This window comes from Ciconia boyciana, chromosome 10 (genome assembly GCF_034638445.1).
Source record: "Ciconia boyciana chromosome 10, ASM3463844v1, whole genome shotgun sequence".
NCBI classification, from domain to species: Eukaryota; Metazoa; Chordata; class Aves; order Ciconiiformes; family Ciconiidae; genus Ciconia; species Ciconia boyciana.
The window spans coordinates 19,728,401-19,834,954 of NC_132943.1; the positions used below are offsets into that span (position 1 = coordinate 19,728,401).

The following is a 106,554-nucleotide window of genomic DNA, read 5'->3' on the forward strand; positions in this document are numbered from 1 at the left end:
CCAGAGAAGGGAGCCCTGCGCCGAGCCCGAGTCCCCGCGCTGGGCCGCGGCTCGGTGTTGCCGGAGGCAGCCTGGCACCCCCGCTCTGCCTGCAGAGCTGCGGCCTCCCCTGCAGCCGGGGGAAGGCGGGGGGGCACGTGGGGGGCACACGGTTGTCCAAAGCCTCGTCGACCAGCAGAACCCGTCCGTCTCCCGCTACGAGCGCTCCTGCCTAGCGCGGCGTCTTAGGAAGCTGTTTAATTTTGTGTGCTTAGGACTATTGCTGCCCGAGGGCGTCCAGATAGGCTCACCGATCGGACCGCTGCGAGGGGCACCAGTCTGGGTTAAAAATAAATAAATAAATCAATCTCACGCTAAGCAGTTGTGAGCGACTCAAAGTGGGAGGCGAGTGCGGTCCCTGAGTGGGCCCCACTCATACAGCTTTCCTGGAGGAGGCTGCTGCTGCCAGCAGGGACATCTGCGTTATTACACTCACCAGAGGAGGCTCAGTATTTCTCCCCTCCGCTCCCCCTTCCACACGAGCTCAACTCAGCAGAGGAGGCTGAACCCAAATGGGAAGTGGGACTTCATTAAAAATAATGACCGTAAGTCCGGGGGAAGGAAGCGGAACTTGAGAGGAAAGAAAAGAGCAGCGGACTCGTGCCAAGGTGCACTACCGAATTCCTCCTCTCCCGGCGCAGCCCCGGGGCTGGAGCTGCTTTCCGGGCTGCCGCACGGCTTCACTTCTCCCGCCGCCCCGCGCGGACGGTACGCGACGCGTGAAGCCCCATGCTGCCAGCCCGCATTCCCGGGAACTCGCGTTCGGACCGGAAAGCAAGGGCGGCCGCCGCCCCGCTTGCCGTTCGGGCGGTGTCTGGGGGCACGCTGCGTGCGGCGCGGCGGCCGCGTCAGCCCGGCGCAAGGGCTCAGAGGGCCGGCGGCCGGGCGGAGCACACGCAGCTCCGCTGTCTCTCCGGCTAACTCGACAGCTGCTCGTAGCTCCAGTAATTAGACTGTCAGTGCTTGTTAGAGGAGAGGAAAACGCTCCTATGACAGATTCCAGGAGTCCTCTGTTTTTTAAGATCTCACAGAAATCACCAGAGCATTAACTGAGATCTCTTATTTCTCTGGAATCACAAGGGAAGAAGTTCCCTCTGCCATCTCGCACTCCAATCACAGCTCTCTTCCCACTCCCATCAAACACAGTGAATTCACTCTGAGAGGCTCAGGAGAAGTTACCTTCCTTCCCTGTCTACCCGGGAGGAAGAGAGAGCTTCCTGGCCGTGTGAACTTACTTTTAAAATCCTCTCCTCATATTGCTGAATTTAACTAAACAGATAACTAACAGAAATGCAGTCTTTTCTCCATTAACTGAGCGGAGGAGTCGCTCCGCATGCGATCCTTCCCTATCCGAGACAATGTTAATTCAGAGGATGCTCAGGAGAGGCTGCTCCCCCTTACGAACAAAAGCACTGGAGGATCAAGCCGAGATGCTCCTACCCCCACCCATGGTTCACTCAGCAGATGAGACTCAGAGGAGGCGATTTCTTTTCCTCCCTACCGTACATTCCCCTTTCCCCCGCAATCATACAAGGTTAACTCAACAGAGGAGTCTCAATCCAAATGGCAACTGGGATTGCATTTATAAAAAAAAAAAAAAAAAATGAAGGAAGGGGGAGAAAAAAATCAGAAATAGGGAAAGAGAAAAAGCAGCAGGCTGATTACGAGGTGTCAAAACTGCCAGGAGCAAGAAGGTGATAGCAATCAGGGGTGAGAAGAGTGCGCCATTCGTGCGGGGCAGCTAATTATCCGTCTCATTTGAGAAGAGCAGCATTCGAGGCAGCAGCGTTCGCCTGCTGAACGGTGACAGATTGGCGCGGAGGAGAGGGGAGGTGTTAAAACAATGGAGCCGGGCTTGCGAGCGCTGCTGCATGCTAATCAGCCCGGCCTCCTTCCTTCCTTCCTTCCTTCCCTCCCTCCCTCCCTCCGCCTGCCTGCCTGCCGCGATCCCTCCTTCTCGCTGGCCGCATGGCAAGCCCGACACAATCAGGCCCCTCCGCGGCAGACAACACCGCCGCCGGTATAGGTGCTAACCCAGAGAGAGTCCCGGTGGGACGGCGCGGCAGGGCAGGCAGCGCCCGGGGGGTCTGGCAGGCTGGTGGGTATCAGTGGTAGATTTCAGACCTCGCCCTTGGTGCCCAGGCTTCCAGGAGCCCATCAGTATGCGTCCCCGCAAGGGGCAGAGGCGGGGAGCTCTTCGTACAAGTCCGGTGGGTTCCTTACGCTGACATCGTGGCTCCCTCTCCCCCGCGAGAGGACAGCCGATGGGACAGAGGAGCTGCAGCCCAGCAGTGCTGCCTAGTAAGAGGCAACCTCCCGCCGAAGCCCCAGACCAGGCCCGCCAAGGTGAGGGAAATACAGAGCTGTGCCAATTACTGACGGACTCCAGGGGCTCCGTTGCCCTCTTAGCTCCGCACAGTCACTAGAGTCCGGGATGCTAAACATCTTGTAAGCAGGTTGTACGGCCTCCTTTCCGCCGCTGCCTTGTGCCTCTCGGATTGCTTGGCCTTGCAAGCCTGAATGACCGCACGTACCCAGGTTGCACCCTGTGACGAGGGACAAAACGGGCTGGCCTTTCCTCGGACCAGGAACAACCGTTCCCATGTACCAAGTGCGACAGGGTCTGCAGAGAGAGGAGAAATGCTTTGCGCGGGATCGCTTTGGCTACAGCTTTCCCAGAAAGTCCATGCTCTGCAGGGCTCGCAGGGCAAACCCTAGGGCTGGAGCATTAGCAGCCCAGCTACAGCGAGTGCTCTTCTCTGCCAGGGAGAAGCAGGGGAATGAGCGTTGGAATGTTTACTCTCCAATATTTCTCAGTTTCCATTCCATCCTGCCCTGAAAGATTTCTGATTACTATACACTTCAAAATAGTATTTATTACAGATTTACATAATCTGTATGTTTTATGTTAAGGGAATAACACATTGATGCTGTACTACTGAAAGGAGTTAATCTAAACTATGTAGTGTCTGCTATAACAGAGTTCCAACTAAAACATATCCCTGTTTCCTGGCACTGACAAGTAACACATATCCAGAAGGACACTGCCCAGCACATTTAGGTAAGCTGCCAGGTGAAGCCATTGCTCGACTCCTGAACCTTCACTGGGTTATGGATCAGCACCTGGCAAAATTAAATGATACGCATCTCTGTGTAACCTCCCATTTAATTTAACAAGTGTTGTTTCAAATAGCACATGCCTGTTTTACGACAGGATGCATGCGGGTAAGCAAACACTGAAAGGGATTAAACTGTTTTAGGCCTGAGGTAAGCAGCATGATAACTCAGGTTGAATGCTATTTAAAATAGATTTGAGTGCATGTACGGCTAGGCGGTAGTAATAGCATTTAAATTTTGTTATTCTAAGTCTGTCGTTGAGTGTACTTGATGAGATTGTCCATGAGCATACAGATGGTGAGATTTTCATGCTTCTGTGGCATACTGACATCTCAGGCTGTAAAAATAAATTCCCAGATCGCTGCAATACCTAAGAACTAGAAAAATGCAGTCCACCTTAATGCTCAACATTTGACTGCTTTATGTTTTAAGAGATTGTATAACACTAGATACACAAGTTTGTGCAAATCGGGAATACTGATTTAATGGATTTACAATATAAAGCAAAATTCAGGATAACCTCTGTGCCCTTTTTTAAGGAGATTATTTTTTCTGTGCTTCTGAATTTAGAGATATGGGGGACGGAACTAAAAACTTGCCTTTTTTTGCTATTATCTGTAATAATTTTTTTAAACTGTACATAAGGATGAAAGGAGGAACTGACTTTTCATTAGGTCAAGTTTACTTTTCATTAAAAGATTCTTGGATTGTTTCTTGATTTCACATAATTTTTCAAACTGGTAACAAGTTATTATATCTATTTTGGTGATTTATGCTGCACTGAAAAGGTATTTGCATCAAAGACGAATGCTGAGATACCTTCTGGAATACAATAACCACTTTTTTTCCTGCCTAAGAAGCCATAGTGTGGACTGATCCGTGCATCAGCCTGTTCAGCCTGTTCGCCAACACTGATATTGCTCATAAATAGCAGGGGTAGGGCACCCCTATTGTTTTATGTCTGGCCGCAGACAAGGTGCTGTGCTTATCAAGGTCGCTGAGCTGACCGAATTAAAAATGTTGAACAGATATATATAGCAGGGTGATACGGTGAAAATGAGCTAAAAGAAAAAACATTTTGCAGAGACAAGTACATACTTTAAAAAGGTTTAAAATATTCAATTGGTGAAAAAATAACTACTTGTAAAAACGTGTGTATTTTCATTATGCTTAATTTGCCATTCAAAACAAGTTTTTCTTAATAAGGTCTATTGTTTCTATCTGTTTTGTGAAATGTAATACGTGTGAGACAGAAAGCAGACTCGGAATGTGAATGAGCCTTGTTTTCTTTTTCTCTCTTTCTTTCTATCGTTTTTTAAATACAACTTTATTCATATTCACAGGCATCTTTAAGTCGAGAAAAGGATTAATGGAAGTGGCATGGCATTCCTGAGGTCATGATCTGAAAAGATTAAACATGAAATCTTATCTGCTAGTCTTTTCCTAGATCTTATTTCTGTGCAATATAAAAGTCTCCATGAGCAAAACACTCTATGGTTAATAGTTATGTTTTCGCTCTCAGCAGTGACACAAGCTTTGTCAGGTTTTCGCTGTTTGCATAGTTCATTAAAATACTTTAATAAATGACTCGTTGTTTTAAAAAATCACCACACTATCACCCGAGTAGAAACATCTATATCCTCCCAATCCTGCAGTGTCAAAAAGTATAGTCTCTCAGGGCAAAAGGTTACAGAGCCTTCATAAAGGTTTCCCATCTGTCATCAAGCGCGACATCAAGCCCTCTAGGTGCTGTGAAAATTATTTTCTCCGGAATTCTCCAGCCCAAAGATGCCATCCTCTTAATTACAAGCATTTGAGATCAGGAACGCCACTGAATTCCCTGGAGATTCACAGGAGATATGCAAAAATAATCTCTTATCTTGCCTGCCTGCCAGGGCTTCTGTACCTGCCCACAAGCTAGTCGGCTCATTTGCTAGGTAATGATGGATGAACCAAGGCAGCCCGCACAGCTGCCCCGCCGCCCCTCCTGACATTACTGATATCCTGCCATTGAAAGTTTCTTCTTTGTAATTGCCCGCCAGCAAAGGAGTGACAAACCACGTTCTATTTATGTTTTTTATTGATTAACTGCCCTTCTCGCCATCACAAGGCTCCTGGACACAGGTTACCCACGTACGCGGGATAACGGAATGAAACAAGTCGTTGAGATCGCGGACTGTGAGACTGTCAGAACATCTGCTTACAACAGGTGCCCTGAAAACCCACATAAACTATTCCTGGGGTCAGCGTGCATGCAAAAGAGTATACGTACAGACGGGGCGTGGAGTCGAGCCTTTGTGTGACAAGACCGTGCCTGCACAGCAGAAACCGAGCCTCCGGTCGGGCGAGAATCCTATCTACAAATGTCCATTAGCACTTTTTCCAGCGGTGACAACCAGGTGAAAGGCCATCCGACCCATCAATTTATCAACAGCCGAGTGCTGGAGGTTTCTGTTGGGTTAAAGGGATTACAGTAGTTGTAGGAGGAGGTACAGAATGGGAGGTGAGCAGGAGAAAAATACCATTGTGGTCTTAGGCAAGTTCTCTTCCAGTATAGAACCAGACCAACGGAAGGAGCTGGCTTGAATGATACCATTCAAAGCGCATATAGACCTGGTGATGGGTACGCCTGGAGAGGCTCTGATAGTGTTGTCAATCCGAGCAGTGTAGACTACATTTTTAATATGTGGAAACATGTACATAACTCTGGACATAAGGGTGGGGGCGTAAAAAAGCCACGTCCAAGCTCAATAGGAGCACGGGAGAGAAACCTCGGGCTCCATGCCATCCGAGACGTGAAAGCCCACGGAGATTCAGCAGCCAAAATCGCATACACTGATTTTTTAATAGAGTTCTCATCCATGTGTCCATTTAACTGCAGTTGATACAGATCAAATAAGCTTGTTACTTACAGATTCCCAGTTGCCTCAAGTGACACAAGACAGTAGCAACAGGAATGTCCCTAATTAGAACGGATTCATCTGATTTTCTTATGCAGGGAGTTTAGTCACCCCTAAGTATTCAAAGAATACTCAGGGAAGACTTAAAAGTCTTCTAGCATGAAGCCGCCATGTTTAGCCCTCCTTCTGCCCAGGGAACAGGAATAGCAGGTTTTCTTCTACCATTAAAACTTCCTTTCATTCTTTTGTATATTTTCTGAAATGTCCTTCAGCATTTCTCCCTGCATTTCTCCGACGTTTTTATTTAATATAATCTTGTGTATACACACACACGCATTTCAGGCAAGACAAATCTGAGAAGAATACGTAGCTGGAAAGTAATACGAAATACTATATCAGTTGGTCATGAAATAGCTTCCTGCACCTTAGCAAGGTTTTAAGAGTCGTCATAAATTTACTTTTAAATTTACGTTTTAAATTTACTTCGTGTAATGACAACTTGGCATTATATGCCACGATTGCAATTGCAACTATTTGAAGACACGTGTAGCGATCTGTGAATGCCTCTTCTAAGAGAAGAAAATGCTGTATGCTTTACAAATGCTTTTAAAGTTAATTTAGTTTTACATGTTTGTTTTATTATTTAAACGCGCGCGTGTTGCTCCCTCATATAAGCCTTGCCGACCTCGGCGCGAAGGCGGCAATATAAGCAGTCCCCGCAGAGGACTGTATACCTTGTGCGCCCCAAGTTTGACACAAAGCTCTATCGTGGCGGGCGTGGCAAGTGTGAAAAAAGACCAGTGTAGGTGTTAGTAGCAGAGAGCCTGTAGTCTTGCGTTCACGCTCACAAGCCCATTAAAACGTAATTGGCGTAACTGCAGTAAGCATTTATAAGCTAGCCTTGCTTTTTATTTCGTGTAGAATACCAGGAATGCCAAGAACCGCCCGTCCGGCCCGAAGACGCTACGAACACAGAAAGACAAGGCAGTCCCTTCAGCCTTTCTCGACCCCACTATCCCGTGGAAAATGGATGCAAGACCTGCAACGTGATGCGATTCTCGGAACTGTCAAACCTCGTACAGGCTTCAAGGGAATCGGACGGCCAACAAATTCAGCTTCACTTTGATTTTAGTCAGTCTATCAAAGAGAAGAGATTACCAGAATGGCAGAACAGCAATTACCTAGCCCTTTGCGTGAGGGTAACAAGACGATAAGGATGATAAGACTCCCACAGCATTTCAGAAGGTCCATATTTCCCACTGGGCCTAAGTGACTTTTCCATTAAAGGGTGAAGAAAATGGCTATTATAAGAAAATGCCGGTGAAGAAAATGTTACTATACAACAGGCTGGTTGCATCTTTTGACAAAGAGTTCGTAGGAAATAACACAGAGAGTGGACTTACTGGCTTGCTCTCCTCAAAAACGGTCCCTTTCCTTTTGTGATGTTTCTGAGACGAAGCTAAGAGAGCATTAACTTTCTTTTAAACAAAAAAGTTCGTGGCGTGTGTGGGTGTGTTTGTGTTGGGAGGGGAAGTTTCTTTCTTTAAAAATAAAACCGTTCCTTGGACTTTTTTTTTACCGAGTTGTCGTGAGAAGCAGAAAAGGCCTTGACTCTGTGTAAGCACTGCTCAGCAGTAACTAAAACATCCCTATGTTACCGACACTGTCTCCAGCACAAATCCGAAACATAGCCCCATACGAGCTACTATGGAGAAAATTAACTCTACCCCAGCCAAAACCAGCAAACAAGGCTAAAGGGACACGTCCTCTTCTTTGTCTTCAGAGGAAATGGCAGAAAGTTCGAATCTTCTCGCTTTCTCTTCCCAAGATAAACGGCTCGTTACGGTTAGATGTGTGGTGCCCTAACAAATGAGCAACAGCTTCCAGGTCCAAGCATGCACAAAAAAACATTCAAAACCTTTTTGAAGAAGCAGACTAATCTCAACCTCTATATTGAGAGTCGCAAAGCTGCGGTAAAACACCGTTAAACTGGGTTCCTAAAGTTTTATTCGGTGGCATTTTCTTAGGTTAACTGTGGTCGCGATGCTGAAGTTTCGTGAGCAATTCCGCAGCTCCCACAGGGACCCGCGCCTGCCAGCGCTGGTGATCAAGCTGAGCTGCCATGTCTGGTATACCAGAGGCTGGGACGTACACTGGACTGACTTTACCGTCTTATTTAAATGTGACGATTTTCTCATTTGTTGCATTGTTTGTATTAATACGAATATCTTGTTATGTTTGTTTTGTCTCCTGGGAGCCAATAAAGCTGTGAAGTTTTTCTTTACACCAAATGCAGCTCTACGGGCGATCAATCAATGGGTAGTTTTTGGATAATCTGCGAGAGTGAGAAATCTAATAAAGCAAGCAACTAAAAAAGGAAAACAAAGTCTATTTTCTGTTAGGTTAGCTACGTCAGGAGTCAGGCTTTCCACCATGCCTTTATAAGATATTTAAGCAGCTACATTTAACTATCAGGACAGCACCTCGCTAAATTAACTTGCTGGCATATAAAGGAAAAAGTTTAGACATCGTGACCTCGGCAGCAATGTGGGTGACTTACTCTTACAATTAAATTTACTTTGACACTTGAATTTCTCCCCACCTCCTCCTCCGCAGTGGTATATGAAAACACACTAAGGCGAAATAGGGACCAATCGTGAAGCGAGAGAACAAATAAGTGAAATTTTTAAATTACTATTGCTTTGCTATACCCGGAATAATGTTAAGAAATAGGTAGACAAAGACGATATAGTTAGCTTCTAGGTCGCAACAAGGTCCATAGGAAACGGTGCCATTTAATTTCAAGGCAGCAGTTCTCTTATCACAACAAAATGAGTTATAAACAGATCAAAATAACAATCTGAATTATCTAGCGTTAGTGGCTGAACCGAACAGCCCCAGATTACGTGATGAATTGTTAAATTGCAGTAGCATTGTTTTGGAATTGCTAATTAAAAAATAAGTAAACCCCCATGACTCTGGATATGACAACTGAAAATACCCACAAATTATTTAATAAATGAAGCGTCTAACAACTCTAACACTTCCTGCTCGCCTTGTTAATAAATGTAATTTGAGGTAGATTTTAAAAATCTCCCATCTAAACAGTGAATTCATTACGCGACGTTCAGATCTCCAGATGCCTATGGACTCCTCGGAATTAGGTGTTAAATAGACAAAAGTGAACCAAACTGCCTTTAAAAGCACAGCATGACCATGTAATTCTTTTTCCAGTTTGTGGTAAAAAATGATGAAACTTCTTTCCAAGTAGCTATCACCCAGATTTAGTGTGAAAAGTAGTGTAATTGTAATTCACGCCATCAGGGTCTATCACTGATAGACTATCAGCTGTTCTGTAGTTAGGAAGGCTTTCTTTTCAAATAGGAAAGCTGCCAAGTGCTCTGTGATACCTCCAGCAAGCTTATCGGATGGAAGATCGGAGCCAAAACAGCAGCTGCACACATATGCAAATTGGCAATTAATAGTATAACATTCTGGGGAGGATTTTTTTTTTTTAATATGGGAAAGTATAGCGGAGCTACCTTAATATTAACCTTAACAGTGACAGGGAACTTCTTGCCTGAGCGGCCAAAGAATAATTACCCTCTGGAGAGACTTTCACTCTATTACCTTCTTCCTTCACACAAAGATCAAAGCTTTGTTGTCCTGCCGAGTTTGTCTCCATCATGAAAGTTAACTTCAGGCGATAAAAAAAAGGGGATACCTTGTAGCTTCAGCTCTCGAAAGTAGGGAATCGTGGCAATTCGCGCTTCCCTCCGCCTCCGCCCCTCCAGATGACAAAAAAAATGTTTGGTCATTTTGTTTGAGGTTAGGATGCTTAATCTGTTCCCGGAAAAGATGTTCCGTGCTACATGGAACCCTTAGGACTGTGCATTTGTTATGGATACTCTAATCAACGACAAAGTAATTGAAAGGATTAGTTTTATGTATTTTCCCCAGCCTGCTGCAGCAAAGCAGCTTGCTTTATTTAGCCTAGCATGTATGAATACAAGACTCCCAATTAATGCAGTTGCTTGCTTTAGTCAGAACATTGCCTTTCAAAGGATCCTCACATGATCCTTTTCTTGTAATAGCAGGCTGGAGCTGGAAAGGCTTTGCAAGGCTGCTGCATTTCACACCAGCCCGTCCCCAGCGCTTTCCCCAGTGTCTGTCTGTCTCTTCTAGGACAGGCGCGGGGTGATTAGCTAATGTTTTCGATAATCTGTGAATTCTTAATGGTTTTATTTTCACGAATAAAGATCTCAGCATGTTTAGGGCTAGGAAGAAAAAGCGGATTCTCCACCAAGGCAGGCCAGGAAGTTTGCTCCTCTCCAGGGGCAGGTGCCTCAGGAAAGGACTCGCGTGGCACTGCTGCTGCTGCAGCCTGCGTGCGGCGGCGGCGGGAGCCTGCCTCGGCCGCCGCCACTTCTGCCGCCTTTTTCCGCTGTCGCTTACGCTCCCCTACTAATCCTCTTCCATTTTATTACTCAGTAATTGCGTGCTTAGTTGAAACGCCGTTGTGCTCCTAGACTCCAGGCGCCTTTGGGTGACAAACAGGGGCTGTTTCGGAGGGGGATGCAGCCGCGAAGCGAGGTGCCGCCCTCGGACGCCGCTCGAGCCCGCCGCAGCTCAGCGCGGAGCGGGTTCCCGCCGCTCCGGCGGGCGGGCACGGCAGGCGAGCCAGCCCTGCTGCGCTGCTGAACAGCATCTGCTACCACACAAGGCAGGCATTTTTCTGCACTGCTACTTCCTCAGTCACGCAATAGCCTTAAATCTGACTGCCCCCTCCCCTCTGTCTTCAAAACAGGCTTTCCCCACCCGAGTCCAGCGGCGGCTTTCTAAATAGCACCCGGTAATTCAGCCGGGCGAAGAAAATATATTTAGATTTAGAATATAATTCTTCACCATTCTGTTCCATCATCAAACCAATACCGCACACAAGTTAGAGAAAAGTGGGGATATAAACAGATCCATACGTTCCGGTTTTCAGCTGGAACTGGAATATATACACGTTTATCTTCACAGATCCTCAAAAAGTCAGATCCTTGAGAGGGACAATCGTTCCCGAAACACTAGGGTCCCGAAGGAGGAATGATATAAATCCTCGCCTAAAGTCGACTACAGCAAAAGGAAGACTAGCTTGACTAAAATATTAATTCAACCGGACACACACAGGGAAATCTGTTTGCAGGATATTCAACAAGCAGTATTTACATTCAGAGGAGTTTCCCACTTCCGTGCTCGCCTGGATTGTTATTTGCGATGCCTTTTTCCAGATTGCAAACACTTCTTCCACGCCTTTGTTGATCCACTCTTTTATTTTTTCCAGTGTCTCATAAACACACAGAACATGACAAAAGTGCTGTAGTTTAAGTATGTTTTAAAGTTTCATATTATGTACCCACATCAGTATCCCAACTTTTATATAAAATATCATAGGATCTGATAATTTCTCCCATTAAAGAATTTGCTTGTCAAGTTTTAATTTGGACAAAGAATGGCCTTCAAGCCTTCTCGTGAATATATATACATGTGTATATCTATAAATAAAAATTTTGCATTCACACAACTCCTTTGCTTCTTCTGTTCTAATGATGACATAAATCTCCTTAATCAGCTAAGTTTCAAGAACAGGCTTAGATAATACTGGACATATATTCTCAAACAATGTAAGCCACAACCTAATAAAAATAATTCTGATGTTTACAGTTTCATGTAAATCAACTGTATCCAGGAAATTAAGAACAAAAATAATGGGGTTATTTTCATGATTAAGGAGAACAAGGTTTGGGCCTCCATCCTCAGTTCACTTAATTAAAACTGCATACTGGAAAACATGTGGTGCTATATAACTGCACGCACAGTTATATGTAGAGAGTTCTGTGACATCTGGAGCTGTAGAACGTAATATCTCTCTCTCAACTTTGGGTATGGTTTCCCTGGAATTGTTATCTAGGAACCTTTGCATCAGATATAGGTATACATACAATTGTGCAAACAGTATAAATAGTCTTCTTTTTTTTTTTTTCTGAGTACTATGCTACTCAGACATTTTTATGTGTTCATTTATGCCACTTTAGGAGATAATGTGGTGGTGTTTTTTTTAATTCTAGTCTCCGGAGAAAATAAGGAAAAAGGGGGGTTTAGGAGTTTATGGCCTATCTCCTAATAATTTTTAAATCTGTTCACAAAGTTCAACCAAGTTTGACTGATAAATATATATTAAGATACTGATTTTTAAAAAATTGTTATGAATAAGAATAAGCCTGTTAATACTAGAGAAAAGGCACAAAGAAGCCAACCATTATTTGCTCTATTTGGCAGCAGTTGCTTGACCAAAAAACCTACATGAGCTCCTGGACCAGTCTCAACATGTGATGTCTCTTACCTAGCTGGCAGGCCAGAACTCAAAACTAGAGGTTACTGGAAAAGCCAGAAATATTCTGGGAATATCCCATTAAAGGCACAGAGGATGTCTTGGAGGTTTTAAGATATAGAGGCAATCTAAGGATTACTTGGGATACTGAGGGGATGAGAGTAGAGACAAGTAAAGGGTATAGGGGGATACAGGAAACAGAACTATAATAAATAAATTTTAATGTTTATTGAAGAGTTTTACACTTCGAGTATTCTAATATTTCATTATTGGACTCTTCTCCATGGTCCTGAGACAACAGATAAGAGTGACAAATAACTCACAGTGAATTTCAGAACTTTGTCCACCAATCCAGTACCAATTTTTGTGTTGCAGAAAGCAATCCTTCAAGTTTTACAGCAGAAGGGGCAGAAGGTAATTGGATGTACTTTTACAAGTACATTCTCCTGACATTACTAAAGAGGAGCTGTGAACAGCAAAGGCTGAAGAAGAAAACAAGTCAGTTAAATGTGATGGTAATAGAGGAGTCACAGTGCCAGTAGGCTACCTATGTTGGTTATTTCCATTTGATTCATGAGAACAACACAAAAGGCTTTGTTTTCTTCCTTTTGTTTTCCTTACAGTATTTACGCATTTTAATGATACAGAGTCTTGCAACGTTAAAAGGTGACGCTATATTGTTGCATTTGAAAGATGTGATTTGAACATTGTAGACCAAATTGCTTATGAAAGTTAAAAATAAAAAGAAGGGAGAATTCCAGAAAAGAAGAGCCACAAGAAGAGTCTCTAGAATGTTGCCTCCTTGGAAGACAGAGCTGCTGTTCAGTGAGAGAGACTCAACTTCAGAATTGGATTTTTCTTGAGAAAGAAAGGAATAACTACACAGAAAAGTAGTATAAGCTGGGACTGAACCAACATTTCTAGATAATATTTGCAAAACCTTAATAACCCTGGCTAATCCATGGCTACTCCAGCAACTGTAGCTGTTCCACTGGAGACATTTTCGCAGAAAGTGTAGAGATTACAGTGGAGATTGATAACTTCCATACTTGGGAGCTGGAGAAAGCAATGTGTCTATGGATATAAACTACTACAGAAAAAAATGCCTTGTTCTGAATAGTACACAGATTAGATAATATTAAAACATATTAAAATTAATTCACTTGGTTTAGATAAGCAATTTAAAATATTATTCACTTATACGGAACACATTCAGCAATAATTCTAAGAAATTTTTGAATGTATAATTCAGTATATAAACCCACATCATCCATACATAACTGACAATTAATCATCTCTTGAAAAGTAAGAAATGGAAAACTAGGTAAAGCCGTAACACAGCATACAGTATTTAGTAACTGAAAGGCAGAGACAATAGTGTATTAGTTTTAGGACTGCTACTGTATGTCTCTGTGAGATTTAAAGGGACAGTTCCCTAGACAGTATGAGAAAAAAAAGTCTTATAAGCATTTCATCTCAGGGAGGCCTGAACTGATCGGGAATGGTCACAATAGGAAAAAAACCACTTTTGTAGGATCTGCAATACTGAGGCTGGTCAGATGTTCACAATATATTGCTCATCAAGAAACTGAGCCCAAGAATTATTAAGTTTTTTGGTGAATAACTTTGAATAATTAATCCTTCTGAGAAAATCACAATCTGTTCACCAAGAGTTCATGAAAAAAACAAGGTGAATAATTCATTATGAATTATTTGACCGGTTTTAGCAATGAGATTCTAAATCTGTCTTCTTATGGATATTAACCTCATTAATACTATTTAGATACAACGCTTCAAGATAATTAAAATGATGCAATACTGCACATCTAATATGACACAATTTAAGCTACTGAGTTTCTTTTTGTAAATACTTTTGAAACAAGTCTTTATTTATTATATTTTTTAAAGGCTCTGTGTATCACTTTAGAAGTACTGGTAGTCTTGGAACAATTAATGCAATAACAGGACATTCTTACATAAGAAGAAAGCCTTGATGGCAGACAGATCTAAATGTCTAAAATCTGCTGAGGTCTACTGCTGTAACACATAGCTGAGTGACCAATTTTGTAGTAAGATGCTATCACTCGTGAGTTTTAGGGAATTTGAGAGTATGTCTAATCCTGCACTGGGAAACAGAACTTCCATGGATGTGAAAGAAATGAGGTTCAGATTCCCATTCTTAAATATTTACAAAACATTAATTAGAATAATTATACAACAATTATTGTACAATAATTTGATAACTGAATAATGTTACAAGACTAATTTCAAACTGTTCCAATGTGCCATCATGAAACAACACATTTAACCCATTACTACACTATTTCTGTTCAAATATAAACATGATATCGTTTTAAATTAAAAGCTAACATATTCTGACAATTCCTAAGCAACACATAGCCAACTATCCAATTTCATTAGTTAAAGCTGCAGTTGCATGACACTTTGAACTGCTCTACATCAGAGCTGCTAGTGTGCTTTCTGCCAAGTGTTTCTGCCTACTCCCTTGCATCAGCAGTAGTGTTTGGATGACGCTGTCCCCCCACCGCCTTCCCACAGAGGTGAGTTGTTTCATGGCAGAATACTATTCAGGGTGCAGCTTGACAATACAACTAGGCTGGTCTAAAAACAAGCTGCTATCAAAAGAGATTATCCTGCTTCTTTTTTTTGCCAAACCTGGTTGCATGCCTCCCTGGCATAAGTACTGATCTGACCCATAGGGAAGCCAAAGAGACAGAAAACCAATCTTGTAAAATATACTTCTCTGGGTTAGTAGCAGGCCATTGAGCTACAAGAGATTCAGTTTAAAATCAGATGAATGAAGGTGCCAGTGAAAATGCTGGAGAAGAGCACAGCAAAGAGAGCTCAAGGGAAAGCGGTGGTAACATATGGCCAAAAGTAGGGTTTGCAGCAATCAACATTTAGATTGGCTTCAGCTTCAGTGGAACCACAGCCTTGGATTTACTGTAAATAAGATCTAATTCTGAAGGAACTTCCTCACAACAAACATAAGGCAAGTAATTCTATACTCCTCCCCCAAGAAAAAAAAACGAGCACATCAATTACAGTGATAGTAATAGTAATAGTAACTTACTTCATCTAATGTATTTTCAGCCACTTGGCATACCACATGTGAGTTTACCAGTTGATTATACTTGATGCTGAACTGAGTTTTCCCTATGCGAGATTTAATCTGACCCTTCAAAGAATATTCTAAAAACCTTTAATTGTAAATGTAATGCAATGAATTTTTAAAAGTGTTTTGTTGTTTACTATATGCAAATATACATCACATTAGTTTGAAATGTCAGTAAAAGCCTTTTAAAAGAATAGCTCTTGCAGAAAAAAATTTCCAGTTAAATAATTCTGAAAGTAATCCTCTATTGGGTGCTATGCTGTTAAAATCAGTTTATACATTATGAAACTATTTATTATATACTATTTATACACTTCATGAATATTTTCAGTCCTACTTCTAAATTTTAATATAAAATCTGAAATTATGTAAAGAGATAAAACTTCAAAACAGTTTTCTTCTATGTACTGCATTAAAACATATGCAATATATAAATAGTAAATATGAAAGACAATCCACAGTTTGACAGTTAAAAATTATGCTAATAATTATTTCTATTAATAAATAAAGCAAAATTGTCACAGCAGCATGTTGGCAGAAGGCAAAAGTGTGTACAGGTGGGATTTGGCTACATGGTTTCTATTCATACCAATAATTCAATTGCATACCAGCTCTAGGAATTTCTTCATATTAATTTAGTATTAGTTTTTTATATTTGGTGCATTTTAAACTGGAATTAAAGAGTGACTGATCTCTGCCAATTCCCTCAGCTGTGAGGGATTGTATTCAGAAATACAATCCTCCCAATTTTATTTTTTTCTGCTCTGTATTAGAGAGGGATTTATATTAAAAAACAGGGCTGTAGCTTTATATTACTAATAGCTATACAGCTATAGTTACTACTGCAGCTATACTATTTTTAATGATTACTCTAATGTTCATTCATATGACACCATAAGAATTCTGTAAGAATTCTGTAAGAAAAATTTATTAAGCCATAAATCAGAAGATTATGGATTGGATGGACAAGGTTTCATAGAAACACAACGTTTTAGAGTAAAATGTAGTAAAAAAGCTACTAGTAGAAAACATGCATTTGGGAGAAACATTAGCAAGATTCACAGTCATCGCTTCTTCTAGTTTTCTCTTAAGGTCTGAGAAAAACACTGAGCAGATCTCTTACAACTACATCTCTTTGTAGTACTGATGGGTTGCCTGGTGGATCTCTGTTGCTCTGCCCTACCAGAGAAGAAACTTCTTATCTTAAGGTTAGGTGAGTCATTGAAAGGTTCGTTGTTTCTTGCTGTTGGATGGGTTCCTTAGCCGTGAATAGAGAGATCAGAGTGAGATGAAAGGTCCACAGAAATAAGTAGCAAGTCTAGATGGATGGAAGTCACCCCTAAAATGGGACACATCTTGTTGCCTATCAGCATGAAAGAAAGGGGATCTAAATTAAAAAAAAATGACAGACAAGAAACTTGCTAAAACAAAAGATTATCAACCATTTATTTGGATGAGAGCATGAGATGGGACCTCCCACCAACTACCAACTCATTCTACTACAGCTTTAGCTCACTAAGCTTTCAGCAGTTTGCTAACTCGCATGATTTTACTGAAAATTTCCCAATATTGTGTGATGGATTACACTGAGAATCTCAGCTTCCATTAAATCAAATCAAAACATGATTTTTCACACAAATAACTTAAAGCTTCCCTGTAAAAAATATCAGTGATTTAATAGCACAAATGTGACAGCAGTGAGAAGGAAAATGTATCCCTTTTTGGCGCTTTCTCTAATCTCTCTCTGATATTCTATGAACTATCTAAAGGTGCAGATGAAAATATCTTGGTTTCAGACTTACTTAATTACATTAAGCAGCCTGAGCCTGATTTTTTTAAAGCTTTGTGGTATCGTCTCAGATCTTGTGGCTGAATTACCGTCTTCTGAATATTATTGTTCCAAAAGGATCACAATAATTATAAGGATAAGAAATTATTATATATAGTCTCTTCCAGTTAGTAATTCCAAATGCTCAAAATAGATACATATCAAATTTCACAAGTCTTTTAAGTGCAGGTAAACAGCCTTCTTCACTCTATTTAACCAGACATGTACTAAGAACTAAGATGTTATGTAATTTCTGTAAAGTGTAGATAGTTCACAAGAAAACCTATGGGTTTTTTTTTTTTGAGTCCTGTGTTCCCTCTAACATATAAAAATTTTTTAAAAAGGATCAGATAAATATGGGCATTGTGTGCTAAGTAATCAAACTTGCAACTAATAAAATGCATTTACAGTTTTTGAGAAAAAAGATTATGTCTGCACTTTATTATTTTTAAGGTCATTTATTTTTTAATTAATTTATAGAGCAGCTACTTTAATAATCTGATTTATTTCACAGTGCTTTAAAACATCTACTGTGGAACTAAGAACAACATATAGCGTTTAAAGGAGTGAGCTCAGAAATGCTGTTGTTAACACAACATGCTAATATGATAGCATGACTGAAAATCAGGACATGCTGCTCTCACCCTAGGAGAAGCTATCAAACTAGTTAGATTTTAGACGGAGACTACTTTCCTTCTGAAGACAACAGCCTCCCTTTTGTTCATGTCTCTGTTCTGGTCCTTAAAAGCCATGGCTTGATCATGCATTCCAGTGTTCTGTTCTCTCAAAACAGCAATATACCTCTTATTTCACCAATACTCCTCTTTATTCTTCTTAGAGAAGGCAGGATAAAATGGCTACAAATGGCCAGTAAGGAAGACTTATCAACTTCAGATAGCTGCAAACAGGAGATTTCCATAAAGATTAATGGCAACAGCTGATCTGTAAGCAGCAAAACCAAGTCTTCTCTGGATAAAAGCTTTGTTCAGGCACTCTAGCTTTAGTTAAATAATACTATTATTTCATTGATTAAAAAAAGAATAGATACTTGCAGGCATATTTAAATTAAGCAATGGATAACATAAATAAGTTCTTAGAGATACCTAATTAAATACATTTCATCTCTTCAGTCTACCCATCAAGTGCTCTACACCTTAAGAGTTTATATTCAAATACATATCTTAGATTCTCCAAATTTAAAGATAGTAATTTTTCTCTCACCATATTATTTTTAACAATTTCTTTAGTGTTGAGTTTAAATTAAGCAAGATGCTTCGCTGGATAGTTCAGCTAAGAATTCCATAGATGGTAAAAACTGTGAGATCATTCTTGCCCACCCTCCACTCATGCAAGCAGAACTCCCTGTAATATAGTTTATAATTAATTGTCTAGTTTAAGTATGTCAAGTATTAGTGCTTTCATCCATGTTCTTTCAAGTCTGAATACATAGTTTAAAATTAATGAAACTGGGCCTTACTCTTTTAAAACAACTAAACATTTCAGTTTGAAAAGCAGCTACTGTGCAAGCAGCCTGACTTAAAGAGAAAGATACAAGGAAATTCTGGATCCATAATTCACCCTCCACCTTCCGACCCCACCAACCGCCATATTAGTGTGCCCCCACCAAAATACCAGCTTGTGTTTACAGTTTCGTTTCTCCTGATGGTGGATGGGCGCGTGTACACGCACTCGCTCTATGTGCACTCAATAGGATCATGATCTGGAGAGCTGAAAATGTAAACACAAGCTGGTATTGTGGTGTGACTAGCGGTTTGTGGTTTCTTTGTTTGAATATTTCAAAAATGGCACAGTGGCCAGAACTAAAGAGGAGAAAAGCAGAGTTGCTATTTATACGAAAATTTGATCGTTCCAATATTCACATTTCAGGTAGATAAAAAGGGCTACACAATTGGAAGCTATTTTTCAATATTTATTTTTTACATAGTTGACTACACTTCAGTGCAGGAATTTTGTTTTCAGGGATAGATAAAATATACTTCACCCTTAATTTCACCTAATGAGGAATACTCTACTTGTTTAGGTGCTCATCGAGCAATTTTTTACAGATTAGGAATGCTCTATTCATCTAAAGGTGTCCATAATCATGTGACTGAAGTAGGGAATATGATTAAGCATTCACAGGATTAGCTCATTGTAGGTGACTACAGCTCATTCTCTTTTCATAAAGAATTTACTGGTTCATGGAGCTGGCCATTTTCCTTATTCAAGCTCAAACATGGATTCATATGTAGACCAAACATCCCAAGCAGAGCTCTGAAATAGCATATCCATACAGTTACAAGAGCGCAAGCTTAAACTGGTGTCATTTCAGAAATATTTTTTTTCTTTTTGCTTCACTGGAAGTAAATGAAGCAGAATGACTCTATGAAAAGACCATGAGTCCAAAACCTTATCTGTTTTTTCCTAAGTATATCAGCCAGTCTTAATAAAAACTCTTAATATAAGCATCGTTTTGCTACTGTTCTGAACATGGAGGGGAGGAGGGGAGAGGACTGAAATTCAGCTTATAAAGTACTAGATTATACCCAGTTATATTATCATATTACAGTTAAAACCTTTTTTTAAATAAGCTTATCAAAATATCAATATATTTGAAGTAAGGTATTTTATTTTTTTCAATCATTTATTTTAATCAGAGTTGCAGACTGGTTCTAACACCTATTACATATACTATACATGCTTATCACTGCAAATTTAACCAACAGCTGAAAATTTTGAGAAAAGATTGAAAACAGTTTAAGAAAAGACTGAAAAAAGCAGAGTGGTCTTCTCAAAACTGTGCAAAAGTCCAGAAATTCTATTGGCATTATTGCAACAACTCTTTATTCAAGAAAGAGGGACAGTTCTGCGACTAATACCAGTGTTCCATATAAGAACAGCACTGTTATCCTTATAGTAACTCACAGCTCATGAAAAGAGCATCTTGTTTATAAATACTTATCAGTTCCATTTGACTGAAACATATTTGTCACATAAAAAGCAGGAAATTCTTTCTTAAATTATGTAGTATTACCTTACACACTAAATCATACAATAATAACGGTCAATTTCACTCTTCAAAAACTTTTCATGTGTATTTTAGAAACATTTGATCACTTTACACAAACTGCACAACTGCAATGCCATCATAAGGTAGAACATCTTGCTTCTTTTTAATACATTACTCTATATAAGCACCCTCACAAAGACAGCTTGTGAGCATTTCACAAATTGTAATAATGGAACCACCTACATGTATATCAGTGCTGACAGATCTGGATCATCTTATTTTCACCTGCAGTAAGTTCAGACTCAGCTGAAAACTAAATTATACAATGAACAGCTTTGTTGTAGGAATATGCATGGCCTTATTTTCCACCAACATTTGCAGAACAAACGCATGCAGCTAGCATTGATATTTAATATCAATGGTAATAAATACTAATGATCTTGCGCTCTAACTTTTTGTTTATCCAAATCAAAGATAAAGTGCGTCTATTTTTACATACTGCACTGTAGAGGAATGGTTTTGTCTATACTGAGGCACACCTGTTCAATAGCCATTATCTGCAATAGTTTAATGTATGAAAAGGAAAATGTATCGAAAAAGATCTTCCTGCTGTTAGTTGATACTAGTAATAGCATTCCCATTGACTGTGTATCATGAATTAGATGAAGAATTAACTAAAGGAGAATTTAGCATTCAGCTATTACACAAAATACCATAGAATTCTGATGAGCATTTGTAGTCAGGACCTTCACTATATGCTGTTCTTAAAGGTAGTGGCAGTTCTGGTCTAAAACAGGAGGACTGCCAACTGAGCTGATAATGCCACTCTGGAATTTCTGAGCTTTAAAGAGCAATATTGACCAAATATAGACCAATAAGACCAAATACTGCTCTTATTCCTTGGGCATTGTATAACGGTTTATGCCAGGATGGCTTGAGTCATATAGAACATGTTCGTAACTCTTAAAAGGAAAAGACAACATTATTCACAGTATTTCCTTGTGTTTGAAGATCTATCTTAACAATTTTTTCTTAAAAAATATAAATATATACTCCATGCAAACATTAAATAAATTTGTGTGCAATACTACATAATAATACATGTCTTCCCCTCCTACTGGCATCAGTCAATGTAAAATAATGAAACAGCATATTTAGCACTCTTAGCTTCTTCTACAAAAAAAGCACCCTGCTTATTCAACTGGCAAAATGACAAAGACCTCAAGAGGCAATAGATCTGTATGCCCAAATTTAGGCAGAGTGGATTCTTCCTCCTAAAAAATACCACTTCATTCAAAATATATAAGGGATAGTTGCTTTCTCTGTCCTAAGAAAGATTTGATATTATTTAAGTTTTTTTTTCTATTTGTATAGTAAAACATAATGCTAGAAGCAACAAGGAACAAAATTTACCTACATTATAACAGCACATAATTATAACAAGACATAAGTAGAGTAAGAAAAACTTTACTTAATTCATGACATGAATATAATCCACATCAGTCAAGTATATCTGAAGCCAATTTTAAATTACAAGGGAAGTATCAAAACTAGCTAGAATTTTACTGGTAAGCAGGGAAGAAAATTTAACAAAAGTACAGGAAATGAAGAAGAGCTGAAAAAAGCACCATAAAATTAAAAGGCCTACACCATATTAATATTGTAAATAGTTCACCAACTTTAAGTCTAATGGTTGTTTGAAAACTAACTGCAATGTCAATGGTATTTTCAAATAATTAGAAGCATGATTACTTTTCACACAGCGGGCAGTCTATTCTTATGCTTCAGGACAGTAAGGGTGGTTTGCATTTACAAAATTCTTTGTTACTTATGTATTTGTGTGTATAACAACATCAGTCACACGGAAGTACAGATCTAGACTGGACAACATCTATACTGTCCACAAGATAAAAAGTTCCAATAGCTTCAAATTGTTTTCTCAAAAATTAAAACTAGAAAACATTTCTTTAAAAATCATGTCCCGTGCAGAGTCAGAAGACATGGTTTAAAAGACCTGGGCCCTCTACTCAAGTTTGATGATTATTTGAACAGATTATTTGGTAGCCTACGTGTGATGATCGCTACTGGGGATTATTTTTCTCTTACTGGGGATTATTTTTCTCTTACTTGAGAAACAAAAATATAAAAGATTGTATGGAGAAAATCTGAATGAACTGGTTTTGAAAGTTTTTCAGTGGGATGGAGATCCTTAAGGTTACTGCTTATGTGTACCATTAGGAATACATTTTGCTGTCTTCCATTACAAAAGAACAGAGATAGTTTACCTATCACTCATTTAAAGAACATTAACTATTTGTCTATTACTACTATTACAAAATCCTAGATCTATTACCAAGAACAAAGTCAATGGGTAAAGTAGAGCACAAAATTTGACCTTTAAAAATATTTGTAAAGTTTTCTTGGTTTTTAGAGAGACATATTTTGCTGAGTGGTTAATGAATTCAGATAGTGACCATTTGACCTGGGTTTTTGAAAGTAATTAGCAGCTCCAGTTACCTGAAAGATGGAGTGAAGATGAGCAGGCAGTTTTAAATCAGCGCTTTTCTAATTAAAAATGATGTTATTTACAGTCACTCAATAGAAGTTGCAAGCATCTGTGCTCATAAAGAAATATGCAACAAAGGATTGATGATTTTTAGAGGCTATCCACAGTTGCTGGGAACAGCAAGTGAAGGATGTTGAATACAAAAGGTAATTGTTAGCTAGATGAGATTATCACTCTTGCTTAAACTTATTTTTCAGGTAACCTGGAAATATGTCATTTAATTCATTTCTATATCCAAGTTTTGTGGAGAAGGGAAACTTCTTCCCAATACTGAGCATAAAACCAAGCTGAAAGGAGCAAAGAATTATATTAGCTTGTGGACAAATGCTGAGAAGGGTACTACAGAAAGGCCAACACAGTGGGAGTTTTAAGTATACAAACACTAGTCAAAAACCTCGAGCTCCTAAAATACACAAAAATACTATTATAAGGCTCTGATGCCATGAGGTAGTTTCTAGGGAGTATAATTACTGTAAGAAAAAGATTATTGAGACTAACAATTGCATTTATTCCACCCAAAATTCCCTATTGCACACATGCCGTATGAATCATCATACTATATTTCAGATATTTTAAACATTGTAATTTCATGACCTATACAAGGAAACTACTCTAAGACTCCAAAGCATTTTTAAAGCACTGATGTTAACTCTGTGATCTGCGGACTATGGAAAAAAGTGTCTGTGGACTAATTCTTAGTGCTCAAACTCTGCTTCTAAAGCAATTTGTGAAAGGCAATTAAGAACAATAAGTTTATATACGTCAGTATAATCCACATGTACAGCAGATCTAAAGGAGTCCACTGAAATTTTTATGACTTCACAAGTCAAAAGAGATTGAAAACTATTGCCATATACTGACATAAATAGTTTGTTGAAATAAAATAAGAGCCAAAGTGAACTTTAAGGTTTGGGCTAGTATCAACAAAGTTTGAATATTTACAAAACTAGGTAGCAGATACTGAAGTATTTTTTTGGACTTCAGTAACTGGCCATTTACATCTGTGCCTGAAGTTCTCTGGGCTATTAAACCAGTTACATTGGTTTAATCAGGTAGATAGAAAAATCTGTGTTCTCACCACAAGTTAAGATGTTTCTCAACTATATTAATTCAAATCCATTATCTTAAAAAGGCTCCAAACCACAGTTATAGATTGTGTATTGTATCACATTTTAACAACCCAGCAACTTAGATACCAGCAATACAATAATTTAAAAAACTTAATGAATATCCATTTTTCATTGTCTGGTCTCAATATTTTTATTTAATTACAACAAGCTTTTGTATTTACTTTTGCCTCAAACTTTCTGCTTATCTGTGTGATATTCTGCTTACCTGGATTTAGACTCGTTATCAGTGAAACAAAATATAATCATTTAGACAGTGCTGTACGACTAACACTTTAACAGCAAGAATGAACAAGGGAGTCCTATTGACTCTTTTTAGCAGAGTAACTAAATCTGAAATAAAATAATAAAATAAATCTTAAATTTAATTAAAATTAATTTAATTTAATTTAATTTAAAATTAACATAAACTATTCACAGAACAGATCAATGATGCCTTAAGTACCTGATACTGAGGGTTGCCTCATCAGTTCTCAGGAACTCAAAAGACAAATATGTAAATCTTTTTATAAAAAATAGTATGTGCAAGTGTAATATTTGCATCTACCTTCTCTGCAAGGAATAAGAATGTCTTACTGTTTGATTATCTTAGCAAAAAATATCTGAAATGGATCCCATTTTCCACATCCTACCTTTGCAGAGAAAAGACTTGGTGCTTGGACAGAACTATGGACCTGGAATAAGATATGAAAAAAAGAAGTGTTTAGTAGTTCAAGCTAAAAGAATCAGGACTCCCTAAATGAAGACAAAAATCTGGAGGCATATGAATTAAAAAAAAAAAAAAAGGCTGAAATTAGAAATCTGGGCAGTATTAAGAGTTTCTTCAGATAATTTCTACAATGGAGATTCAAACTGCCACCACATGGTCCCAAATATTTAGGTCTCCAAATACCAACTGTTACAACATATAATTAAAGTCATTTTATAGCCTTTAATCAACTGAATCAAGATAGCTAGTGAGATGAGATAAATTGCTACTCTATTTATTTATGGCACATAGCCAATATAACTAAAATAAGGATCTGGCCTTACCTGAATAGTTTATTGCCAATTGCAAGTACTCTGCCTATCCAAATTACATTTCTATCAATTTTTGTAAGGACCTTGCCTATTCAGCACAATAATAACCTGAAAAATCATATTTCTGACAATTCAGGTACTACAAGAATGAAACAAACTTTTTCTACGTACTTCTAGTATTTTTACTGTGATCAACACAGAGAACAGGACATGATCACAACCGTACAAGTTGTGTATAGTCAAGAACAGTTATGCTATAATTTGTTTTCCTTCTCCTTCTACCAGTGTCTCATATAACAAAAAGCAGAACTGACTTAAGTATGATGTATATGTTTAATCAATAAAATAGCTATTTTCTAAACCAACCGGGAAATATCTAAGTTTATCTAGCTATCTGTTTATAATTCATATTATCTCAGAAAATTTCGAAACACAATAAGGATCCATCATGCTTTAATGTTTATAAGCATAGCAGAGAATTCTACTGAGGAGGACACGGAAGAAAGAGTCAGGGAAATGAAGGGGAAAAATGCCATGGGACTGCAAGAACTGAAACCATCCTAAAGAGAAGAGTCAACATGATCTGATCAATAGCTTGCATAACTCTGAAGAGGAAGACTATGTGTAAGTCACAAATTTCATGTGTTAGTTAGACACATTATTTTGCATTTAGCTCCAGTTTTTATTTCAATAGAAAGTACAGGTTCTTTCATTTCCTAAGTAACAGCGTAAATCACAAATGATGAACAGAACCTTGTTCTGTAGAGGCACCAAGACTGCAAATACCTTATTCTCTGCTATATCACTGTGATTATTAGAGTAATGTAATCTCCACAGATTTAATTCATTTATGGAGAGCACTGTGGAATGAAGCTATGTAGCAATTCTTCATTATTTTTGTGTCATCAGAGAATTTCCAAAATCTACAAATTGCATCCCTGTTTGTGAGGCAATTTCAAAGGAAAAAGTTCTGGCTGAGCAGAAAATCTGTTTTTGTAGAATAGTATCACCCCTACCATCCCTTTAATAAGTCATTATAATTACTTGTCACCAACATTATGTCCTCCAGCAGTATGGTCATGGATAGCTTTTCTTTAGCATATCTTTACAAGTTGAGTTGAAAGCAATCTATTTTCTGCAAAATGGCTGCTTTCATTGTATACAGGACACTGAACCTCTTGTGTGGGACCTTTTCACCATGTTGTGATTGATTTTACATCTATTGAAAACAAGTCTGGTCTCTGCCATTTGTTTACCCTTGTATTCTCTCTTTATGCTTTGGTATGCATTTTTAATTAGACACACTCCAGTTCTTTCACCACTAGCTAACACTTTTATTTGGGAAGCAGTCTTTACTAGCCCTGCAAATATCCGCTGTTCTTTACAATGTCAAGTCCTTTTCTCACCTTGCTTTGACTTGGTTATCACTTATATCACAAGTAATTCATCCATCTGTTAACTGCTCCAATTCACATTACTTGGCTTTATTTTAAAGATCTTAACAATGGTCAATGGTCTCATCTGGCAGCTGGTTTCCTGTAAAAAATGTGCCTTTCCCAAGTGACATTCTTGTGAGGATCAAAATATTCACTGAATGGGTTTTATCTAGCAGTTTACAGGTCCCTCAGGCTCTCCATAGAACATATTGTATATACCCAGTGCTTTGGGCATGCCATGTGTAGCAGTGTGGAGGACTTCACCTTCTTCAGTTTTATTTCACTCTTCTCCAGCTTTCTGCCATGTTTTCTTTCCATACTGTGGGTTAATTCTTGCCACAAAAAAAATGATGACACATATCATGCATCTACACGAATGTTTAAGTTTGGATCCAGAGTGTGCCTTTAAAGCAAAACTCTGTTCTGGTGCACTTTGGTGCTTTGGTTTGCCCCGTGAAGCTGCCTGGGAGCGCTAGAAATTGATTCTTTCATATGAAAAACTGCAGACCAGGAACATGCTTAATACATTTTGATTGCAAATGGGCATTCACTCTATGGGACTCAGAGCTACCCAAAGTAAAAAATGCTGAAAGAAATACAGTATCGTTGCCTGTTTAGCCCTACAGATTTGTTCCTACTAGTCTGTACTACTTCTTAACACAGACATAGCCATAGAAGTGACTCAAATTGTCTTTATTTCTTGGCTCTCACTACCTGATATTGGTGAAAAGCATTACACCAGTTACACAGCACTTTTGTAAAGGAATGTTTCAGTCCGACAACAATATCTTAAGTACTAAAGGAAGTGTAAAATTTAATTTTATTCTGTCACAAATAAGGGGAAAATCTCCCACTGAATACAGAAAAAAATAAGAATTAGGTGGAACATCGTTCCATCCCACAGTAATCCAGAAAAAAAACACAGTATGTCCACTTTACATACCACCTTTCTCTTAATTTACAGTCTTCAATTTACAGTCTTCTACACAGTTATTTAAATAATCTGTCTCTCACAGAGTAGCACCTTTGCGATTGCCAGGGACACAAACCCACTTCTCTGTTTCCTCATAAAAATTTTCCATAGACACCCCCAACACAAGCATTTCCAGCAAGACTGATTTTTTCTTGGCCTTATCTTCTCCAGATGGTTTGTAGATAGTTCTCACAACTCAGCCATCACTTTAAATAGACATAAAAAGACAAAAGTCCAGTTTCCTTTAGGACTGTACGTGAAACTTGTATTGGCTGGCAAATACTGAAACTTTCAATATAAACAAGATCTTCTGGCTCCAATTGGGGGAGGGGGGTGGTTATTATGGCTCACTGTGGGGAATGTCTGCTTTCTTAATATTCTCTCCCTTCTACACTGGGATGGATTTTATCCAAATACATTGTTACCATTCTTCTCACCCAAATTAATCTGGGTTTATACTTGTCATACTTTAATGGGCAGGCCTATGTTCTGGAAGAGATTAAAATAGTTTTGTTTGCAGGTTTTCAATAATCATATGCTTCATGATTAATGAAGCCTCTTTCAAACCTCTAACAGCCTTCTGCAGCTGATTGTAGGATTGTTGAGAAGACTAAAAAAAGTAATCTCACTCTTATATACTATCTTTAACTAATCTTGTAAAATTTTATTCATTGTCTGTGACAAGACCTGTTATTAGTCTGTATGCAGCAAAGAGCTGATCAGGGATTTTACAAGCTGTTGGGGATGTCACAGAGGTCATCGTAAGCACTTCTAACTGTTTTGAGTGCTTGCCAAGTATGACAGAAGAAACCATTTTCCCTTAAACAGGTTTGCCAAGACAGAGCTCCAGTCCATTCCCAGGGTAAAAGGCTGCAGTTTAAGAAACTACTATTCCTCTATTACTTTTTTCGGTGTTTGACTACTAAACATAGTTCTAAGCAAAAAAAAAAAAATAAAAAAATCAGTGTGTCAGAGTCAGTGTGCTTCTTCTGACTCTACTGTCCCCTCACAAGGATGACGTCAGCTCTTGTACTCCCCAATGTATATCCATTCCTGATGCTCTGTTCTACATGCTTAAACATAGAAAATATAACTGTCCACAACTCTCATGTTTTGTCCAATCCACAGTGCATTGTGTATTCTAACCCGAGGCTTTCTAAAATTTTATCTTCTGTTGGCCTTTTTTTTTTTTTTAATATTATAACAAAGTCCTGGAGACTTCCTCCTGTCCTAGCACAAACAGCATTCTGTTTGTCTATATATATGATTTGCAAGAAAATTGCTGCCAATCTCTCAGTGTATTCTTCATGTTCTACATAGAACTCTTCAATTTCATCACTCAGCTCTGTAAAATTAAACCCATTAATTACAGAGCTGCAGGAATATTGCTGCTTTAACCCAATCACAAACAGACTTGGGGGAAAATCATATACCAGATAAGCCAGGAGTCAGGAAAAAATGGTGTGATCTCTTAGCAAGTCTGATCCCTGTTGATTGCTTTACTACAAGCAAGGATAGGTCAGAATGGGGAAAACTGGAAGAATGTAAGGGTCCAATTAAAATAAGTTTTTATCACTTATGACAGCCATCCAAGTAATAAAGAAGGGAACAAATCTTGAACATTTTCATTCAGCACTGTATTACAGAAAAACAATAAATACAAATCTTCTACAGATTAGTGCTGGTTAGACCAAAACAATGAAGGATTCAGTAGCATGCAAGAGAGTGCCCTTCAGATTAAATGACAATTTGGAAGTGTTTAACAACATATGGTCTCTTTTCTTTGACATATACGATTAAGAATATATCTTTTTTATATCAAAATATAAAATACCATCTGTCATAAGTACCAACTATGATACTGCCTCTATATATCCAATTAATTCACTATACTTTCTAATGTAAATATTTCTCCTATTTTCTCCTTTTTTCTTCTTCTGTAACTATATTTATTTATAAAATTTCAATAAATGTATATATTTAAAAAGTCAATACTATGACTTGAAATGTAATTAGGAATAACAATGAAAGTCTGTTTCACTTTGTATTTCAAAGGAGAAGGGCCAAATCCTCACATGGTTTGAAATGACATAGCTCATTTAAGTCAGAGGGTATAGGTAAATTACAAAGATCTAACTAGGTTGCTTTTCCTTATTATACATGTTAACTCAGAGGAATGCTCACTTTCCATAAATATTTTTATTTCTTTCCTTTTTCAGAAGTGCAGAGTTCCTTAAAGACAAATGACTGCAGAGTGACAACTGAAATACAATGAATATTTCTCATTAAGGTGTCAGAATTCCAGTGAACATGGAGGAATAAAAGGATTGCCCTTGAAAACATGGTACAATTCAGGAAAATATATAATGCATTTCAGTTCACTGCATTAATACTTTACCTCATTAATGTAATCTCAAAAAAAAAAAGAAAGAACCTTCGACGACATAATTACTTTAATGACTTTTGAGAACATTAAAATATGCAAAAGTCTCAAAATACAGTCTAAAGACTGTAGGAGCTAAGTTTTGCCAGGTTAAAACAGGAAAGAACTTAACAGCCTGTTTGAAGCAGAGTATGAGTTTTCTTTCGTATGAGACAAACATGCATAGATAAACATACACACACAGACAGACACACATATATCTTTACTCTTTTTTCTGAATAATATGTCTGTGGGTGCAGCAATAAACTGCACTAATAGGTTTTGCATTAGTAACATGAAAAAGAAATTACTGACCCACAATATAAACTACATTTTAAGCCTTTAGCTTTTTAAGAATCTTTTGGAAATTTTAACTCTTCTGATTCCCTCAGCCTAGTAAAGATCTGAAAAGGGATGGACGAGACAATTATAGGAATATTGTTTTTCAAAAAGATTGCCCCTCTTAAAAAGTAGAATAGCAGGTATCATGGTAATTAATTTTCTCTTTCTTTTGATCCACTTTACACGTCACGGTATGAAAACCTAAGAATTGGGAGTCTGCTGAAGTTTCATGGATGGGGGGACTATATCTGTCTGAGGTTATGTCAGTATAATTTATAACATAGTACCTTTTCACCTGCTTCCTTGTAGTTGTCTGTGAGCAGAAAATGCTGACCATCTTCTAATATTACATTCTCAATCCTTAAAGGAGCTTTCAAAACCAACCATAATTCTCTTCTTGGTCATTCATGGCAGAAACTTTGTATACAGTCCTAATAAATTGCTTTTATAGGTTCTTAAGTTGTCCAATACTTTCTAAAGTATTTGTAATATTTCAGTAACTAGATATAAATGAACTTCTAAAAAATTGTGTTGTTTTAGCCATAATAAGTTCCTGAGGCACCGAGTTCCACAACATGTTCACATATTGTCTGAGAAAGTATTTCCTCGACCTTGAATTTTCCTCTTTTGATTTACAAAAGAGTTTTTGCTCCTGTGTTAACATAAGGATGATAGAAATTCCAGTTTGCTTCTCTGCATCATTCATCAGCATGCATGCTTTTATCTGATTATCTCCTATTTGTCTTCTTTGTATGGCAAAAAGTCTCCCTCTTTTCCATTTCTGCTTATGCTGTTTTTATACATATGGCCATTCTTATCACTCTTCTCTAAATCCTCTTATTTTCTGCAATACTGTTTTTAAGAGGAGTACATGTGGTACTGTTCCTATTACAGTAATCATTCTTTTATTGATTTGAAGACACATTCGTCGGTTCTTCTGCCATCCTATTGTCTAGTTATTTGAGCACAGGTGCCATTCGGCTGCAATTTCATTCTGAGCTACGGACAAAGTTAACCCACAGCACTTTACAGCAAAGCAGTTTAAGCGCCTCAGTTCAGGGCGTGCCACTTTCCAGTCAGCGTCACTTAGAGACCGCGCCCCTCTGGAGGTCTCTGCTCCCAAAAGCTCCAAGTAACTGTGACAGCTATGGATTTGGTAGTGCACAATCCAGCAAGCACAATGGACAACGCGGGTGCGACCACAGCACCCGCTGCCTCAGGGGCTTCTTGGGCCCCTTCTCACTACTGCCGCCAGGGTCTCAGTGGCCTCAGGCCCAGGCCGGTCTCGCCGTCCCTGGGTCTGGCCTGCACGGGAGTGCCGGGGACCGCCGCAGCCAGATGCGGCCTACGCGCCCCCATGACACCCGGGAGAAGCCTCCTTTCTTGCTCCGCCTCCCAGAGGAAGGCCGACGGCTGCAGCGGCCGCCCGCGGCCGGGCCTGAGGACGGTTTAACGGCCGGGCCTGAGGACGGTTTAACGGCCGCAGCTGCTCCCGGGCGCGAGCGCCGAGCGCGGGCTCGCCGGCAGCACGCGCCGTTGCCAGGCGGGCCGCGTTGCCATGGCTCCCAGCTCCCCCCTTCCCGGGCTGCGGGACCGGAAGCCCCCGCCGCCTGCCCTTTGAACCGGGAAGTCCTTGCGGAGGCCTGGGCGGACTCGGTTTGAATGAAATCCGGCTGATTCACGGCGGCCCGGGCCGAGGCGGTGCGGCCGGGGAGCGGTCCGCGCGGAGGTGAGGGCCCGGCGGGACGGGCGCCCTCGTCGCAGGGCTCCCCGGGGGCCTGGCGCGGCCCCTGGGGGCCTCGCTGCGGCGTGGGGCGGCCTCTGCGTGGCGGCGGTGGGAGCGGGGCCCGCGGGGAGTGAGCCCGAGCGCCGGGCAGGGAGGCGGGTGTGGGGACGGGAGCGGCGCCGTCCCCTCCCCGGCAGGGGCGACGGGGCAGGTCTGGTGGCCGCGGGGGGCGGTTTTCTCCCCGTGGGGCACCGGCCCGGGCGGGGAGCGCGGTGGGCCCCGTGGGCTCGGCGATGTCTGCCCGCGTTTGTGCTGGTTGCGCCCGAAGAAAGTTTGGGCGCTCTCGGGCAGCGGCGGCGCCGGGGCGGCGTGGCCGTGCGCGGGCGGAGCGAGGCGGCAGGAGGCGGCCGGGCCTGGGGAGCGGCGCAGGGGGGGCTCCGCCGCTGGAGCGGGCCGCCTGGGCCGCGGCGCCTCACGGGCCCGGGGCGGCCTTGCCTCCTTCCCGGCCGAGAGCAGCCGTCGTGTTTCGCTTCGGCAGCGCCTGGGTTGCAGCCGCTGGCGGGTGTCTCGGGGCGCCGAGTGTCGCAGGCGGTGCCTCCGAGGGCGACGGTGTTCTGCGGGCAGCAGCGGGCTGTTTCCCGTCAGAGGGACTTCACGGCCTGAAACGCTGCTGCTTCTGGAGCCAAGCATTGCGACGATCCCCAGCAGCGTACTTGAAGAGGGAGGGGGAAGCAAGGGCAAAGCACTGGCTGGGGCACGTGAAGGAGAAGAAATCTTTAATCCGTGTCAGGAGAGAGGAAGCAGAACTAAGTAGAAAAGGAGTAATAATTGAAATCAGCAGTCCTGTTTCTAGTATGCAGTGGACTTAAGTATCATTTTCAGAACAAACTTATGTGATATAGTTGGATACTTGTAAACAGCTGACAAATCTGAATGTGTGCTGGTGTCATCTCTTAAAGTTGTACTTGTTTCTGGTACACAGTAGAAAACTGTGGAAATCTCAACAAGGATTGAGATTGACTTTTTTAAAAAAGTTCTACACAAATGTATTTGAAAGCTGTATATAGCTGAAAGGTACTAGGCAAGCTGAAAAGTCTTGCAGGTTTGTATTAATCTTAAAGCTTTCACCCCCTGTGAGTCCAAGGTGTACTGTATGCCTTGGATATAGGGAGTACACTCGGAAGAAGATTCTGCTGAGAGCAGTTTGTGAGCTTGTGTTATGGAAACAAGGAAGAGATCTGTGTTTGTGAAGAAATCCAGAAATTGGCTTGCAAATTAATTGCTTCTGAATCACTGTGACTTTGAGCAACTAGGTTTTGCCCATAGCTTAATGGGAAATTTGTGTTCCATCAGCTGTTACAGCATGCCACATCAGGGATATTCATTTGATAACAGTGGTTAAAAAAATGAGAAGTTAGAGCATACTTCAAAATTAACGTTAAATAATACCAAAATATAAATTAGTTTGTAAACTTTCTTGGAAGTGATTCAATTTTTACAGGCATTATAGAGTGTATACTAATAGTATCTACAGTTGTCTCCTAACATCTAGGATGATGGGAAAGGACAGGTAGTTAGGATACCTTGAATAATAGACAACCAGTGTGATGAGTACTTGCTGGAGTTGGTGGTGAGGGACGATTCTACAACAGTTCTGTGTCTACCCCCCCCCCCCTTCTCCAGATTTCAGAGAAGCTTATTACTTTATATATAGCATAAAATTAAATTTAATTTTGTGGGTTTCTGTGGTGGTGTGATTTGTTAATGAATCTTCCCTTACCTGTAAGTTTGGTGTGGATGTACTTAAGTAGCTTTAGAGTAGTCCGCTTGGGTCTGGGTTACTTCCGTAAGTCCAGCTCAGCAATGAATGTAGCAGAACTAGGTTTGCTGTGCTTCTGGAAATCAGAAAGCAGAGTCTGGGAAGCTAACCTGCCTACCTTCTAGTCCAGTTCAGCTCTATTGACATTCAGGTCTATACAGTCCAGAAACAGCAGGTTTACAGAGCTGAACGTCTTATGGAAGCAAAATAGTCATGTAGCTCTGGACTTGCACTACTGAGACTGCATTCATTCATGATGTGGTTAATCTTTAGCTTTAATGAACAGATTACTGAGAATCGATGGTAACTTTTTTATCTTTTCATACAAAATATGTAGGAAGATAGATGCACACACACACCCCCTGCCCCATCACATATGAAGTCTCTGTTCTGGTTCAAGTTTCTTCCATTCAGTGTTTGGTGACTTTATCTGCAGTGAGTTTTTGTTCTTTTCTCGGTGAAATGATGATTGTCTGCAAGATGCAATTCCTCAACTAATTTACTTTTTTAGCCGTTTATCATCCCTAGAGAAGTTGAAATTGTTATAGCTGCAGCAAAAACCTTAGACCACTCTTTTAGTTGCTGTTAATAAAATTGTTAATCCATCTGCTATGTGGAACTTCTCAACGGGAGATCTGGAAGTGCTTATACAAAGCTTAGTATGTAGTTTCAGGTGGAGAAACTGAGTTACCAAAGATGAAATTATTTGCATGAAGTCACTCAGTGTACAAATTGCCAAGTGTGGAGTAAATTGGTCTCACCTGAGTCTAGCCTGATACTCTCTCCACTAATAGGGCAGTTTAGTAGCCAGTGTTTTCTCTTCTGTGTATGTTGAAGCTAATTTTAATTTTTTTTTTACTAACTTAAAAATTGTCAACCCAGGAGAACCCTCTTTCGTCGAGGCATTGTATCATGGAATGTTAATGCTAGATAAAAATAGTGCACTGTAGTATGAAACTCATGTGTCTCATGCAAAGAGGTAGAGGAATTTAAGACTGTGTTTCAAGTCGATTTCAAAATACTTGTGGAAACATGCCAAGTATAAGCACAGTAGCTATTGGTTCATACCTATATGTATATATACATTTGTGCATAATGGATTTATATAATTTCATCCCTATGTTACCTAAGGAAAAACATTTTTATTATTAAAAGTCAGCATTTAAGTGGCTTGAAAGTAGTAACCAAAAATTGAATGGTGAACCAGAGCTCTCCAAATGGACAATTCTTGCCAATTATTACAGTTACCTAACAGTAGTATTATGAACAAATATTAGGCATGGGTTTTTAAAAAGTTTCTGTGTTCAGATCAGTTTTGAGATGCTCTGTGTATTCTTCTACTGCATTATTAATAATCACAGACTTTTCCCTTTTGAGGCCAGGGCAGTTAAAAGAAAATTGCAATAATGGAGGTTTGGGTTCTTTAAATACTATCCTATGACCAAGGTTTTTTAGCTGAGGTGTTTCAGTCATGGGTATACATAAGCAGAGAAGCTACTTAATTTTTTTTCTTAAGCCATCAGTGACCAAATTGATCTCAATGATGCGTGCATGTCATCCAAATCCTGCAGTGCACCAAAATGCAAGTTTTTTATGATTATAACTGGCCTTCTGCAATTTTCTGATATGAAATGATTTGATACGTGTACTCACTTCCTTAAAGCTTCACTTTAAACAGAGACTGTTAATTCTTTCTTGCAGACAGAAGGAAATATTATCAAAATACCTTTTGCTGACTTTGGACGGGAAGGAGGTGAGATTTACTGTGAACTGTTCATTTACTTTTCTGTGGTTTTAATATATATATCTGTAAGTATATATATGTGTATATATAGGGAAATAACAACAGGTAAGCATGTAATCAAAACTAGCCTTTTGCACTTTGCAGCAGAGAGGGGAAAAAATTCTCAACTGTAGGTTACCATGTTGTGTGCCTCCTCCAGGGAACTGATTGAGCTCACAGAGATCTGTTTCTTCAGTATCCTTGCAGGAAATGGGGAAAGGAATGCAAGACTCCTGGGTGGCCAGCTGGCTAAAAGTAAATTAGGTTGTAACTCTGAAGCCCACTTGTGAACTGGTTGCTGTTCTGTTGCAGCCTGTGCTAATATAACTGCTGGCTGTTGTGGTCCTGTCTCATCTGATCTCTCCTGCATCGTTTCCTTGTGCAAAGCTGGCAGAAATGTAGCAACTTTTCTTTTGACATGTTAGTGGAATTCCACCCCAGCCTGTCAGCACTGAGAAACTCTGACTTATTCTTTCTCCTCTAACTTTCCAGGAAGATTAACACGTCTTCCTTTGGTCTTGTACTTCTTTGAGATAAGGTTCAGAATGGTATCTGTTAAATTACCTCAGTTACTAAAAAACCAACCAAACAAAAAAAACACAAGAAGAAAAACAAACAACAACAACAAAAAAAACCCCAAAACCCATTCTTTGGGCAGCTTTAGCTTAAAGAATGATTTGACATAAATGTCTTTCAGAGTCTGGATTAGCATTAGAAGCAATCAGCTCTTCCCAGACCTCTTTTTCTGTTATGCCAAGGCAACTATTTCTGGGATGCAGTGTGAATCCTCTCAGAAGTGAACAGGGTTAAAACCAACATTTTTGTTAGCCTATCAGTTTACTGCAAGGCTGCACAAATGGCTGTCTTGGCAGTAATGAGAAGGCAGAATCAAGTTGGTCAGCAGCAGCAGCTTCCCCACTGCTCCTTATATTAACATTGACATTGAAAAAAATGTCTCATCAAATCACGGCCACAGATCTGTTTTAAAACACTGCACTACAAATGATTGAGTAGATGCAACTAGTGGGCAGTGTTCTCTGGGAGGAGGAGAACATGACTTTTAACTCCTAAACTGAATGTGAAGCAGCCTTTCTTAACCTGAATTCAGGCAAACCTAAAGGCCTCTGTGACTTTCCCAGTCACACCACCTGCTGTTGCAGAAATAAACAAGAAAATTGTCCGTACCTGCAGACTGCTCTTTACCTTTGTGCTTAGGTCATCTTGGCTATGGCAAAATCTTCTAAAATAGTAATAAAGGACCATAGTTTCAGTTTCTAACAGCATTTTAAATTATTGATTAGCTTTAAATTGCTTAAACAGGTTATTAAAATACTCCTCCATGTAATTGAGAAACTTGGAAACTCTTTCAGTGTTATGGATACTTGGGCAAGACATGGCATGTATGACTTCCAAGGATTATATAATACAAGCAAAAAAAAAAAATTCTTTGGGTTATTCTTCAGTGGTGCTTTGTCCTTTTGTATGTCATCAATGTAACATTTCTTTTTACATGTGCTACTGTTTTTAAATTTAGGGGTTTTCTGCCCTTCCCCTCCTTTCTATTTCATTCTATAGGAAAGAGACTTACTGGCATCATCTTTATAGTCAAAAAGTGGGAGCTGCTGCTGAGTTTGTTCTGCGATCACCTCTTGCTGAGCACCAGGTTAGAAATGCATATTTGCTTTATTTGTAAATGCTAAACTTATCTTAATTAAGGTCTAAAAATTTTGCTCAAGCTGTTTTAAGGTTTACAAAAGATTTTTTTCATAAGCAGAATTTATGACTGAAATAATGTTTGGGCACAATGGATTCACAAAAATTAAAATTGGTTTTAATTTGGATTGCTAACCTAAATTCTTCAGGTGTTTATACAGAGTAAACAAATATGTTTAGGTCTAAATATAATATAACCTACTAAACCACCTTCAGTTACAAATAAGAAAGTAAAGTATTAGTTGCTAAAACCCTAACCAGAGTCAAGCCATGGAGCTAGTGAGATTTGCAGTGCATCTAGAACTTGTTTGTGGAGATTTTCTCTCCGTGCTACTGTCTTAAGAATGTGAACATCTTCAGTTCAGTGGCTAGTCTGTGATAGGTGAGAAATGTTACATCCCTCCAGTTCTGTAAGACAATGAGATTTTGTTGTTCCAAAACCTGGAAAGTTATGCTGATAAATAATCAGTTTGTGTAACTAATTAGTCTAATCCAACTTTAATATAGCAAAATATGCTTCTATAAATGATGTACTATTCTGTTGGGTTAGAAACTGGAATAAATTATGTAAATAAAATATTAATCAACTAGAGATAACTATTGCTTTACACTTGCTAAAGTAAAATGTAAATAGGTATAAGATTTTTTTTTTAAATTCATTATTGTCGTGGTTTAACCTCAGCCACCAACTAAGTCTCACACAGCCACTTGCTCACTCCCCCCCGGTGGGATAGAGGAGAGAATCAGAAGGGTAAAAGTGAGAAAACTCGTGGGTTGAGATAAAGACAGTTTAATGGGTAAAGCAAAAGCCACACACACAAGCAAAGCAAGGAATTCTTTCACTCCTTCCCATGGGCAGGCAGGTGTTCAGCCATCTCCAGGAAAGCAGGGCTCCATCATGCGTAATGGTTACTTAGGAAGACGAACGCCATCACTCCGAACGTGTCCCCCCCCTTCCTTTTTCTTCCCCCAGCTTTATATGCTGAGCATGATGTCATGTGGTATGGGATAGGTCAGCTGTCCCAGCTGTGTCCCCTCCCAGCTTCTTGTGCACCTGGCAGAGAATGGGAAGCTGAAAAGTCCTTGATTTAGTATAAGCACTACTTCACAACAACTAGAACATCCCTGTATTATCAACACTGTTTTCAGCACTAATCCAAAACATAGCCCCATACCAGCTACTATAAAGAAAATTAACTCTATTCCAGCGAAAACCAGCACAATTATTTCTTAAATGTATGTAGGTAATACACCTCATCAACTTATTGAAGTTTCTGTAGTTGTAGAAAGGACCAGTTTTATGGTTACCAGTTGTAGAGACTGAGTTCCTTAAAATAAATATATAACCATGATTGATTAAAATAATAATTTTAGTTTAAATCTACTTCTTAGCTACTTTTCAGCCCTTGTTAGTGTCATGAAAGATGAATCATTGTGGGTTTCAATGGAGGAGTATCTACCACAGAAGGGTAAAATGAAATGCAGTTGGCGTTAATTTGTACTCGTGACTGTTTTATTGAAGCCATTTACCATGTGTTTACATAATAGCTTCAAACAGCAACTTAACCTTTCCATGGAAATCCTACAACTTGACTTGGAATTTCTTATCATTCAGGATAGAAAAGTATATACACTTTGTGTGCAGCCTTTGCCTGTAATAAAGAAGCTTGGTTTCAATGACTGTCTGAAAAGAAAAGCATAACCGTTGACCCTTTAATAAACTCCTTTTTAATTCATGTAGTGCCAAGGTAGCTTTAAGAAAGTACTTATTGTTAGTTGAGGCTGCAGTTGTTGGGTTTGCATGTTCTACAAAGTCAAGGGAGTGAATCAAATGAAACTAATAGCTTGCTAGTGCATTAAACTAGGAAAGTGAAATTAGCAAATAGAGCAAGTGTTATTGATCCATGAATCTTAGGTATTGTTGTTTGAAATGGATGAAATTCCATACATGATTAAAGTAGGAGTTAGATAAGCTTGTCTAGTGGTATGTTCAAATGCTGCCTCTTTGTGTGTTAACAAGAAGCTTAAAATACTTGTTTTAAACTTACACTGAAATAAAGCCTGTTAGTATCTACTAGTATCTAATATCCAGTAAAAATATTAGCAAATTTCAGAAGGAATAATGAGATTATATTCACCTTCAACATAAAGACTTTTTTTATTTTTAACAGGCAAAGCAAATTTATTTTTCATTAGAAGTTCAAAGTTCTTTTGCATAATTAATTTTAAAAGGTTCTTGAATTAGTATTGTTAATGTGGTCTGTTGAAATTATGTCTATAATTCTCTTATGTGTAATGTAACATCCATTTGGTGGACGAATGTATTTTGGAAGTATCATTACTTGCTGTTCTCAATTGCTCTTATCACCTGAACAGGCTTTGTTGTGTTGTATTAAAACCTTATGCAATTAAGATCATAGTTTCTGATGCTTTACTTTGTATCTTCTATTTCACAAATAAAATAAGCCAGAAAATTTACTAATTTTGGTAAGCTTGGAAATGGCTTGATTTGCTGAAAGCAGCTGTTTAAAAAGCAATATTCGGTAGTTTTTGTTTATTTTATCACTGGGTTTTGTTGTATAAAGCTAAGAAGTTGAAAGAGCCAAGTAAGCAAGGTAAAATTCTGTTACAGCTGGGACAGAATCCTTACTTAGATATCCACAATTAAATAGTAGATTGCTTTTCAACAATAGAAAGTGAATAAACTGCAGAGAAATAAACATGAGTGTAACTTTTTTAGTTGGGCACCTTAACAATTCTTATTCCTCAAGATCACTCCTTTGAAAGTTGCAAGATAGGAAAGTTTATTTTTTTTAAAGTAATGAGTTAGTTGCATTGATGGGAATAATCTTGTGCAAAAGCAATGGCACATGCAACATTGGAAATGTATTAAATGACTGTACTGTCACTAGTGTTCTAACTATATACACATTAAATGTTTACTTTACAGTATTTCTTTTAGTATAATGAGTTCATTAAAAAAAAGCTTTTGATGCTAATTCAGAGATCCATAATCTGCTCAGTGTCTTTCACATGTAGTTTTGATAACTGACAAGCTGTAAGTTAATTAGCGCAGAACTTACTAATGAGGATGCTAAAATCCTTACTTTCACATTTTTATTGATGCTTGCTGAACAAATTTGAGTAAACTTGATGGTATATCTAATAAGTTTTAGGCACTTCCTGGATGTAGGTGCTGTTCTTAAGCAACAAAAATCCCCCAATTAATTGAATGATAGGAAAGTTTTGAAAAGTTTGACCAGAGTGCTCATCTTCAGAAATGGGGATAACCCAAAACCAAAGCAATAAAACAGGGTCTGTTAATTAGCATGGAAGACAGCTTCTTGAATTAATATGTGGTGTTAATTAACAGGAAGTCTGATGTTGTGTTGTAATTACCACCAATATTTTTGACATACTGAGTGACTGAAGGTGAATTATATAGATAGCAATTTAGTAAACACTTCAGAGCTTGGGAACATTTTTCCTTTGTTTCTGTTTTTCTAGAAATATGGATAGACTTCTGCGACTTGGAGGAGGTATGCCTGGGCTGGGACAGGTTAGTACATAGCTTGTCAATATCTTCTCTTTAATATTAATCAATTCTGGAATATTCCTTTTATTATATTTAAAAACGGCTTAAAAAAACAGAGTTCATAGTAGTAATCTCTGACTCTAGAGATGCTATATAAGTGTATGCAAATAATTGTTACAGCCTGACTGGGGGTTTTTGTCAGTATGAACTCTTGTGTTGGCACTGAGTTTACAGTGTTTATAAAGCTTTCATTTGGTGTCTGATAATTTTAAAGTTTGGATTGAAAAGCATTGGAAACACAGAGTAAATTAAAAAAAATCAATTTCCAATAATACGGATCTTCAGAACATGAACACTGTTCTAAATGGCTGAGCATACCCACTTGCTCCTTCATAAACGATATATTTCAGTCCTTGGATCACACTGTGATGGGCATTATAAGATACTGAAGTATATGTAAATTTCAGGAACTAATCTGAGTTGAATTTATCATTGCAGGTAGCTGTAGCCACCTATATGTGTGTTTTATTGTGTCTTCTCTTGTTTGCTGTTGTCCTCAGTTCCATAACTCTATTCACAGCAAAAAGGCCTCCCTGGCAGCTGCCCTGTCCAGTGGGAGACCTACACACATTGTATGGCTTCTCCTACCACTAGAGCAAGTCCTAGTGCTTTTTTCCTTGGCCAACTGGTATGGCCAGCAGTCTTAAAAAATAAAACCAAGCTGATCTTATTACATTGCGCTGACTACTGTGGATACAGGAAAAAAAAAATTAGGAACTTCTTTGTCTGAGGCTTGTAGGAAGAATTATTTCCTTAAGGAAAGGGCTCTGGTGTAATTTCCTTTGTAGTCTTGGCTGGCTGCAATAGCTGGCCTTTCTCTGCTTTCCCTACCTGCCTCTGGGGCTCTGTTCTAAATCGAGAACCCAGACTCTTGTTCTTCTGGAGGAATCAGTTCTGTTTGTCTTAGGCTTCATGATGTGTGTGAGTTTGCTTCTGGGATGATTGAAATTGCTAAACTCACTGCTTTTGAGTGTGTGTAGTGTGTTTGTGTCCAGTATAACTAGGAAATGAGTGGTTTAATATTGAAGCATTTGGTGAAATATTCTAAGCTGATTTACAGTGTCTAGGTGTTTTGCCAAATAAGCTGTAACTTTTGGTGCATAATTTTTTTCCTTTTTATAGCTAAAATTCTATTCACGCTCTCTCTCAGTGAATCTTCAAGCAGCCCTCAGTTATTTTTAGTTTCACTTTCTTAAACAGTTATTTCTCTTGTTCCTCTGAGCTGCCAGCCTGCTTCATGACTCTTCATTTTTTTAACATCTGCGCAGTCTAATCACTCAAGATTTCACTTTAGTCCTCTCTGAACTTGACGCATATCAAAGCTGTTTTTCAGATTTACAGTTAACTCTCTCTGCTGCTTTCTGAATTTCTCAGCTTTAACTTAAAGCTTGCTAGAAAATTGTGGCAGACAATAGAACATAACATTCAAAAGAAGCTCGCTGAACTCCTCTGGCAGCTTTGGCCTGCAAAGCTGCTCTGTGTTTGTTTAAATATGGAATTGTCTCTTAAATAAATTGATGAGTATGTGTTGAATTAAAAAAAAAAGCAGAAAACTGAATTGCACTTTATGCAAGTTGCTGCTTGCACTGGATATCTTAACTACTTTTGTAGCCTTTTGGTTTATTGAATCAGCAGGAAGGCTTTTCAAACAGAATAATTTTATGTCCTTAAAATACGGTGTTTCAATGGACCTTCAAAGATCACTTCTGCTCTCAACATTGATTGATAATTGAGAGATAATTCAGAGTAAATCAGATGGCTTTGAGGTGGAAGAGAGAAGTCAGGTATTTCTTGGACATACTTGTCCTGCTAGAAAGTAAACAAAGTTAGTACCATTCATTTGCACTAGAGTGTTTTAAACAACTGTACAAAGCTTTTTATTTTTCTTATTGCTGTGTCACAGTTGTTCTGTCTTTGGAGGTTTTGCTTTTAAGGTTGAACATAGTAAAAACATGTGTTGAGTGAGTCATTCTTGCTAACATAAGAATCATCTGTGTGTATAGTCTTGTAGAAAAAAGAGAAGCATTTTCGGAGTAATTTTATAACACAATTTGGGGACTTTTTTTCTTGTAGCTATGGGTTTGCTTAGCAAGAAGACTGCATCACGTAAGGTCTGCTAACAGTCTGTTTGATTTGCTGTGTAACTAATTTTCAAGTAACAGTAAATGCTTGGTCAGCACAGTTCCTATTTGATCTCTGCCAAGGAATTCTTTCTCATTGACTTGCCTTAGCTTCTTGAACAGCAGTTACTCGGCTCTTTCCCCTTGGTAAAACCACCTCTTCTGATTATTATCTTGTTTGGGGTTGTTTGTTTGCTTGTGTTTTTTCTTCATTTCCAAACTAAAATATCCCAAGTGCTCTTTGGATTCATGTTTCTACAACTTTCTTGTCAAGTCTTGGTGTCTTGTATTCCACTTGAAAACTGCTTTCAGTGAATTCATGGTTCTCTTTTCTTACTATTTGCTCCTTCAGCATGCTATTGAGTGGCTGATTGGCCTTCAATGTTGAATTGTCCAGAGGTGGTTGGTGTTAAATTCCATCAACCCAAAGCCTGTCTTCATATGGCTAATAAACAGATCTTTAAGGAAGTGATCTTAAAGTAACATTTTAACAATAAGGTTTCCTTCCTGTGACTTGTGGCTTAGAAATTTTGAGCCATTTCCTCTCTTTTAGTCTTAGATGGACAAAGGACTGTCTTCATGGGGCAGCAGGTGGACAAGAGGAGGGAAGAGAATCTGATAGCTTTGGGCATCACATAAGCCATCCACAGTATTTTCTGGCAGTGAACTTGGTCATTAACTTTGTGTTCTTTGTATGGGAAGATACCTGTATTTAGTTTTGAACTTGATACCATAAATAAGACCTTCTTTGCAATACTGCTTCATGCAGAAATTGTTTGCATCTTACATGCATGGTATTGTAGGCGTTTGAATTTCCGCTGTCATGATATATGCATAAGAAGAATGAGTGATTGAAGCTTTTTAAAAAAGATGTGGGGGAATGGTTAAAGTTTGAAAGTGTTGTGATGTCCCAAACAAAATGCTTATTACTTTCATTTCCCTTCTGTAGTTCATGGGAGTTAAGATTTTGGCAATGCCATTGTTTTCCTTCCCTTGTATGGTCTCCTCTCTTCCTCCTCCTGCCCCTTGTCATGTTGGGTTTTTTTAGTTATCTTCCCTTTCCTGGTTCATTCTTTTCCGTATCTCCCTGTTTGTCCCCCTGGAATACTGCCTACCACAGAATTTCACTAGTGATTTCATACTTCACTTTGCATTGTACATTTGCTGCAGACAAATTAACAGGCTTTGTGGGGTACGTAAAAGCATTCTACTTATGTAGCAGGCAGGAATTTGGAGCAACACTCCTCTTCATTTTGTACGCTGAACTATTGTTTGCTAGTGAAATCAGTTCCACATATGCCTCTGTTAGGCAATCCTACTGGATACAGTTTTAAGAGTGTGAGTGAATTAAGTGCATTTTTAGCAGAACTCTCTCTCCCCAACGCTTTCAGAACAATAATCCAAGCTATACAAGTTCTTGTCCATGGTAACACATCCTGTCTATTTTTCTGAATCCAGATGTTATAGGAAGCAGTGAAATAATTAATGACACTTTTTAAAAATGCTGCTGAAATAATTTTTTTATTACTTGATAGATTTTTGAAAACATTAATTTACATTGCTCTGTTGGTGCAGACAACTGTTCTTGTGCAATAAATGGAAAACAAAACTGATTCTGTATTTCTGAATTAACATATTTGATGGCAGAGGGGAAGGGAAAAAATCCAAATGCAAAGGTAGGGAGAGACAGAGAAGTGACCTGTGTCTTATAAGGAGTGTTTACACCTTGACTTGGAATATAGAAAATAGAAGTGCAGATAGCTATTTTATTTGAATAATGGACTTGCCAATTAGCCATCAAGTGCTTCCATCTGTGAAATAGTTGATCAGATGGGTTAGCTGGGATGTTTCCAGATTAGGGCATTGTAAATGGCACTTGAAAACTGTCACTTTGATTATGAGGTTTCAAGCATTGCACTGCTTGATGCTGTGGAACCTTTTTCCCTCATATTATCATGGTTTTTTAGAACATGCTGATCCCATTTAGTAAATCTATGGCACCGTGGGAACTTGGGAGACCTGCCACTGATCTAAAGTTCTGTTTCATCTGCTGATCTAGCCAGGATGGTTATTAGAAAAGAGCACTACTGGCTCAGTATTCTGTAGGGCTTCAGAATAAGAGTTGGTGAACTGGCAGGCAAAGGAGGGTCAGGCTCAGTGTAGATCATTCCCAATTAACAATTAAATGCAAGTTTCCTTGAGTTACTTCATTAAGTTGATGTGTCTCTTGAAGTAAATGATGTTTTCTAGCTGGCTAATCTGCATCCTAAGATTCCCTATGTAAAACAAATCACAACAACAACAAACCTCAATACCAAAACAAACCCAAACACACACCCCCATCCCTCCCCCCCAAAAAACCCACCAAACCCCAAAAACCCAACCAGAAAAAACCCAACACCTTAACATCTTATTGAAAAATTTAGTTAATTGATTCTGTTTCAGGTTGGTTTTTAGTTTGAAGGGTGCAAATGTGTTGTCTTTAATGAAGTGCTTTTTCCTTTGGAAAGCTGTTGAGTGTGTTGGTATCTTGGTATCTGTTGCACCTTCCTGTGGTGCAGACTTTTTCCTTCCTGTGTCTCCTGGGTATATATGCTTTATGTGGTTTGAATTGTGGTGATACCCTATTGCCTGCTTCTCACAAGTATTTGAAGCTTCAGATACTCCTTTGAAAATACTGTGCCAGGGGAATAAATCTGAATTATAGCTCTTAAAATGGTGCATCACTTCTATGCCATTGATTCTGAGACATTTTTCAGCAAAGTTCTCAAGTACTAAGAATGTTAGTATTTCTAGAATTCCAATATACCTCCCTGTGGATGAGATAGTATACAATTTGGGTGGGTTATTCCAATTCTACTGTTTTTCCCCAGAAGCTATCAACCCATTTAAAGAGTAGAAAAATTTTCTCAGTGGCAAACATTTCTTCATCCATTAAAAACATCCAACATCAACTCCCATTAAAAGTTCAAAAGACTTAATCGATTGCCTATGTTGTTTCCTGTAGAAAGTCTCAGTGTCAGTTTATATATCTAAAATATATGATTTTGTTTTAAGGAGAAAAAACCCCACACACCTTAGATATAGTAAACTGTGCTGTTTTACTTTCATTGACTGGGATCAGTATTTTACTGCATTGGTTAGTGTTTTAATACAGCGCTGTTCAACTATCAAATTTAGGGTACTGGTGTGGCCTGGGTCTGCTTACACTGGAGATGATGATGGCTCCATGGGTAGTGTAGGCTTATTTGGAAGTTGTTGGGGATTGCTAAAGGCTGGGTATAGTTTTCCTACATTTAAAACACAGTTGAGTGATTGTAATGTGATTTATATCCAAAAGTGCTAATGGGAGAGGGGGAGACAAACATGCTAGAATTGGTTTAGGAATGGTCATATGATTGTACTTACAACACAGTGTGTACTTTGTTATAAAAGCTGCCTTAAAGTATGATGGGCTGCACTACAGTCATAGCTTACATATTAATCACAAACAAACATAAAACTAAAAATAACAAAGCTAGTGGGTTGTGCCTGGGCATTATCAGTTTCCTCTGATCTACTATTTTCCTATAAACTCTGGAGACCATTTTTAGCTGCCTCCTCTTGGCCTCAGATTTTAAACTTCCTTATGTCTAATAATTAGGCAATTAGCTTCTCTCTCCTCAATTTAATTGCCAGTGTAGTCCAGCCGACTTTCCCCAGAAGAGACAAAGAAGCTTGGACAAGGAAATGAGTGTAGCCATAATGAGAAAGAACGGGGAAAAGAAGACTAAACAAGAGAAGACGTCTTTGTGCCTTTTGGATTACACCTGTTCACTTGTAATGTTCCTTTCTGTAAGCAGGAAACAGCCCCTTACAGTGATCGATTTTAATTTATTTCTCTTAGAAATTTTCTTCTTTCTGAAATCCCATGCTATTGAATGTTAAGTTGCAATGCTACTATGCAGCACCTTTGAATAAGAGCTTCTGTTTTCTTCCTGCAGTGTACAAGAGTCCTCTTCAGTTTTTCCTGGAAGTTTGAAGTGTTCTTGTATTAATAGTGGTTTGTTTTTTTTTAAAGTGTTACAAACAACTAACCTTCCTACATATTGCCACTGAGTCTCCCAGTTTACCTGCTTGTGTCCAGAGGACCAGCTCTTCACAACAGAGAGCCTGTAGGCATATAGAACCCAGTGCATTCTTTTACGTATTGAATAAATCCCTTTTAACTGCTCTGCTGCACAAAGTGTACTTTAGGGTGACCTCAGACAGCACCCGCTGAGGGCTACCTTGCCTTCTTGGCAGAACTGTGTCTAGAATAAGGTAATTAAAATCTGCATTAGAGCAAGACTTCTGAAGGCAGACAAAATCTACAAATGCTGACTCGTTATCTGCCTTGAGGCTCTCATTTCTAAATCCCAATACATTCTGTAATGGTGATAGGAACAGATAACTGGTTAGTCCTGGTTTTAGACTGGAATGAAACTGACCTTTGTATTTTCTGGATTTTCTTTTTCTCCAGTAGCTTGAGGTTATGAAAAATAGTAGTTCTTTTCAAAAACATGTACAACATTACTGAGGATTTGTTTTGTGTCCCTGATCTTATGGCTTTTTGCTAGCTATAATGTTGTCATAGAATCATAGAATGGTTTGGGTTGGAAGGAGGGACCTTTAAAGGTCATCCAGTCCAAATGGTCCTTATGCTTGATAATAAGGAATATTAACTGTAGTGATGCAGCATACCTTCCCTTGCTTTTTTACGTGTCTCGATGAATTTGTAGATTGTATGGGGTAAAGAGAGAAGAAACACTAGAACCAGGAAAGATTACACTTAAGTGGCCATTTCATGCAACAGTTGTGTTGGGAACATTGCAGAAAGTCTGACTATTGCAAATTGCATCAAGGTGATACACGTAAATGACTTTATATCATGAATACATGTTAATATTGGGTAATAAATATTTATTTCTAATAAAAATTAGACTAAATAGAATGACTTTCTGTGAAGTACCTTGTAGTAAAATTAAGCTTATCTGACCTCAAAATAAATTCAACTAGCATCATTTGATGCCAAATCTTGGTAATTTTTTTTTTCTTAGTAAGCTTTAAGCCTCAGTCTTCGAGAATATTTTCAATGGTAGTATTGGAAAACAGGAGTGCTGTTTTTTGTAAAAAGCCTTTTAAAATTTTGACAGTTTTGGGCAATTAGATGAGCAAAACACATTACATTCTACAGGTATGTGGAAAATCCTGCATGTGCCCATGTTGGTGGATTATATACCTCTTCCATGAAACTGTTAGTGCAAGAATTGATAGATGTATAGGATAGAAACATAAGCTAAACTTTGGTGGCTTCCCTTCTTTCTTTTTTTTTTTTTTCTTAAATTCTGGCCAGGTTCTATGTGGAGTGTCCCAGTGAACTAGAGATTAATTTTGTTTGAAGTTCTGCCTAATTAAAAAAAAAAAACAAAACCAAAAAACAATAACCACAGAAACAAAAAAACCCAAACAAACAGAAAATGTAAATAGTAAAGTTTTGGCTCTGCACTGAAGAGGTGTTTACAAACTGGTGATCCCAACCCATTTAACCAACTGCTCAGAGCTATACAAAGTTCTGTGTTCTGTAACTTTGGTTTTCGAAGAGGAGAGGGGAAATGTTATATATTTCAAGTCCATCTATATTGCTGTTTATGGAGTTCTGTTGTAAATGTGGACCTGGATGAACTTTTTTTAGGAGACAGGATTTTGTATAACATACTGAGGCAGTTTTTTTATCTAGCCTGTTAAGTTTTTTTGCAGATATTTTTAATTCAAAGTAGCAATTGATGCCATAATATTTCCCTAGTATCCCTACTCCATTTTCGAGTCTATGAGACTAAACATATTACTACAATTTTTATTTCATCTGACATATGGTGTAACAAGACAATGTGATCCTTTCAGGAATCTAGGCTGTTTGTTGAGACTTATGGTATTTTGTGGTCTGTTATGTATGCTTGGTTATAATTGGTATAAAAATGGGCCTAAACATACAAACTGTTTAGACATAATGCTAGCTTCAAAATACAATCCTGTTGATGTGGAACTAACTGTAAAATTATGTGTGTACTAGCTTGAAAACTGCAATAAAATTTCAAATTGCTACTAATTACTGTGTGATTCACAGTGCAAAGTAATATATTTTTCCCTTTTTATGAACTTTATGATTTTTCAATTTTTTTATGAACTGGATCATTTTCTCTGTCATGACTGATCATGTTAACTTCTTGTCCTGTGGAAAATGCAATACATGACTTCTGGTGCTTGTCATGACAATGTTGCTAGAACCATTGAGATCCAAGAATATGGCTTACTCCCCTCATCACTTCCAGTGATGGAATACGAGTTGATATTTTCTGTAAGTGTATTGTCAGTACAGGAAACATTTCTCTACAATCACAATTTTGTTTAGATTTTTAGGCTTAGCAATGTGTAAAGCGCTATGCTGATCTAAAATATTTTTATTCTTTATATCACTGTCATCAGGTTATATGTGCCACTTACTAACAAAGGGTAAGTAGAGAAGAGCAGTGGTACTCTGAAACTTTAAGGTCTTATTGTCACTAATACCTCTGCCTCCTCTGCACGCTTGCTCAAGTTTGTCTTCTCTGCAGGTAGTATTCTGTAATGCTGTTTTTTTTCCCTTGTACCAAGCTATATGCCCACCATTGGATTTACCTCCACAAAACGGTAGTTTTAAGCTCACTTTAAGTGCCTGATCTTTCCACACATCCTTTAATATGATAAATTATTATTTTATAATGACTGTAATTGCATTTATACTCCAGTTGCCCTTGTCCCCCCCCACCTATGTAGTAAATGTGATGATTATCTGAAACACTTGTTTTGGAGGAGGTAGGGGAGGGAAGAAAAAGTTGGGAGGTGAATACTTTTTTAAATTCAAAAGTAATGCAAGTTTTTTCTGTCTTGTTTTTTTTAGTTAATATTTCTCAATTGTCTTTAGATATAACAGCTGAAAATAGGTACTGAAAGGGTTAAGTCGGCATGAAAGAATTCATTTCCACTTTAATGACCTAGCCTTGCTGGGTTAGGACTATGGGGAACATGCTTCTGACTTGTACTTCTATTGCCAATTAACACCTCCTATAACAGGTTGCCTCAGCTAGTCATTGAAGCAGAGGCAGTAGAAATAGTTTACATGCAGCTTGTTTTTCACACTAGTTGTTTAATACTCAGAAAATTAAACTATTAAAAGGTTCTTTCTTACCGTACTGGGAAAGAAATAAACGCTATAGCAGTCAGTGTTTGCTTGTGTCCTATGTTCACGTTTAAATTGTTCCAATTGCAAAAATTAAAAAAAGTAGTAATGATTGTAGCAGTTATGTTTTACACTGAAATATGTTGTTTGGTGCAATAAAGCCAAGATTTGCTCTACAGCACTTTAGTTCGCTACCTTTTTTAATTACAGTTGCCCTTGCAAAACTGAGTTTCTTTGTTGAAACAGCTATGATATGTTTCAAAATCATCTTTTGTGCTATTAGCATGACACCAGAGCAGTGTTTAAGACCCATTTAAACAATAGAAAGTGTCTCCATTTGTGGAATATTTCTTAGTTGCTCGTGTAATTAATTGAGTCCACCTTCTATACCTATTTGAATAAATGTAAAATAGTACAAATAAAGAGCAGTGCTCGAAAATGACACTTTAGTTCACATTTAATCAGCAGGTATTTTAATAACATAATAAAATTGGCTAAATAATTGATACCAGTTCACACTAAGAGAAAGGTGGAGTAATATACCTAAAAGTGTTAACAAATTTGCTAAAAGGCCTGAGTAGATAACACTTCAAGGCGTTAGTTTTTATCCTGTTAGAATGGCAAATGCCTTTAACACTTCATCAACAAGGGCTGCCCAAGTAAAGGTCTGATTTTTATATTGGATCATCTCTTTAACTGTTTGAAACAAAAATAGTATCATCCATAATTTAAAATTACAGTGTAATCTTCATAATCTGAACCTGATTCTTTTTCCAAGTCGTACTGAAAAAATTAAGCAAAAATAAAATGTATTTTAATAGTGGTAACTTAATTTTATCAATTATTATTGAAATTGGGATTCTGTCATTCTAAACAAAACCAGTTTGGCTGGGTTTTACGAGATGGCTGGCCGTCAGCTCATCTCACTGACTGACAGCATGTATAGTTGATTCAGAAGAAACATCCATTTTCCGTAAGCAGCACAATAACAGTATTTTTAGACAGAGTTTTTTAACTTTAATTACTGTATCCAGCTTATACAGGAATGCTTGGGAAAAGAATGTTCGATATTCCTTGCAGTTTCCAAATCCCCTTTTTCTCCGCTTCCCCAAGAAATTATCCAGTAAAGCTGTGGGCAGGCAGAATGAAGGCAATATTCGCTGTCTTGCAGCGAGATGGACAGTCTTACAAAACTCTGTGCAGTGGGAGAACTATCTGACCACCTTTGAATACCATAATGTAACCAAAAATACCAGCAGATCTTTTGCGTTGCAGATACAAATGCTTTCTTGTTTGGGTTTCTGACACCAGTTAATTTAATTTGGTACTCTGCTTCATAAGGATGGTGCTCCTTTGTGAAAGTTGGCAGGCAGTGAAGTTTATGAACAGTGATAATAGCACATGCTGTGGAGGGTCAGTGTAAAATACTTTGCCTCCATGTAGAGATTAGCTTAGAAAGTCTTTCTTCCTCTTTGTTTCATGAAAGACATGCATAAACTTCTGTGGAAGACTAGCAGAAACAGGCCAGAGAAATCTCAAAACGTGTAACCCGTAGCTAGCTCCCACATACTGTGTAACTAGCACGCAGAAGCTGTGGCTGTCACTCCAAGGCTGTGTTACATTATCAGCCATTTATGGAAAAGGAAGTGGTCAGAGATGGAAGTAAATTGGTTCCAGTTTCCAAATGTCTGTTTTTGAAATGGCATTGTCTAAAGCCAAGCAAACTAATTGGAAGACCCAAGATCTGTTCTGTTGGTTTTATCTGTTAAATCTTTAAAAGTTTTAGGTTAAGAATTTGGTGAACTTTGAGTTTATAGTTTTCTGTAGAAAGACAAGTGTGTGCCTATAGTATTTTATGTGCCAATTTATCTTTGGTAGAAAATAATGTGAAACTAAATCTGTTGTGAAGATAGATTCCGGACAGGTTTTGACCTATGGATCCTTTCTTCTCAAAATTCCTGAATTGGTACATCAGAACCATTGCAGAACTCTTCTGAGCAGTTCATTCTAATCTATATTCAAAACAAAGGAAGGAATATTAACATGAAAATTAATACACATAATTGGTACAGTACAATGAGTTGTTTCCTTTTCTCATAATTTAGCTAGTAATCATAATCTATAAGGAGAACAGAGCAGACTGAAAGGAGATAGTGAGGTCTCCACAAAAGAAGCATCTGTGACCAAGGAAATACTTAGTATGTCCTGTATTTTATAAGAAGACTGAGAAGTAATAAACCCACAGTATATCTGCATTGTATACTACCATTAGCTAATTTTTAAGAGTTCAGGTAAATTGGTTGAACTGTGTGATAAGAGTGGAAGCTAATCTTTAATATTTTTACTATCTCAGGCATGTGCTTAAAGTGAAACAGTGAAGTTTGCAGTTAATATCCCCTAACACTTAGTGTAGTCATTTATATATAAATGTTTAAACTCATATTTAGTGTGCAAAATCATTCACAGGGAATACTATGGCTTTAAAAAAAAAAAGATGCTAAACAAGTTGACTTACACCAGTGAAGCATTCCTTTATGAATTAGCAATGTTTCCTATGCTGAAAATGAATTGTTGGCTACGGGTGCTGGCAACTGGCAGGAGAACTTTAACGCAAGTTTTGAAAACAGAAACTACTTTATCTCACAGAATACCTGAAGGATTGATAAAGTATAATATTAAATATCCCCTCTTCTGGACCATCACCAAGGTAGACAAGCATTTGGAAGCTCCAAGGATTATAGAAACAATAAAAGAAGGAAAGATTAGGGATGAGTACAGTAGGGTAACGCCCTGCTTTAGTTCCTACCTTTGCTTAAACTAAAGATAATTTATTTGCAATAATGTTTGTCTTTGTCTCCTCCCTGTAAATGTTGAATATACTAACTGATTTTAAATAGATTTTAAAATGGGAAAAGTTATGAAGAATAATTAAACTCTTACAAATGGTGAACACAGGTGTTTACATAGGGGAGAGATGTGATTAGTGCCTCAGCTGCAGGAAGGGTGTCAGTGTGGTCTGCCATCTTAACAGATACTAGAGATTCCATAAAGGAGGGCCTATTCAAGAGCTGTAGTCTGTGGAATAAACTTCAGTTCAAGCTCCTGATTTTTGAGAAGCTAATCTCAATCAAACATCAACATTAGCCTTCCAGAAACCACAAAACTACTTATGCTAGTTTGGGAGAGATTTTTTTTTAATGCTATTCTTTCTTTAAGAAAATACTGAATGGTGTAATGGGATGCTTGCTTACAGTGAAATGTTAAACAAAATCTGGGACAAAACTAGAATATGTATGGTGATCACAGCATGGATGTTACGGTTCTTCCTAAAGCAGAAGGTTACTGTGTTTGTACTTTTACCCTCACTTCAGACCCTCTCTGGTCTAGACCTGGTAGAAAATTGGAAGAGAGCTTTATATATGAAGAAGGGGGTTGTTATCAAACCTAATAAGTATTTTTTAATTAAAACCCAGCCCATCTGTGCTTTATTCTTAGCAGTGATTAAGTGGAAATATGAGTCTTTGTGCTTTCCAAAGCATTAAGACTTCTAAGTGAAAAGAAGATAATTTAGAATAGATTTAAAGCAGGAGAGATACAGTTAAGAAAGTAAACTTACATGTTTACAGGGGAGAAAACATAGTAACAGTGTCAGAAAATGATTGGGCATTTGAAGCTTTGTCACTCAAACAATTTATCTGTAGTAAATTTGGAATAAGTGATTCAGGTGCCCTGTGCATCTGGTTCTGTGAAATGTTCTGAAGAACTGCTCATAGAGTTTTTCATTGTAAGTGTTAGAGGAACGCTTCTCCACTGGAGCATCTCACTGTTAGGCTATGGCTAGTCAGGGGAATACTTGATGAAGAGGTGGAATTGATTAAAAATGGACCTTTGGCGAGAATATTATACAAGGTGAAAAGTTAAACCTGCTGGAAGATTGCTGATGGAAAGGCCAAAGTGACAGAAGAATTAGCAATGAGTACTAAGAAGTGAGGGAGAGCAAGTATCAAGAGGTGATGGTCAGCAGTATCAAAGTTGGAAATAAAGATTTGAAGGTGTTAGGAAGCAGTTGTGGTTGACACAGATCCATGCATGTATGTGAGCTTCAAAATATAAAAATTGGATTCAAAATATAAAGATTGGATCTGGAGTTAATAGAGAAGGAATTCATTGACATTGGGGGGGAAAAAACCAACAGCTGAATTTTCTTACTGTCTTTAAAGTGTTCTGAAGACTAGATGATGTTTTTCTGTGTGTGTAAAAGTGAAAGTGTGTAGAAAAGACTATTACTATACAAATGTAATATGCTGATTACTTAAGTTCCTGGTTTTATCTTCAGGAGGTGATGGCTTGTGTTGGTCTGTCTTCTGTTTGATGTCATGTGGACGCATGTTGTACTGAATTTTTCCACTTTAAATGAAAAATCAAGAATTTACTCAATTTTTCTTTTTTTTGCCCAATTTTGCTTATAACTGTGGAATCAAAGTTCTTAATCTACAAAATGTTTGTGTAAAGGCACCATTTTTTTCCTCCTTTAACTTAATGTGGAGTGTCTTTTTTTTTTTACCATACTCCATAGTTGCTTTGTTTCCCTTCTAAGTTTACATCACTTAGTGCAGAAGGAACCTTTTGTCTTTTCAGTGGAAATTTGTTGTGCACAATTTGGTAATAAAGTAATGAAGGTACTGTTAATTGGCTGTAATGAGGTATGCTCATATGGAATCCTGTATATAAGAGCAATATGTCTCTTGCTCCTCGAGAAAGGGACATTTAAACTGCTGCCTCCTGTGTTTTTCATTTTCAACAGTACACAGAACCTGTTTCAACCAATCATTCACACCTGGGACAGTTGTGCTAATTTTTGAATAACTACTCATAAGGCAAAGAGCAAAGTATTTTGTTCACAGCTTTTCCACCTAGGGATCGGAGGTCCATTTTTTCTCTCACTGTACCGGTGTATCTGCAAAGTACTCCCATAGCCTTTATCTGCAAGTCCGCTTTAGCTGAAAGCTGATGAAGCAAAGGGAAATTGCTGTTTGTGTTGGTGCCAGTTAATCATGCTAGCCCAGCAGCATTTACATTCACACCACTGTAAGAAACACATAGTTAATTGGAGAACTGGATGTATTTTACAGCTGACGAAGGTTAGCATTGCGGCAAGGCTGACTAATGGAAACTTATCTGACTCTTAGCCTGTATGCCTCGTAACAGGTTTGTACCCAGTGCAATACTTGCCAGTTTTTTATTTGACTGATTCTGATAAGATTGCTCTTTGGTATTGTTTTGGGGTGGGGGGAGACAGGGGATGATGACTAGGTGACTTGTATTACAAAATAGGTTAGTGAAGGAAGGTGCTGTAAAGAAGTGTTTGGGGTTTGGGTGTGCTTTTTTTTTGGTTTTGTTTGTAAGAACTGCATCTAACACACAAAGCCACAATTATATATGCATTTTTCTGTAAGTTTTGTAATATGGAAAACAAAAGAAAATGTTTAGAAACTGCAGAATAACAATGGTGGAGAACATAATTATTTATTCTTTTCATAGGGGCCGCCAACAGATGCTCCTGCGGTCGATACAGCAGAACAGGTTTATATCTCTTCCCTTGCACTGCTGAAAGTAAGTGTTCTGTGGGTACTGCATCTGTGTATAGTGCTGGACATAGAGCACCTGGCACCTATCCAAAGTTTATGGACTTGTGCTGCTTAGGTGCTGGTTAGACTAATTTTTAAAATGAATTAATACTGTTTGGAACACTCAGAGTAAGAAACTTATTTTAACTGTTTCTCTTTTGTTGGCTTCAGTTTTATTATTTTATAGTTCTACAACTTGCAAATTATCTGTAGATCAACAAAGGCTGAAAGAACTACCCAAGTCAAACTTGAACCTCCTGTTAAACATACAGTGTCATTTGGTCTTAATTCCAGATGTTGAAGCATGGGCGTGCTGGTGTCCCTATGGAAGTTATGGGTCTGATGCTCGGGGAATTTGTTGATGATTACACTGTGAGAGTGATTGATGTTTTTGCAATGCCACAGTCAGGAACGGTGAGTTCTTTGCAGCTAAACCTTGGTAATTTTGTTTGCTTGTTTGTTTTTTCCTTATGGTAAATATTTTTAAAAGCTTTTCCTGCTTTACCTCATTTATGCAATCCTGAAATATAACTTGCTAGGTGTAATTCAAACATGTCTAATGGATTTAAAGGTTTCAGTAAAATTAGTTAAAACAGGATTTTGGTTTTTTGCATCGCTTAAGTGATGGTATACCAATATACTTAACCATACGCCTTTATGTATGTTTAAGTATATTGGTATACCATCACTTAAAACATTTATAAATTGATAACTTTAAGAACTCATATACTATGAGCTAGGGGAAGAATTCAAAATGTAAAAGGTTTGATTAGAAGTATATCATGCCCTTAATTGTCGTGGTGCTATAGATATACTTCAAGCTCGCTTTCTTTGACAGATCTTAGTGGCATGTCTCTCAAATGATATTTTTGTGATGAAAAAAAAGATGTATTTTAATTTTGAGTAAGAATATTCATGTTATGAAGAGATATTTTAAAGAGATTATGAGCCAATGAGTATAGTTGGAATTTATGATGCTTTTTTGTATAACTCAAATGAAATATTGTTCTTAAAAGAAGGATGGATCCCTTTAACTCAGAGCTGCACATCAATGAAATTTTTGAATTCTTTTGTCCTGAGGTTATTCTATGCATGTGCATAGTATAAGTCGAATCTGCAAAAAGCCCATATGTGATATTTATCATGAATAAAACCTGTAGAGCTGAACTTGTGAGAAACAACAGGCCAGAGTTTGCAGAACAAAAAGAGGAGGAAAAGATTAATTCCTATGTGTATTTAATCATGTTTACTCATAGTAGAGATAACATAAATAGCAATTCAGATTCTTGTTTCAGCGTTTTAAAAATCACATTGAAATACATTTATAAAAATTGTATTTTACATTTAAAGGTGTTCTATCAAGTAGTTCTAAAGTAGTTGGGTTGCCCTTTTACACAGATGCTTATGAATGGTCTTTCAATTTTTGTCTGTCTTCTACATCAGGGTGTCAGTGTGGAGGCAGTTGATCCTGTATTTCAAGCAAAAATGTTGGATATGCTGAAACAGACAGGAAGGTAAGTCACCCTAAAGAGGGCTGACAGTAACAAGTACTCCCTGCATGTTGTTTAGAAGAAACAGCTGGCTTTCTGCAAAACTAGTGATCTAGGGGCTATTAATAATGTTTAAAAAGAAATAATTGGCCCAGAAATCAGATGAGTAGCATACAATGTAATTCAGTCCACCTCATGCATTTCGATTGTCAGGAGATTGTCACTTGTGTTAAACCTACAGCATTGCACAGAAAGATTAGAATGCTGCTCAATTTAGTATAGGCAGTTACTAGACAGTACCTGCTTAGAAGATTGATTTTTTAATTTCTTTTAATTAAGACCAAAAAATTACAAAGTTGTAGCTTATTTATGAGCAATTTTAATGAAAAGAAAGGGAAAATAATTTTGTAAAAGATCCTGGTATTTAAACAAATTTTTATTTCACTCCTACCTCTCAACAGTTGTCGTCTGCTTGCTCAAATTCTTTTACTGTGGGAAAAACTTCAAAATTAATGTTAGCAAAAGGCTCAGCAGCTGAACAGAACAGTGCAAATTGCTTTTTGACTGAGTTCCTAGTTCTACTGCTGGTTTAATTGATATTTAATCCTTTCCCACCGTTGGTTCCCGTTGTCCATATCTGAAATGGACTTTCTGCCGTGAAAATTCAACCCTTGATGCCAAGGAGTTAAAGAGTAGATATTTACTCAAGTGCTGAAAGGGTAAAAACTGGTTCAGGGAAGGTGTAGTAACAGGGCGAAAAACTGAAAGCATGATCTACCACTGCTAATGTGCATCCCTTAATGATAGCCCTCTTTTGTTGCATTTATTCATGTCTGTGTTTTCACCATACTATGGTGAGTAATTTAAATATTTCTAATGGTTGTTTTTTCACAGCTCATCCTAATTTATGCCCTGATACATTACTATTTCTTCTTGTGTTATGTGTTTTTATTTTTAATAATCTCAATGTCCCCTTTGTTTCAGACCTGAGATGGTAGTTGGTTGGTATCATAGTCACCCTGGCTTTGGCTGTTGGTTGTCTGGTGTAGATATCAATACTCAACAGAGCTTTGAAGCCTTATCAGAAAGAGCTGTTGCTGTGGTGGTGGATCCCATTCAGAGTGTAAAAGGAAAGGTATAGTAGGCTTGCCTTTTTTTTTTAAGGTACTTCGGTAAGATTTAATATAGAAGCACTGTAAATATGTGTAAGTTCTTGATTTTTTGGAGGCCCCTTCTGCATTAAAAATAAAAATTAAAAAAATTCTCATTATAAATGAAAAGATCATATTTAGTTTATTCTGCATCTCGCATCAGTAGTCCTTAAACAGTCTGGAATTCTTTGATATTGTAAGTAATCATAATCCTCCCTTAATATTTTGCTATTCAGGTGTCACTCAACATGTTTGCAACTAATAATCCAAGTATACGTTGTTTCAGATTATTACATTTTAGCCACAAAATCTAAGATTAATTACTAACAGATTGGAATAGGTTCAGCCCCTTAACGTGGGTACTAACTAAGGCGGCATTGATTTATAGGCGTTGCATATGATGGCTTTTAGTATCATTTCTATTCCAAATGTTTTGGGCAATAAAACTTGCAGAAGACTTGGTATCAAGCATTTGAGGTTTTGAGAAGTGTGCAGATAAATGATTAAGTATGTTAAATGATTATGAAAAGAGATTAACTTGCAAAGCATATTGGGTTATAGTTGTCCTTTGTTGAAATCTCTTTTGTTCTTGTTTAGTTCTCTTTTTATTTCTTTCTAGCCCCATATGCCATTTTCCTATTTCCTGCCTCATGACAGCAGGGAGCAGCTCTATTATCACCTTCACAGAGCTGTCTGCAAATGTGAGAGGCAATTCGATTTTGCTCAACCACAGGGAGAGTGGATTAGAAAAACTACAGAACGTACAGAAATTGGCTAGGTGGTTTACTGCTTTAAAATACTGCTGAGGTGTTTTGTTTGAGCATGCACTCCCATTGTATTGTAGAATAATTATTGAAATGCGTCATGGTATATATGGATGATATTAATGTAAATTTATAAATATTTTAAAAGTAAGTGTTCATCTTCTGTAAAGCTGTAGTATCATATTTCCTGTGAGACAGATCATATTAAAGCTACCAAACAATTCCACTAAGGGTTCCCTTAATTTCATAATAGAATATTCTGAAGCTACAGTTGCATTTTCAGTTGTGTTTCTTTTTAAATTCTGATTTTTATAGGAAATTTGTTTATGTAACAGGCAATTGAAAAATTAATAGCTTCTGATTATTTGGAACCTATTAGACATCTAAATCAATTTTGCTTCCTTTTAAATTGCATAAAGAGTAGAAGAAAATTTAGGTAGCTCTTGTGGGGGGAAAAAAAAGATGCAGTAAAATACTTAATTACTCCTGACTTATTTTTTCTAGAACTTTTTCATTTTGCTTTTTCTTATTTTCCCACTCCAATAGAAATGTTGAAATAGGATTCTTTTTATTTTGTCAAAATATAATTTTCGGGACTATACTAGTAATTAATTTAGACCTCACTAGCTATTAAATCTGTTAAGGAGAAAAGCCTCCCAGTAAGTCACACTACTGTTATACCACACTTGCTCACTAAGTGCCTTTTTTTTTTAGTAATTTTTTGCCACTGTTTTGACACAGATGTCATCTTTGAGGGTCTTTTGTTCTCTTCAAGAAAATAATCTTTGGCATATTTATTTTGAATGTAAATAAATCTTTGTCCATCTAAACATTTCTGGAATTTTTGTCCATCTAAACATTTCTCAATTACAGCTCTTCTTATGGCATTGCTGCCAGTACTTGGGATCACTGGAAGTCTTGTAATGTTTGTTTTTCATACATGTCTAGCTGTTATAGTCAGACTAAATTACATTCTCAGGTTTCACATTAAAAAAAAGTTTACATCTGTCATGTTTCTGGCAAGTGCATCCTTAAAAGCTTGGAGATAGAAAGAATCCCCCAAATTATGAATACCACTTCTAATTAATTTCTTGATTTTTGAGGGTGAGATTGGGCTATGGAACGTGTATGACTTTTAAGATCCTGGCTGGAAAGATCACTATTAAAATGTATTTTGATTTTGGATGAAGTGAGGGAACAGATATATTAGAGCTCAAGGGGACTTCTTAGGTCAGGTTTGACTGCTTCATGTCCATGGCTGCCTTAGCATGGTGTCCAGTGCCTCTTCGTATGTCAGACAACTCAAGCTAAGCCTATTTCAGGGAGGTACCTGCTTTTTCTCAGCACCAGCAAAAGAACTGCTTGCAGAGGTAATTTTGCTGGTGTAGTACCCGCTATACTGGTGGGCTTTTGCTCATGTATATAGCTATGTGAGTCCAAGATCATTACTCATTATACCTCTTACTAGCATAACTGTCTGGCAAAAAATTATAGTAAACATGTGGCATAGAAGATTTTAATATGGTGTGTTTTTACTGAGATTAGATGTATTTAAAAACAAAGTCCAAAAGAACACATTAGCTAATTTTAAACCTGCCTCAGGGCAGGTCCATGCCCATATGAATTGCTATGGCTTATAGTCAGTGAAGGAGTCGTGGTTGTGCTAGTGAAGAGTAACCGGGGCAGAGGTTGTGTTCATGTGTCAGGAAGTTGGAATGAATTCTGATGAGGAGCCTCAGGTTCACCTTGATTAGCTAAAGCATTAAAAAGCAGTTTGCCCTGTCACTGGTAGAAAGCGAAAACTTGTTCAACTTCTGTTAGCTGTCCTTGGCTGGATACACACGTTCCAAACACCTAGTAGGACAGGTGTGTATGATTGCAATTTAAAGATAAGAATACATATAATTTGCATCAATTTAAAAAAAAATCATTTTATGTCATCTTAAAGCCAATGAGCAAAAATAAAAAGTCATATAAAATCCTTATATAAAAATAAAACCCTCATATAGATCTGTAGATTAAACACCAACTGCTTTAATGACCATTTTAGGACTGGGATATTATTACATAAATATAGTAGGACACAAGAAGGACAAGTAATTCTAAATACTGTATATACATACTTACATTATTTTACATACCTATTCTTGCACACAGTGTGCTTTTTCATGATTGTGTACAATATATTGCAATTTTTAGGCTAATAATGTTCTAGCTGTCTAAAATAAGCTCACAACAGATCAGTGAATTTTAACTGAAGGTCAATGTTATCAGAACCCAGAGAGAAAAAGCTTTATGTTTGGCTTTTTTCTTTTTTTTAACTTGATTTCTGTGAATGAAGTCAAAGTAAACATGCTGAAATATGGCCAGTGGGGCAACCTAGCTAGCAGTTGCTTCATCTTGTACTTACTAATAAACCTTCCTTTTACTCCCTCCAGTTTTCCAGTCTGCACAGTGGAAGTTGTAATACATATTTAGAATATTCCACAGAAGCAGTAATTTCATTAAAGACCTGGAATAAAGCTAAATATTGACATTTCATATTTATTTCCAACATACATTTTGGAATTTCTGTACAGAGAACTATATACCTTTGCCAAATGTTAAAAATAAATTTTTTTTTGGACCTTAACTTAGCAGCTGTTCCTCACCTCTTAAGGAAAATATAACTACACTAAATCCACTGTAACATAGTATCTTTAACTCCACAAGCATTAACTTACTGTGTTGCACTCATATATCTTAAATTAAGAAAAAAATGGTGTTTTCTTTTTTGAACCATTTTAAACTTTAAAATTTAGATCTTTTTTTATAAAAAAGTCACCATTTAAAATGGTTTGTTTTTCTGAGACAGTTCATTGGTTTCCCTTGATTAATAATTGCTGGCATAAGGATCGGTAAAATATCCAAAATTCTCAGAAGTCTATTTTGTACATTTGAGAAGTTTGTTGGTGCTTGTGGTGTTTAGTAGGATATGTAGCAAAATCTTACTCATACAGCAAAATTTCATGTCTGTTCTATACTGTAATTTTTCATAGCAAGGCACTGTCAGAAGTATTTGTAGGAAGAATTGTTGGTTTATGGCAAAAATCTTTTTTAATTTTTTTTGCTGAGAAAAAGACTTGTCTTTGCAATAACTTTTTATAAATTCTACTTTGCATGTTAATCACCTCCTGACAGATAGAAACAAATATGCTATACATCTTAATCTTGTGCTTAAACCATGTCCTGCCACTTTCATAAAAGAGGTTTTTGCGATGATATTTTATCCTTATCTTAATCTCATTCAGAGGGTACAAGGAGAAAAAAACACGTACATTTGGGTAGCCAGGTAAATCAAAATAATTCCAGTTGTAAATGATCTCAGGAGATCATGTCGTCCAACTTTGTGCAGAGCACAGTGTGAATGTTGAGTTCAGACCAGCTCGCTTAGGGTTTTCTCAACTTGAGTCTTGAGATGCAACAGCCTCGTGGGAATACCTGTTCCAATACTTTGTTATTCTTGAAGGTGTTTTTTTTCCCTTGTGTACAGTCAGCAGCTCCCTATTTCAGTTTATTACTACTGTCTCCTGCCACGTACATCATTGAAGAACCTTGTTCTGTGGTCTGAGTAACCTCTTCTGGAATTGGAAGGTTTGATACTTCAAAGAGTAGCCAGAATGTGGGCTGTAGTCTAAAACCATTTTGTTCAAGCAGTTTCTTTTCAGTGGAAGTCGCAAATTGCTTTCTTTTGTTCAGTTTATGAGATCTTTAGAATTTTATTCTAAAAGGAGTAACAGATGTGATGAACTTTATCATTTGTTCTTTTACTCATTTTTAAAGTGTGAAAGAAAATTATTCTTATGCTCCTAAAAGTCCCATAGAGGGACAGTTATACTGTATGTCTTTTAAAAAAAATTATTTGTCCTAAAATAGCTATTATCTGGAGAGAGAGAAAGATGCTGGTTTTATCCTCCTTGTATAAATGAAGAGCTGAGAAGAGAACTTAGCCGAGTTGCTGCTGGAGGTCCATAGCAAAGTTGTGTCTGTGCAAAGCCAAGGTCATCTTGAGCAAGGTTAAGGTCTCAAAGTCCTTTTGAGCTGTTAACAAAGAAAAATAATATCTTTAAATCTTCAAATTTCTATTTAGACTGATAAAGCATTCTATGCCTATTGTAAAAGTGTGGTGGCTCAAATACTATACTTTGAAATTTTGTAGTATTCCAGCATGTTTTTAATTCTTATTGTGCTAATGAGATTTTGTCCATTTTTCAAAATGGACAAAATTTATGAAGGCATAGGATAAAATGCCACCGCGAAACCAATAGATCATACGGTTGAACAGAGCTTTGTTTTTCATTTGCTGGATGACCTGTTCTGACAACCTCTTCCATAAAACACTCCTCTTCCTCTTTTTTTTTTTTCCCCCATTGGTACTTCTAAATCTAGGTGACAATCTGTGTGTAATTAGTTATGTATATGAGCAACATGGTTTTGTTAATACCTGACCTCAGTTTTTAACTCTTCAGAGTAGTAGATGGTCATTTTGTTGAGTGCTGACCATAAGAATAGTGACTTGCAAATAGTTTTGGTCTCTTCTGCTACTTTTACATTCCAGTTTAGATTAAATTTTCTACACACTACACTACCTCGCTTGGTGACATATGTGGGGAAAGGCAGCTGAACTTCTTTTCTGAGACAGTTTGTGTTGCAGATCCTCCCAACTTATTCAGACAAATATGTACGTGAATGGTTTTATAACTTGATAATTTCTTAGTCTAAAAGACTGAGTAGTCTAAAAGAGTGAAACCAAAAGCAGACAGAGATTTAACAACTACTCTTCTGAATGTTGGAATTACTATCTAGCCTCAAGAATTTTCTTCAGCTGAACATAAGTCTTACACTAGTTTTCTGAAAGATTGCATGTTTTCAGACCTCCACTCTTTTATCAGAGTGCTGCTATTTTTCCTTTGAACCTGTCCTTTTCCCTTGTTTGTTTGAATTAATGACAGGATTGGAGGAAATGGTGACTGTTTTGTACGAAGGCAGAAAAAAGCAATCAATCCTTAAAATTAGATGCGTGGAGACACGAGTGTAATGCCTGAAACTTGAAATTTAAAATAGCCCATTAAGAATTAAGTTTGTGAGAACTTTAAGTAGATTGGAGCCACCTAACAAGATTTTCTTTGTATACCCAACTCCCCCTCACCAATTCGTGCATTTGTCTTAATAACCTTTACCTTGATAAATAACCTTTACCTTGATAAATCTTCCCTTGACACAAGTGAATTCAACAGTCATTAGGGTACAGTTTGAAAGTATTAATTAAAAACAGCTAAACAAAACAGTAAATTCACTATATTGTCACTACTGCTTTGGAGACATGTCTGTTTATTGTGAATTATTATGCAGATAATATTTTACAATAAAATGTCTTTTAAAACATGTGATACCTACAACTTGGTCATAATCTTTTATACCTGGAACAACTTTCATTATTAGAACTGGCCTTGCTAACACTTTTCTATTGTAAAGGGAAAAATTCTAAAATAGAGAAGATAACTTTACAATGTGTAATTTTGGTTGAAATTTCAAGGGTACATTTCTGTACATTTTGTACAACGTCTAGTACATTTAGATACTCTTACAGTACTGTGGTGTCTCTTAACGTTGACTGAACAGAGCATTTGGTGCAGTAACCTGCATATCAGAGATGGAAACATCCTAATTTGATCTAGGCAAGAACCGAATTTCGATAGGAGCCTGATTCAGAGAATAAGGAAGTAGATATGTTTGTGCTGGGTTTGATTACTGTTGATTCAATAAAGTCTGATGCTCTTTTTCCTGAAGAATCACATTTGTAAGAGATGAATTGCATCTGCCCTACCGTGTAGGCCACTCAGTGTTTTCAGTTCAGGATGTGTTTTTTCTAAACCTAGGCATAAACTACAAGGTATTGAACTGTTTTATTACTGCCAGTATACCACTGTGTTGTTACTGTTTTGTGAAAGCCAGCATTTTTTATAGTAGTTGCACATACTCAGAATACATATTTTGTATATTTTACTTCCTAATTTTTGTAATGGGATGCCAAAACTGTTAATATCAATGCTGGTGTTCTAAAATTTGTTAAGCAACGTCCTTTGGACTTGCTGTGATTTAATTAAGTGATGTATGTTTACCTACTAAACCATTTACATAGGTTACTTCAGTTCATGCCCTTCCTTAAAACAAAAAAGTTCCAAGAAGACTTTTTGTTGAAAAGTATTAAATGTTTAATTTCCTTTTGCTGTGGTGGATGTAGAATAGTCCATTTATCTTCATTAAGGCATATAGCTTTAAAACTTGTGGCTTTCCTACTTGGGAGTTATGAATGCATGCCCTCACTTGTCAAGATAAATGTATTATACTGTAGTTCTCTCCCCTCCCAGTATGGATATTCAAGTTGTACTGTGGATTTGACCACAAGTAAGCAATTCTCTAAGGACAGAGAAGGAAAATGCACATACTCCTAGGAATATATTTTCCAGAGCTAAAATTGACATTTTATAAATAATTTCCATGTTGCAAACTTCAAACTCACAATCACAGCAATTCAGTGATATGCATTTGGCATGAGTCAGTTTCAGTTCTTAGTGCATTTCATTGGAAATGGCATAAAAAGTAAGATTTCTTTGAATTTTTTATGTTGTGGGCTTACAGGGGACAGAAGATGTTCTTCACTTGTAGTTGTCTAACAGTGCACGGCAGCATAAATAACGAAATGGTCATAAACCCGAGCTGCACTTCTCGGGTCACATGTTCCATTTCATTTTTAAAGAATCTAGAAACAAACTAAGCAGTTGATAACAAGTCAGTTGCAGGTGATAAAAGAGATTTTAGATGGGACATGACTTCTTTTTCCACACCTGGCATAACCACAGTATATCCTTCGCAGAGTTCTCTTTAAGCACTGGTATGTTTGTTCATAAACAGATGGCATAAACAATACATCGCTATTTGAATTCCAAGGACACAATACATTTTTAAAGATAGTCACCATATGTCATAGATTCTTCACAGGGAAAAAAATATTGATGTTAGAAATTTTTTTAATTTAAACAAAAAAGGCTGACTTATTTCTAACTGAAGTTTACCATTAAAATATAGTGGGTCTTGCAAAACAGGACTGTTTCTTTCAATATTGTTTGTAGATTTTATATTGGAGGGATTTAATAGAATCAAGTGTGTAAAGTACTCTTGAAATTCTCTTGATTTTTTTTTTTTTGGTAAAAAACACACCACAAAGTTATGAAGACTGTTTTAGAAAAGGTGGTAATATATATATGTCATTCACACTCTCAGAAGAAGCTAAAATAAGTCTGTCTACTAAGCATCCTAAATTTTAATTAAGCCATTATTTTTAATAACTATGTGCAGACTATAAAAGGCCAGATTTTTATCTAGTTAGCAATTGAGGAGTCCAGCGCTTGTCTTAGACTGTGAATAACTATGAATCATATTAATTATAGCTATCCTCAAATGTATTAAGTACACTGAAGATAATTGTAAATTTTGTTTCTAAAAATACATTATGCGGGCTCTACTGTGGGTTGTTGACCCTGGGGAAATGCTTAAAAAATGCTGTATAGTTATTGTTTTTTAGATTATTATGCTTTTTGAAGCTAAGACAGATGTACAAAAAGATGCAGTTTTTATTTTGTATTGGCAGCTTCCAAATATTTAGTATCTATTTCCAAGAGCTGCAATTAGTAAAGCATCCATGGTACTGAAATCCACACATCCCACAAGCTAATTATATTTGCAAGGTCAGATTGAATACATATTTTCAGAAAAATAAAGGGTTATATAAATGTGTCTTCTACTTGGCTGTTATATCACAGTTTGTTGATCTGGAGTATAATGTGTACAATTCACAAATTTGTCTGATAACAGAAAGTGGTGTGTGATTGTGTTTATTTTACTAACCAGTATATTCACAGCAATCACTTCCAAATATCTCTCCAGTAAAGATGTGTTAATTACAAAACAGACAAGGTCTTCTATTATATTAAAGCTACTAACAAGAAGACAGCAGGAATCACACATGTAAATAGCATCATCAACCCCTATTTTAGTCCTCTGTTTTGATCTGTGAGTTGCGCATAGACCAAAGGTGCTATTAAAGACTCAGTATATGAAATAGGCAGCATTATATGAACAAAATTTATTCAACAAGAAAACAGACCTTTAACATGAATTTAACAAGCCTGAGAAATTATAAACTCTCATATGCTGCAGATTCATGCAGTGATAATAAACAAAAAAGGAAAGTAAGAGGTTTCCTTAAGCTAGCCAAACTGCTAATGGTTTTGTTATAAGCTGTCTGCTGTTGAAATGACCTCTGAAAAGTCTGAAGACACTTGTACTAGGAAAAATTAAATGGTCAGAGTGGTGGAAGAGTTGCACTATGGAAGTGCATTTTAAAAAAAAAAAATTACCTTCGTATTTCTGGAAAATATCCCAATGGCATAGACTTTTAACTTTTTTATGTTTTTACAGAAAGGGAATTTAGCATGAAGCTTGGAAACTGTAATTTTTACTAAAACAGTGCATGCTGCATTAGGTAATTTAAGTACAATGGAAGCTTAAAATTTTTGGATGAGAAATACTGACTTCTTACAACAAAAATCTAAGTAACTGAGTGGGTTTTTGTGCTGCTTTTAATTAATCCTTAGAGGTTCTTTGTTCAAAATACTGTGTCTAAAGTTTCCATCGTAGAATACGGGGTGACCATGTTGCTGTCATCTGATTGCATCATGCTGTACTTCAAAATACACCAACGTAGAGAGGAGACTTCAGCGTGTACACACCTCCAAGTGCTCACCGGGGCTTTTTTCTTGAATCTTACTGTGGCGTAATTAACACCTACTTCACCCATTGTTCATTAGTACACTGGACATTAATGAGTCTATTTATTTTGATATAATCCTTTAAAGGAGGGACTGATTTGTGCTCACTGTGAAAAAAGTAATTACATTTCATAGAAATTAATATGTAGGATTTATTGTTGTATTTATGTTTTTATTGCTTATTAGGTCTAAATTTAGCCTCCAGGTTGTTGAGCATGTTAGTTTCTTTAAGATGGTTGCTATAGTGATAGCAGCAAATTCCTTTAATCTTAGTGTAGTTAAAGTATTTAGTTACCATTGGTCGTCATAGTGCAACTGAGACGAGAAACATCATTTGCACGCGTACTTTTTGTACCCCTCTGAGATTACAGAAATCACAATTTTATCCCTTTTTAAAGCTTAATATTTGCGATTGTAGTATTTGATTTGTGATTTTAATATTTCATACCACTTTCTGTTATATTGATATTTGTTCTACTTAGGAAATACTTGCATTTCATTCCTTCAGGAGGACAGAGAGAGCAGGCAGTCCTTTCCCACGCAGATAGTACCTGAAACACTGACAATTACTTCTGGTCAGAATTAAGATGCTGGAGTAATATTCAGTGTCACTCAGAAATATTTTAGCAGCTAGTTCTCGTATTTTAATGTGAAATTTATCCAAACATAACCTTGAGAACACTAGCTGAAATGACGAATTTATTATCAAAACTGAGTTTAATCAGTTTTTTTTTATTTCGGGTTTTCTTTTTATTTTACATGACTTGAGTCCCAAAATAAATCTATGATGGACAATGCCATTCGTTCTTGGATAAGCTCAACACTGTCTAGTGAAGTTCTCAGTTAAACTTGATTCTAGAAGCATGGCCATGAGTAAGTTATAAAGCAGCTCCTTGTGATTATAGTATACTGCCGAGTTCATGTTTCTTGCTCCTCAGGTAAATTTTTACTTGCTTGGGGTTTTTTCCCCTTATCTAGCTAGCCTCTGGAGAGCCTGTGGTGTGGAATTTTTTTGCTTTGCTTGACTCTTTAATTTATACTGCCTCTTTGTTATGGTTGGGCATTTCCAGGTGTTCATAAATTAGAGCATCTGGTTAAAATGGAACACGAGATATATACAAAAGCTTGTCACAAGTGTTTTGAAATAGAGAAAAATCTGATAGTGATAAGAAAGGAAAAAATACAATTATTTTGTATGTTACCACAAAGAATGTATAAATATATAGAAATGGTTTCAGATCTTTCTGAGAATTAAGGTTTTTTTAAATGTACTTCCTTTTTTTGTAGCATTAGTATCAGATGGCATGCTTCTGCTGCATATTAAATCTGAATTGTGTTTTGTTTTTATTGTTGTTCAGAAAAAATTGTCACTGTTAACTCACTTTAATTGGGTCACAACCTAACATTTTTAATAAAGAAGAATTTTTTGTCCATTTTCTGCATGCAGTTTTAAGACATGACATGTGCAGGTGGATCTGGCTAGTCAGCTGAGAGTCCAGGCAGTAGCCCTTAGTGGCACTGAATCACTCAACACGACTGAAATAGTTGGGTCTCAAAAGTAAATACAACAGGTGATATGTTATTAGGCTTTTTCAGTTTACACTTTGATAATTTTTTTTGTTATAAATACTTTTAGATTAATTTTATTTCCACATGAATGACCTCAATATTTATATTGTACTCCTAATAAATTGCATATGTGTTTAGTTATCAATATTTGTGTAAATGGAGAGGAAAATGCTAGAACCAGGTGGGAGACTTGATGTCGCTTTCTCTGCAGACTTTCAGTGACAGTGGTTGATTTCTTGTTTGTTCAACATAAAAGATTTGCTTCAGGTCTAATTCCTCAAAATATCAAACCAGCCATGTAAATGTATCTGTTGTTGTCCAACCCATAGTATGGAGAGGAAGAGAATAAAAATGATTGTAGAAAAGCTGTTAAAAGAAGATTTAAACTATTTAGTTTAATGAACTAGAATAACTCTTCAAACATATGCAGACAAGATGCCTGCAAAGTATGTCTGGTGCTATTTCTGTGGATGTACAAGGCTGTACGTGCACCGGTCCAGTTAAAAGACCGGGGCCTAAACGAGAAGTCTTATCTTGCAATTACGAATCTGTAATGGCGAGTACCCAGTAAGAGTGATTTTGAGTATATTGTTGGTGTGTTCTCAGTTCTGTTTCAGCTCACATAGGTGTTGGATAGGGGTGTGGGTTTTATTGTATGGGGCCACGAAATCCTATTTCCTAAGATTTTCATAGGCAAATTCAGCACAGGACAGAATAAAAATCGGTGATGGTTTTACTTTATTTGCAATGAAATAGCACTGAATGCTACCTACTGTGTACCTTTAAATCATAAATGACCTTGGTTTTCTTTTACTGTATTTTTTACTCCTGAGCATGACACTGACAAGGACTTTTTAATCCATCAGGCAGTTTATAGACCCTTTCGTAGTCACAAGAAGCAAAAAGCATCTGACTAGAAGGGAATACATAGGGCAAGTTCCTTGCTGGCTATAATTTTGTTGTCATTTCAAGTATTGTGGTAGTATAATTGATGTGACAGGACTGGGCTTTAGACTTGGTCCCTTAGCTTGTGCTCACTTTCAGTTTTAGTCTCTCTCTGTCATTCATTTTGATTGGATAAGATTTAGGTGACAAACATATGCATACCTTTGAAGCTTAGAGTAAGCGTACATAAAAATTCAATGCTATATGATGATATCATGTATATAAAACTTACAGCTCCATGGAAAAGGTAATAATTGGTGTCACCTTACAATACAAGGTAGTGTAGTGTGCTGATAGCATTGCCAGCGGGAGGCTGTTTTTTATTAATATTATAATTAAATGATTTTCTGGATAAAGGCCAAAAACAGATGAGAGTTGGTTGTGCCTTGTCCACTGTTGCTTGGCACTATTAGTTGCATTTTCTAAAAAGAATTGACTAGACATCTTGTTTTTACAGGTTGTTATTGATGCCTTCAGATTGATCAATGCTAATATGATGGTCTTGGGACATGAACCAAGACAAACAACTTCAAATCTGGGTCACTTAAACAAGCCATCTATCCAGGTAAACCCAGTGTTGATAATCTTGTAAATTGCAAGATTTATTCAGCAATTTTGTGGAAAGGTATCTAAAAACAGTAAGCTACAAATTGTTTATTGTTCTCTGTATAGTATTTACCTGCATGCATTTATAATTGATGTGATTCATCAATGGAGTTATATATGTGAAGAGTTTAAAATTGAGCCCTAAATTAGCTACCTAAGTGGGAATGCTTGTATAAGTACGTACAGCAGAGGTTAAAGTACAGATTTATGGAAATGCAAACTTTGAAAAGTGACAATTGATGTCACACCATGTGATGCAAGATAGCTACTGTTTTCAGTACTGCAATTGAAAAACTGCTGCTTATTAACATCTCAGCTTTCCTAAAGATAATTTTTTCTGAAGCAAATTATGGAAAAAATTCCCACTTCATTAATAATCTTGTCTTTCTACTATATGCTTATATAGGTTCTTGCTTAATATGTAATCTAGATTTAACCTTGTGTCTTAAATAATCTGTGATTTTTATGTAATGCAGTAATTTGCTGAAAAAATGGTGGAGTAAGAGATTCAATGGATGAATAGGATGTTTGATCAGCTTCAACTGTAATGCTTCTGAGTATGCTGTCTTATATTTCTTTGCAAGTATTTGTGAAACTTAAATATTCAAAGTTTGATTTCTGACCTTGACTTTCACTAGTAAGACAAAAATGTTGGTCTTCAACGAAGCAAACCTTTATTTTGAGAAATAGCTTCTGTCCTGAAACAAGTATCCTCTGGAGTGATTAATGCTTTTATCTGTGTCATTCTTCTGCCTTGATGTTTTTTCCTTTTTTCTCTCCAGAAAACTTTTTTCCCTTACTATGCATTCTAAAAAGCATGTGTACTTACAACCATAAAGCCTAATTCCTGCTCTTTTGATCTGCTACTTGAACAATAAAAGTAATATTTTCTAGATAAACATCCAAGAAAAAGACCGTACACTAGTCATAGTAGAACTGAAATAAGGGCTAAACTTCTGCTGCAAGAGAGCCGTTCTTTGGGAGTTACTAGATCACCATACCCCTGTCTTTCAAAAGATTAGTTGTTGTTTATTACATTGAAACCCTTTACTATTTATAAAAATGCCAGCCAAAAAAATCAGACAATTAAACAGTGTCTCCTTCAGGAGGTGGTTGTGTTTTACTTTTGATGTTTGCATTGGTAAAAACTGCGAACTATAATGAGTATGAAATAAGCAGCTAATACTCTTGATTGGATATAGGCAAGCCCATGCTTGCATGTTTCAGGGCTTTTCTAACTGGGCTTTTCTGGGCTGTGTGTAATGACCTCCCTTGTAAACCCCTGTAGTATTGTTCATTTTCATTATTTTAAGATCACTGTCACTACAGTGTGGCGTATTTTGGCCATGGGAGTTTTGGGTTTCTGTTGTTAGAGTGGGTATTTTTTGTTCGTGCTGGTTTTTTTGCAAGTTGGCAGTGAGCTGTTGCAAATGTCACTGTTAAGCTAAAAATCATAGTTTAAAATGATAAAATGATACTCTGTTCTTAAAACTGCAAAGGCTCTTGCAGTGTTGTTTTGCTTTTATTCTAAGGTTGTGAATAAAATTCTGACCCAGTTGAGGTCAGCAGCAAACTTAATATTGATTTCAGCTGGGCTAGAAGCAGGGATTTTAAGACATTCCTTAAAATCTCAGAAATAAAAATAGTACATGGCTTGACTTAGTTCCTTTTTTGTGTTTTTTCTTGTGTTCCCTTATCAACAGCTTTTTTTACTTGCTCTTTGTGCATCTAATTTGTAAGGCTTGTTGGAATGATGGTTTCCATTTGAAACAAAACACATGAAGAACAAGCTTTGCTTTAGTGTTTTATGGATTTTAATTTAACCTGTTGCAATGGCTAAACTACAACTACTGTTCAGGTTTGAAGTGGAACAGTTGTTTACCTTTTACATTTGTCCACTCTTTTAAAGAGTGATTTTGGAAGGGGAGAGGAAAGAAAGAAGACGGGGGGGGGAAGGCAAAGATGTTGTCAAATTTTAGGAGCTTTAGAAAACTCCCTAAATATCTACAACTGAGTTTAAACACAAGCCCCAAAACCTCATATGCAATCATTTTGATTTAATATAAGATAATAAAATGGGATAAGAAAATGGCAGTGAAAACTACTTATTGCTAATAGTTTCAGCCATCAATTACTTTATTGATGATAAAAACTGTATTTTACAATTTTAATTATAATAAGTGGCACAAGTAACAGTTATCTGTAACTGCTGGTTCTCGTAAATGTAACCATTCAAGTAGTTTTGTATCTTTGTATATGCATTTGCAAAAGAAATCTGTTTTAAATGTATGTATGATAACATTTTCAGCTTTCATACAGATAATTTTGGAATGCTGAAATATTAAGTTGCATAAGATGCAAATACACATTCATTCTGTATATCTCTAAAGAATGGTGGACTGATTGAAACAAATATTTACCACTAATTCTGCATATTTTATGTATGATTTATAATTTCTAAATGTATACTTCATATGTAAAATTTTATTTGAAAAATTATTTTAGTTGTGATGAGGATTTATCATAGAACTTTAACCTCCCCACCCCCCTAAATATTAATCCAACTCACCTGTAAGTCATAAATGTCAAAAAAGAAGTCTGTAATGCACATGAGCAAAATAGAAGATACATGCATATAGGTGTCACTTAACCTAGTCTCAGTTGATCAGATTGTGACGTACAAGTTCACGGACAAACTTGCAAAGGGCATAATTATAATGAGAGGGGCTTTTTTTTTTCCATTTAAAGTTAAAAAACAAAATTGCTTTAATGTCCAAGGTTAATTTGGTGCACATAGTCTAACCGATACCTGGCATGTTTAATCACTGCTTCAGCTACTCTCTTTGTATTGTACCTTAGAGAATGAACTTGGGAATGTTGGCAGTGGTTGTAAATAAATAGATAGCCAACATTCTTTTGTTTGTAGCAGAAAGAGCTTTATATTTTAATAGAAGTGATAACCGAATTTATTGAGAGAGGAAGGAGTTGAGATAAATATGTTTGTGCATATGTATCGGTCAAATGTTTGCAGGCAGTTACCGCTTTTTCCTCTGATAGTTGTTACTGTGAAAAAATCTGTGGTTTAGAAATAGGAAGTATAACTGTCAGTTAACGAACATTGAAAGAGAAATAGGAACAGGTATATTTACTTGATACCTACTTATAGTCTCTGTGTATTTGTTTCTTTGTGGTTTTTCTCGTATTTAAGTGATGTTTGAGGATGGCTGTATTTAAATGAACTCTTCCCTTCTAATATTTCTTCATTTCAATGGTGGGTAATTTTTATGCAAACTTTTCCCTGAATTTTACAGGCACTTATTCATGGACTAAACAGACATTACTATTCCATCACCATCAACTACAGGAAGAATGAACTAGAACAGAAGGTAATTGTTTTAGCTTTTATTCAGAGGACAAAGAACACTATATGAACTATTTAAGATTTGTGGCAATACTCTGATTGCAACAGCTGATACTTTCAGTAGTTGTTTTAACTCTCCTGGAGTAGATGGCTTCTCTTCCAGAAAGCACTTGGACGTGTAGTCATGATGATGAAACCTTCCAAAACCACATTCTAATATTCATATAAATAGTTTGACACCATGTTTGTCCACATCTTATGGAAAGTCCTCAGGCTGTTCTCTGCACTTAACAAGTTTCTGCAAAGTTTCGAGTTTTCAGTGATGAAGCTGAAAGACATACTAGCTGCCTTAGGTTTTTACAGGCTAGAATTCCTGAAGCTAGAAGACCGTATTTTCCAAAACTGAATTGTATAACTAAGGAATCTCAGGTTTTTATTTGCTATGACAACTTTGACAGAAGGTGCTTCCAGGTGGTATGAATGGAGCTCCCCAAGACTTCACTGAATATCAGGAAGTAGTGATGTCCTGCATTTACAGAAAAAATACTGTTGTTACTGACAACAAATATTGTCAGTTACTTTTGTGTCAAACTTCCTCAGTTACAAGTAAAATCTAGCTTGACAGTCTCAACGAGGAAAACAAACCAAAAAAAGAAAAAAGCTTATTTATCTACAGAAAAGCCAGATTCTGTCCTCAGTTATGCCTGTGTATGTTCATGGCCTTGTTAGGGTTATAAATTGATCTCGGAGTTTATGACAAAATGATCAGAATAGTTTTCTCACTTAATTTTGACTTTTAGAGGACTAGAAGTAATAAAAAACCCCCCGACTTTGAATAATGGAAGAATATGCATGCAAATCAGGGAGTTGAAAAGAATTTTTGAAATGCGTAACCCTTCTTAGGACAGTATCAGTTTCAAGACCTCACTGTTACTGAGAAGAGTAACAGATTCAACAAAACCAGCGCTCTCAGGAAATGTCCGTGAAGCTTCTGGAGGTTATTGTTTCCATTCAAATACAACAGTGTGGCCAATCCAGTCTTTTCTCAAGTTCCAAGTGTGTGTTTTTCTTTAATGGTTTTACATATATAAGCTATTACCTTTGCAAGTAGGAGAATAATCTTGACTGAATTAGGGAAACTTTAATCTGTGAGGCAGCAACTATCTCCACACATCTTTCGTGAGGCAGGTTTATACCTATCTCAACCCTGCCTCGTGGTGGTGGTGATCTGTTATCTCCATCTGTAGTAAGAAGAGTACATGCTTCATGTATTAGATGAGGAGCCCATCACACCAAAACATAATTTTAAAATCCAGCTAGCCTAGCTAAACTGTCCATATGCAGTTTGCCTGCAACTCCTTCTGTCAGTAACTAAGATCTTGCTAATACAAATTATGACACAAATTTTCAAGTCAGTTCATATGTTCCAAAGCCAGGTTTCTTTGGAAGCTGTACATAGGATGAAACAGGCACTTTTATTCAGGTGATAGCAATTACAGGGCTTATGGATTCTCAAAGATGTCTGTAGTAAATGTTCACAAATTGAAGGCAAGCTGAAAATATTTGCTGAAAGGGTCCTACCTACAGTCCTCAAGTGTGCAGAAGATCCACAAAATACACTTTCTTTATTCATGAAAATCAGGAAACTGCCTTTGTAGCTATTCTTTCACTCTTTCAAGAATGACATCAGAGTGTCAAGTAAAACATTTTAGATATTTCTAATAGTCCCCACGTTTATCACCATCAAAACTCTGCATCACTATCATGTTGTTTTTAGGGCTGTTTACTTTGTAGGAGGACAAACACACACAAGTCATGCTTTGCTTGCTTTTGAAGTTCACTTCATCACAACTGTGGCAGCTGCTTGCATACAGTTCAGGATAATCAGTGAAGCCTAAATAACTACTTTGTACATTTAATCCAAGCATTAAAATATTTTTCTACTTCATCGGAGGCCAGAAGCTTCAACCATTCCTTATTTGGCAGCTAAAATATTCACCTTTCTGTTAGCTCTCCTACAATGCAATTGTGCATTCTCAACTGTCCTGGTTTTGGCTGGGATAGAGTTAATTTTTTTTCCTAGTAGCTGGTATAGTGCTGTGTTTTGGATTTAGGATGAGAATAGTGTTGATAACACACTGATTTTTCAGTTGTTGCTGAGCAGTGCCTATACTAGTCAAGGACTTTTCAGCTTCCCATGCTCTGCCAGGCGCACACGAAGCTGGGAGGGGGCACAGCCAGGACAGCTGACCCCAACTGCCCAAAGGGCTATTCCATACCATATGGCCTCATGCTCAGTGTATAAACTGGGGGAGTTGGCCAGGAGCAGTGATTGCTGCTCGGGGACGGGCTGGGCATTGGTCAGCGGGTGGTGAGCAATTGCATTGTGCATCACTTGATTTGTATATTATCATTATTTTTCTCTTCCTCTGCTGTCCTATTAAACTATCTTTATCTCAACCCATGGGTTTTACCCCCCCCCCCCCCCCCGATTCTCTCCCCCATCTCAGCAAGGTGGGGGGAGGGTGAGCAAGCGGCTGTGTGGTGCTTAGTTGCTGGCTGGGGTTAAACCACAACATCAACCTACAGCAAAAATAAAAAATTACAAAAGAAAAACCTAAGTATTCCTGTCAAAGTAAATGTGACCCTGGTTTCTGTGCCTCATTTTCATATTTAGGGTCCAAGAAGTTTGATCTTTAAAAACTTAGGCAAAATCTATCATCTGCTCTAGCAGAATAGTTGGTTGTTGTATTTCCTGTATTTAAACAATGTAAGATCAGTAAATTTTTTCTTACATTCTTAGTATTATAAATTGTTTTTCTGTCAAAGAGATCTTCATAGTATTATGAATGTATTTTACAATGAATGCTCTAAAGAGACTTTGTTTTGCAGATGTTGCTAAATTTGCATAAGAAGAGTTGGATGGAAGGTTTGACACTTCAGGACTACAGTGAACATTGCAAACTCAATGAAACAGTAGTGAAGGAGATGTTAGAATTAGCTAAGAATTATAACAAGGTATTCATATCCCATAATGATAGTGTAACTGTAGCTGTGTTTATGAAGTGAAAAAATTTATTACTTAGTTTCAGAAGTAAGAAGTTGATTATCACAAACTCCATTCAGAATGACTTGTAAAGGACTAGACTATAAGAACAAAACAATTGTTGCAGGAACTCTTTTGGACCTTGGTTATTTGATTTGTATAATCTGTTTTCAGCAAAGAGTTTCTTGGGATTTGGTTAAATTGGGCACAAGTGTGGCTTTAATGGCCTTGTGGAGACTGTTTCTTATTAATCAACTACGTATCATTTCTATGTGAAGTTGCGCATTAGCTCTTTAGGCTTTGCCACCCAACTTTTTGCCTTAAACTAGCAAAGCATTTAATTACATGTTTTGCTTTGAAATATGAGTAATCACATCAATTTTGTATTTTTACTTAGTGAAGGAACTATGAGATTCCTGTAGATCAAAATAAGCAGTTGATTGTATTCTTCATTCCTTCAGTCAAGGACTACTTGACCAGTGTAGCAGAATAAAGGTTATTTATCTGTATCATTCGAGTAGATAGATAATAAGTATTTAGAACACATTCTAGAGCCCAATTCAGTGTTCTTTTTAGATAAAGAAATTATTGGTGTTGTAAGAAAGAGGAATCACAGTTATTTGTACTGTTTTAATACTGGCACTTACACTTAGAAATATTTTTTATAAATACTAAATCTCAACAGGCACTCTGAGTAGTAAGCATGTCAGTCATTCTTGATGAGTGCTATTTTTTTAACTTCTAAGAAGTCCTTAAAAACAAAAATCAATATTACATTCACTAGTTAAGCTGGTGGATTTACCTTATAAAGACACTGTGGTGAAGACAACAGAACGTTATAAAAATGTATTAAAATAAGTGACTTTAAACAGTATAAAAATTTGAGATCAAACTTCCAGTAGTTTAAACAATGTAGGTAATGTTATTTTTGGTTCTGCTTTACTAGTTTAACTGTCTTCAACTATCTTTAACTATTGATACAGCTCATTTAAGTTTTTTGCTTAAAAACAGTTTTGTGAATATATGACAATAAAACCATTCATGAGCATTTGCCTTGATCTTTTGCACTAACAGTTAGTAATTAAAACTACGTCTGCTGAAAAGCTGAAGTACCCTTCCTTTTGACTTTCTGAAATGTGTTGCTGTTTGGTTTTTTGTTTTTTTTTTTTGAGAAAGAGAATTATATTTTGAGAATCTTGTGGCTTGGGGGAAAAGTAAATGAAATCTGAAACACTGACCTCTTCTGTGTTTCTTTCACAGGCTGTTGAAGAAGAAGATAAGATGACACCTGAACAGCTGGCAATAAAAAATGTTGGCAAGCAGGTGAGGTGTGATGAATTAGAGTGAGGTGGAATGATATGCTTCGTTCATTCTAAATATTTTTTTTTACATGTACGTAGGTGATTTTAGTTCTACGTGCAAGATATTCTCAGTGCTCCAAATAATGAATTTATTTTTGTTGAAGATTGTTGTGTAAGGAACAAGGCTTTTGACTATAGGCAATCAGCAGAATATCTGCAAGTCGTGTTCTACGTGCGTTTGTGTTACATGCTGAGGAGCAGTGTTGAGATTTGGTAGTTTTTCTTTTTTTTTTTTTAACTTCTTTCCAAGAAGAGGCATAAAGATATCCAAGTCTGTGTTAGAGGCCAAAACTGTGGAGGCTTTTAAAAAATAGTAATAATTGAAAAAAGGTGGGAGTGTTGTTTATACATTATCATGGCTAAAGAGCCAGCTCACCCCTATCTTCAGTTCATGAACACACTGTCAGTGCTTAGCTCCAATATGCAAGTAAGCTGCATTGCTTTGTATTGCTGTTGAAGGAAAACAGTTTAGGACTGTAGCTGAAACTGAAAACACCTACTCAATTCATTCTATACCTTTGCAATGTCAGGGTATAATGTCATTATAGAAGACTCGACAGAAAACTATTTCTACATTTGATTTCAACGTAAAGGTTGAGGAAGTGTGCTTTGAGGGAGAGGAGAGCACAAGAAGTTTGTAAGAAGTTGTGTTCAAATTCAAGAAGGGCAATGGAAACAAGAAATAGCTTTAAAAATATCCAGTGTGTCCTTAAAGAACCAGTATTCATTGTATTGCTAGTAGCAGTAGAAGAATTCAAAGGATTCTGGATTGCTCTTATGTGTCAGCTTCTAGAAGCTATGTCATAACACATCTGCATTATTGTTCAGTCACTCATGTATTTCTGTAGCATTCAGAACAATGGAATTTATGCACACCTACACATACATAAATACATATATAAAATAAAACACGTAAGAAGGGTTGTATTTTAAGGGTTATGATGTCATCTCAAACAGAACTTGAGCTTCACTAGTTGTTTAAATTATTACACATACATGGAAAAAAAAATCTATTTTGATACAGTTATTTAAAAATAATTTTTTTCCTGATAAAATTATTAAGTTTTCTTTGAATTACAAAATGGTTCAGTTAAGTAATTTCCATGGGGGTTTTTATGCAACTTATATACAAAGCTGCTCACAGTAGAGATACTATGCTATTAGGTTGCATAATTTGCTAGGAACACAGAGAATACTGGAGAACTGTATGATCTTTGAAAGTTATTTATGAAGGACAGCTTACACAGATTTTTCTAGTACACTTTTATGTAAACTTAGATGGGTTCATTAGATTTTGACAATTTTTTTTTAAAGTTAAAATTCCCACACATTATTTTATATTTTATTTTATAGTCTTCCCTATTTTCATTTCTTTACACACAAGAATGCTACAATAATACTACAGTAAAGCTTGGAGATGTTTTTTAAATGTGCCTGATAATTTTGCAGTATTTGGAGATTAATTACTTAATCTCAATTCTGAAGTTGAAGAAGTGCATGAGTGTGGTTTTCAACCAGAAATAATCTTATTGTTCTGTGCAGATGCCCACAAATGCCCACATCAATTGAGTAACAGTGTGTGGGGATGTGTATTTTCAGAACACTGCTCAGGCTTAGCATTCAATTTTTCTGAACATTTGAATATAGCATTGTGCATTTTTTCAATTTTTTGTGGGTATAAATACGCTAATTTACTTGCAGTCAACACAACTATTCAAAGACTGTGTTAGATCATGCTTGAGTCTTTACAGGATTAGAACACACATTGGTACAAAGATCTGAAAACAAGTTGCAACGTACCAGAACTAAGATTAAAATATTGGCCTTAGTGAGATGCATAGTAAATTCCACATATTCTGTGTTGTCCTTAAAACTCACAGCTGTCACGGTTACTCCTCAGATGCTGGATAGAAATTTACTTCCTACACCTATCATCAACTTACCTGAGTGATAGTATGGACTAATAAAATCTTATTAATGGAAATTCAGTCATTTACTAGGTCTTGTTAGAATGGAAAATTTAGGAGCATTACTGGCCTGTGTTCCTTAACTCGCAATCTGAATAGACCTGAAGTAAATGAAATACTTCAGAGATGTGTTTCAGTAATTTCTCTCATGGCATCCTTTGTATTTCAGGACCCCAAACGTCACTTAGAAGAGCATGTGGATGTGCTGATGACCTCAAACATTGTCCAGTGTTTAGCTGCTATGTTGGATACAGTTGTATTTAAATAACCGATTTACTGTTTGTGATGCTTTCTGTGTATATTTGTTTATTGTTTCTAATACTCACAAAACAGAGACTGAGGCTATATTTGATTAAACGGAGACATCTGACTTCATTTGCAGTGTAAGTGCAGCACTATAACACCTTTCAGTCTCTGATTGTGCAGTTGCTTCAGTTTCTTCATGTCAGGGTCTTTACAGATTCCAAAGCATTCAAGAACACAACGTGGGAAAAAATGTATTACATTTTCATTTAACATTTGGGGGGAAATCAGTAGTACATATATATTTTGATTGTTGCAACATAATAAAAATACATTTACAAACCTATCTTAAGTTCTGGAAGGCCTTTTTTGAGAAAGGACACTGGGAATTAACAGTGTAGGAAAAGTGTTGGTAAAAATTTATTTCTACCCACTGTAAAAGTACTGAGATATTAATTGCTAGGACAGCAAAAATTCTCTAATGGAATTTGGCTCCTGTTTATTACCAGATACTCTCACTGAGATTAAAAAAAAATTTGTAGTAGCACTGAATTCTGAGGATGTAGAAAAAACAAAATGCTGAAAATTCCCCTGCCAGCTCCCTTTCAGTATTATTCAAAGCCTAATAGCCACAGAAGGCAACTGACCTTAAGAAAATGAATTCAGTTATGCTGATAACTGAATGACACAACTCTCACAAGCAGTGGCATAAATAGCAGTATTCTGAGAATAAACATTAAAGTGATAGAGGCTGTTCTAGGTTATTTGAACCCTCCCTCCTGTACGAACCCTGAAAGGGAACGTACACGAGTTGTCCGTATGTATAAATATATGGAAACAGTCCCAACTGGAATATGACATTTAGAACAGTTTCCACTGACTAGAGAGGGAAACGCTCGCAGGAAGGCAGGTGGGTTGGCTGCTTGGTTTTAAGCAGGCAAAGCCAAATAACTGGGTTTGGGGAGTGACTGTGGGTTTTGGGCAGGGGGCTGGTTGGGGCGTTTTGGTTTTAAGTGTTGGATGGTACATACACTGATTTGATTCTTTTGTCTGGGCCGAAGTGTTCTCTTTCTGTGTTACTCACAATATTTTGTTTATGGGATTTAAAAAAAAATGGCAACAATTGTGGCAGGCAAATATTTTAAAACTAGATAACATATTTTTGTGTTTAAGATGATTTATTTTAAAGTGATTTGACTTCTCACTTGCATAGCAAAGAAATAGGCCATAAAATTGTCTTATTTTCTACTTTGTGCCCAGTAATTTTCTATTTACTTATTCATTACCATTCAAAGGTTTTTCTTTTGTTTGGAATTCCTTATTTAGGCCTTTTAATTTACTATTTTAGAATAACTCTCTCTCAAAGTATATTTAGCACGCATTTACTTCAGAGGGAAACATGCAGATTTTTGCAGCTGCCCTCCTTATGGCCTTCCCTCTGCCCCCACAGTAGGCAGTACAATATCAGACTGGGAAAATGGAGACATATCAAACCACATTTGCCTGCACAGTTAAATGGAAGTGCTTTCTGGCGATTCACACTAAAAACCCTGCGTATCATCGAGGAGGGCTGTATTTGGGCCTTGCTGTTGTCTAATGTGTGCATACACCGCTGCACCCCAGGGTGAGATGGGGCAGGAGCTGATGGGGGGACCTGCCCTGGGGCTCGTCCGCCAGCGGGGCTCTGCATCCTTGCTGCTATCTACTCCCACGCACACGTGTAACACCACGAGGGAGACATAGTTTGGCAGGTCGTGGGTAACATGGCACTGCAGAACAGGAGAGAAGCTATCGCAGTGCTGCAGTGTATACGTGCGTGAAAGGCCGGTGTAAGCAGTGAGACAAGCCAGTGAGCCTTGCATATTCTAAATTAATTTTGACAAATGTACCTCTTGCAGAGGGTAGCTGTTGGAGATGCAGATCTCCTGTAGTGTGAGCTTGTGCTGTGGTACCCTGCTTTCTGTCCACTCCTCAGTTTGACTTGGAGGCACAATTTTCCATTTACTAAGATGTTTCATGAATAATCAAAAGGCTGTTTTTCGGGGCATCTTTCCTCATTTTTGTCCAGTGCTTTAGGAGTTATGCAGAGGATTTGGAAGAATGTGTACATGCAGTAACCTGAAAAGCAGCAGCCCATATACCATCTTAGAGGAAGAAAGAGGTTTTCAAGCAGCCACCGTCTGAGCCTCCAGCCGCAACGGAGCAGACCTTCATTAGCAGCTTGACCCCTCGTCACCTGTCAGTACGAAGGACGGGCATATTGTATTAGCAAACCTCTCTCCTTCTTTCTATGACAATTCTATAACACCACCTGCCATTGCATATCCCCCTATTATACCAGTTTAGGAGTTGTGCACTGAAGATTTTTGGCATATATTAGCACTTCCATGTGATTGGCAGTATACCACTGAATTCATTGCAGCTCTGCATCTATATGGGTGTAGCTCCATAATTCAGGGCAGCGTTTCCCAGGGTTTATCTGTGTTTCGACCCATCTCCTGCCTACATAAGTCCATTACCTTTCTGTTGGTTTCAAGGGGGGAAAGGGACAGGTGAGCGCACTGGTGAAACAACTGTGGGAAACATTAGTTAGAACTGATATTAATAAAACTATTTTCTTAGCACTGAAAGGCGAAGGTGTAGTATGGAAAGTTGCATGCGCTGTACAACCTGACTGCAAGTAAAACAGTGAACTGTTTGCTTTTTGCTTCCTAAATTATTTTATTAGAATAATTTCCTTGCAGAGAGTGCGTGTATGAGGGCTTCTGTGAAACACCAAATAACTGAACTAGCTCACGGCTCAGCAACAGAAAAACTAAATGGCCGTGGGCTTTGAGAGCATTGAAATACGCGTTCTGACAAGTCATCCTGGTTCTAGTCTTCTCTGGATTTGAGTTCGCAAAGTTTCAGCCTGGCTTCAGATGATTAGATGCTGGTCTTGGTTTTATTATGCGGTGCTCCAGGCTGCATTAACTGTCAGTGGAATGTGAAGCCGGCTGCTGGTGTCGCCTGGAAAGAGACGCGATCTGTAAAATACCTGAAGTCCGAACCGCTAAGGGGAAAATACTAAGAAAAATTAAAGAAGAGAGCTCCTCCCCGGGCAAAAACCCGGGGCTTTCAGAAACTCACAAGCTTGCCTGGGAAGGGAAATTGAGACTGATGCTGGGCAGAGGCGGGGGTGGCAAGCGAGTCCCCTGCACTCCCCAGGCGCGTCTTCACGCCTCGGAAGGTCCCGCTTCCAATGAGCCCGAGGCTCACAGGGACACGCTGCGGGCCGCGCCGGCCGCTCCCTCCCGCGAAGGGGGGTCCCCGGCGGGCGGCCAGCCGCAGCCCCCTCCCCGAAGGCGTGCGGCCCGAGCCGCCCCGGCCACCCGCCGAGCCGCGCCCAGCCGCCGCGGGTGGGCTCCGCCGCGGGTGGGCTCCGCCGGCCGCCGCTCTCCCCCGGGGCTCGGGGCCGGGGCTCGGCCGGGCCCGCCGCTCTGGCGGAGACGCCCCGGGCAGCAGAGGGTGCCGGCGGCTCCTGCTGCGGCCCCGTCGTGGCTTGGGCTCCCCCGCTCCCGTCCGACGCCTGCCCCCCCCGGGCCGCGGCAGCGGCTCACGGCAAATCGGTTACCAAAGATGTGCCCCCTCCCAGGGCTGCCCGCGGGACCGAGTCGCTGAGGGAAACCAGGCATCGGGTGGAAAGAAATCCGGAGCCGGATGGGTGGATGGGTAGATGGATGCCTTCCACGCTGTTTTGCTGGTAATCTTCGGCATTACGGCTCCCAGATAAAATATTTATTCACTAAAGAACCCGTAAACATCGCGGCAAATACATGAGGGCGCTTGGGCTGCGGGGCTTATGATTATTTCAGAACTTAAAGGAGACGATACGCGGCCGCTGCCAGCGGGGACGGAGGGTGTATTTTCCCCCGCGAAGCAGGCGCGGGTGGGAAGGGGGGGCGCTGGGCCGGGGGTCGCTCCGGGGGGCTGGCAGAGGGGCCGCGCTGCGAGGGGAGGCAGACCGCCCGGGTGAGCCGAGGGCAGCGGCCGCCCGGCCCGGCGCTCCCCTCGCAGCCGGTGCCCGAAGCCCCAGCACCCGCTCTCCGCCCTGACACACAAAGGCGGGGGACAGGCGCGCAATATTTGGGGAATCGCGGGGTTTTTGGTTTATTTTTCAGACGTAGCGGAAAAAAAATTTGCTGGAAAGGTCACATAATAATGAGCTCTTACAGCAAACACACTCTTCCCTTCCCCCTTCCCCTTCCTTCTATCTCACAATAAAACCATCTCCTTCAATTTGCCATGATCGTCGCGACCAGGAGCCAGGTGATTATCCTAATTAATGTCTATCTAATTAAATTACTGTCAGCGGTTAACCAATGGCAGAAGCCGTTTCATCCTCTCCACAAGCAGCAAGATCAAAAGTGAGTATTTCCTGATTGCTGCATAGTGTCAATTGGCCAATCTCTTCTCCCAGGGAAGGGAAAAAAAAAAAAAAAAAAAAAAAAAAAAGTAAATCAAACGTTTGGGAAGCATTTGGTGGATGAAGTGCTTTCTGTCTAGTGAGGGTCCCAGGATGTCTAGCTTCTGATACTAAGGAGCCCTTTCAGATCCAGGGACTGAAGGGTTATTTCTGTGGTGCTAGAGCTATGCAGCTGGAGCATTGTCTTTCTCCCTCTATCATGCTCTCCAAGAAATTTCTCAATGTGAGCAGCAGTTACCCACATGCAGGCGGATCTGAGCTTGCCTTGCATGATCATCCCATTATCTCGACCACTGACAACCTGGAGAGAAGTTCACCTTTGAAAAAAATTACCAGGGGGATGACGAATCAGTCAGATACAGACAATTTTCCTGACTCCAAGGACACACCAGGGGACGTCCAGAGAAATAAACTCTCTCCCGTCTTGGACGGGGTCTCTGAGCTTCGTCACAGTTTCGATGGATCTGCTGCAGATCGCTATCTGCTCTCTCAGTCCAGCCAGCCCCAGTCTGCTGCCTCTGCTCCTAGTACCATGTTCCCTTACCCCAGCCAGCATGGACCTGCTCACCCAGCCTTCTCCATCGCCAGCCCCAGCCGCTACATGGCTCACCATCCTGTGATCACCAACGGAGCTTATAACAGCCTCCTGTCCAACTCTTCTCCACAAGGCTACCCCACGGCGGGCTACCCTTACCCCCAGCAGTATGGCCATTCCTACCAAGGGGCACCTTTCTACCAGTTCTCCTCCACCCAGCCGGGGCTAGTTCCCGGCAAGGCTCAGGTCTACCTGTGCAACAGGCCACTCTGGCTGAAATTTCACCGGCACCAGACGGAGATGATCATCACGAAGCAGGGCAGGTAAGCCGCCGCGCGGACCCTCGCCGGGTGTCGGGACTGAGCCGCCGGGCTCCGCCGGGGGAGCCGCCCGGAGCCTCCGCCGCGCCGGGGGAGCCGCCCGCCCGCCGCCGGGGCCCCGGCGCCGGCAGCGCCGGTACCCGCCTGCGCCTGCCTGCCTGCCCGGTGCCGGTGCCCCTGCCCGGCGGGGCAGCCCTCCCTGCCTCCCCGCGGGTCCCCACGCCCGCTGTCCTCATCCCGTCCCCGCGGAAAGCTCGACGTTTTGGGGACGGAGTTTCTTTCGATTTTTTATTTCCCGGCCGCTACCGGGAGCCGTGAGGATAAAGCACCAGGGGCTGGCTCCTCCGCGTGTGCCTGTCGCTGCCGGTGGCTTGCTTTCCTTCTTTGCCTTTTTTTTTTCCCTTTCCTTTTTTATAGGCGCATGTTCCCTTTCCTAAGTTTTAATATTTCTGGTCTCGACCCCACGGCTCACTACAATATTTTTGTGGATGTAATTTTGGCGGATCCCAACCACTGGAGATTTCAGGGCGGCAAATGGGTTCCTTGCGGCAAGGCGGACACCAATGTACAAGGCAAGTTCCTCCAATTAACACTTTTCCCGACACATATGTAGGTGAGAATGATTAATTAAAGCCTTTGTGGACTGGCTCTGGCGACTTCTTAAACGCGAATGGGCCAATGATGCTTTTTTAAAAAAAAAGAAGGGTGGAGGAGAAAGTAAAAGGTGCTCGGAAAACGCTGTTTCAATCCTTCTCAGTTAAAATTAAGGGAGTTTCGGCAGTAAAATACTGCTAACTTCAAGAGGGTCCTTCGACCTCGTGTGCTGCTGCAGTGGCAGAGCCGGGGTATACGCGAGAGCTGTGATGTGGTTGTGTTTTTTGTTGTTTTGCTTAGGAAACCGGGTGTACATGCACCCCGACTCCCCCAACACGGGAGCCCACTGGATGCGCCAGGAAATCTCCTTTGGGAAACTAAAACTCACAAACAATAAAGGAGCATCGAACAACAACGGGCAGGTCAGTGGGGGAAACGCAGACGCTCTGCCGGGCTCATTTTGATTGCTTCAGGCAAAATCCTGCCCATTCGGAAAGGGCGTATATTTTTTTTAGATCGTGTCGTTAGGTGAAAATAAAAGGGTGGTGGTGGTGGGGAAGCCCTCCCGTTTATTTCGCCACGGGCCTCGTCGATCCCGAGCGCGCTGCCCAGGCTGACACCGCTGCCCGGGGTGGCCGGGGGAGGCGGCGGCGGGGTCCCGCCGCCCGCCGGCATCGCTGTCCCCGTCCTTCTCGCTCTCATTTGCCCCTCTCCCCGCGGCCCCCTCCCTCCTTCTCCTCTGCCCGACAGATGGTGGTTTTGCAGTCCCTCCACAAGTACCAGCCCCGCCTGCATGTGGTGGAGGTGAACGAAGACGGGACGGAGGATACCAACCAGCCGGGCAGAGTGCAGACCTTCACCTTCCCCGAGACCCAGTTCATCGCAGTCACCGCCTACCAGAACACCGATGTAAAGAGCTCCCCGCTTCATCCCGCTCGCGATCGCCCGCGCTCCCCGCAGAGCACCCCGCCGAGGCCGGCCCGGCCCGGCCGCTGCGCTCCCTCCCGCGGGTCCCCGGCGCCGGGAGATGGGGCTCCCCTTCTCCCCCCTTGTGCCATTCTGCCCTGGCCGAGGCTGGCGAGCCCCGAGCGCTGCCCCTCTCCGCCCGCCCGGGCAGAAATCCCGGTGCCGCTCCGCCTGGCGCTGGGCGTTTGTCCGCGGCGTTTGTCTTCCAGTCGGGAACAGCTCAGTTCGCGGTTAAGCTGTTAGCTTAAGCCTTAAGCCTGCAAAGATCAATTAACAACCTCATTGATTGCGCCGGGGGTGACGGAGCCGCTTCCTCAAATTAAAATCTCGTTAGTGCCTGGCTAGGTTTCGGAGTGGTCTGGCTTCGCTACAGACGGGTGCCCCCTGTTCCAAGTGACATATGTTCAGCCCGCATTCTTGCTTTAATTATTTTGCTCGATGCGAATGTAAACTCTTAGCTACCGTTCTGCGGTACGTTTTGCCTAATTTCTGGCCTTAAATATATTCATACCCATGCGGTAGGAATACTGACACGTCTCAAAACACGGGGTTAAATATTAAATTTTATCGTACTTTTTACAATAAAGTAAATCTTAAAATTAGACCCTGATATCTATAAGCATGCCGAAGCTTGATTTTTCATGTTTTAAAGGCAATTTGATCGACTAGAGTAAAGCTTGATCCTTTTAAGAATGTGTTGGCTGTAGCAGGGTATATTTTTCAGGCTTTCACAACGTGCACTCTGATCCTTTCTTTCCCTAGATCACACAGCTGAAAATAGACCACAACCCTTTCGCAAAAGGCTTCCGAGACAATTACGACACGTAAGTAACCGGATTTTTACTACCCTTCTGCCGGCTGCGCACACACCTCCAAGGGGGAAGCTCTAGGAGGCGGGCGGGCTTCATTTCACGCCGAAACGTGTCGTGTCGGGCTCTTCCAGAGCCCTCCGGGAGGGAGGCACCCGCAAGCTCCCCCGGCGGGGCCGCGGGCGCGGAGGGGCTGTCCCTGCGGCTGGGCCCCGCGCAGCCCTGCGCGGCCCGCGGCCACCTCCGCGCCCGGGGCCGCGCTGCCCGCACCGGAGCCCGCATCTCGCTTTGGCACCTGCGGCCGTTTTGTCGTTGGTTTTTCCGGGCACGTATCTTTGCGCCCCTTTCCAAGTCCCCGTTTCGCCTGCGCGCAAGGGCTCCGAAAGAAGCACCCGAGCAAGGCGGGCTCAGTCCCCGAGCAAGCCGCCGGGTTTGAATAATCCCGGGCTCCGCAGAGCCGCTGTCCGGGGGAAAATTTATTCGTCTCGTTTCGTTCTCCGGGTTTGGATTCCTTTTTTTTCCTCTTCTTTCTGGGTGGAGCTAAAGCCTCCCAAGTTTTCATCGCAGTTTGTCCCCGTGCTGCCTCTGCCCGTCCGCCTCGGGTCCGCCTGTTCCCAGGCACAGCCGTCTGACCCGGCCGGCCGTGCCCCCCGCGGGAGCTGCGGCTGCTGCCGCTCCGAGCGCGGTTCCGGCGGGGCACCAGCCCCCGACTCCCCCCGCCGCCTTCCCCGGCCCTCGGCGCCCGAACGGGAACATCCCGGCCCGGCAGGCGCCGACGGCTGCGGCTTCCCCCGGCCCGGTGTGCGGCCCGCCCGGCATCCCCCGGCCCAGCCCGGGCCGGCCCAGCGGGAGGTGGCGGGCACGGGGCGGCCCGCACGCCCCAGGGGGGCGGGCGGCTTTGGAGCTCACCTGCCCGGGGGGCGGGCGGCTTTGGAGCTCACCTGCCCGGCGGCAAGCTCTGGGTCTGCGGGACGGGGCTGCTCCGGCTTTGAGAGGGGAAGCCTCCTTTTCCTTCCAAACTGCGGCGGGGAGCGGCCTCCCTTGGAGCGCTTAAGCCCGCGCCTATCTTCAGCGCCTGCTCAAGCCTCCCTCGGCTCTGACAGCGGTTCAGCAGCGCGATTTCAGTCCCAGGGTGGAAACGCCGCCGAGGCCTGCACTAGTGGGAGAGGGACCCGGGGCCGAGCACCGGCTCTCCTCGGGGAGCAGCGTGTGCTGCGGCCGCTCTCCCCCAGGGGCGGGGGTCGCGGCGGGGGCGCCGGGGAGCCGGGCCGCCGTCGGAGGGGCCCGGCCGTCCCTGGAGCACAGAGGGCGGCGGCCGCGCCTGCCCGCGCCTCGGGGAGCTCTGCGAGGAAGACGCGCGGCCTTCAGAAAGGCTGCGTGGCCTTCGCCCCGGCCGCAAGTGCTCTTCCCTTGTTAATAGGAAAAAAACTTTACAGGGCGTCACTTGAGAGGAGACGGGGGGAGGGGGAAGCTTCAATGTTGTCTAGCACGTTGAATTTGTTTAAGGGCCAAGTTTATTTTGGATAAGAAATTCCAGGAGGCGTGGAGGGTTAATTAAAGCACAGTTTTAGCCTGAATTAAATACAGATAGTAGTTATTCATCCATTAAAGTTTTTATAATGGCAAATTGCAGCCCAGCATGGGAGAATTATATATAGGCCACGCAGGGAACGCTGGATGCGTCTGGTTTTACATTTCCTACAGTAGGTGTTTAAAGATTAGCTTAATTTAAACTCGGTAAAATGTTGATGGTTCGTCTGTGACTCCCAATAATAAGTGTTAAGCAGCCGATATAATTCCGTAGTCTGCCATTCATGCTGTTCGCGGCAAATGACCGGGTTGCCTGTTGCGCATATGGCGGGACCGGTCACTGTGTCACCGCGCGGGATTTCAAGCCGTTGGGATGCCGGGCTCCGGCCGGAGCAAGAGACCTCAGTCCTGTCAATGAGCGGCCAACCGGCTCCGAAAGATTTGCTCTCCGTGCCTCCCCCCGTGCTCCCCCTTCCCCGCTGAGGCCCTCAGCGCTCCTGGCGCCGGAGGCCGAGCCCGGAGAGGGAGCGCAGGCCCCCGGGCAGGGCAGCAGCGCGCTGGGGCGGCCGCCGGCCCGGCCCGGCCCGTCCCGTCCCTCCGCCGAGGGCTGCGGCCGGCCGGGTGCCGCGCCGAGGAGGGCGCCGGGCTGCGGCGGACACCCAGCTCTCTCCCCTTCTCTTGGGCAGGATCTACACGGGCTGCGACATGGACCGGCTGACGCCTTCCCCCAACGACTCGCCCCGCTCGCAGATCGTGCCCGGGGCCCGCTACGCCATGGCCGGCTCCTTCCTCCAGGACCAGTTCGTGAGTAACTACGCCAAGTCCCGCTTCCACCCCGGGGCAGGAGCCGGCCCGGGGCCCGGCGCCGACCGCAGCGTGCCCCACACCAACGGGCTGCTCTCCCCACAGCAAGCCGAGGACCCGGGGGCCCCCTCGCCGCAGCGCTGGTTCGTCGCCCCCGCCAACAACCGCCTCGACTTCGCCGCCTCCGCCTACGACACGGCCACCGACTTCGCCGGCAACGCGGCCACGCTGCTTTCCTACGCGGCCGCCGGCGTCAAGGCGCTGCCGCTGCAGGCGGCCGGCTGCGCCGGGCGGCCGCTGGGCTACTACGCCGACCCCTCGGGCTGGGGGGCCCGCAGCCCCCCGCAGTACTGCAGCAAGTCGGGCTCCGTGCTCTCCTGCTGGCCCAACAGCGCGGCGGCGGCGCGCATGGCCGCCGGCAACCCCTACCTGGGGGAGGAGGCGGAGAGCCTGGCCCCCGAGCGGTCCCCCTTGCCGGGCGCCGAGGACTCCAAGCCCAAAGATTTGTCCGACTCCAGCTGGATCGAGACGCCGTCGTCCATTAAGTCCATCGACTCCACCGATTCTGGGATTTACGAGCAGGCCAAAAGGAGGCGGATCTCCCCCTCGGACACCCCGGTGTCCGAGAGCTCCTCGCCCCTCAAGAGCGAGGTGCTCACCCAGCGGGACTGCGAAAAGACCTGCGCCAAGGACATCGGCTACTACGGCTTCTACTCGCACAGCTAGGCGCGGCCCGCCCGGCCCCGCCGTCCTTTTGCACAATAACTCCTCCGCGTTCGCGCACTGACCCCCGCCCCTAGCTGCCCCATCCGTACCCCCGGTCCCGGCCCAGCAGGCAGGGAGGCAGGCAGGCAGGCAGAGCCGCCGCTGCCGCCGCCCCCCCGCCCCGCTCCCCGCCCGGCCCGGCCCGGCGGAGCCCCGGGGGCGCGGGGGGCACCGCCGCTCCGAAACCCACTGATCAGTAGGATGCTTAGACTCTCTCAAACCGTACAGCGCTTCCTTCCTTTTACCACGGATGGATACTAGGGGATAACAGTAATAGTGGGGAAAAAGAGCCTGTGAAATGCCTGTACATACTATTTAATTTATTGTAACCGATTACTTCTCTTTGGTTTTGTTTCTTTCTTCTTTGTTTGGATTTTTTTTTTGTTTTCATTGTTAAGTCACAAAACTTAGATCCTGTTTAAATTTCTTTACGCTCCCCTTTTGCTCCCTCTTCCCCCTGCCCCTCCCCAGGTAAACACTCTGTCTAAATGCCTCTGGAAATACCGAGTGGTCCATAGCTGTAGCAGCGAGTAATGGGTTTCTCACTTTCTCTGCAATTCCTCGCATGAAATAATTACGCTGTGCCCTGGGCTAACACAGCTAAGGAATAGCTGAGCTTTCCCTTCAAAAGAACAGAAATACGTCTCGTAGGAAAGTCGATTAAAGTAGCATGACGCCTTCCAAAGGCAAAATTATCTGCCTCTGTATTTTTCTTTAAAAGGAGTAGCTCGACATCAGCAATATTATTATTTTTGTGGTATTCCTCCCCCCCCCCCCCTCCCGCCCCCAAGTGCCAAATCCATTACTGGTCCCTGCAGGTGCCAAATATGCTGACAAACTCTTTTCAAATTTCTTTGCAGTTTTCCCCTCTTTCTTTATATTGCTGTAAATCTTTGTAATGAATAATCTAAAAAAAAAAAGATATAGACGACTGAATTGTTGGTAACCATAGTGTAGTCCAGTGAAGATGAATTGTGAGTTGTATATTTTACTGCATTTAGTTTTGGAATTGACTTTTTCATAAAGTAGCTAACCGAGATCTGACTTCCTGGGGAATAAAATGCACATCGAAAGTAAGAGCGATCTTTCCTGTGAACCTCTTATTATACTAATGAAAGAGAACTAATATCCCTCCAGGTGTCCCCCCCCGGCGAAGCAGAATAGTAAGTCTTCGAATTTTGCGTAGCAAATCTATACAATTAACGCATTTTTATATGGAAAAAAAACAGTTACAAACTGAAATATGCATCAGGCTAAATATTCAGTCTAGATTACACTCGACGGGGAAATTTCCTAATAGAAATTCAGGGTCATAAACGTGTGTATATTTTTGACTCTTCTGTAAATCGAATGTTGTGATTTTTATATTTGTTCTGTTACGTCTGTGGAACTGAATAATTTATACCAGTACATGCTCCATTGAGAAATGTTTCGGTTTTTGCCCGTTTGTATCGTCTGTGTATAACAAGTACAATAAACCTGGCAAAACGTTCACGTCGTGTCGGAAAGCACTTCGCCGTTTTGCAGGTACGAACGAGGCCCGGCCCAGGGGCAGAGGCCGGCGGGAGCCGGCCCCCCTCGCTGCCCGCTGCCGGGCCATGCTCTCGGGGCGGCTGTCCCGCCGCTCCCCTCCCTGCCCAGCGATTGTCTTTTGGGGGTGAGCGTAGGGGGGAGCGCGTACGCCGGGTGGCCGAGCGTGGAGGTTTGCAGCCGGAGAACGAGGGCGCTGAAACCCCCTCGGGTTTGAGAGGGTTATAATTATCCCTCTCTTTGACGCTTTAAAACCCTGACAGCGCTTCGCAGGCGGGAGAGGTGCCTGGCGGGGGGTGGGGGGGGCCGCCTTTGCTGGCGGAGCAGAGGCGAGGGGCGCAGCGCTGCCCGCCCGCAGCCTGCCCTCGCCTCGCCTCCCCGGGGCGGGGGCTGTGCCCGCGGAGCCCCCGCGGTTTTCAGCAAGGCGCCCGGCCGGGCCCCCCTGGGCGGGTGCCCCTTCGGAGGAGCAGCCTTCCCGCCTGCGCGGAGAAGCGGCAGAGGAGCTCCCGCGGCAGCACCTCTCCCGCTGCCGGCCTTCCCGTGATGCTGCCCCCCTTTAAAAATACCCATCTATCGGCTGCAGGAGAGGCGCCGTCCCCCGGCACCTGCGTGGGGCGAGGTGCGCAGGTGCTTGGGCTAAAAGGCCAGTGTTAGTCTTGGTTCCTCGGCGGGGTGAGCGCGGGTGCGGAGCCGCCATGGGGATTTTGTCCTGTCGCGGTACTGACGGGGGGACCCGAGCAGCCCAACTGCATTAGCCCTCCCCTCTCCCCCCCCGTCAAGGTGCGGGGCTCTACCTGAGCAGGGCCCCTGCGCCCCAACGCCTGCGCGGGCGCGGAAGGGAGCGCGGGCCGCCGGCCTGTGGTGGCGGCCTCGGAGGGCAGCGGGAAGCGGCGCCCGCCGCGCGGCTGCCGTCGGGCTCACGGTGCTGCCCCCGGGGCGGCGGTGGGGGCTGCGCGGCCGCGGGGCGTCCTCGGCCCTCTTGCGGCGGGACCCCCCGCCCGGCGCGGGGCCGTGGGGGCAGTGCCCCAGGGAGGCGCGGGCGGCCCGGGCCGTCAGGCGGGAGAGGGCCCCTCGGGAAGCGCGGGCAGCCGGGGCGGCGGGGGGTGCGCGCCCGTCGCCGGCCGCCTCGCACCGAAGGCCGCGGCGCCGCCCGCGTCCCCCCGCGCATCGCCCGCACTTCTCCGCCTCCCGTGGGGCCCCGGCTGCCCCCTCAGCGGCGCGGCGAGGGTCTGTCCCGGCGCCCTCCCCGGGGCTCCCCGGGCCCGGGGGAGCAAGGCTCTTTTTAGAGCTCTTTCGGCCCTCCTTCCCCGCTCTCGGCCAGCCAAAGCCGCCCTTCCTGCCCCTCCTGCCGCTGCCTGTCCCGCTGCGTCGCCCCCGAGAGGGCAAAGCCCCCGGACCGAGACGCAGCGGCGTTCCCGGGCGGGGAGCCCGGCAGGCAGCGCCAAGGGAGCCCGCTGCCGCCCGCCTCCCCGCTGCAGCGGCGGGGTGCTGGGGGCTCCTGCCGGCACACCCGCCGGGCGGTCACCTCGGGCAGACCGGCTGTCGAAAAAGATTTTGCGAGGTTTTGTTTAGTGGGGGTTACCCAGCGGGTCTGGAATCGATACGTAACGCGTGACAGGTCTGAACAAAATCCTCTCCTGTGCGTGAGTGGTTAATGTTATTCCATAACTATTTCGACAGGATAATTCCATAACTATTTCTGCGAGAGATTGGAAGAGATGAGGGCTGCAGAAGTAAAAAAGGCTATTTCCTGTCGGTAGGTCACTTTATTACTATTATAGTTTTTTAGATTATTATTATTATTATTAGAGGTGCACCCGTGTATCTGCTAACCACATGTTTACTGACACATTAAAATGTTTGCTTTCACCCAGGATCGAGCACGCAGGTTTTGACCCACTGTATGTTAATGATAATATACTTGCGGCGCGCTCAGTTTAGGCGAAGCAAAACCCCGTGTATGAATTTGTTAGACCAGCAACTAATTGCATGAATTTTACATGCAGTATAATTTGTATTGTTATTCTAGGCATGCTGAACGGGCTTTTAATTTAATCATTGTGTAAAATAATCTATTCGGTTGCCCTTTCTTTGCTTTATTTGATATAACAAAAAATCAAGCTCCGAAGGAGATGATCTGTAGAAAGTAATTCAAAGTTCTTATTGGTAATACTTTCTACGATGTTTCACATTAATACTGTATCGAATGTAATACAGTCATTTACGCTCTGCAGATTTTGCACGAGTACGCTATGCATATTTGATGACACATTGCATATTTTAACAAGGTTTTTAATGACTGATTGAAATGTTTGCTAAGATATTTTTCAAGAGCTGGAGGAGAAATGGTTGTGGAAAATGTGTGTAATAGAATAGTGATAAGGATGGGAGGGTTTTGATTGACAGTATGAGGAAGCAGATGGATGACTAGGTAGGTCAGAGGTAAAGATGCCTTTGACAGCTTTTTAAGTTCCTTTGGCCATTTTGGTCCAATGAATCATGCAAAACATGTGTACATTACCAAACTGATGTCTCTGCATCGTTTACTGTTGGAATCCTCATCTTTTCAAACCCACCCTAACCTTCTTTCATCACCACTTGACGTGCTATGTCTAAACTAGATTGCAAGATCCTAAGAAGGCAAGAATCTGTCTTGTATTACTTGTCTGCAAAAAAAAAAAAAAAATTAGAAAAAAAAATCATGTAAACCTATGGAGCTAGAAGAACAACCGCGACAGATTGGCAGAATAGGCGTAAGGTGGGACACGTTCTTCTTAATTTTCGCTGTCTGGTCATCACTCCCCTCCCCTAGGTAGTGCTCAAGGGAGATGTGGTGAACAATGATTTTTCACCCCCCCCCCAACTGGCATAAATCTGAATTTTCATAAGTCTGATAAGAGACCTAATTGCATAATTTTCCTTATAACATTATGCAGTGAGTGCTGTTGCTATAGTTAAAATGGTTTTCTTCGCAGTCTGTGTTTTCAGGTGCTTTGTATGTCCCTTGCAAATTACTTTGTCAACTGGAAATGCTCTGATTTATCCCTGTAAAAGGTTACTGGTTTTGGAAATCTTATTTAAATTACATAGGACAATTTAAAAATAGCTGTGATACAAAAAAAGAATGTGTGTATTGGGAAAAGCAAAAAAAAGGATTTTGCATTAAAGTATGCTTTCCAGGTACCATTTCTGTGCAGAATGGACACAAGTTTTTATTTTAAGTATTAAAACTTGTCATGAATGTGGTCTCCAGTGGGGAATGTGTCACTTGCTAAGATATGGGGGCAAAGTCAAAGAAAAAAAATTGAAATAGCGGAGTGATAAGTAGACGGAAGGCAGCAGACTGTTTGCGTTCAGTACCCCATTCTTTCCAGCTAAATAGATGTAATATATTTGTGGTAGGTCTAGAGAGCCGCACAGCTTAGTGGTAACATTTCATGCATTTATCAGAATGCATATTAATCTGGGAATGCACAAACAAAAGCACTGCTTATTTCAGAGCGTGATCACTTGAAAGCTGTCCATTTGTTCAAATATGTATATCTGAAAAAAAAATAATTGGTTGAAATATATATAAAACTCTCCTGAATTTTGAGCATATGTAATATTTTCCTTCTTACAGATGTAGAATAATCATTAATTCATAAAGATCCAAGGCTGCCATTGCTGATAAGATGTAACTTTTGGCCTTATAAAATATATTACACGATAAAATCTCTGATGTTTTATTCATGCTATCACTGCAATTTCTTATAGTTGCAGTGTTTCTAACACTAAGGAGCTGATACGAGTACGAATGATCTTGTTGGTCTTAAGTTGACTTTTTAGGTCAATTTTATTTATTTATTTATTTATTTTTAAACTGAAGGCAGAATGGATGAAAACTTCAGGTACGTTACTTCTCTGTAAAACTATCTATACTATTACATTGATATTAAGAAGCATTTATTTCTTAAGCTTTAAATAAGAAACAGCTGGTAATGACTTTGAATCTGGTTTAAGAGACATTTTAGGTAAAATGTTGATAGCTTGTAAATGTGTATTCCTGCCTTAGTCTCTGATCGTGCATGCAAGTTCATATGTGTGAACAACGTAAAGCAAGAGGTCAGTCCTACAAAGACTATTCACTTGTCTAAAAATTCACAGACATAAATGTTTTCAGGATCAAGGCCTTTTTCAATAATTGTGATAGTCGTGTACCTTGAAGTGACTGACTGATTTAGAATACACTTAATAATTTGATTTTTTTAATATAGTAGAAACACTGCATTGATGAGTTACCAAAGCACATCGTACAAGCTCCCACTTCAATCATTTGTAATATATTTTTTGGCTTTTTTGGGTATTTTTTTTTTTCTTTTTTTTTAGTGACGGCACTGACACATAATTTAGACTTTGTGAAAGTCACATCTTAATTTCTATGGGCCGTGCTATGGAATTCCTTTTTGTAGGTAGGCTTTTTCCTTGAATTATATTTAGTTACACATTGACTGCTTTTGTTTATCCAAGAAGCAGATAATACTGGTCTGGAACTGAAGGGTGAGAGCGCAACACCAGTATTTTGAGTTGAGAGAAATTTTAGGTTGCTGACAGGTGCCCTAGTTTAGACGGAGACACCCACCCACTGAGAATTAAACTGATATCGTAAATGTAAGCTAACAAATGCTTTTGGTGATTGATCAACACCCTGGTTGCAGCTTATTTTCCTTTGTGGAAATGTTTGCTGAAAGGGAGGCGTTATTTATCAGGAGTCAACTACAACTAGAGTGTAACATCTCCGTCTTCCATAGACCTCCTGCTGGAGACGCTGAGGAAATATGGCTCCCTGGCCCTAGGGAAAGTCGGGGCTCACCCCGTATCGTCTGGGAATCCCACTCGATTGGGCCTGGCAGCAGCACCTCCCGTCTTGCCTGTTGCTCTGTGATCGGTGCCTACATTTTACTAAATTAGGTCTGTGGTGCAGTAACACAGGGAAATAACTGCTCCCCACGCTACATCCCTTTTCAGCAAACCCTTAAAACATTTCCCCCTCCCCACATTGCCACCGCCTTACCGCTATACGTCTAAAGCACGATGGTTTTGTACATAGGTATTACTTGGAGTAAGCTCTCTTCTGGTAGCTCAGTTTACTCTTGCATTAGGAGAAGGGAGCATTTCACTTGAATTAGATGCAGGGTATTGAATAGGAGGTAAAAGGTTTTGTGTTCTATTGACAGTTCCTGAATTTCCTATGGAAACCACCGTGCATAAGTGATGAGGGGTAGGGGCATTTTTCAAAAGTCTCCACGTGGTTTTGTAGCCCCTGTTTAGAAATGGTGAAAATCTCACTGAAAAATTTCCAGTGCTTGCAGTGCTGAATGATTTCCACACTTTCTACAATTTTATTATTGGGCGCATTATCGAGCAGTTATTTCAGATATTCATTGAGGACTGGTATTTCTTGCAGACTTGGGGTCAGAATAGCATGGATTAAATCCCCAACTGGTGTACAATTATGTCATTTCATTGGCTTCAGTGGTTCAACACTGATTGTATCATCTGATTGTTTCCTCCTGTGGTTTAGATACTATCCAAAGCAGGTGCTGTTTGATGGAATGAATAGGGCCAAGTATTAATTTGATATACATATTTGTTTCTCCTGTGTTAAAATAATTATAAAAACATAAACTGATACTTTACTGTACTTACATTTTTATTTCTCTCAGATTAGATTATAAGAATAATTGAAGCTTCATTTCTGCTTATTGTCAAGGTTGATTTTGATGCTTTAATTGGCTTCATAATTGAATCAAAACCAGTTTGCTTGGCGTGTGTTATACAAGAATTTGTCCCTTTTTAGGGGCAATATTTAGGCCAACTGTGTTCCTTTAATATAAAAGAAATGTTCAGAAGTTGAATGGAAGGAAATTAATCAGATATTTTCAGTCCTTCTTACATGTGTCTGAAATTTTGTAATGCCCAAATCTTTTTCACATTCTTTGCAGTCTTATCTAGCGTAGCTCTTTTTTTCCTTTGTGTTAAATACAATAAAACCCCTCTGATGTTAACATTCCATATTGTATTTTTAAGCGTTTCAGTGTTTCAGTTGTTGTGTTTCCACATATTGTTCACTTACAACTTCTCTCTGATCATTGATATGAATGAAAATTATTTAAAAAAATGTTTTTTTTAATCGCAAACTGATTCATTTGTATAAGTAGACATAAACTAAAGTAATGTGAAGTGTAACAACAGAAATGAAAAATGGGCCTTTAAAAATTACCGTAACAACATGTGGAGGTCGGATTGCTTCAGGAATATATTTCCCTGTATGCCATTTAGACAGATGTAATCGAAAAGGCCAAACCCCACAGTAGTCCATTGGCAGTATATGCTTATTTTCCAAATACATTGTAACTGGAGAAAAAACGCAAATAATTGTCCTGTGACAATGTAAAGTTTAGCATATACGTGTGCACATAAGTCTTTGCAGGATCAGGGCCTAAGCGTTTTGCTTTAGCAGTGTTACCTGTTGTGGGGTTTGGGGTGTTTTTTTCCCTTGGTAATTAAAATGCAGTTCTGTCACCGTGGTCACATTTCCCATCTATAGAGGGACAAGGGCAATGCCTGTGCTAAATACACACTGCACTAAACAGTAATTATATTTAATTTTGACTTTATTTTGATATCTACAGCTGTCTCAGGGTAAGGATCTAGGAGATTTTAAGTGTAGTTCTGTGTACCCAACCCTTTTCATGAGGGTTGGTTTGCTGTCAGTTCAGGTCTCTGAAGTCACTTGAATGGTGATGGTGCTATTGCACAGGAAAGGCTGCCAGGCTGGTGCGTGCAAGGGCAGGACAGCAGGAATCCGGTAATCCCTTTCGTAGGCAGGTAGGTATGAGATGTGCTCACCTATAACCCAAAACCTGCCCTCCAAGAGTTGGTTAGGATAACGCATGCATCGCTGTATTCCTGGGTGATGAAGCAGCAGAGCTCCAGTCCCCAGGTAGCCTCTGGTCTCCTTTCCCTGGTAGATCTCCAAAGCTTTCCATGACCTCCAGCTTCTCCCTTGCTCTCCTCCATCCTTTTCCTTACTGGGGGGGCCACTTCACTGGCTCCTCCGTGGCTTGTTCTGTTTAAAGCTTGAGTGTGTAGACAGACGCTCTCTCCTTTAACTCCTTCTGCAGAGGATGCTTAAACAAGGAAAGCCTTGCTCGGGATTAGTGAAGAGGACGAGATTCATGGAAGGCTGCTCTCTTTTGTACCCAAACTGAAATTTACATTTACATACAGTTTCTTGTGATTGTAAAGGGTTTAACTCATACAAAACATTTAACTTGACACATTTTATAAGAATCTACAATGTAAATATTTTTAGCATTTGTAGTTGCATAACCAGGGTGTCTGTTTCTGAGTTTTTTCTTAAGTAGCATGTAACAGGTGAACTCCTAGCTTTATGGGTGTTGCATTATAATTTATGGGGCCTCTGCTGATCTAAGCTTGATTCTTTATAGCTTTTAATTTTTCTTTTTTTTTTTTTCTCCCCCTAACAATTTTAACACCATTTTCCAAAAGACTCCTGGCCAGAGGGTATCTTAAAATAACCTGCTTAAAATTTATTTTATAAAAATATTCAAACTTGTAACAAATTCTAATCTATTCTGTAATTGCAAGAATAAGTATGTAATGCCTAGCCAATGTAGATTTAATCTATAGGATTAAATGTTGTCTCAAATAATGTTATTTCTGAATAATAGGAGAATATTCTAGAACCAGTATGCATTTTTTCTGGGTTACACAAACATGCTGTGTTGCCTGAGAAATCTTGAGTTTTATGCATTTTAGTTTTGGGATTTTTTTTTCACAGAAAAGTAGCCGGTATAATGCAGCTTTAGCCCAACATCTGCATTTTTCCACATCTTGGTGTCCTTCTATTTTTCATCAGAGATTTAGGAGCAACTCAGCTAGTGCTTTTATTCTATGCCATTACATTTTTCTTCCATTTTTTGGTGTAATATTAGATTATTATTATATATGCAATATCCTTTGCAAAGTTTCATCTTGTATTACAATGTCTGCAGTGACAAACCACAGCTTGTCTGAGACTGGGAAGATTTTTCTTGAGCGTCTCCACCATCAGACTATGGTGTGTGTATGTCAGTTTCACTGCAAGCTTGGATAGGGTATCAGCTGTCATTGAATGTTGTCTAGATTTATATTCTAGCTGTAAACCATACAACTGTGTGAAGACTAGCCTCTGCAATCTAGGAGATGCATCTTCTAAATTCTTCGTCACGGCTGTTACTAGTGGCTTTGTTTCTGACAGTTTCTAATTTTCTGTACATAATAAAATCAATTATTTTGCACGTATATGCTAAAGCTAGAGGCTGTTTTTTGACTGTGCATGCTACAATTAGTTATGTAAATAGCAGCATATGCTACAAGTTTCCAATGCTCACCCTGCCTTTACAGAAGTGTTGGCTCAGGCTCTGCTTTGAAGTTAGTAGGCAGAGGTGTTTGGTGCTCCGTGGCTCAGGCTCTGAAGACAATGCTTTCTTCATCAGTTCCCTCTGGTGTTTAGTGTTTTAGTCTCTACAGTACATGTTTGTACACCAAAGCCAATACATGACTTGAATGCACTAGGGATTTTGGTAGTCAGACTTCTAAGCTTCTCCGCATTTTTCTTGATTCATATGTAGAGGTATACTGGTAGTTGTAGGTGTGCTATTGGACACCTCCTGTCTGCCTACATCAGTCAGTCTTCCCCCTATCCTACTTAGGTTATTTCTTTAGGCAGAAACACAAGTTCAAACTTAATGATTTCTAAACCAGGCTTTTCCAGAGAATTTGGGGGTATATAATTAAGTTATGTAATTGTTTATTCCCATATGAAAACCTTATTATTGCAATCTTTTCAATATCATCAAATGTTTGTGTCTTTTTGCAAAATACTTCAGCTGCAGAGTGTAGTCCAAAAGGTAGGTTGGTAAAGCAGCAAATTCCAAGTGGTGTTTTAAAAGTGCTTACATGCAAATTGGTTTGTTTTTCATCTTTTCCTAGAGGACCCTGCTGGAGCCCTGATCAAGCACCCAGTGTGGAGCAGCTTTTGGCACTTTGTTTTTCATCAGGACTTCTGAATCTTAAACCACAAACTTCCATAGTCTGGTTTGTTAAAGCTTTGTTAAAAGCTTTGTTTAAAGGTTTGTTAAACCAGACAGGTTTGTTAAAGCTTATTATCTGTTACTTTTGTGCTAGCTCCCTGTATAGGAGGGACATTCTTTAAAGATAATTTTGGTTAGGAGTTTTTTATGTTGTGACACTTACTAATGCAGGGTATTTGTTGGATATGCAAGCTCCTCCAGAATTCACTAATAAAATTAACTTACTTCTTAAGTTAACTCTGTGCTATTCCTTTTGAGAACCATGTATTACTCGTATCTATGTGATAACACCATACTGCCGAGGGCATATGATAGTAAAGCCGCAATGTAATAGTAAACAGGAACTTAATGGCTGGCATGGGATTGAATTTAGATGCTGTGAAAAGCCTCTGAAAAAAAATAATACAGGCAAAACTCAGGTAAGAATCCAAGACCCTATTGTGGATTGACCAAAAAAGTCCTTGGATATTTTGAAGACTAGCTGATATGCTCATTTCTAAGGAGTAATTAGTTCAGAGTCTGCTGGGTGCATAAGACTAAAAATAAAATATGCTGAGTGAATATATGTCTTCACGGATGAGGAAGGTTCCTAAATCTAAGACAGCAAAATAATGAAGTTCTTTTTTAAAAAAAGGAGCTGGCGTAGTCTGAAAGGTGGGAAAGAAAATCCTATAGCACAGTGTAAATGATGTGCTGTGTTGGCAGAAACAGAACTGCAAAAGGAGAGACCGATCATAGGTAGAACAAGCAGCAGTCTTCCATCAAAATCCTTCATCTGTTGTCTTCTACCAGGATCATTAACAAGTGATTACGTGTATGGAACCTTTTATTTTAGAGAAGGACAGGGGTTACTCTGGAAGATTTTAATTCCTGCATATTACTAAATAGTGCATGCATTAGGCTCTTCTTTGGGTACAGGGGTTTGTTAGCACACACCTTCTATTGCATCATACATAAAGTATACACGTCTTCATATTTCTGAATGTGTATGGTGGCTCATGGAAAAGTAAATTCCAGTGGCAAAGTGATTTGTTGGTCTAATAGCAGCTACTTTAACTAAGATGTTGGTAACTATAGTTCTTAAAATTACTTTTTTAGCACTTCATTCAACTTAAATTTATCTTTTAAAACCCATTCCATTAAACATGCGTAACATCTATGCATAGGCAAATACTTAGAAACCAACTATAATTATGCTAATCATATTATTGATAAGGTAAATGATAAACATAGAAGCAAGTAGGTTAATTTGGCCTGATCAATGGCTTAAGATTATGCTTTTGTAAGTAATTTTTTTCTTTGAAAGTAAACCCCTTCTCCAAATGTATTTAAAATGTTAATAAACTATTAAATGAACAAGTAACACTATATTCAACATTTTTACACCATTTCTACAGTGGGTAAAATTGTAGTATAAAGTTGGTGTATACTCGATAACAATTTACATGTTTATTTTACCATCTGGTAAATGTGTAAACGATATTTTGAGAAGCACATTTCAAATTCACTTTAACAACTTATCCCCGACAATATGTATCCTATCTCATGTACTGACTGGAAGGATTTTGAAAACCTCTCGGAGAGAAATGCAGTAACAAAACATTATTTTTTTAGTGATGCTTAAGATCAAGCTTAGCATCAAGTTGGAGGTCTTTCACTATTTGGGAAGGATTTTGGTACGCTAGTGGTGTCAAAGAGAGATTTCAGACTATTTTACACACCACAGTATAAAGATATCATATCATCTTCCCTAAAGAAACCATAGGGTGCATAGGTAGTAATAACAAAACAAATACAGTTTGCTATGTTGTTGTATAACTGCATTGTATCCTTTCCAGGGGGTTTGAATTTGCTATCTCTTGTGTCTAAATATGGGAAGCTCATTATTAGAAGTGTTACAATGAACCCCAAGTGGATTGCTTTTCTCGTGTACTTTAACAGCACTTTGACACTGCAGCCTTCTGCCTTTTTATTTTAGTCTTCTGTTCATTGGTCTCTCTGGATTAAATTGCAAGCACTTTCTTAAATACAACAAACTAGAGAATATTCTGTTGTAGCTCAGCTTTTATTCACCCTTTCCTAGCTGTTACTAATCTTAACTGGAAAAAAAAAAGACTTCCTTTTCTCTTCCCCCAACCCCAATAAAATTTAAAAAACCCTGCCCTGAAAGCAAGTCTGCCTGGAGAACACCTCCACACTAATTACCATCTGGCCAATCTGCAAATGAAGTTTGAGAGCAGATTTCAAATGTAGGCTCCAGCTAGTCTGTGCCTTGTATTAGTATTTATTAAGAGATTTGAAAGCATTTAGGCAACTAGAGAGCAGGCAGGTACCTTAACTTTTGGAAATCCAATCAGACATCTCTTTGTTCCTTCCAGGGTCTAAACGCCTTTGACCTGGTACCTGATCAGCAGTGCTCCTCTACAGTTTGTGACAGCCAGTTTTGCTTGCGTACAGACTTTATAACGGGCAATGGTCTTAAAACACCTTCTAAAATGCATTGGTAAAAAAAACTGTATAAAATTATTTGTACAAATTCTAGTTAACTCCTGTTTCAAAGTTAATTAATCTATTTTTGCTTATGTGCCATTTCAGCATGTGGGGAGAAAACCTTGCTTAGTACAGAGTCAAATCCAGTACTGATCTTGAGTAGTCGGAGAAACCTGTGAGCTGCTCTGATTTATGTGTGCATCTAAAAACAGATTTTAGCCCAGTAGGAATAATAAAAACAGGTTGTCATTAAACAGCAACTTTAAACTTAAAAAAAATTTGTATTTTTGCAAGTTGATTAAGCACACTGCATTTAACATGACTGTTTTGTTTCATTTAGGTATTAAATGCATTTCAGTAATGAATTTCAGGTTTAGCAGCTATTTCCTCTTCCTCTTCCCTTACAGAGATTAGAAAAAGGACCTCTCCTTTTTGTAAATCAGCACAATCAAAGATGATATAATTCTTAGCAGACTGTTAAAGGAATAATTTTGCTTTTCACCTGTCTTCCCTTTGCTGGCTTCTTGTTTTGTCTCAGCTCTGTGAAAAGTGCTGTCAACCTTACATAAACAATAATTTATTATTTTGTTTTTAATAAAAAAAACAACCTAGAAACTCTTTCAGCAAAAGAGCAGTAGTTGTTTAGGACACCTGCTGTTATAAAAGATCTTCCTACAGCAGCTAATTAGTTAATAGGTAAAGTCCCAATTAAGAGCACCTGGGAACATGCAGAACTGAATCTGAGTTTTGTAGCACCAATAGCCATTTTTAATATGTATTGAAAATGTCTTTCTCTTTAGATTGGCTGCTGGTATCTATATTGCAGAAGCAGATGTTCAAGAAATTACTCAGAGGCTTAAAATGGTGTTTAATTGGAATCACCTGGCAAAAATGGGCAACACTTGGAAAATCTACTTGATAGAGATCTGGGGAGGCTTCCTGAAATGATACAGGTCTGAAGGTAGGTAGTTAATAAACTAGGCCTTGAATACTAGGTAGCGTTGCTTTTATTGTTTTGTATTAGAATTTTAATATAGCAATTTTTTGATGGAAAATAGTTTTGTTCTGTAGCTATTTACTGTCAAACATGGTGCTTGCAATCAGGAGTGCCAACACTGGGAAGGAATCTGCCCCTTACCCCATGATCACACTTATCATGGTGGATTCAAGAAGAAGGTCGCTTGGCTTGCAAAATGTTAGCCGTTTCTCTTTAAGTGAAGAATATCCAAGCCCATTTAAGAAAGATTAATAAAAAATGACCTTTCAAAAAAGTGAGTTAAAATGATATATTTAGTTCTTGTATTGTTAATAACTAGTGCTC

The 106,554-nt window shown here is 39.8% G+C and overlaps 2 protein-coding genes across 2 annotated transcripts; both read left to right on the forward strand.

Annotated features, from left to right (window-relative positions):
• Positions 1-31,894: 31,894 nt before the first annotated feature.
• PSMD14 (proteasome 26S subunit, non-ATPase 14) lies at positions 31,895-81,625 on the forward strand. The gene is made up of 13 exons (XM_072874720.1): positions 31,895-32,021; positions 35,539-35,590; positions 37,196-37,283; positions 40,841-40,892; positions 55,827-55,898; positions 56,207-56,326; positions 57,356-57,426; positions 58,387-58,537; positions 71,159-71,266; positions 74,619-74,693; positions 77,561-77,686; positions 78,975-79,037; positions 81,212-81,625. The coding sequence occupies exons 4-13, from the start codon at positions 40,845-40,847 to the stop codon at positions 81,308-81,310; spliced, it is 933 nt and encodes a 310-aa protein (XP_072730821.1). The 5' UTR covers positions 31,895-32,021; positions 35,539-35,590; positions 37,196-37,283; positions 40,841-40,844; the 3' UTR covers positions 81,311-81,625.
• Positions 81,626-85,916: 4,291 nt separating this feature from the next.
• TBR1 (T-box brain transcription factor 1) lies at positions 85,917-92,034 on the forward strand. The gene is made up of 6 exons (XM_072874804.1): positions 85,917-86,608; positions 87,023-87,177; positions 87,500-87,621; positions 87,950-88,108; positions 88,928-88,989; positions 91,191-92,034. Exons 1-6 carry the CDS (start codon positions 85,917-85,919, stop codon positions 92,032-92,034), a joined length of 2,034 nt encoding a protein of 677 aa, XP_072730905.1.
• The last annotated feature ends 14,520 nt before the right edge of the window (positions 92,035-106,554 follow it).

Excerpts from the sequence above, each read along its gene's own strand:
- PSMD14 (XM_072874720.1), top strand. The coding sequence starts at position 40,845 with ATGGATAGACTTCTGCGACTTGGAGGAGGTATGCCTGGGCTGGGACAG. Across the intron at positions 40,893-55,826 it reads GTATGCCTGGGCTGGGACAG|GGGCCGCCAACAGATGCTCC; the intron begins GTTAGTACATAG and ends TTCTTTTCATAG. Across the intron at positions 77,687-78,974 it reads TAGCTAAGAATTATAACAAG|GCTGTTGAAGAAGAAGATAA; the intron begins GTATTCATATCC and ends TTTCTTTCACAG.
- TBR1 (XM_072874804.1), top strand. The coding sequence starts at position 85,917 with ATGCAGCTGGAGCATTGTCTTTCTCCCTCTATCATGCTCTCCAAGAAA. Across the intron at positions 86,609-87,022 it reads ATCATCACGAAGCAGGGCAG|GCGCATGTTCCCTTTCCTAA; the intron begins GTAAGCCGCCGC and ends CCTTTTTTATAG. Across the intron at positions 87,178-87,499 it reads GGCGGACACCAATGTACAAG|GAAACCGGGTGTACATGCAC; the intron begins GCAAGTTCCTCC and ends TGTTTTGCTTAG.